The sequence below is a fragment of the Dreissena polymorpha genome, chromosome 6 (assembly GCF_020536995.1).
Source record: "Dreissena polymorpha isolate Duluth1 chromosome 6, UMN_Dpol_1.0, whole genome shotgun sequence".
Taxonomy (NCBI): domain Eukaryota; kingdom Metazoa; phylum Mollusca; class Bivalvia; order Myida; family Dreissenidae; genus Dreissena; species Dreissena polymorpha.
Window position 1 is genome coordinate 77,935,643 of NC_068360.1, and position 101,058 is coordinate 78,036,700.

At 33.3% G+C, this 101,058-nt stretch overlaps 3 protein-coding genes and 1 long non-coding RNA gene across 12 annotated transcripts; 3 read left to right on the forward strand and 1 right to left on the reverse strand.

Moving 5' to 3' along the window:
- Nucleotides 1-7,970: 7,970 nt before the first annotated feature.
- LOC127835255 (uncharacterized) lies at nt 7,971-73,968 on the forward strand. 9 transcript variants are annotated; one of them, XR_008028432.1, is made up of 8 exons: nt 7,971-8,059; nt 70,878-70,967; nt 71,073-71,395; nt 71,926-71,952; nt 72,078-72,110; nt 72,363-72,395; nt 73,348-73,445; nt 73,587-73,968. XR_008028432.1 is itself a non-coding variant. In XM_052361595.1 (7 exons), exons 2-6 carry the CDS (start codon nt 8,430-8,432, stop codon nt 73,425-73,427), a joined length of 528 nt encoding a protein of 175 aa, XP_052217555.1. In that variant the 5' UTR covers nt 7,985-8,059; nt 8,398-8,429; the 3' UTR covers nt 73,428-73,445; nt 73,587-73,968. The 9 variants fall into 9 exon arrangements, 4 of the variants coding, with proteins under 4 accessions (XP_052217555.1, XP_052217551.1, XP_052217554.1 ...); XR_008028429.1 differs by lacking the exon at nt 71,926-71,952; XM_052361595.1 differs by lacking the exons at nt 70,878-70,967; nt 71,073-71,395; nt 71,926-71,952 and adding exons at nt 8,398-8,487; nt 8,593-8,916 and having other exon boundaries at nt 7,985-8,059.
- Nucleotides 9,429-11,440, forward strand: LOC127835256 (uncharacterized). Its single transcript, XR_008028434.1, has 5 exons — nt 9,429-9,459; nt 9,585-9,617; nt 9,870-9,902; nt 10,857-10,954; nt 11,100-11,440. It is a non-coding gene; the product is annotated as an uncharacterized LOC127835256 (long non-coding RNA).
- On the forward strand, nt 24,867-30,155 carry LOC127835254 (cell adhesion molecule DSCAML1-like). Its single transcript, XM_052361590.1, has 7 exons — nt 24,867-25,143; nt 25,241-25,555; nt 25,785-26,084; nt 26,840-26,947; nt 28,015-28,060; nt 28,206-28,258; nt 29,493-30,155. The coding sequence occupies exons 1-7, from the start codon at nt 25,005-25,007 to the stop codon at nt 29,669-29,671; spliced, it is 1,140 nt and encodes a 379-aa protein (XP_052217550.1). The 5' UTR covers nt 24,867-25,004; the 3' UTR covers nt 29,672-30,155.
- On the reverse strand, nt 58,049-63,233 carry LOC127835253 (synaptogenesis protein syg-2-like). Its single transcript, XM_052361589.1, has 8 exons — nt 62,990-63,233; nt 62,562-62,861; nt 62,150-62,464; nt 61,621-61,920; nt 60,945-61,052; nt 59,831-59,876; nt 59,633-59,685; nt 58,049-58,469 (listed from the first exon to the last, which is right to left on the reverse strand). The coding sequence occupies exons 1-8, from the start codon at nt 63,054-63,056 to the stop codon at nt 58,285-58,287; spliced, it is 1,374 nt and encodes a 457-aa protein (XP_052217549.1). The 5' UTR covers nt 63,057-63,233; the 3' UTR covers nt 58,049-58,284.
- Nucleotides 73,969-101,058: the final 27,090 nt, after the last annotated feature.

Sequence of the window (101,058 nt, forward strand, 5' to 3'; positions counted from 1 at the left end):
TGATGTCTATAAACATATTCGATAATTACATAAACTAACTTCACTTACAAGTAATTCTGATATCTAGTTCGCGAATCTGTTGAACTGCATTATGGATGTTCTTTCCTTTACATTGATAGACTCCCATATCATATTCACATCGCGCATTCGACAAATGAGCGGATATGGTGTTGTTGTGGGCATCCATTAATAAGCGCTCATCACCTTTCGTATTATTTACAAGTTGTAGTTTTGCTAAAGGGTCGCTGTCAACATCACAGAGAAGCGTCAAAGACTGACTTTCGTTTATGATTATACTTGATGCGAAATTTGACCCGTCGGCATTAAATCGTCTTATGTTAGCAGGATCTAAAATATATACAAACATATGATAACTAAATGTGCGTAATTGTGTACCTCGCCCCTTATGACAATGTCGTCATATGCATGCTTTCTTTATGATACTTTTATGTAGTAAACCTTCATTGTTTACTCACATTGCACATCCACGTAAAATGTTGATTCTGTGTATGCCTCCTGGATGGCACATCCCGTGGGTTCCATAGTGGTGTTGACTCTGCATTTATAGTATCCTTCGTTTGAGAGCTTCACACTCGACAGCGAAAGATTCTGATGAGATCCGATTGTTGAAGTATTTCCGTGGAACCACGTGAATCTCGTCTCCGGTGGGTTTCCAGGCGTGAAGGGACAAGTTACAGAAAACGTTGTGTTCAATAAAACTGTATAATTGCCAACGAACATAGCATATGCTGGTGCTGAAAAAACAAACGAGATTTATTGATATCGTGTAACAGTTGTCGTTAAGCAAAAAATGCATGTTTACTTCAATTATATATTTTTAGAAAAATGCATATAAATAGAACACTTTAAACAAAATAACTTTCTACCTAAGACGTCTAGATGAAAGCTGGACTGATTTGTTCCATTGATAATCCCATCGAATGTTGTGTACATTTCATTATTGGCTATGCACGTGTAGTTTCCACTTTGGTGTCTACTGACGTTGTTGATATAGAAGCCATCATCAATTCCACTATTGACCGGTGTCCATAAGAACTTCGAACCCGGTGCACTATTCGACGTGCATCTGCCCGAGACGGAATGACCACGGATCACCTTAAGATGTTTTGTTTCGGAATACGTTTCACACGTTTGAAAAGTACATTTTGGCGCCTCAGGAGCAACTAAGTATACAAGATAGAAGAAATAATAAAGTGGCAGTTACAAAAGCCAAAGGTCAACTTGACATGCACATTATTTGCCATGCTATTATTAGACATATACTAATCATATATATTACATATTATTTTCAGAAAATTTAAGTTAATCTCATTATTCGAACGATCACATATGATTTGCAAATATTTAAACGAATAGATTCATGGCAAGACTAGAAAAATTGGAAGGAAGCTGATGAACATAACCCTAAAGCATATATTTCTGTCTGACATTGCAAATATACACCTTAACATCCAAGCAATAGTCAACATTGTTTTGAGAATCCACTTCCACTGATTATATATGTATGTAGGAAAGAGCAATACTTACACAATACATTGATGGAAACATTCGAAGAACTTGAAATGTCCCTAGCTTCTATCCCAGTAGGGTCGAGTGTATTTGTTGCAATACACCCAATGGTAGTGTTGTCGACAAAACTGATGTTCCATTTAGTATCGTTTGCAACTATAACACCACTTAATATCCATGAATAACGCGAAGCCGGATTAGAAAAAGCATTGCATCCGAAACTGACCTCTCGACCTTTAATAACGCTTATAGTTTGAATGTTTATGTCTTGATTGGTTTGCCCACGGTGATAGATAGAAAGATTGGTCACTGGATCTATAATGTAACATAATTTTTGGAAATTTTCAAAGCAGCATGCTTATATTTGTTACCATCCTCCTGATATAACCAGGTAGAGACTATAAGCTTTCGTACCATTTAAAACAGACTTTGCGTTTATTACAAAAAACATACTCACATAAAATTTCAAATGCGTAGGAGTCAGTGATATTTCCGTAAACAACACCCCGTGCGAGAGTTGCATTCATTTCATTTACCACTTCAAGTGTGTAGCGATAATTATCGTTTGGCTGCATACGTTGAATTGTTAGCTGTGATCCATTCTGTTTGACATCATAAGGCAGTGTCCATGTATACCGTGAAGGAGGAGGGTTGCTCCTGCTGGTACACGTCATTGTAAAGGATTCATTGACGACAGCCCGTATAATGTTTGATATTATCGGAAAAGTTCCTATATGACAGGACGGAGAAGACGGCGGATCTATTGTAAAAAAGTCGTTCTGAATGCAAGCCAGCAGCCCACGTGCATTGTTCAATAAAAATTGCATAACAATATTTGGTTGTTAGCAAGAGCAATATGCAGTAAGACTTTTCTTATAATTTATGTAGAATCGTAATTTGATTTTATCAAAATGAAATAATGATTAATTTTTTGGATATGTTGCTTAAAAAAAAAGCAAAACAATACAGATTGGCTATGAGCTGTAACCGGAAAGCTGTGTTTTAAAGCAACATACAGTGTTAGTTATTTTAATATACGAGCATATGTCACCTAAGTGGAAAAAATGAATAGGGACACTATTATTGGATAAAGATTTTAAATGATTTTTAAAAGATTTTTCAACTAGACGATACATGGATTAGTTAAATGAATTAAATGACGATGTGATCAGTAAATAATACTGTAATGAATCATTGTTTTATTAGATCTACCGTAGGAGGTACTTTTTGTCTTAAATACTTACATAAAATATTTACAATTAACGCTGTTGTATTTTCAACTGGCATCCTGGATCCACTCGTGAGATCCAACGAACTGGTGGCTCTGCATACTATTTGTTCTTGCTCATTATTTGTTGCAAATGTTAGTGTTATGACCGAGCTGTTAATTAGAGAGCCGTTAAACGTAGTCCACGAAATGTTCGGCACCGGGTTGCCAGACGAGGCACATTCTAGCGTCATGGTACTGTTTAGAATTACAGATATATTTGATGGTACAAATGCCGCATTGTACACTATTGTCGGCTTAGTTGGAACGCCTAGAATAATAAAAACATACAAACATCGTGTAATTGTTTCAGAAGCTTATAGTCTTATAATTCAAATGAACGGAACAAATTTAACTTAAACACGATCCACATTTATATATAATTTAAGGAAAGCTGTATGGTATGCTTGACACGTACATGATATATTTATGATTTTTTTAGTGGACTGTTTGATTATCAAGTGATAAGGGAAATCCGCCAGAACGTGTATTAATATTATGTGTAACTGTGTATTATTTGGATACCATGACAGAGTATCGCGTTCATTGGCACAGGCGGCAGAAAACGTATCAGTCAATTTAAGCAAATAAATTGTATGAAAAAGAGATGAACTTAAGTGGAGCAATATAATATTTCAACAGATAAATTATCTCCAAAATATAACAAACATACTCAACACATTGATCTTCAGAGTCCTGTTAGACATGACTTGTCCAAATCCGTTTGAGGCATTACAATATACTCGAGCGTCTTGATAGTCAAGGGTAGGCGTCATTGTTAGATTGCTTGTCGTCACATCAGCCAATGTTGAACTCCTGCTGTACACAGAGAGGTCAACATCATCACTGTAGTCAGAAGGAGTACTTTTGTCCAAGTACCAGGTGATATTGGGTGCTGGACGTCCGACGGATGATACACAGTGGATGTAGCTTATTGCCACGTTGGGTAGTACGGATATTACTGGCACGTCTGGGGTCAGGGTTGCATATATAACAGGAACTAAAACCACATTTTTAATGCATTAAAAATATCGTAAACGTAGATGCATGTTTTTAACATATTCAAACATATAGTGAATTGTCTTTTAGAAAGTCAATAAACTAACATCCTCATAACCATACAAGTCGAAGTTTTATGTAAACTATACTCGCTACATTAAATATGTGAAGTAACAATTTTTGTTTATGACACTGCTTTTTTCTTTTTCTTCTGATACAGCACTCATTCTAATAAGGAGGATTTAGTTCCGGCGCATATTGGTTAAGCGGTAAAAGCTATACAAAGGTGCTCATTTGGATGTTTATTCAAAATTATTTATATTGTAAGAGTTCAGGATATAGATTCTATTTATTCGTGTGTGTAAGTAATTAAACGAAACGCATTTTTGGTGGAACTTGATTTAAAACAGAAAACAACACATGAATGAACAATGTTTTACCTGTTATTATTAGTGTGACTTCATTACTGAATGTTGCCAGTGAGTTGAGAGTTGAAACCGAACACTTCCACTTGTCTTCATGATTAATTATTTTCAAAGGTTTCAATATGCACGTAAATCCCGTTCCACTGCACACACAAGTCGAGAAATCATCTGGTATGGTAGGTGGTACAAAGGCACAAGCGTTATTAGTGTAACCCATTACAAGGATAAGTGATGAGGTACTATTCCCTACTGGTTGACGAAACCATCTTACAACTGTTGCATTCGGATGTGTGCAGGTTAATTCTAAGGCTTCGTTTACCTTCACCGATGTTGCGTTGGAAGTCAAGACTGGAGCCTGGGCGCCTGGTCCAATAAAATATTGTTATGTAAACACGAATGTTTATGTTATTTACTTGTCGTAACATACCGTCATAATAGGTTGTTTTTTAGCATTTCCAATACATATTTATAGCTGTGAACAAAGATAAATATTTGTATAATCAGTTAATTATATATCACACTTTTGACATAATAATATTAAGATATGTTAACAAGCTTAATTCAACACATTGTTTCACTATAATTTATGTAAATGGTTTTGATCTTGTCATATTCTTACCTATATGATCTATACTAAACACAATGGTCAAAATAATCAATCCACATTTAAGCCACATTTTAATCCAAACCGAGTTTAACACGTCGAAACAATCAAAGCTATACATGTAAACCGTTTGTACCAGTACAATGATCCGACGAGATAAATGTTTTTAGGCTGGGCGCCTAGCAAACGAAAACAGTTGGATGTATACACGTGCAAAATCGAATATTCCAATGCACTTTCGATTAATTATAAATATGTATGTTTATCTATAGAAGCGATCACATCTTTGATATAAATTTATAAAGTATGGATATGTCGCTCTTAATCTTTTCAATATTGTTCAAATGCAATATTTTTCACGGTGCTTTAAAAAAATTACTAGTCATCATTTACCATCATATTAGTCAATCCGATAAGTTAGTCAGTTATTAAGTAATATAAATATTCGTATTAAACCCCCGGGGGGGGGGGTAACTTCCTATATACGGGTATATAGGGGTGTGCCGATTTTATGGGGTGTGTTTTTCGACTAAATTTATAGATATGGGTATGGTTTTGAGCATCGAAGTATAGAAATGCTTATTGAAATCAGAAATAAATTTTCTTGGATATAAATGCGTATAGATTTGAAAGTATCAGTATCAAAATGGGAATGATAAATGTCATTCTTGTATATAAATGGGTATCAAAAAGTAAATTTCAGTAGCGGGAAAGATGCAGAAACTTGATTGTTTTTATGTGAGATTAAAATTCTAGTATGAAATGTTTCCACTTTATCAAATTCTAGTATTGAAATGGGTCCAGTTTATCAAAATTCTTGTATTGAAATGGGTCCACTTTCTCAATGGTATCGTATAAAAAAGGGTATGCTTTTTCAAAAATCTTGTATCAAAATGGGTCTACTTTATCAGAGTTCCGGTATAAAAATGGGTCACATTTCGGAAGTCTCAGCGGGACACCCCTACCCTAAAATTTGTGAAGTTACCACCGCGGAATTAAACCTATAACATGCGTATGATATACTAATTCTAAGATATGTTTATATGTTGGATGCAATAGATGTTTATGTTGACTTGTTGATATTTTTCTGAGTCTTACCTGTGTTACAATTTGACAAAATGGTCACAATTGTAAATCCATATTTTAGCCACATTTTAATGCACAGGAAGAGAAACACGTCACAACACTCAAAGCTATACACGTAAACTATTAACTCTACATGCAGAAAGATTCGACGAGCTAAATGTTGAAGAATATAATTGTATTTACAATGAAACCGTCTGACACATCACAAGTCCGAGAATATAATGAAAAGAAAAAAATAATGTATAGATGATTAGAGACTGCTTAATGCTTTTCATGAAAAGCTGAAATACTAAAATTGAATAAGTTTCAACAGGTCATTTTCATCACCATCTATTTAACATGGTATACAAGTATTACGTTTAAAACAAAACATACATCGGCAATTAAATTATCTAAAAAACTGGAAATTGTTTAATAATTATAACATTTTACTGACCACAATAACGGTATTTATCCATGATATGACCCATATGCATATGATTTTACTTTGTTTCTATCTGAAACTTATGATTCAGGTAGAAACACACGATAACTGTAAATGGCAAACTTACAAAATACTTGTTTATTGTTGAATACATTATTGTTGGTTTGGTCGAGATAAAATAAGTTTATGCTTAATTTGTAAAAACTCAAAATTATTTTTATTCCACTATATGATCGTACTGCTCACATTGTCCGTAGATGGACGGATAAAAATATCTTAACGTGAACGGCATTCAGTGACATGATAAGCTTTTGATCTCAAGAAAACTTACATCTCACCATGCATTTATCAATAATGATGCTTCTGTTTGTCTAGATTTGAGCATAGCAAGAAATGTTTATTCCCTGTGTTCTGCAGGGAAATTAATGGATAGCATTTAACCATGAAATTAATAACAACATCGTGTTGCCAGATTGTTTACATTAAATCACTCTGTTGAAAGAGAATTAATTTCACCATGCTCTTGTTTCCTGCAGCAAATTGAATAGATGTTTGACATTTAAAAAGCTGTTAGAATAAGCTTTGATAGAAAAGCAGTTTTAGTTGAGTTAAAAGTGCAATAGTGTGTTTGTCTTATTTTCCTGAGGTGGATTAAAATAGACCCTGTAGAACACCCTGCCTGTTTCAAAAGGAATGCCTGTTTTGTTATATGTGTGTATATATGCCAATTCGAACGTTTTGATATTCATATTTGGTGTTAGACATTTTATAATCAGTTATAGAGTATGTTTAGATAAGGTCAATATAAACGTTAACATTAAATTTCGTCTTAGTTAGGTTTTGACTCGTGTGTACTAGGGCTAGGTTCAGTCAAAATAAATATTTTAACACATTTAATACAAATTTAGCCACCTCCATTACCCCCAGAGTGGTAATGCGCTAAAAGTTGACATCTCACGAAGCTGGACATAGACTGATCGCACTAGCTATTGTTTCTTTTCACACTGCTTACATGTTTTTAGGCTGTGGTAGAATGTTATTGAGTTGGGTATAACGGACCACTTGCTATAATAAGGTAACTTACTTGCTTGCTGAAGCAGCTGACTTCTCACTTACATTTTTATCGATTTGTAATATCACGAGTATGCTCAAGTCTGAAACGGGAATGTTCATATCTTAAGCAAGCATTCATACTTATTTAATGTATGCCGATAACTCCCCAAAATATGCAATAAATTCATTACACATGATATTTAATTGATATTTTATCTGTAACTGTTTATGGTGGTAGTGATAGAAACTATGCTCATTTTTTATAACAAGTCTGTCGTCAGCTTAAATTGAAATAAAACAATGTAGACAATTTTGACGATATTGACACGTTGATGACAATAGCTAGTTCACTACTGAACTACACAATGCGTATTTCAATAAAATACTGTCTTGCGCCATCCAAAAATAAAATATCAGTGTAATAAATAAGCCTTATAGTGTATAAACAATACTTTTAACTCATAGAAATCGAACTGAAAATACACGACGTACCGAAACAAGAATACAAAATAAAATTCAGTGCCCTTTGATGTCATGCGGTGTATAAACGTTTCGTGTCCATTCTACACATGTTACTTATTATACAAATAGGAAGTGTTTGAGTAGTCTGAGCTGTTAAGACGGGAGCAGAGGCACATCAATAGTTTGTTATGAAAGCTGTGTACTTGTTTGTATGCCGATTGTTTTCTTATTTTATGTAACGCAATTATATTTATGTTAATTTTATTGTGTTTTTTTTTTATTTTCAAGGAATATGACAAGGTTAAATTATTCAGATATTCTCATACGATTTGTCAAATAGTATAAAATTATGTACCATCAAAGTTTATATACGTACTCATATGTTGTTTCGTTTCCGGACAATATATCAAATGCTATTTAAAATTTATGAAAAGCTAGATTTAATTATATTGTACTTTTTTGCATTTCATGTGTACATGCAGCGTAAAAATCATAAAGGTGGATATGTATCTCTTATATAACAAAATGTTTTTGTTTTCTAAATCAGACTATATCCCAAACAGAAGGTAGTAACGAAACATGGACGATTACAAGTATTTCATTACCATTTGGATAGTGACTTCAACTGTTATAACAGGTAATGCTATTTTAACGCGGACCTTTTTTGGATTTCTCAACTTAATAAGGGCCCTTGCTAGAGTCAGAGTCGAGCAAGCATTATCTAAAATTTATTAAAATGCAGGTATTGCAGGTGGCAGTTCGTGTAGCAGTTCTCTGTCTACAGATAATAATGCCTTCGATCTTGGAACAAATGTTACCTTGACGTGTAAAGTGTGCCCTGGTTCTTTGGAAATCACATTTAAACACAACGGTAGTCATATAGCAGATCATTCATTGGATACCCAAATAACGAATACTACACTACATGGCGCTGTTGTAAATGTTCTGGACGGTGGATCAAAGGAGATGAAACTGACAATATTTAACTTCATGCAATCTTCAAATGGTGTTTATTCCTGTTCTACAAGCCCAACGGATGTTGCATCGCTTAATTTAACATACACAGGTAATTATTTAAAAAATCTTGCTTTGGTCAATATGCATGCGGTTCGTAAGTTATTCTTAGTTCCTGCATGTTTAAAAAAAAAAAATAATCATTAGTATTGCGCCGGCCTGTGTTAACCTAGTTTGTAAAACGTGCTGTTCTATCTGAATGTTATTCTGTCATTAATTATCATGGCGTTTGTAACAATTAAAATGGAAAACATGTAAGAGAACGAGAAAATAAGCATCTTTTAAAACATTTTATAATAATACGTAGATATCGCTTCGTTAAACAGCATGGTCTTTCAAAAACATATGTAATAAATAAACATGCTAGGCCTAAAAGAGTATACATTCTTATATCAGCAGTATGTATTAAATTTTGGCTTGAAGTTTTCATTCAGTACTCGACTATTCATTATTCTTTAGTAAGAACTGTTTCGTAACATGCCCAATTAACTTTTTTGTCAAAAATATATTTGCGTTCGTAAAAGTAAACACACATGGTTATAATTTCTCTAAAATGCAAATATTACAGTGTCGACCACATCAGGATCTGCAGATGGTAACAAGTTATTTTGTTATTTTATATTTTATTATCTTACACAAAATATAATATGATATTAATTGACATATGTTCAGCATTTGGATATTCGTCTTTAAAATTGTGCATATTTCTTTTCTTTCCAGCCTCAACATCCACCCAAAGTACTATTACCACAAGTAAACAACCTACATTAATAAATACTACAGAAATCACAGGAACTAACTAACTCTGGATATGTGCACCAAAAGCATTGTTTTTAATAGTAGTCATGCTAGTAACAATCATTATACGTATGATAATACAACGCATGAAAACATAATTTAATTACTGTTAAAGGAACACATGTATTGTGTATTCATTTTAAATAATATATGTTCAGTTTTATTATTTTTCACTTAAAAGCTGTGCATATTTCTTTTTCTTTTCAGCCTCAACATCCACCCAAAGTACAACTACCAAAAGTAAACAACCCACATTTATATTTACTACTGACAACACAGGAACTAACTTACTCTGGATATGTGCACCAATAGCATTGTTTTTAATAGTAGTCATGCTAGTAACAATCATTATACGTATGATAATACAACGCATGATGAAAAACTAATTTAATTATTGTTAAAGGAACTGATGTATTTTGTAAAAATGTTTTGGAAAGCACAAACAATTGATTATGTTTTTCTTTGACTTTTACACACCAATAATGATGTTATTTTTGCCATTTCATTTACACTTTCATCCGCGATTCAACGATTTATCAAACATGAGATTTATTGTGAATGTAAAAAGCAATATATAGATAACATCTTAATGTTAAACATAAGGCACGATTAATAACGACTTAATCAAAAATGAAAATTGTTATGCAAATATCCTTCATAAACACAATTTGAGTATTTTTATTGTAAAATTGAATGCGCTATTAATAACCAGACCACATACTTACAATTTTATTGTCCGAACACATCCTTGTCCAGCTGATACTGTTCATTTGATAATGACAATATTTAAATAAAAAATTATATTCATTTATATTTATGTCTTTGTTTTTTAGGATTGATCTCTTAAGCCGGTAACGGAATTTTACGCACCGACGTTATGATTATGCAAAATAATTATGCAAATATCGCCTAGGTTAAACGTAAAACAGTTTTCAAATATTATATAAACTTTACTTATTTATATCCAGTTGCAAACGTCTTATTAATGGCACAATCTGATCAATTTTCTTTTCAAAAAGCATTGCATGAAATTTGTTTTTCAGTACGCATGTCTGTATAATTTTTTAAAGGATTTCTTACTTCATGCAATTATTGTATTAATGAGCAGGTACTATATTAATGTTTTTTTTTCTGCATGAATTCGAATAAAAATGAATAGGTCATATATTAATGTATATCTAATCTGGTCAACAGCGCTGAGCATAGGTGGGATTATTGGAATTGTCATTGGATGCCTTGCCTTGCACTGGTATGCATTGGAGCAAGCATCTTGATATATCTCAAACATACAGGTAACACCTAGTTTCATGTCAGTAAATATAAGTTTATATTATATGCACTAACTAAAGTTAGATGTTAATTAAAATCCTTTCTTGAAATATGTGTGATATTGCAGCAAAATAGTATGGATCTACTTGTTATTATATATTTTCACAGGCATATGGATTAGCAGCCATCAAATCAACGGTTAAGAAATAAAAAGAACTCATCGACATGGACATGTGTTTTCTAAAAACTGATACACGCGGTTAATTATTTAAGATACCAACTTCGATGTTAAGATACAATAATGCTGTTCAATTATGCCCATAAACTATTGCTACTTGTGTTTGAACTACACTCATAGATGTGAGTAGATACTGACTGATGAGAAAAAACATACACTTTCTTTTATGATATATGTGTTAAACAGTGTCAATTATCTCTACTGCTTTGATAAATGGTTTCTCAATATTATTCAGAGTGTTATTAAATTTTAACAAAAAACTAACAAATGGTTAGAGTGTTATGAATCGTTGATCGTTTTAACGCATCGAACAGCTGCTACTATTACTTAAAATGCGTTTAAAAGACAAAACGAAATAAAAAATAACTGATATATTTTATAATAGATTACATACGTTAATACAAGTTTATTTCACCCAACTTCAATTGAAGTTTTTCGCGAGTATAATAGGCACAATTATTTTCAATGTTAAGATTTTGACTAAATGCATGAAAAGTTTGACCTAAAACACTAGATATGTATGAAGTTTTATATGTAAATACAGCATCGGTTACATATTACTGAATTGTTACGCATACTGCATTTGCGACATATCTCACAATTGTCTTCGACGAAAATATACACACTACACAAACATATACATGCTGCAACATTTACTGCGAAATAGAGACAAACACAAACTAAGTTGTATAACATTGGTGAAGAAACATTGCAACTTTGAACAAGTACAACAATAGGCTCTTTTTGTGTTCGACCTAAAACTGTTGAATACTTCGGAGTGCACTGTTAACACAGTTTATCGATATGCATACAATATTCAAGTTGCTCTTCAGTATTGATTGTCAGACAGTCTGACCTAGATTTCTGCTATCAGGATGCACGCGAGGTGATCATGTATTCAATGTGTACACAGGGTTGCTTAGCGAAGAGGAAGTATTGAATAATAAACGCTCAGTCATTCACGAAGCCAATGTAGACTGGCGGCTTACGTTATTATCCCCCGCCATAGGCGGAGGGATATTGTTTTGGCGTTGTCTGTCCGTCCGTCCGTCTTTCCGTCCGTCTTTCCGTCCGTCCGGAGCCATATTTTGGAATTGCTTTGGCGGATTTCATTGAAAATTGGTATGAATATATATATGGATAAGAGGATGATGCACGCCAAATGTCATTGTACACCATCTGTTAATAACGGAGTTATGGCCCTTTGTATCTTGAAACAATGCTTTTTTGAGTGTCAAATATAACACTTCTGTGTCCTGAAGCATATTGGCGGGGGATTTCAATTCAACGAATTTGCTTCTTGTTATTAAATTGACATGAATAGCATCCATTTAATAAGTGCTATGAAGAGTTTCCATAACGTTTAAACAGTTTTAATTTATTAAATTTTAACAATTTTGAAAATTATTTTCGAAATAATTTGCTTTTGTTTTCTTACTAGCTTATAACAAATAATCTGGAATATACTTTTGATGCATGTAATATCCCTAATCATCCTAGTTAATCAGCAAACAAAAGTCAAGATAAATAGCAATAACTGGTAAAAATAGTTAGAAGTCACGTTTGCTTATTAATATTCATTTTGAATGTGGAAATATGTATCCAAAATTACATTCCGTACCTGTATATTATTTTTTTGGAGGGGGGGGGGGGACGGTACTCATACTTCAAGACAATAGCGTTTGTGTAACAGTGTTGTATTTATCGTTCATCTATAAAAACGATAAATGTAAGTATTAGGTTAGCGATTAAACTACCGAAAAATGTAAAACAAAATAGATGTGATGCAGATCGTAAATATGTTTTATCTACATAACACGACAAAGCTCTACAGCTAAAAGACTCTGACATATCATAATATTGAAGATATGGACCAGGCTACGTTCTAATGAGTAAACAAAGTACTTAAACTGTTGTCGTAAACATGTCATATGGTATGTCATATGGTATAAAATAGTTGAGGTGCTCTATGCACAATGTGGATTTTCAAAGATTTTTTAAATCTTGCACACACAAGTATTCAATGCGACCTGCACTGGACTATGTGATGCTTAATTTGTTAGATTTTTAATAGATTTACACTTCAACTTTTTCATTGTTTAACTAATACTTGATATATGTATTTACTAGATAAATGTCATTAGTTTAGTTTTAAACTTATTTATTTTAGCTCGATTGCATAGAAAAAGCCTAAGGCTTATTTTAAACGCACTCGAGTCCGTTTCCTGGTACTAGAACCAGTACTTGGTGTCTATTGGGAAAATTTAAAGAACGCTCCCACAGTAGGGAACAAACCCATGACCTCCAGATCGCTAGGCGGACACCATATCCACTACACCACTTTGACATTGAAACCGACTTCTAAGGATTCTAAATTTTATAAAACAATACTAGCTTGTTTAAGAAAAACACCACATTGATTTAGAATGATTTGGTCTTTTTACCTAAAGACATTTTATCGGAAGAGACTTACAAGTAATACGTACTCGTACTGAATACGTACACACGATAAAGCCGTATCGTTTTTTAAGAAATGTAATTCGCGAAACATGTACACCATAAAAACGCTATGCATTCTCGGCAAACCAAACATATCTGTTTGATTATAGCTACACATTTATTTTTATTCTTGATTTAGGGAATATTTGTATATACAATTCGATACTGGTTACGCTTTTGTCGATTTAAAATATGGTGAAATAATAGATACATGCATTTTTTTTCTTTCTATTATAAAAATCATAAAGATAATAAACATGACATTCAAACATTATACAGGTGTTTACTAAAAGTCCATGTTCACTTGTTGTAAGACAACGTCGTGTTTTTTAGATAAAACGGGTATATCTACATATGTATTCAAAACATGCGCGAGTTAGAATTGAACACGAGCATTTAATATTCCAAACTATATAGTCACAATGAACACATACATTACAATGATATTATTTTTCAACAATTGTTGTGTTTCTTGCATGTACGAACTAGCGCATTACAATTCAATTAGGCAACCATTATTAAACATGTCTTAAGTAACGTTTCTCGAAAATCAAATGAGCGACTTTATGCGGAAGAAGACAAAGCAGGCAGGGAAATCAGTAGTTTGTTATGAAGTCAATTGAAATTAGTTCCCTTTATTTGTTTACGACATTTTGAATAGAAGAAACCACGAGCCATCCGAAGCTTCTAATAATTATAATCGTGCTGTACATGGCTAAATACTTAGGATACAACTTTCGAAACTACGAAAAAAACACCGTTTCACCAATTTGAAACCAACTTTAGGTCTGGAGATACGCTTGCTGCATATGGCGTACTACCCGTTTTCACACAGCTCGTTTCATGCCTTGCTTTGCTGCATTCTTGAATTCATTAATGAGGTATGATTGTGTTTGATTGATCAATACTGCATATAACGTGTAACTCGGGGAAAAACAAACGCAATCAAAACTTAATCGAAATTTATCTAATCTTAACAATGCTAACGAGTATCTTAGGGTTTTAAGTCAAACACTTTGAACGCCCGATATGCATGGGCCAATTTGATAAATTTACGTTCAAAGAATGTTTTGTAATTAACATAACAGTCCATGCAATGTATAGTATTGTTTGGTAGGGTTTTTATACTAAAAGATGTTGATTATGGAATCTAGAACAAGAAATATTAATGGTTATTTCTTATATATATGAACATCGCTCTTTAAAATGTAAATACCTATTGTGATCAGTAGAACATAAATCTGCACTTCGTTTTAGTAATGTTTAATATGGTTATTTCTCATTAGACGCAATTGCTATGCGTATTTTCAATATCTACTTAAAACCCTATGCATATTTTGTTGATGTTTAATATTAAAGATTTCGTCAAATTGCCTATGTATTATTCTATCGGTTCTCACAAAAAATAAATATAATTTTTATTTTCAAACACATAACACGCTGTTATCTTCACTATGTTTATTTAAAAAAAAAACTATAAACCATATGCGCTTAAAACATTAATCGACCAAGGACACCATTAAAAAATATAGGCCTAATACCGAACACAAAACTATTAACTAGTCTGACCTCAGCCAATCCATTATGCTTCATTACATATTAAAACATATTTGAATTAAACACTCGATCTTAAATTAAACTTTATTTTAGCTCGATTGCTACGAAATTTTAATTCGTATTGAAACGCTCTCAAAACCATTTCCTGAGTAGAACCAGTACTTGATGACTTTTAGGGAGCTCTAAAGAATTCTCCTCTCGGTCGCTTGGCTGACACCATATTATTAACGCTACTACGACCTAATACATAAACATCATATCGTATATGTTTCATGTACTTAAGCTACTGACAGCAGTTAAGTATGAAAACTTTACACAAAGAGCCAGGATGGTATCGATAGTTATGGCGTTGTACAATGCACACCTTTCAAATAAAATAAATTTACGTATGAACTTTCATGTAGACACCTCTGATATATTTCGAGTAATGTCCTAGACAGGCATTCCGAATGTCCGAAAGAAAACTTTATCCTAGTTTAAGCCTCTCTGACATTTTTGTTGTGCTGACGTTTAATGATAACTCGATTGTTGAAGTCATCAACGATTTTTTTTCGTGATTTATATATGGTTGCTATAAGAAAAGTGTACTAGCAAAACACTAATATGTGTAATAGTTTTAACTTATTTATACATTAAATAAGCATTATGAATTATTTTAAACAGAAAAATCAGATAAAATGAAACCAAAATGTGCCTTTCCTGATGTTCGTACACGGGACGTCTAATAAACAATGCGAGCTCGCAATCCTTTTACCTTAGTTAGTAATGATCGTTACAAAATTATCGATAAAAATCGCTACACGCTTTAAGTTATAAATTTGCCGATTTCAATTGATGATTATCCATAAACGAACATACATTTTTTAACATTTTCATAACCAAGGAGGGTTTATTCGCTTACTTGAATAAAATGTTTACACTATGTTTCGATTCCACGCGACTTTTCACATTTAAAATATCATTTTGCCCAACCGTAAACAAGTTCTATATGGCATATCAACACTGCGTTAGTTAGCAATTTGAAACACAATTGTGCTATAAAGAGATAGGACGAGCAATTCAATAAACCCAATGAAGACTCGTTAAACTCATTATAAACTCATTGCTTTTCGAACTCGTTTAAATAATGCCTCTTTAACATACCATGATGTCGCAATACAATGTTCAACCGGTGTTACCGTAGGAGATTTGGTAAAAGCCAAACATTTAGTACGGTACAGTAAAATACATATCGGGTACCAGGGTTACAAAACAATTGGCTGCTTGTATACACACACGTGTAGAGTTTCATTTATGCATAGTTTGCAAAGCAAGTCATTCACTGAATTTGGCAATTATATTCAATTACAACCTTTACACTCAATGATTTTGTTCAACCTCAAATAAAATCGTAATATCTCTTCCGCGTTCAGCGCGTTATGAATTCAAGTGAATAAGGCTCGGAGCTGTTCAAATATCGTTTGGTTCTTGGTTCTGGTTGTTGCCACAATAATCTAGTAAAAATAAAATTAATGTTCCGCCTTCAAAGTCAACACTACTATTCATTATGCAAACCAGTTAAGACCTTTAAAAGAAATCTCTCAATTCGATATATTAATTTAATAACAAATTTGTTTAACAAAACCGAACGTGATGAATGATAATGAGCTTGAATAAGAAAAATCCTAGTCTTTTTCAATTGTAAAATAACTGGAAAGAGTTTCAAAAACCAGATTAATTACTTTTCTAAGACCAGTTTAATTGATTTTCATATTCAAAATATTAAGTTATGAGAATTGAAATGGCTTGCTTTCAAATCGTAACCTATTAAATGACTTCCAAATTCGAAATTCACTCACTGGCTACGAGTATTTACTTAATCAGTCGCTTAATAGTCTCAGATCAATAACTTGCATACAAGTCATAACGTACTTATAGGTTAACGAGGTGCGACTCAATCACATGCGTTCTAGTCCTAATTCTCGCATTGGCTTTTGAGTCTCACGGACTTATAAGTCGTAACGTTCTAACACGCTACCGAGTCTTAACTCAAAAGCTAACTATCCTATTACCGGTGTACCCGAATTACCGGTGATGTTTGTAAATACGCTACTACGTTACAACGTCCGTCGGAGACTGTTTACTATTTTTGCCGGTAGCTGTCAAAACGAGAAATACTTTAATAAATAATGTATTTTCTTCGGGTAAGTAGGTATTGAAACACGAATGCCCATGCATTGGTTGATCGATCATTTTGAAAAGTCCGTCTGCAAATGTTTACATAGTAGGGTAGACAACAGGTGCGCGTTTACATTCCCGGTTGTTCACACCTTTCTTTTCATTACTGAGCGAAACTTCTCAATTGTCATGAAGATCCTAATTATTGAAATGATTATTCTACCAAAGATTTAAAGGTAAGTTAAAACATCTTTTGTCTTGTTTAGTTTCAGTTTCCACATGTGAAAAAGAAAAAGCGTCAGTATGACTCAAACCAGCTATTTATTGCATATAAACAAGTTAAAGAAAATGACACTTCAGATAGGAAAGCTGGTAAAATGTTTGGTGTACCTGAAAGTACTCTAAGGGACATAACTCTAGGTCTGCAACCTGTACCAGAAAGAGATACATTTCTAATCATCTCTGGCCCATCCCCTGTATTGACATTAGGTGAAGGGGTTGAACTTGTTGAGCATGTTTCATACATGGCTAGTATTGGTTACGGGTATAGCCGGGCTGAATTTATCAATATTGCAACTGATTGTGCAGTGTCTCTTAGTCGGAAAGTGCCAACAGATCCCCCTTTTGGTAAATCTTGGTTTTAATGTTTCAAGAGACGTCATAAACAGTTGACATTGGCAAAGCCTCAAAAGTTGCCACTACTTTGTGCCAAATGCACTTCAAATGAAGTCCTTGATAACTATTTCAATGAGCTTAATGATGTTTAGTCAAGTATGATTAACAATCAAACCAGAAAATCTTTTTAACATTGATGAAACAGGAGTACTCATGGAACATAATCCTAATAATGTAATATGTTTAAAGTACACTAAACCACAGGCTATAACATCGAATCGTGGTAAAACAGAACATAGATGTTGTCAAAACAACAAAGAAAACAACTAAGGCGAAAACAAGTAAAATTTCCGAAAAAACAAAAACAAAAACAAACTTACATTCCAACAAACATAGTGAGTCTCCACAAGTAAGCACCTATGGACTTAATGCACCTAACATTGATGATTGTGTCTCCGAACTGACTGATGATGAGGCTGACAGCACTCCATGTTGTGTATGTGGCAACACCTCACCAGATGCAATAAACTTAATTTACACATTAGAAATTATTCAGTGGGGTAAATGTGACAAATTGAGCCATTGGACTCATCTAAAATATTGTACTCCAGTGCGGTGATTGAGGAGAAATTCTACATTCCTGTGCCCTCATTGTGAAAATGAAAGCTTATTAACATAACACTAATTCCTTTGTAATAGGACTGATTTTCTCCCTTTTAATTAATTATTTCCCTTTTTGTTATTAAAAACTTTAATATAATGTTGTTTAAGGGGTTGATGTATTTTTCGTGTTGGGTGGGTGTTTCTTAGACTTAAATTCTAGTTGAGGGTGGGAGTGGGTTTGTTTGTACATTGTTATATTTTTGACATTCATATATTGTTTATAGTCTGTAATCTGGGAAGTCATCTTCCATTGAAGGAGTCATTGCTCCGACTTAGGAACAACGCCTTACAAAGGTAATATTTGAATCCAGAATTCCACTTTATAGACAATTCCCAGCTTAATATTGAATAGAGTATTAATAAAGGGTTATTTCACTTATTTCAATTTTGCGTTGACTTACTCTCAAAAGCCTTATTTAGGTTTAATAGTTAAATTGGACCCGAGACTATTACACCTTTTTAATGTCATTTATTGTTTGAAAATTGATCACAACATGTTTTAATCTTTAATATTTTGTTTGTTTATATTTGACAATATGGAAGTTTAGTTCAGTACACTGTGATTTTCTGAAAATGTGTTTGTCTGAGTGAATATTATGTCATCATCGGTAATAGAAGTAAACAGTAGAAACCAAAATGGCGGATAGTGACCTACTTCTGTGATGGATTAAAATGAGTTTTCGTTAACATATAAGGTACGTTTCGTGTTAGCTTGAGGAAAAACGAATGCTTCTGATAATTACATGATTGTTTTTACAGAGGTTGCATTTAATATTATCTATTTACATATGAATGCTTACGTCACCGGTAATATGGGTGCCCATGATACAAGTCGGTCGTAAATATGTCCTTTAAATGAATTGTCAAAAGTTTGTTACAGTAAATAACACAGTTTTTATTAAAAAGCATAAGCATGAATTACATTTACACAGATTCAAATCTTCTTTTCATGCGATTATTGGACTCTATTTATTCAAATATTCGCGGGCGTATGTGCTGTGTCAGCTTGTTTACATTTAACTAACATTTAACTCGTCGGGATCTGTGTACTGGTGGACTACACGGTTTACATGTATATCTTTGAGTATATCGACGTGTTAAGATCCGTGTGCATAAAGATGTGGTTGAAATGTGGATTGATAATTTTTAACCAGGTTTTCCGAAGGAAAAAACTGGTTATTAGATTGGCGAATGCGGGCGGGCTGGCTGGCGGGCTGGCGGGCTGGCGGGCTGGCGGGCGGGCGGAACAAGCTTGTCCGGGCTATAACTATGTCATTCATTATGAGATTTTAAAATCATTTGGCACATTTGTTCACCATCATGGGACGGTGTGTCGCACGAAAGAATCACGTCAATATCTCCAATGTCAAGGTCGCCACGACTAAAAATAGATTTCTTTTAAAACAAACTTACAAAGGGGGTTAATTTTGTTTGTTCATTTCAAAAGTTCAGTTTGAGTTGTCTCCCTTTATCAGATTTTTATTACAATGAAAACCTGGTTTTGTGACAATTTTGTCCCTTGTTTGAATATGTATCATATAGGTAAGAATTTATGACAACATAAAACAACTTAACATAAACTATGTATTGAATCTGAAATGTAAACATATCTTAATATTATTATGTCAAAAACTTGTATACGAATATTTATCTTCGTTCGCCATTATAAATATGTATTAGGAATGTTTTCAATAAAGCCAAACAAAATGATATATCAATTCTTCTTTGTGGGGTTAAACTATACTGATGGTATACCTTGAAGAGTAAATACCATAAAACACATTGCGTAAACATGCATTGGAACATACTTTTAAACGTTTTGCGACACATTCATACTTAATATATTATTATAAAAGAAGTAAACGCTTATATGTATAATCATATGCATCTATAATTATCGAAACTGCTCAAGAACTAAAAACATAAATAAATAAGGTTGCATAAAACTGTTTTTGTTTGCTAGGCGCCCATGCTCCAGTTTTGACACCCAACGCAACATCGATTAAGGTTGACGATTCCTTACAATTAACCTGCACACATCCGACTGCAACAGTTGTAAAATGGTATCATGAATCAGCAGGGAATAGTACCTCTTCACTTATCCTTGTAATTGGTTACACTAATAACGCTTATACCTTTGTACCACCTACCATACCAGATGTTTTGCGACTTGTGTGTGCAGCGGAACGGCATTTACGTGTATATTGAGACCTTTGAAAATAATTAATCATGAAGACAAGAGGAAGTGTTCGGTTTCAATCAACACACAAGCAACATTTAGTAATGAAGTCACACTCATAATAACGGGTAAAACATTGTTCATTCATGTGTTGTGTTCTGTTTTAAATCAAGTTGCACCAAGAATGCGTTTCGTTTAATTACTTACACACACGTATAAAAATGATCTATATCCTGAACATTTACAATATAAATAATTTTGAATAAACATCCAAATGAGCACCTTTGTATAGTTTTTACCACTTAACCAAAATGCGCCGGCACAAAATCTTCCTAATTATAAGGAGTGCTGTATCGAAAGAAAAAGAAATAATCAGTGTCACGAACAAAAATTATTACTTCACATATTTCATGTCGTGAGTAAAGTTTACATAAAACTTCGACTTGTATGGTTATGAGGATGTTAGTTCATTAACGTTATAAAAGAAAATTCATTATATATTGGAATATATTAGAAAAATGCATCTACTTTTACGATCTTTTTAATGCATTCAAAATGTGGTTTTAATTCCTGTAGTATATGCAACCCTGACCCCAGACATACCAGTAATATCCGTCCTACCCAACGTGACAATCAGCTACATCCGCTGTGTATCATCCGTCGGACGTCCAGCACCCAAAATCACCTGGTACTTGGACAAAAGTACTCCTTCTGACTACAGTGATGATGTTTACCTCTGTGTGAATAGCAGCAGTTCAACACTGGCTGATGTGACGACAAGCAGTCTGACACTGACGCTTACCATTGACTATCAAGATGCACGTGTATATTGTAATGCCTCAAACGGATTTGGACAAGTCATGTCTAACAGGACTCTGAACATCAATGTGTTGAGTATGTTGTTATTATATATTTTGGAGATAAGTTATCTGTTTAAATATTATATGGCTCCACTGAAGTTCACCTCTTGTTCATACTCTTCAATTGCTTTGATTGAATGATACGGTTTTTGCCGCCTGTGACAATGAACGCGATACTCTGTCATGGTACCCAAATAACACATAGTTTACACATAATAATACACGTACTGGCGGATTTCCCTTATCATGTGATAATCAAACAGCCCACTAAAATCATAAATAGATTATGTACGTGTAAAGCTTACATACAGCATTCCGTAAATTATTTATAAATGTGGATCGTGTTTAAGTAAAATTTGTACCGTTCATTTAAATTATACGACTATAAGCATCTTAAACAATTACACGATGTTTGTATGTTTTTATGATTCTTGGCGTTCCAACTAAGCCGACAATAATGTACAATACGGCATTTGTACCATCAAATATATCTGTAATTCAAAACAGTACCATGACGCTAGAATGTGCCTCGTCTGGCAACCCGGTGCCGAACATTTCGTGGACTACATTTAACGGCTCTCTAATTAACAGCTCGGTCATAACACTAACATTTGCAACAAGTAACGAGCAAGAACAAATAGTATGCAGAGCCACCAATTCGTTGGATCCAACGAGTGGATCCAGGATACCAGTTGAAAATACAATTGCGTTAATTGTGAATATTTTATGTAAGACAGAAAGTATCTCCTACGGTAATAAGAAACTGATTCATTACAGTATAATTTACTGATCACATCGTCATGTAATTCATTTAACTAATTCATTTATCATCTAGTTGAAAAATCTTTTAAAAATCATTTAAAATCTTTATCAGGAAATGTTGTCCTTCTTCATTTTGTTCCGCTAAGGTGACATATGCTCGTATATTAAAATCACTAACACTATTTTTTGCTTTAAAATAGAGTTTTCCGGTTACAGCTCATAGCCAAACTGTTTTGCCTTGTTTCTTACGCAACATACCCGAAAATTAATCATTATTTCATTTTGATCAAATAAAAAAACGATTCTACAAAATTATAAGAAAAGTCTTACTGCATATTGCTCTTGCTAACAACCAAAGATTGTTATGCAATTTTATTGACCAATTCATGTGATGTGCTGGCTTGCATACAGAACGACTGTTTTTTTCAATAGATCCGCCGTCTTCTCCGTCCTGTCAAATAGTAACCTTTCCGATAATATCATACATTATACGGGCTGTCGTCAATGAACCATTTACAATGACGTGTACCAGCAGAAGCAATCCTCCTCCTTCACGGTATACATGGACGCTGCCATATGGTGTAAAACAGAATGGGTCACAGCTTTCAATTCAACGTATGCAGCAAAGCAATAATTTTCGATACACACTTGAAGTGGTAAATGAAATAAATGCAACTCTCGCACGGGATGTTGTTTACGGAAATATCACTGACTCCTACACATTTGAAATTTTATGTGAGAATGTTTTGTGTAATAGATAGAAAAGCTGTATTAAATGGTACGAAAGCTGATAGTCTGTACCTGGTTATATCAGGTAGATGATAACGAACATATGCATGCTACTTTTACAATTACCAATTATAATGTTTAAACATTTTAGATCCAGTGACCAATCTGTCTATATATCACCGTAGGCAAACCAATCAACACATAAACATTCCAACTATAAGCGTTATTAAAGGTCGGGTCGAGAGGTCAGTTTCGGATGCAATGCTTTTTCTAATCCGGCTTCGTGTTATTCATGGATATTAAGTGGTGTTATAGTTGAAAAAACGGAACTAAATGGAACATCAGTTTTGTCACCAACACATTCATTGGGTGTATTGCAACAAATACACTCGACCCTACTGCAAAAGAAGCTAGGGACACTTCAAGTTCTTCGAATGTTTCCATCAATGTATTGTGTATGTAGCTTTTTCCTATATGCATATATTATCAGTGGAAGTGGATTCTCAAAACAATGTTGAATATTGCTTGAAAGTTAAGGTTTATATTTGTACATGTAATGTCAGACAGACATGTATGCTTTAGGGTTATGTTCATCTGTTTCCTTCCAATTTTGCTAATTTTGCCATGAATCTCTTCGTTTAAATATTTGTAAATCATATGAGATCATTTGAACAATAAAATTAACGTCAAGTTTCTAAAATTAATATACAATATATATCGTTCGTATATGTCTGATAATATCATGACAATAAATATGCATGTCAAGTTGACCTTTCGATTTTGTAACTGCCTAAGTCCACTGTATTATTTCTTCTATCATGTATACTTAGTTGCTCCTGAGGCGCCAAAATGTACTTTTTAAACGTGTGAAACGTATTCCGAAACAAAACATCTTAAGGTGATCCGTGGTCATTCCGTCTCGGGCAGATGCACGTCGAAGAGTGAACCGGGTTCGAAGTTTTTATGGGCACCGGTCAATAGTGGAATTGATGATGGCTTCTTTATCAACAACGTCAGTAGACACCAAAGTGGAAACTACACGTGCATAGCCAATAATGAAATGTACACAACATTCGATGGAATTATCAATAGAACAAATCAGTCCAGTTTTCATCTAGACGTCTTAGGCAGGATGTTATTTTGTTTAAAGTGTTCTTTTGATATGCAGTTTTCTAGAAATATCAAATTAAAGTAAACATGCATTTTTTGCTTAACGACAACTGTTACAAGATATCAATCAATCTAGTTTTTTCAGCACCAGCATATGCTCTGTTCGTTGGCAATTATACGGTTTTATTGAACACAACGTTATCTGTAACTTGTCCCTTCACGCCTGGAAACCCACCGGAGACGAGATTCACGTGGTTCCACGGAAATACTTCAACAATTGGATCTCAACAAAATCTTTCGCTGTCGAGTGTGAAGTACTCAAACGAAGGGTACTACAAATATAGAGTTAACAACACTATGGACCCTACTGGTTGTGCCACCCAGGAGGCATACACAGAAACATTTTACGTGGATGTGCAATGTAAGTAAACAGGAAAAATTTACTCCATAGAAGTATCGTACAGAAAGCATGCATATTTTGTCATAAGGGGAGAGGTACACAACTACGCACATTTAGTTATCATATGTTTGTATATATTTTAGATCCTGCGAACATAAGACGATTTTATGCCGACGGGTCAAATTTCGCATCAAGTATAACCATAAACGAACGTCAGTCTGTGACGCTACTCTGTGATGTTGACAGCGACCCTTTAGCAAATCTAGAACTTGTTAATATTACGAAAGGTGATGGGCGCTTATTAATGGATGCCCACAACAACACCATATCCGCTTATTTGTCCAATGCGCGATGTGAATATGATATGGGAGTTTATCAATGTAAAGAAAAGAACATCCATAATGCAGTTCAACAGATTCGCGAACTAGAGATCAGAATTACTTGTAAGTAAAGTTTGTTTATGTAATTTATCGATTATGTTTTTAGACATCAAACTCGATAGTATTGGCTGCTTCATAATTGTTATTTATATACAATCAGGTTCACCAAGACCACCACCATTTTCCCCACCAATTAGCACCATATATAGAAGAAGAAATTCCTCAGCTGTTTTAACTTTCACTGTCGTTGCCTTTCCATCACCCATTGACACAGCATATGTATGGAGTAAGCAGATAGATGGTGAATGGGCAATACCTCATAATAACAGCAGGTTTCGAATTCTTATATTAAAGGACAGTCTCCAGACAACCCTTTTAATATCGCAACTACAAATTGGCGATTTCACAAACTATTCGGTCCGTGCTTACAATAACTTCGGATCCACAGAGCAAACATTTGTCATTCGAGCCAACGGTATGCTGAATTAACTCTTGCTTTGCTTTGCGGCATGCTAACAATATATTGATACTATGATACTATAATATATTTAATTGAATATCAAGCAATACCATTGATTTGCAAACTAATTTTAAGACACATAGTTATTAAATTTAATGGTATTCCTTTTACTGAGCACAGTGACAAGCATTCCATAGAAACAATGTATGAAACATCAGCAGAATAATTGCCTTGCATTTTATAGAGCAGCCGTCTTTGCCACAACAACTTCTTGTCGGCGACGCCTTTGTGACTGAAAGTTCTATCGCAGTTAGATGGATACCTGGATTTGATGGGGGAGAAGACCAGTGGTTCGTGATCGGTTATAAAAAGGCAGCCGATGTAACATGGACTTACATAAACGTATCTTCAACAGATACTCAACTGAGTATTGGTGATTTAGTTGCGGGTACCAAGTATGAAGTTAAAATGTATGCAGAGAATATATTTGGCAAATCTGATGATACTACTGTATTAAGTGTGACAACACAGTCTGTATTTTCAGGTATGCATATACGTTTTGCATTTGATAGTTTATTGTATTTACAATATAATTCTGTTAAATACTTAAACTTGTTTTGATAACAATTTGGATGGCATTCACAGTGGACACGCATTTGCATATTCAAGATCATACCATACTAGCAGGCTTCATATTCAGAACTGGTGTTTGCAGCAGAGACATCGTATCCGCATTAAGAAATGTCATAATTCTTATTTGATTCCATCCCGAAGAATAATAAACAACGTAATTCGCGGTGCAATGTCCATGGGGTCAAAACACATATTGAACAAAATAATATTAATTTATGAAAAAAAAGTTGACCAACTGTCGATTGTTTAAAAAATCATTTTGGACACTACCACCCGTTTTATCCGAGAAAGTGTAAAAATCAAAACTAAACACTTTAGGATTTTAGACACATAAGAAATACTAGTGTTTTTACAAATGAGTTAACATAAATAAAGAACATCATTGTACATGTATGTTATATTTAGACAATTGATCATTAAACAAAAGTAAAAATAACATTCTAAAACGTTTAAAGTAAAACCTTTAATCAGAATATCAAGTGTATCAGTTATGTTAATGGCCATTGGGACAATCCCGATTCCGCAATTAAGTTTTATAAAGTTCATTGAAAATTCATGTTATAGCCAACCTATTGCATTATTGTTTAACGAATTTTTTTATAAAAAAATGAATTGGGGGACATAAATGTGTAAATATTAACTCGCACTGCTTATGCATTTAATTAGATAACGGATCCTCTCCATCTGTTGGGGCTGCAGTAGGCGGTGCTGTAGGCGGAACTCTCGTTGCAGTCATCTTGGCGGTGCTGTGGAATTATAGGAAAGCGTTTAAACGTATGTATACTGAATAAGCGTTTATGGTATACTATACATTACTAGCATTACGTAGTTTATATACGAATAAATCGGCCAAACAGTAAGTTTATAGGCTCATTAAGGTTTTAAATACATAGTTGAATACTACTATTCACCCCCAATCCGAATCTATGGTTCGATACTCCGAAGTACTGGTACCATGCATTGATCACAATGAGTGCACAGTGTTTAGCATACTATTCATGGGGCGACCAATAATGTGCTGTAATTGAAACATTGTACTGAACCATTGCTTAAATAAATATTATATACAACCATACGACGATAACGCAAAAATGAACCAATACATGCAGCGTATAATAAGCTTTTAGACAACATCTTAACTGTTGTTTTACCGTAATCCAAATCCCATTCTTAGACAAAGTGCAAATGCAAATAAAAAGTAACAATTGTGAAATTTATTTATTATTTCAAAGCCGACTTTGCATATTAAATAGCGAAATAAAAAGCCGAGACAGTAAAGGGTTTGAAGGTAGTTTGCTTTATTAAAAAAAAACTGTTTACGTTCAAATATTTTCAAATATTTTTTTTGTTATTTAATTTATTTTTTAACAAGCTTCTTGTATCATTGGCTGTGAAAACGACATTATGTTTACAAAATAAAAAGGGCTTCTTTACAATTTTTTTTATTGTCACACGGAGTTAAATACTTTTTTGTATTATAGGTATGCATCTCCCCTGATCTCCCCTTTAAACAAAACGTTCTCGAGAAACATATTATAAAAAAAGTTGGACGTAAAATGGACTTTAACGTCATTTTCATAGACATTGATATGCCATTTTGGAGTTGAGAATGCCTCAGTATTCATATAATTTGCAGATTTATGTGACATGTTCGAATACAATGTAAAGCTTGCACCTTTTAAGTGAAAGATGTTCAATTAATTATAAATTTTATTGTCTAAATCTTACGTAAAATGTTGTTATTAATTTATTGTAACGCAAAGATATATCCAGTATATTTATATGTGTCTAAGCACCAACTGTGTTATATACTTAATATACATTTCGTTCAACATTTTCAGGTAAACCTGGTGAAGGTGCTCATTACGATGACTTGTTCAATAGACAGTATGTACACTATTTTATTTGTTGAGATAAATATTCCGTTGTCCAATATTGGCGATCACTTCATTAAAAGTGTACTACGTAATCATGTTGTCAATACTTCTGCGGGATAGGATCAAAATACGAAATATGACATTTCTTACTCCAGAGCCGATGTCCCTTCTGCCAATACCAGTTACGAATATGAAGCCTACCGAGTCGGTATGATCTTGAATATATAAATGCGTGTCACCACAATGTTGTTAAATTTAATGAAACATGTAAATATATATAATATATAATACACACACAATGAAATGTTAACAAGAAATATTTGAAAAACTCAGACAATCCGCGTGGACAATACAATTTAAATGGCAGGCTTTACAAATGTATATTGTGTCATATATGCTGCATACATATCGAGTTATTAGTATGTAAAATAGTGTAATCATTATACGCGAAGGAAGAAATGTATATGAATAGTGTGTCGAATTATGTTTAAATGTTTCTTTTATTTTGTTTTCTCACAGAATGATAACAAATTCTATTTTATAAATTTAATAGACTCTATTGAAGAAGTTAAAAGAAATGTGCAATTATACCATATTCTATAAATGCAATCACAAGTCAAATATAGATGATTATCTAGTAAGGTAACTCATTTCGAATTCATAATTTAGCGAAATTATTGGATTCGTTAGAATGTGTTCTCGTTTGATAATTATTGTTTCGCTTATATATAATGCATGCACACATTTACCACTTTGAACTATGAAAATACCACTGGCAGGAAATTCATGACCTTCATGATAGACTAAGGCCCCTCTGTCAGCATCGACATTCTTATTAATGTCGCTTATATACAGGCCACATGAAATACTTAATTCATTATATCGACGTGTATTACTTGCAAAATGTTTTATCATTATCTGTATGATATCATTAGAAGAGGAATGTTGTGCAAACACAAGTTTAGTTTATGAGTGTAGGTTACAATAATGTATTGTAGTTAGTTTTAATATTTTATTTAAACATTTGTGTTAATTTAAATGAACAAAGACAATACAAAAGTTATTGGTTGTGTTCGAAAATCGCAGTAAGTGTTTTTTTTCACTTGGTGAATACCATCATTTTTATTGACGAAAATTTTGCCGCTGTATTAAATAAGGCAAGAAATCTAGATCAAAAGTGATCTTAGTCAGCTTAATAGAAATATTATATTTCATATAAATTATAAGAGGGAAACAAGTAATTTACTCTAGGGTCTATTAAATTCGATGTTTATTACCATCAAACACATGAGAATATGTGCAAACACGTGAGAATATGTGCAATACAGCATCAAACATAAACAATACGCATTGGAATATAGAATGAACATCATTTTGGGTTTTCAACGTTTGAAAGATAGCGAAACAATATGAAATGAATTCAAACAATTGTTTCATTTCAGGAGCCAAGCAAACAAACCAGTACGAGACACTTGCGGAAACTTTTATCATGAATATTCGGTCACCGGGTGGAAAACATGATTATAGTGTTATGAACCGTGTAAATCAAGTTACTGAAACTGATCGTGCAATCGTTAATCAGGAAAGCGCCTATGTTAATTTGTCGTTTTCAGAAACATAAATATCGTTTCATTTTGTAATTGGAGTGATAACGTCAAACAAAATTTATAGCGCAAAATAAAGTATTAACACATTGAACGTTGTTTGATTAGAATTGTTAATGATTGTTAATTGTGTGTGAAGAATGTGCATTGTATTAATACAAGCAATATTTGAATTTAGATTGTTAAATACATTTTATTCATATTGAAACATATAGAGATATATTTAATTGACCATAAGCATATTTAATTTACCGATAAGAATGCAGCTTTTAAATTCTACTAATCAACCCTTGTTATTATCAAACCGTTTTTCGTTGATGAATTAACTACTTTATTCTTACAAATATGAACATAGAAAATATCTCATAGTTAAATAATAAGTTTACGATTTTAAGTGGAATATTTAACGAAACAAGTGAATATAACAGTAACAGATAATACACTATTTAATTGCCTATAGTTATTATAATTATGTATGACGAAAATCCGTTAAATAATAAAAGAGTTTACCAATTAAAGGGATACAACTCAAATATATTTTTACACTAATGTTATTGATATTGTTATGCTATTATTTTCGTAAAACTATATGAATATACTCGAACGACGTGTCTTACATGATTAACAGGAATTTTAAAGATATTACTAAATCTATGGTTATTTGAATTAATCAAACACCATTTGAATCATGTCTTTAACTTAAGATCGTTCATAGCACATTATTAATGTACATGTGTTTGTTACAAGTGTTATATAGAGATACTGTAATGTGTTTTTAGTATGTGCATGTTTTGCATATAAAACAATTGTTTTATTGATCATGGAAATTGTATTTTTACAAGGGAGTTTTCCATTAATTTAGATGAGCAGTTTCTATCCATTCACTACAGACAAAAAAAGTAAAACAAAATCAAACGTTTAACGTTATGCTGGTGTTTGGAAACTATTCAAGCACCAGTTACATTTTGACGACGAAAACATATGAGCCATGTGAAATAAAAATACTATTCAAAATATATTGTTTTCATTTAAGGTGCAGTATTTGTTTTGCATGTTTTTTGTATGTAATTGTTGAAAAATGGTTTTATGACTGAGTGTTCAATCATCTTTTTAACTCTTTGTTTTTATGAACATGTAAGTATGTTAACACCACCAGCGTTGTTCTACTCGATCAAGTCGTCCTGAAATCTCATAGCCAATAACTACAACATTTGATTGAATAATATAAGACAATAACACCATTATATTGATCATTTGGTCGGTCCTCGAATTCGTGCGGGAATCGTTATATAAAACAACGCTGAATATTTTCCTTGGGTGACATTGGGACTTTCTAAATGCCTTAACACGGGTTAGTGCCAGAGGGCTCTCATATTCCAGCACTTTAAGTGTGTAATGTAAATAGTTTTATGTTTTCAAAACGCAACTTTTGTATAAGCAGAATAAATAAATAGTTCTGTATCTCACTTTACATGTTACGTTTATCAAACTAAAATTATGAATGCAGCATATTTAGATAACAAAAAAGTTTCCGCTGCATCATCAAATCAGTTTTAACTTTGAGCTTAGTGTGAGGTTTAGGATCACTTCAATCGGTTAGACCCACAGCTGTAATACTGTTTTTATGTTAATTGTCGTATGGTATATATTGTCTTGAAATTTATGGACACTTTGTTATATGTTTTAAATAAAGACCTTTCCTTGTTTGTTATCGACGATGTTTCACCATCATTATTCTTCCTTCTGGAAAACTGTGTTTGTCGTGTCCGTATATATTTTAGTTCGCCATCACTGACTAGTCATAGTCATAAAGAAGACGTTTCTTTAGCATACTGACTGCTTAACATCAAAGGCAGATTATTCATATTTATGTTAATTGTATGTCTAAACACCGGCAAAGAAAGCGTCTAAAGGGGTTCATCTCCTGACGAACTTTTTTTTAATTGTAGACGTAACATACGTCTTTTTTTCCAATTTGTTTACCACAAAAAGCGGCGATTCACATTGCCGGTATATATAGAGAATAACAGGTTACTGTCTGATCATTTTGCAAGTGTTTTGCAAGCCTCGCCGTTAAATTATTCTAAGCCTTGCCTGATATATTTAAAAAAGATCAGGCAGTAACCTGTTTTTTTCTATTTATCATACCTCTACGTCTCCTATTAAAGACATAATGAAAAAATCGCTAAAAAGCTGCAGTGTTAGCGGAAAAGAATATGACTTTTGTCGTTTTACACGCCAATAATGACGTCATGAGCACGCGCGCTTAATATTTGTAAAAATGTTTTTTGATGTTTATGTTGCATTTTTTTGTTTAAAATATATAACGTCTTGGTATCAAATTGTTTGTTTTGTTGAATCTTACTAAGAATGATTATTTTATAGTTGATTCCGAGTAATATGACCATCCTCCACACTTGACTGATATAAGAACTTCCTGTTGACCATGATATAAAAAATATATACGGCAACGTTATATCAGGCAGATATCAATGCGGTGGTATGATAAACTTTCATTATTTATTTGATAAAGAGCATATGTTTAAAACATGATTCAGTGCAATATACAGTATATCGTATTTTAAAACGTTTACAGCAAATGGATATCTAAACGTATCGTAACCCCTACTACTATATATTACAGAAGAATCGAAGAATTGAACCTGCATCAACAATTCTGTGTCCAGGAATAGATGGTCACAGACAATTATGTAACAATAAAATAGGAACAAGGATTCTATGGGGTTTAATTTTATTTGTTTGTTATTTGATATCAGCAAGTGATGATTAAACATTTGGATTTACTTATTATAATTTTTTTTGGTATAAAGTAACGGATTGCTGAAACCTCTGATAAATTCACAACATATGACGAAAATTCCGCTGGAAGGTCATAATGAACCATAGTGATATCATTGAAAAAGCGAGCCTAATCTAAATTGTATAATACAACATATTTATATTTATGTAAAGCTAACATAATGTTCCGAAGTGTTAACCATCAGGTAAAACATAGGTCGTTCTTTGCGCAACATGTTTAATTAAATAGTGCTCATACAGGCGTGACACATATGCATGCGTGTTTTAATATAATGTGTAACAGTGCAGTTCGATAAATCTATCGTCTTATTATTCCATTAAAAAAAATATAACATTGCCATACATTTCATTACACTTGAGTGCATACGATTATTATTGTCATGGGCAAAATTAATATTATAACATGCTGTTAATGCATGATTCGATATTCATCAAAAATAGCTTACTTAATCTTAATATTGTCATTCAGACTCTTAATACTAATACACCATAAGCATCTGATATTGAGCATAGTGCAAATCCTTTTTGATTGATTAACGCTTAGTTATCTCCAAGAAAAGTGAACAAAAGATATACTCGTTTAATTCCGAACATAGAATCCGATCATAACAGGAAAACTGGTAAACTATTGTGTCTTTGTGCGATCTTACATTATATACCCATGAACAAACATACATACGTTATCGTTTGTGTACACATACCAATTATCAAATGTGCAGTTCGTTGAACACGAGCGGTATATATAGTTTGGGATTATTATACTTTTAAAGAAATGTACACGTATGAATCTTTTGGGTTAAGTTATGTTTATTCCACAAAAATAGCACTGAACAATATTTACGAATATATCGGTTTATTTGTAAGCGTAATAATACACAAATTTAGAGTAGCATATTCGTGTCAACGTGTTGTCTGTTGTGCTGAAAGTGTTTACTAAGACCAGCGGGCCTTTTATCCGCTGATATTATTTAAAATGACTCAATAAATGACACGTCAGAGAACGCATATTATAGACAAAGTAAAATAGTTATAATTTATATCAAAGGAAATATCTTAGTGAACAACGATATATCTTATAATATGCATATAATGTATTCGCAAAAAAAGTTTAAGGAAGAGTTAAAAGCATAAACTTCGGAAAAAATATATGAATCCACTGTTAAGTTGATTCATTTTTTATTACACTCTTATCAAAAATATGCTACAGTGTGTTATAATGTCTTTCTTACACAGATTTAAGTACATAACACTCGCAGAAAAAATTATTTCACAATCTTTCTGTAATTTCACCTTGCGGCATACATGATTACAATGTTAAGAACCGTGTCGCTGAAAGTTCAGTGAATGATTGCACAATTGGGAGAGACTAACACGCCTATGTAAATGTTTGATTATCGGAACCATAAACATCGTTTAATTTTGTTCCTGGAATGGTAACCCCAATGATAATTATAGGACATATTCACTTGAATTCACATAATGCAATATATTAAATAACAATGGTCAGTGTTTGTTACCTTTACATAATCGATATTTGAATTAATGTTGTTAAACATAATAATGTATTATGCATACTTCAACATTTTATTGAGATTTTATTAGCTTCATTTAAACATTTTTATTATTCATTCAGAATACAGCGTCTACATTCCTTAAACAGCATTCGTTTACTCATACGAATTGGACAATATTTAAGTGTTTTGTTCACTTCTTGACCATTTATGCTGAAAAATATCAACTTTATCATTAACGAAGCATTTAATGAAATGATAATTGCAAGTTTTTAACTTAATTGTACTATCATTTACGAAACAGGTTTATTAACGATCATACCATTTAAAATTTCAGACTATATACATATTATGTTAATTGAAGGAAATCATCGAAAATTATTATTTATAACAAAAAGGGCGTTTATAACCGGGAATAGATAAATGCAACATATATATATGACTTTCGATATCTTTATGATATTATGATTGGTTTATTGTATTTTTAATCACGAACGATATGTTTCATTTGTTTCACATAATATCAAACCTATTGCTACGTGAACGAATATTATAACGACCATTTTTACAGTATTCAAAAAATGGTAGCTACGATGTTTCGTCACCACAGTTTTGTCATTTTTATGAAATACGACAATTCGTCCTGATAGAAAACCTCGTAGCTGCAAAGATACAAACGTTTTTGTCAAATTTTCCAAACGAAATGACGTACTTATAGGTGAAATGACGTAGCAATAAAAGCCGCATCACAATTTGTCAGGAATAAAGGACGTGGCTTTGAAACATGCATGATTTAATTGTTATTAAATCATTTTAAATAAAAACATAGCTTTCTGAGTAAATGATTAAATAGAGTACGCATAATGTATGATAATTAATCAGAAATTCCATCAAATAACAGTAATAGCTTAAAAAATATGAGTACTGTTAAAAAAATGTTTTTTTTTATTTCTCATAAGTATTATCTGTTAATTGCAACATAATAGTAATTTCCATAATGTAGGATAAGAATGAACATTGTTTAACTACTTACGATTAACGGAATATCCTTTAACTTCCATAAAACACACTTTTTTTATTTTTATTCGCGACTACACAATTTCACGTGTTTCCACAAACGATACGACTTTTCGTTCGACAAAAAAGCCAACAATCAAGCTACAACATTTTGTCAAGTTGCTTTTTCATGAGCTCTGATTGGCATGGAGCTACGAGATATAGCACAAAACACGCGCCAGACTTCATGAATTTTTTTTTGAAAATTTTGGAGCTACGAGGTTTGAGAACGACAGCGACGATATATGCAACTGTTCAATTTATTAATTTTATTTATGCAACACAAATACCTTACTTTGTTTAATTTTCAGTCTTCGATAATACTTAATTAACCTAGGTTTGTCTTCTCTCCCCTCTGCACAATCATTCTCTGAAACGTTAGATTCACGTTTCTCAAACGGTTTACAAATAACGCTTTTGTTCTGTTCAAAAGACTCTATTTCTAAATCGTTATATATTCTGTGTTGCTTCATGTTTATTCGTGGGCTTTACGTGCAATATATTACTAGTCTTAATTAATTTTTTTTTATAGTATGAACAAACGAATGTCCAATAAATATGTAAACGTTTAACACTTTCGATAGTGTACTTATTTAACTTAATAACATATGACAAGGAGTAAACACATTATGGTACTTTCATTAACTTTTTTAACCAAACCGTTTGGTCACAGCGTTTAAATTTAGACAACATAAATAACATGTATAAGCTTATTCACGATCATACTGACTCTGCATTCTTCATATTTGGAGCTGGCATTGACGGCAGAGACGTTTGTTCTGGAGCAAACAATATCATGATACTTATAATTGCTTACAATGAAGTATACTATTCTGGAGAATAATTTCAGAAAGGGTAGCATTAATTCAATGCTAGAGAACAATACAAAAGGCTACTTACTGTCATTTGAATAAGTCATCGTAGTTAGCACCAGCGTCAGGATTTCCTTAAAGCGAATGACAGTACACTAAATTCGACGCACACACAGTGCTGATTTCATAGAAAACGTTGTCACATGTATTACTTATACTGTATTTAGATTTTATCACTACTTAATATGTTCTATTTAATAATGATTCGACGCTCCAAAAGTGGTCTTTCCAAAAGTATATTATCTGTACATTTATTTGTACATTTATGTAAGCGATTGATGAGTGAAATATGTAAATCTCAGCATTGATTGATCCACATTTTGATCGCAGCATGGTACCAGTGATTTCATTAGATTGGAAGTAACCGAACTGGGTATGTATTTCAATTTAGGCATATTTCTTACTATTTACCCGATATATTTGTATCGATTATGCTACACAATAATATAAACTGTTGATCGAGAACATACATACGTTAAAACTTGTTCCAAAGACCCACTTAGATGACTATCATAAGAGCTCCGGCTACAGCACCTCCCACTGCAGCCGCGACAGATAGACTGGCTTCGTTACCTTTTAAATACATACATATTATAAGTTGATACGCGTGCTTGGTGTTGTGTTGTAGCCCCGTGATAAACAAAATCACTTGGCAGGTATTCTGATTTTATAATCACACCGTTTCAAAATATTGTCTGTATTTCAATATCTGTAGCTCAAAGTGGAATACCAGGAGACAAGACGTACATATTGAGTGCACTGATTCACCTATTAAATTAATTCATTCAATTGTATAATGTTATGCATTATTAAACATATTTCATGATTTATTTTATGATATACAATAAATAGTCAGAATATACGCGGATTGTCTTTATTTCTATGTTGAAACTAACCAAACATTCAATTAATCATTGTATGTCAAAGTTATCAAAAGCCTGGGATAAGTATTTTCGTCAAGGCCGCAGTATGTGGCGCAAAACCCTGTGAGCACTTGGTGTGTTTTATAATAATTTCCTAGACGTGATGGTCACTAATTTGTACTTGCACGGAGCGTAACCGCGTATGTATACCTGTGCCAGTGACCCACTACATAACCCTCAGGCAGCCACACTATATAACCCTCTGGCATACACCAACCTTTACCGGTAACTCATATATCTCACCAGTTATACCATTTGCCAGTAACCACGACACCACACGCCGGTAAAAACAATTACACGCTGGCTCCTACTGCGGTGCCAGTAACCACCAAACTTTACCAACAGGGTGTAGTGCCGGGAAGATCTAATCTACCTGACCCCTGCAAGTCTGGGTAACCAACCAACAATGCAAGCAACCAACCAACCAAACCTCGCCCCGTGCAGTTAGCCTTTTGCTATAATGTTTACGTTAAGAGATTGGTTGTGAGCCCAATGCGTCAATGCGGTGTTGTCCCAAAGGAGCCCCAAATAATGGCAGCGGAGAGTTCAAAACCCCTAGAATATACTTTTTTATTTATAAATTTACACTGATTAACCAAAATGAGTGGAACTGAAAAATTCAACAACCTGTACTCACAGCATTTTACATACAAAACCACGACAGTAAAATATATATCAACGATTATGCTTAATACAAATGTAATATCTAAAGAGTTCTTGCTTGATTCAACAACAAATAGTAGTGTTTGCACTGAAAATATATATGCCAAAGTCACATGGTTTGCCCTCCACTTTCTGGAGATTTAAGTGTTAATGTCGTTTGTTACACTAGGTTTCAAGTGATTATCGTTCCCATGTTACTGGAGTGTTGCCACGCCGTTTTGGATGTGATCACAACTGGGAAGCATCGACTTGGAAGATTCGAGTCCCCATGAACGCCCGTTATGTAATGATGGCTGTGTTTTGGCAGTTGCTGGCTATGTGTCTCGGCTCGTCGCTTGTTTACTGCAAAACCCATGCGCCTACACGTGGAATCCTAATGACTCGTATAACTGAAAATACACAGGACAAAAGCAGTATCTTCAGAATTAACATAATATTATGTTGATACAGTAGTTCCCTTTAGATCTTCATGGGCTATAGCTTGTCATGGAACTGCAATCAACACGTGGGAACACTAGCATGGTTAATTATCTATTGGGCGGGAATGGGTGGGAAAAGTTTTAAAGTTTTTCTGAACTGAATTTCGTCTCGACGGAAAAGGAAGTAGCATTCAAGAAAATGTCACGTGTGCAAATTCGGAGAACCTCGGCGTAAGCAACCTGTCAGCGTCCCTTGATACGAGGAAGCTAACAACCTGACCCGTTTTGTATTAAAAAATAAATAGAAATTATTCCTTATAGATATGAATAATTTGTTTTATTTCATGGTATACAATAAATAGGCAGAATATACGTGGACTGTCTTTATTTCTATGTTGAAACTTACCATACATTGAATTAATCATTGTATGTCAAAGTTATCAAAAGCCTGGGATAAGTATTGGCGTAAAGGCCGCAGTATGTGGCGCAAAACCCTGTGAGCACTTGGTGTGTTTAATAATAATTTCCTAGACGTGATGGTTACTACATGTAATTTGTACTTGCACGGAGCGTAACCGCGTATGTATACCTGTGCCAGTGACCCACTATATAACCCTCAGGCAGCCACACTATATAACCCTCTGGCATACACCAACCTTTACCGGTAACTTATATATCTCACCAGTTATACCATTTGCCAGTAACCATGACACCACACGCCGGTAAACACATTTGCAGGCTGGCTGCTACTGCGGTACCAGTAACCACCAAACTTTACCAACAGGGTGTAGTGCCGGGAAGATCTAATCTACCTGACCCCTGCAAGTCTGGGTAACCAACCAACCATGCAAGCAACCAACCATCCAAAACTCGCCCCGTGCAGTTAGCCTTTTGCTATACTGTTTACGTTAAGAGATGTGTTGTGAGCCCAATGTGTCATTGCGGTGTTATCCCGAAGGAGCCCCAAACAATGGCAGCGGAGAGCTGAAAACCCCTAAAATATACTTGTTTATTAATAAAGTAATACTGATTAACCAAAATGAGTGGAATTAAGAAATTCAACCACCTGTACTCACAGAATTTTACGCCACAAATAAATTGAAATAATTTATTCCCCAAAAGTCTGATAGCACACCAGTGCTAGCCACTTGGTTGATACAAATTGCAATGTTTACAAATGATTATGTCCTATATCTTGCGGGTTATAATAATTGCAAAATGGCATCCCGCAGGGTGTCCATATAGAACTCCAGCCCCACTGGTGACATAACCAACTACTGATAATGAAAGTTTCAACACGATTTACTACTTGATACGAGTACAATAATGTTATATTCATTATTATTTTTATTAATTGTCAATCACATAATGGTATCAAATAGTGTTTTATACTCAGAATATGCCCCCATCCTTCAACTCCCCGCTTAGCGAGGAGAGGAACGTTCATCAATGACAGATCTATGATTGAGAAATGATTCTCAACTTTGTTGATAGTTCGGTTATTAACGAAGTATTGAACAATTTCAAATTGTTCAATTGATATTGATGTTAAATACATATACCGGAATTTGAATGGATTTTTAAATGTTCATAATTGTTAAAGTATGTTTGTGTTGAGAGTATATGTCGTTTAACTTAAATTGATAAACTTGATGAATAGTAAGTTGTCTTAAATGAAGAGAAGAATGGTATTTCACGTATTTTTGTTGTATGTTTGTGTGCGTTTGTCTCTTACACATGAACATAGACCCTAAACTATTATCAGGCAGAAATATTTATTTATTTTATTTTAGTTTACATACCGTGCATGTCATAGATCAATGCTTTTTCAAGGTCACTTAATTCAGAAGAAAAAAATAAATAAGAACACCATCGGAATATATTCAAATGAATAACAAAATTATAAGTAAAACATTAATGATAAACAAATCCGTATAAGTATTACATTATAGTCTAACATGTATTACGAAATAAAAGTGTTCGTTACATTTACACCATACATCAACAAACCATATAATGCACCTCTTTTACTCTTTCCCTCCCCCTCTCTCTCTCTCTCTAGAGAAAGAGAGAGAGAGAGAGAGAGATCTCTCTCTCTCTCTCCTCTCTCTCTCTCTCTCTCTCTCTCAGCTCTCTCTCTCTCTCTCTCTCTCTCTCTCTCTCTCTCTCTCTCTCTCTCTCTCTCTCTCTCTCTCTCTCTCTCTCTCTCTCACTCTCTCTCTCTCTCTCTATATATTTATTATTATTATTTGTTAGATAACTTACTATTATTATATATATATATAATATGTAACCGCTTTTATCGATTTAACAGTTGGTGTTATATCAGATGTACACATTTTTTACAAAGCCTCTCGGTCAGTGACATTCTCTTATAGCGCAATAGTCATAGCCTAACAGAAATACATGAACAATTATGAAAGTGTTTACAAGAATACTATATTCACATGCATATATTAATAGATAAGATAAGAACAGTTTTTGATACAGGCTAATTGAAAAGATGCGACATTTAGAATATTACACGATCATGTACTTTTCCCAAATGTTTGCTACTTTCACTTTTTTGTTGGAATGCAGACGTATTTCATTTTGTGAAGTGAACACACAACTTACAATAATTTAATTTTAAAACACATATTTTTGTAACAAGTTCACGGGTATAGAAATAAAAGGCAAAAGTGCAAATAAATATTTTGCAAATTTTCGTTAACTTCAAACGATTGACTTGCTTCGGCATAAGATAAAGGAACGCAGCAAGGGAGATCACTGTGACGAGTTTGCAATGAAATCCATTGGAATTAGTTGCATTCAACGTCGATCTGGGCAGAAAGTACCACAGACTACCATGAGTGAGCATCTTATACTCATTAACTACTCGTGCATGGTTTATTATTGAAGATAAAACTTCAAGTGAAATAATATCAAACATCATTTAATCAAACCGATGTTAGTCATGTACATATTTATTGTTGGATAGTATTAATCATTTGTATTTCTATAATACGATTCAAAACGTCAATATTATTATTTGAAATTGTGATTTGCTTGTATCTTTGATTCGATACCATTGATAACTGTATGATATTGAACAATATTCAATTTTATAAGAATCTGTTAAAAATCACCGTGTGTTGAAAACAATAAACGGTACCCCCGATTTAAAAACTTGATTTACAGAAAAGATTTAAGTCTGTGCTCAACAGGAAAACATGCAAAATCAAACAAGAACCATGACGTAGGTAAATGCGTATTTCTTTTCATTATTTTTACAAAACAATTCAGTCATAGAATGTTTATATTTACTCTTTTCTGCAGTTTCTGCATTACAACGATCGCCACGATATTTGCCATTCAACGCCGTCTAGACATAACAGTGTTTCTCTTTGTGCTGAGCCATTGTAAAACAGTCTGTATTGTGTCTGTGTTGATGGGCGGTCTGCCGTCGCAGTCACGATTCCTATTACATGTACACTATTAATGATTTAATCATCTGTGATACATCCAATCGATTCCGTCTTGTACTTGCAGTTATGATATCGGAACAACTAGGAACAACATGCTACAAATATGAAGAAATTATGAGAGCAATATGGCATTTAATGAGCTCTCACATTATGTCCTTTCGTTTCTACGAATTCATAGACATTTTACATATTAATAGTCAAACATATATATACATGAAAAAAAGAAACATTTTTTTGAATAAGTTGATTAGTTTTTGACAATATATTACGTGATGGCCGATTTATTATTCTATGTAGAAAACAATCATCGATTTTTTGTGTTCTGACCTTTTATATTGTAACCTTTAATTTAAAATAGACCGGAATAAGTTAGAGGACATACTGATACTGATACTGTTAGAAAATAGCAACTAGTTTTATGTTGGAAATATGTCGCCGTGCAGGAAGTTGTATTATGCGAACTAGGTCCTTTCTCTAACGAGTTAGTGTCATTTAAGCCGCGTCATGCGAAAATCAGCCTTATGACATAATCGAAAAAGTTGCTTTAGAAATGCGTTTGTATCCGTATACACTGATGAGTAGTCATAATTAAGACATCACACAATATTGCAAGACATTATATCACACAGGATAGCTCATGGCCAGACTACGCGAAAGCGTTGGCTGCTCTGGAGGTACGCTGTGCGCATATGTCATAAGACCCGTTTTCGGCTTATTTCTCGCCCTGCTTCTTGAAAACATCAAAATGAGTTGATTGATTCATATTTATATATACTTTATATTGAGATAAACCTTCACTTAGAAAAAAAACAAGCGAAAAAGTAACTAGAATTTTATAAAATAATACAGCAGTTAAAGTGTTATTCTGGGGCAAAAAGCTGACGCCTTAAACGCCAGATTTATATACGGAACGCTGATTTATTTTTTATTTTTCACGTTTAATTGATAAATTTTTATCAACAAAAATGGTACATGAATTACATGATATCTTACGGTTGTGCTTTTTCACTCAATGTTTGTTATTTCGTTAATAAGGAAAAATAAATCTCCATTTAAATTTCGTCAATTTGTGAACATATCCCTTAAAAATATAACAACTTATTGTGATCAGGAGCACATAAATGCAGACTCAAAAATAGTGCTTTACAATATGGTTATGTCCCGTTAAATGCAACTACGTTATCAATTATCATATTATTACGAACATTTAAATCTAAAAACAAATCGTATATAGCTGTTAAATATTAAAGATCTCGTTAATTGTCATTGTATTATTTTATGGGTATACATGAATACAAAATATGAAAAATAACCAAAAATAATGCACTTATCTACATTTGAATTAACAAAACCATAAGAATAAGCACTTTAAATTGCACTCGGCCAAGGACAATATTTCAATAGATAGAAGCTAATAAAAGCACACTGAATAATGAGCTGTTCGTATCAACAACTTGTGGTGTAATGTTTCAAGTATTTGAAATGCGCAGTTAGCAGGGTCTGTAAAGGTAGTCCTCGATTGCAATCGGATCCTATTCATGTGCAAATACCGCAAAGAATGCGTTCAACAACGTACACTAATTGTGTGACTTGCAGCTATTATCTGTTTAAAAACCTTTTCTATAAATGAGTTGATTTAACAGTCAATACAGATTTAAATATCTCTTCCGCCTTCAGCACGCTATGCATTCAGAGTCAGTAGGTGCGATCTGTGCAAATATTTAGATAATCGTCAGGTTAATGTTTTAGGTGGTTATTTATGGAAGGCCGGTGATATATTTGCCAGACTAAGATATCGCCGATTTAGTGCTATGCATAAACATACTTGAATTCATGATAGCACATCAGAAGTCCAATAAATAACAATTTCAAGTCGATTTATAACAATGTATACATTTAAAAGAGTACGAAATTGCACGTTTGCATACATTCATTTCGTCATCCAAAACACGTTTAATCTTGTAGATTGCTCATGTATCACATTACTGAAAACAGGTCAGATAAACCATCGTCAGTAACATATTGTTCGTAAACAAGGTGCATTTTTGTTAAACCCGCAAATGGTAAAGCTGCCATTAAGGCAATAGACTGACAAGTTTTTAATTTTTTGGCTTACTCTTACTGGTTAACGTATTGAAATTAGTTTTTCGAGTAATTACTGCCATAAGATACGGCCTATTAAAATGTCTTTAAGCTACAAGAAACATCCGTAAAGCAGGTAGAATTAAGTTCTCATCAGGAATGAGAGAGACTTAATTGATCGCATACTTGTGTGGTTTGCATGTCAGTGCAGTTGTATAGCTGATCAATATATAAGGACGAGCACCCTGGATATGATCAAGCGATCACTGTGCTCTATTGCTTATTCAGTCAATTTTTCAGTTGCCATTATACACAGCAATCTTTATCCATGTCACCTGCCTTAGTTATATGGCCTTGTATAAAAAGATTTGCGCGCGCATGTCCTATCACCTGCAAAGCAAGCACAATCAAGGATGATACTTAAGTGACAGCTCAATCACACTTTGTCATGACAGCTGATAATGTTCACATGAGTGCTCTTTGTACAGCACAGCCTGTTTGCATTTCTGCTGAAATCGGGTATAAGTACTGTGTGTTATCTTAAATGTATAGATATAGCAAAACTCTAGAAACATTATCATATTGTTATTCTCGACCTTTACTGGGATTGGTGATCAGCTGTCTAAGCGACCCGGTTAGCTAACTCGGTTGAGCAATCGTCTTGACAGCGGAAGTTCCCGGGTTCGAGTCCCGGACTGGCTGCACACCTTTCATCATCTGGCGACATCTGGTAGTCTGTCATTTAAGGCAAATGATTGATTGCCCTTACAATACACGTGAATATGTGCAATGCTGCATTTAATATACGATCATAATTAAAGCTGTAGTCTCTGACTTGAAAAGAAAACCGGTCGAAGGGATCTCAAACCTGTAACTTATAGCCCGGAACTAATCCAGAAACATACACTTTGAAATAAATATTAAATATTAATCTTAAAGAATAGTTCTGCTTTAAACTGAAAAGAAAGAGAATAATAACTCGATTTAATTATTATTTAATTACGCATTGGTTATGATACACACGAACAACAGCATTAACCCTTTTTGAGGCGTGATGCGATTGATAAATTACAAGCAGAAGGACATTTCACTTTCTGATAACAATGAAAACTTCACATTTTTGTTTTTTTCCTGACCAAACGTCAACACTGCGCATATGGTTTGTTATTCCGTATACGGAATGTGACCAACAACTGGGATAATACACAACACCACATACATTTTAGGAATGCTAAATACTTCATTTAATACAACTACCGGTATACAATATACAAATGTAAGCGTTTAAAAAAGAAAAAAAATAAGTCGAAAGGTATGAAACCACATTAAATGCAAATAATGTATGTACAATATGTTAAATAGAAACGATAATTTATATAAAGTAAAACAAGTCTCTGTACAGTTTGTGACGTTTGCCATGCACGAAGCGTATCATGACTGAAAGTGGCATAGAAATTCAATAACACAAGTCCAATATATGCCCTTAATACATACAAATAATCACATTTCAGCAGTAGACACATTTCTTATCTGCGATACATTGCCTCATAATAATGATCAGTCCCCAAACATATTATTACCAAGAGCTGTCAGAAGACAGCGCTCTCGACTATTCGAGTGCTTGACAGTATAACGTAAGCCATCATGGAGAAATTGTTCATATTCAATAAGGTCAAGGTAATATAGTCATATTCTAAGTGGAAGAGGACCATAATTGAAACATATTGATCGCTTATGTTTTAAAGAAGTTGTACTTGAGACGATTCTGAGTTCAGGTATATTTTCCACAATCTATTGAACATTTGTAAAGACATAAAACAAAGTGATAAGATTTATTTCAAGTTTGATAGCAATAGCTTGCGTGGGATGGTCCTTCAAAAATGAAATAAATAAATATATTTTTTTTTGTTACCATGTTTAAAAAAAACAATCTTTTAGGTGGGGGTTGAGTGGGGGGGGGGGGGGGGTAAGATGTGGAGGTGGAGGGGATGGTCATTTATTAGATTATCTTTCAAAAATAAGAAAAAAATAAAAAAAATTGGGGGGGGGATTTTGGGGTGGAGCGTGGGAAATGGTTTGGGTGGAGTCCATTGTGGTTTGTCAGGTACGTGTTCTTTTGTCAAAGTATGAATCAAATCTGATCATTTAAGCAAAATTTGTTAATTTGACCTTGAGAGTCAAGGTCATTCAACGATCAAGGTCCAATTCAACTTGCCAGGTACAGTACCCTCATGATAATAAGAAAGTATTTGAAGTTTCAAAAGCAAAAGCCTTGATACTTTAGAAGTAAAGTGGATCTAAACACAAAATTTAACAAAATATTCAAAGTGACTAAGTAAAAAAAGGGCCATATTTCCGTTAAAATGCCAACAAGAGTTATGTAACATTTCCTGTACAGTCCCCTTATGATAGTTAGCGAGTGTTCCAAGTCTGAAAGCAATTATAGCTATGATACTTTTGGAGTAAAATGGACCAACACACAAAACTTAACCAAATGTTCAATTATCTAAGTATAAAAGGGGCCATAATTCTGTCAAAATGCCAGTCAGAGTAACTTAACTTTGCCTGCACAGTCCCCTTATTATAGCTAGTAAGCGTTGCAAGTATGAAAGCAATAGCTTTGATACTTTAGGAATAAAGTGGACCTTAACACAACACTTAACCAAATTTTCATTTTTTTTAGTAAAAAGGGGCCATAATCTTTACAAAATACTTGGTACAGTTGTCTGCTCTTGTTTATAGATTGGGGTCATGCTGGTAAAGAAGTATGCACAATATGAAAGCGATAAAATGCATATTCTAAGTGAAAAAGGGCCATAATTCTTACACAATGCTCGATACATTTGTCTGCTCTTGTTTATAGATTGGGGTCTTGCTGGTAAGGAAGTATGCAAAATATGAAAGCAATATGTCAAGGGAAATAAAAAATATTTGAGGTGGTACACAAACTTTAACATTTGCACGATAACGCTGACGCCGGGGTGAGTAGGATATATATATAATTGAAATTGGTGTGGGCATTATAGTTGTACTCGATAAATTGACTGATCGATGTCAAATGGCAATTAACTACATTTGTATCAAAATCCAATCATAAACATGAAAACCAGACATCCAAGACCTTTGACAATTAATTGTTGGGTGACTTGTACTAGACACATAGAAATGTCATGGGAATGATAGTCTATGTCAAGATCCACGCAAGGAGTTAACAGTACATTATTGGAGACACTCAGCGCAAACAATTCCGGACTATGAAGCACCCATTTTAACCCCAACAGAGCTACCCACCAACTGAGGGACGAAACGACTTTGATATGCCTTCTTTGGGGTTTTAAAAAATAATGCCAAGTTAGTCTTTTATACAAACACAATATTTGCACGTTTAATGAAAATTCATTTTGGAATGGATTTACAATTACTTCGTTCCACTACAATTTATGTTCAATAAGTATTGAATCAATTAGGCATTATGCCCGAAACGCATACTTAAATATAAGATGGACAGTATCCTTCAAAAATGAAGATACTTTTAAGTCTGGATATACAAAACATGCAAACGGTGCATTGGCTTATATGAGTACTATTAACAATTAGGCTATCACACTACAAAAGATGTAGATTTCGGATTGATCATTAGATCAGCCATACATGTAACAACGAAACTTGTCTCTTCTTGATATGAAGGTTAATATTATTCATAAGCTGCATACCATTATCACATTTAACTTCAGTAACGTAATATCGGAGAGGGTAATTTACATGCGAAAATGTCTATTTTTAAACCACCTGCACAGACCATGTCTTAAATTTGTGTCATAACGCAACGATCAATACGGTTTTCAACTCTAAAATTAGTAAGGTTTCAAACAGGAAGTTTTGAACAAATGTGTCTGCTGATTGAGAGCAAATGAATGCTCCAAAACAGATTAAATATACTGCGTCATGCGTATGTAATATTAGTATTGCAATTGATAGGATATATGAAACCTATGAAAATTGATTTATTTAAAGATGACATGTCAAGTATAGGTCAACGATGCTTTACTAATTAAACAATGTTTAAGTATAAATGCATATTTGAACGATTTTCATACAAGTTTACTTTATAATCGCAATGATTCAATAAGAGACTGTGTATAAAAATATATCAAATCAATGATTGTTAATAAAATAGCATTGCGTAGACTATTCGAACAAAAACTGTTTATAGACAATGCGAAGGGTAACATTTAATAATAACATTTGACAATAGATTTTGATATAAGATTATAAGATAATCAACATATTTTCTTTACATAGATCTTAAAAGGAACACTTGCATATAAAAACACAAAGTATGAATAACACAAGTATAAAACAGATTCGTTCAAAAAATCATTTCACTTCCATAAAAACGAATGAAACTGAGAAATTTTATGAATGTTAAGTTATGTATTTGCGAACATGATACTTTATAATAAGGTATCAAACTATCAAACTATTGTCGATTTTTGGTCTACTTTTTTTTTTTTTCTTTTACCCTCATGTTCATAATTGTCATTATTTTATAAACCATCAGTTTCAAAATAATTCCCCTTTAATACCAACATTTTTCGATGTCATTCAATGTTAATAGTTTGTATATATCAATTATTAGTATTTTGATCATCTAAAGGGATTATATCACCCGCCCGTGTACGTCAACGAAGGTTTTATGCAAAGAGGCAGGTTGTTATTTATTTTATTGTTTTCCTCTTATTCCATCCTCTGTATTTTCGTATGTATTGCAGCCATCCGCATATTGCTTTGCGAACTCGAGGCAAAAGCGATATTGCTCCTGGATTTGGAACACATAACAGAGTGTGTACAATATTATGCATAAACACGAATCCTCAAAGTATTCCGTTAACGTCAGAAAGCAGTGTACATTTTTCCTCAATATACACGTGTTTAATTTAAGCAAAGAAACAGATATATACCTCATTAGGAAAAATTCGTTGACATCGACGCTTTGCCATCCTAACGCTTTCCGCCACGGCCACTTCCCCGTCCCGTTTAATCCTCTCTACAATACACCACAAAACAGCGAACAGACCACTGCGGGTGTATCCGTCACTGAAAGAGGATTTGAAATCAAACTTGGGTCAAGCAAGTATAACTATTTAGAAACATTGAATTGAATACAAAATTAATTCTTTGAAATTATATTTGTGAATCTTTAAAATGCTCAATATAAATGTGGCCATTAAATTGTGTCATAAACTGAATACGTTTAAACGGTCGTAATAAGTGTACCATTTTGACGTCAAATTTGACGACAAATAAAACAAGACTATTGCCAAGCAATATATGTCCCCTACCGGCTCCACTATTGTCAGAAATTCCACCATTGTCAGATTTGTTTCCTTATTTGTTGCCATTGCAACCAGAATATTTGACGTGTGAACATAATGATATGACGTGCATAATGTCCATATTGCCATCTATCCATGTTTCAAGTTACATGACAAAATATTAAGAACTTTAAAAGTTATCACAAGATCCAGAAAACCACAATTTTCAGCAGAATTTCTAGTCTATTTGTTGCCATAGCAACCAGAATTTTTGACGTAGGAATAAAATGAAATTACGTGCATAATGTCCATATTGCCATCTATCCATGTTTTAAGTTTCATGAAAAAATATGAAGAACTTTTAAAGCTATCGCAGGATCCAGAAAAGTGTTATGGACAGACAGACAGACAGACTCACAGACAGACGCATAGAGCGCAAACCATAAGTCCCCTCCGGTGAAACTGGTAGGGGACAAAAACAAGAATATGTGTAAAACACACCACTTACCGACACTGGACAACCATTGGACAATCAGTCGCAATGTCTCGGACACCAATCAACAAATGCATTATATCCGATATCTTGCACACTTTTGATTTCTTTTGCCATGAAGAGAAGAGGAGAAATCGAACATCAAAACTTTCGTGCTGAAAACGATAACCAACATGTTAACATAGGTCAATTACAACGTAATAGTAGTGCGAAACGTGTTATATGTATATTGCAGCATAGTTTTAGGCATTTTGTGGTAAATTGTTTAGGTAAACTTATTAATTACTATAAATAATTTTGTTTTGTTTAAGACAAAATGAAATATTTATGCTAATAGCCTACTACCTCTGCGTAGTATTGGTATTTTACAACTAGCTCTTCGTAATGACTTTGTGTGATTTTTGAAACCAATTTCCCACTGAATGGTCCGGTCACAGTATTTTTGCCTTGATCGGGAATATAGGATTCCATCTGAAATAATATATTTAACAAATATACTCAGTCCGGATGTGTTTATTGGCAATAAAAATTCACATTGTGTAAAATGATATGAAAACATAGTAAACCTTTTCATTAAGAACAACGACTGTTTTAAGTTTATAGTCGTGCAAAAATCATAGGAAATCAACGTCTGTGCTCCCGTCTGTGGCTCCAGGTGTTAAGATCAATTTGTTCCGTTCTCGGAAAGTCTGTAATAGCAAATAAGAATATGTAAAATATGTTGACAAATGTATTCATATAGCAATGGCTTGTACTATCATTCCAAAATTACGAAGGCAATTTTAACTTTTGTTTCAAATCAAATTATTATTATTTGTAATGTTTGACGTTATTTACCGGGGCAACTTACATTGATATAGACTGCGTTGACGTATTTGCTATCTCCTTTAGCAGAATGCAGCATCATTGGTCTAAAGCGATCTTCTGAAAATTGAACCAGGTCACTTGCTTTACATTTTGGCTGATATGTTTATTGTTGCATATAGTGCGTTATGTTGTCTACGTTTTGCAAATATACACATAATATATATACTTTATATATTACAGGCTTTTGCTTAGTCAAACGGAAAACAAAATACGCAAAGTAAACTATAGTTTGTCTTCTTACCAGCAGCAAGTGTCTCGTTAGTTGGATTGTGTTGCGTTAAATTCTTCGGCCTCGCGAATTCGCTAGTATAAATTAGAAAACAAGAAGAATTCAACAAGACTGTATTCTAAAGAATGCATACTATTTAAAAGCAACAGAATATATATTAAAGCAATTTTGGTTTTATGTTCAATTGTTTTATATTATCTCAATGTCTTTGAGTTTTGATTACCTTGAATTCGCTGACGATACCACTATGCATCATTGAATATGCCTTCATATATTCTTTGTTCTGGAGATCCTTTCCGATCGGATCTAATACTTCACACAGAACTTCATGTAAGAACAGATACTGGTGCTGTTTCAAAAGAGTATTGCAATAATACTATATTCTTCAAAATACAAATACGTCATAGAATCGTTCTGCTTCACAAAAATTGTACAACTAATTATCAACAATAAGGGTATTTGATAATACATCGATGACAGTCTGAAAATGTAACACATGGACTAATTACTTGCCTTTGTCTGTACCATGTTGATACGTTGATCTCTCAGTGCTTTGACAGCTTCATGCACGTTTATTTCGTTCACTGCGATCCCTTGATCGTAAAGATAATCAAGTGCAATAAAGGTACCGGTTCGCCAAACGCCAGCGCTATGAAATTACAAGTGTAACCATTATTCAATAGCTTCACGATTTACATAACTAAAATATTCTTAGATATGACGCTGAATTCAGCCCATCATGCAATGGCAACACCAATTACCTGCAGTGCACAAGCAATGGGCTCGTCACAGTATCGGCAAAAGAGCGCACTTTGCACCAGAACTGCAATATCGACAGTGCTGTGTCTGGTACATCTTTGTCGGGCCAAGCAGTGAAGTGACACTGGTAAACCGTGTGCACCTTCTTGGACTTTCCTTAAATTAAGAATAAATCAGCGTTTGTAAACAAAACAAAATGTCACAATTAAAAAACAACACAATTAAATAGAACTTTAAAGAAGAAGATATATAGCATACTGGTTGTATAAATAATATGCAAGTATATTACATGGGTGCATTGTAGTTTTCGAATTACAAAGTCGGCGTAGTCCTCTAGTTCAATCAATGAAATATTGAAATGTCCATGCTTGCAAGGGTTGCCCGTATCATCAGGCCAGTATTGGTAGCACTTCCGCTAAAACATAACATCAATGTATGGACGACATTTATATAAGGTTTTGTTAAATTGGTCGGTAATTATATGGTCACACTTAAATTTGAACACGTTAGTTATAGCAGTGAAGTCGTCTAATTTTTAATGATCAAGCTATTTACCGGTAAGCTCATTGAATTCATTGAAATATACATAGTATCTACATAACATGTTTAATATTTAAGTACAGCTTACACCACTAAGAGAACCTGTTTGTTATTCAAGTGTGAGATTTTTTTTCAAATAGCTGGAAAAGAACCGCACACATACACACCTTTCCATCTTCCATTGTATTTGTCACCATTGCCACAGCTTTTACATCTTCTGCCATAATCATGCGCCAAATATCTGGTATCGTGCGTTCTAATGGTCCTGGAAAAGATTGTCAGCTTACAAATGGATGGGGAATATTGTCATGGAATTACAGTAAAATCTTTGAACATCAAGAATAAATGAAAATGAAAAGGCTGTCAAAAATCACATGACCAAAGGATTAATGTCTGACTCAATAAAAAGTGTTTTATTATCTTGCGCTGCGATGTATTTCTTTCGTTTGCCATAACCCTGGAAGTAATAATGAAAGTCATGATTGCATATGTGCGATTAGTAAGGTTTCAGTTTCAACAGCAATATCACATATACTTTATTAACATATGACATCAATATAATTGGGTAAAACATATAAGGTATTACATCAATATAACTGGCGTTGATTAAATCGGATCCTTCATCCACGCCGATAGCAGATAAAACAACCCTATTTTTGTCATCTGCAAAAATTAAACATGATTAAGCCATATTACAGTCATCAATATGGATTTCTTTTCACTCATTTTTCAAGATCCCGTTCTAAATTTAATATAACAGTGGCTATAAAAATACCATTTAAAAAAACTTCAATTTTTAAAATTCACTATTGAATTTTTAAACAAAAGTGTAGGATTGTTCAGACGAATACAAACAATATAAACTTACAAGGATACATAATTTTATACCGATTCTTCGGCACATTGACCTCGATACGAGCAGCGAACGTTTCGTATTTAAGTCCCGTGTCCAGAGACTAAAATCGTATGATTGAAAAAAACAACAAAAAAAATCGTACGGTACAGCGTTGCTTCGCGCAAAAGTTATGTTTAACAAATAAATGACACGGAAAGACAAAAAGTGTATGATAATATAATACTTATTATTTTACTTGAAAAGATATGAAAGTACCATAATGTACTCCTTGTCATATGTTATCAAGTTAAATAAGTACACAATCGAAAGTGTTAAACATTTAACGTTTAAATATTTATTGTAGATTCGTTTGTTCATACTATAAAAAATAAAAATAATAATAAAGACTAGTAATATATTGCACGTAAAGCCCACGAATAAACATGAAGCAAAACAGAATATATAACAATTTAAAAATAGTCTATTGAACAGAACAAAAGCGTTATTTCTAAACCTTTTGAGAAACGTGAATCTTACGTTTCAGATAATGATTGTGCAGAGGGGAGAGAAGACAAATCTAGGTTAATTAAGTATTATCGAAGACTGAAAATTAAACAAAGTAAGGTATTTTTGTTGCATAAATAAAATTAATGAATTGAACAGTTGCATATATCGTCGCTGTCGTTCTCAAACCTCGTAGCTCCAAAATTTTCATTTTTTTCATGAAGTCTGGCGCGTGTTTTGTGCTATATCTCGTAGCTCCACGCCAATCAGAGCCCTTGAAAAAGCAACGTGACGAAATGTTGTAGCTTGATTGTTGGCTTTTTTGTCGGGCGAAAAGTCGTAGCGATTGTGGAAACACATGAAATTGTGTAGTCGCGAAAAAACATTAAAAAGTGTGTTTCGTGGAAGTTAAAGGATATTCCGTTAATCGTAAGTAGTTAAACAATGTTCATTCTTATCCTACATTATGGAAATATCTATTATGTTGCAATTAACAGATAATACTTATGAGAAATAAAAAAACAACATTTCTTTTGTAAACAGTTCTCATATTTTTTTAAGCTATTACTGTTATTTGATGGAATTTCTGATTAATTATCATACATTCTGCGTACTCTATTTAATCATTTACTCAGAAAGCTATGTTTTTATTAAAACTGATTTAATAACAATTGAATCATGCATGTTTCAAAGCCACGTCCTTTCATCCTGACAAATTGTGATGCGGCTTTTATTGCTACGTCATTTCACCTATAGATACGTCATTTCGTTTGGAAAATTTGACAAAAACGTTTGTATCTTAGAAGCTACGAGGTTTTCTATCAGGACGAATTGTCGTACCTCATTAAAATGACAAAACTGTGGTGACGAAATATCGTAGCTACCATTTTTTGAATACTGTTAAAATGGTCGTTATAATATCAGTTCACGTAGCAATATGTTTGATATTATGTGAATCAAATGAAACATATCGTTCGTGATAAAAAATATAATAAACCAATCATATTATCATAAAGATATCGAAAGTCATGAATAAATATATGTTGCATTTATCTATTCCCGGTCATATTAGCATAATATGTAAATAGTCTGAAATTCAAAATGGTATGATCGCTAATAAACCTGTTTCGTAAATGATAGTACAATTTAGTTAAAAACTTGCAATTATCATTTCATTAAATGCTTCGTTAATGATAAAGTTGATATTTTTCAGCATAAAAAGTTCAAGGAGTGAACAAAACACTTTAATATTGTCCAATTCGTATGAGTAAACGAATGCTGTTTAGGGAATTTAGACGCTGCATTCTGAATGAATAACAATGTTTATATGAGGCTAATAATTCATAAATATTGTTCAGTGCTATTTTTGTGAAATAAACATAACTTAACCCAAAAGATTCATACGTGTACATTCTTTAAAAGTATAATAATCCCAAACTATATATACCGCTCGTGTTCAACGAACTGCACATTTGATAATTGGTATGTGTACACAAACGATTACGTATGTATATTTGTTCATGGGTATATAATGTAAGATCGCTCAAAGACACAATAGTTTACCAGTTTTCCTGTTATGATCGAATTCTATGTTCAGAATTAAACGAGTAAATATTTTGTTCACTTTTCTTGGAGATAATTAAGCGTTATTTAATCAAAAAGGATTTGCACTATGCTCAATATCAGATGCTTATGGTGTATTCGTATTAAGAGTCTGAATGACAATATTAAGATTAAGAAATCTATCTTTGATGAATATCGAATCATGCATTAACAGAATGTTATAATATTAATTTTGTCCATATTAAACACGTATGCATATGTGTCACGCCTGTATGAGCACTATTTAATTAAACATGTTGCGCAAAGAACGACCTATGTTTTACCTGATGGTTAACACTTCAGAACATTATGTAAGCTTTACATAATAATATATATGTTGTATTATACAATTTAGATTAGGCTCGCTTTTTCAATGATATCACTATGGTTCATTATGACCTTCCAGCGGAATTTTCGTCATATGTTGTGAATTTATCAGAGGTTTCAGCAAGCCGTTACTTTTTACCAAAAAAAATAAATAAATAAGTAAATCCAAACGTTTAATCATCACTTGCTGATATCAAATAACAAACAAATAAAATTAACCCCCATAGAATCCTTGTTCCTCTTTTATTGTTACATAATTGTCTGTGACCATCTATTCCTGGACACAGAATTGTTGATGCAGGTTCAATTCTTCGATTCTTCTGTAATATATAGTAGTAGGGGTTACGATACGTTTAGATATCCATTTGCTGTAAACGTTTTAAAATACGATATATTGTATATTGCACTGAATCATTTTTTAAACATATGCTCTTTATCAAATAAATAATCAAAGTTTATCATACCACCGCATTGATATCTGCCTGATATAACGTTGCCGTATATATTTTTATATCATGGTCAACAGGAAGTTCTTATATCAGTCATGTGTGGAGGATGGTCATATAACTCGGAATCAACTATAAAATAATCATTCTTAGTAAGATTCAACAAAACAAACAATTTGATACCAAGACGTAATTTATGTTAAACAAAAAAAATGCAACATAAACATCAAAAAACATTTTTACAAATATTAAGCGCGCGTGCTCATGACGTCATCATTGGCGTGTCAAACGACAAAGTCATTTTCTTTTTCGCCAACACTGCAGCTTTTTAGCGATTTTTTCATTATGTCTTTAATAGGAGACGTAGAGGTATGATAAACAGAAAAAAAGGTTACTGCCTGATCTTTTTAAATATATCAGGCAAGGCTTAGAATAATATAACGGCGAGGCTTGCAAAACACTTGCAAAAAGATCAAACAGTAACCTTTTATTCTCTATATATACCGGCAATGGGAATCGCCGCTTTTTGTGGTAAACAAATTGGAATAAAAGACGTATGTTACGTCTTCAATTAAAAAAAGTTCGTCAGGAGATGAACCCCTTTAGACGCTTTCTTTGCCGGTGTTTAGACATACAATTAACATAAATATGAATAATCTGCCTTTGATGTTAAGTAGTATGTATGCTGAAGAAACGTCTTGTTATTCTTTATGACTGTGCTGACGACTAAATTCTAATCCATTTAGTTAAAAAATAAGAAGTGTCCATACTAGTGCACCAAATATTCATCAAGATTACTGCTAAATATACCATGCGATTGAACCTGGTTTAAATATATCATCGAGGATTTAGCGTAGGCAATTATATCAGAAAACATCCATAGATATTGTAAAAAGTGTAGTTTGTTTTATAAGTTATGTCTACTGACTGTATAGTAATAATGCGCACGTACCATACTTAGATTGAATATTGAATTTCTTGTTTGTAACGAGCCCTAACTTAAATGTTCCTGGAAACAATTACCACTCGGACCCCAACATCGTACACTAAAAGGTATTTCTCCATGGTGTACATTCGTCGTGTGAAATGTCAAAAACAAAACACAGTAGTCCATTAGATATTGAACGGAAATTGTGATGGCGAACTAAAATATATACGGACACGACAAACACAGTTTTCCAGAAGGAAGAATAATGATGGTGAAACATCGTCGATTAGCAAACAAGGAATGGTCTTTATTTAAAACATATAACAAAGTGTCCATAAAATTCAAGACAATATATACCATACGACAATTAACATAAAAACAGTATTACAGCTGTGGGTTTAACCGATTGAAGGGATCCTAAACTTCACACTTAGCTCAGAGTTAAAACTGATTTGATGATGCAGCGGAAACTTTTTTGTTATCTTAATATGCTGCATTCATAATTTTAGTTTGACAAACGTAACATGTAAAGTGAGATACATAACTATTTATTTATTCTGCTTATACAAAAGTTGCGTTTTGAAAACATAAAACTATTTACATAACACACTTAAAGTGCTGGAATATGAGAGCCCTCTGGCACTAACCCGTGTTAAGGCATTTGAAAGGCCCAATGTCACCCAAGGAAAATATTCAGCGTTGTTTTATATAACGATTCCCGCACGAATTCGAGGACCGACCAAATGATCAATATAATGGTGTTATTGTCTTATATTATTCAATCAAAGGTTGTAATTATTGGCTATGGGATTTCAGGACGACTTGATCGAGTAGCACAATGCTGTTGGTGTTAACATACTTACATGTTCATAAAAACAAAGAGTTAAAAAGATGATTGAACACTCAGTCATAAAACCATTTTTCAACAATTACACACAAAAAAACATGCAAACTGCACCTTAAATGAAAACAATATATTTTGAATAGTATTTTTATTTCACATGGCTCATATGTTTTCGTCGTCAAAATGTAACTGGTGCTTGAATAGTTTCCAAACACCAGCTGAACGTTGAACGTTTGATTTTTTGTTTTACTTTTTTTTGTCTGTAGTGAATGGATAGAAACTGCTCATCTAAATTAATGGAAAAATCCCTTGTAAAATACAATTTCCATGATCAATAAAACAATTGTTTTATATGCAAAACATGCAGATACTAAAAACACATAACAGTATCTCTATATAACACTTGTAACAAACACATGTACATTAATAATGTGCTAAGAACAATCTTAAGTTAAAGACATGATTCAAATGGTGTTTAATTAATTCAAATAACCATAGATTTAGTAATATCTTTAAAATTCCTGTTAATCATGTAAGACATGTCGTTCGAGTATATTCATATAGTTTTACGAAAATAATAGCATAACGATATCAATAACATTAAAGTAAAAATATATTTGAGTTGTATCCCTTTAATTGGTAAACTCTTTTATTATTTAACGGATTTTCGTCATACATAATTATGTTAACTATAGGCAATAAAATAGTGTATTATTTGTTACTGTTATATACACTTGTTTCGTTAAATATTCCACTTAAAATCGTAAACTTATTATTTAACTATGAGATGTTTTCTATGTTCATCTTGGTAAGAATTAAGTAGTTAATTCATCAACGAAAAACGGTTTGATAATAACAAGCGTTGATTAGTAGAATTTAAAAGCTGCATTCTTATCGGTAAATTAAATATGCTTATGGTCAATTAAATGTATCTCTATATGTTTCAATATGAATACAATATATTAAACAATCTAAATTCAAATATTGCTTGTATTAATACAATGTACATTCTACACTCACTTACAATTAACAATCATTAACAATTCTAATCAATCAACGTTAAATGTGTTATTTTGCGCTATAAATTTTGTTTGACGTTATCACTCAAATTAAAAAATGAAACGATATTTATGTTTCTGAAAACGACAAATTAACATAGGCGCTTTCCTGATTCACGATTGCACGATCAGTTTCAGTAACTTGATTAACACGGTTCATAACAATATAATCATGTTTTCCACCCGGTGATAAAACCGAATATTCATGAAAAGAAGTTTCCGCAAGTGTCTCGTACTGGTTTGTTTGCTGGGCTTCTGAAATGAAACAATTGTTTGATTTCATTTCATATTGTTTCGCTATCTTTCAAACGTTGAAAACCCACATATTCTCACGTGTTTGATGGTAATAAACATCGAATTTAATAGACCCTAATGTAAAGTACTTGTTTTCCTCTTATAATTTACTTGAAATATAATATTTCTATTAAGCTGACTAAGATCACTTTTAATCTAGATTTCTTGCCATATTTAATACAGCGGCAACATTTTCGTCAATAAAAATGATGGTATTCACCAAGTGAAAAAAAACACTTACTGCGATTTTCGAACACAACAAATAACTTTTGAATTTTCTTTGTTCATTTAAATTAACACAAATGTTTAAATAAAATATTAAAACTTAACTAACTACAATAAATTATTGTAACCTAAACTCATAAACTAAACTTGTGTTTGCACAACATTCCTCTTCTAATGATAACATACAGATAATGATAAAACATTTTGCAAGTAATACACGTCGATATAATGAATTAAGTATTTCATGTGGCCTGTATATAAGCGACATTAATAAGAATGTCGATGCTGACAGAGGGGCCTTAGTCTATCATGAAGGTCATGAATTTCCTGCCAGTGGTATTTTCATAGTTCAAAGTGGTAAATGTGTGCATGCATTATATATAAGCGAAACAATAATTATCAAACGAGAACACATTCTAACGAATCCAATAATTTCGCTAAATTATGAATTCGAAATGAGTTACCTTACTAGATAATCATCTATATTTGACTTGTGATTGCATTTATAGAATATGGTATAATTGCACATTTCTTTCAACTTCTTCAATAGAGTCTTTTAAATTTATAAAATAGAATGTGTTATCATTCTGTGAGTAAAACAAAATAAAAGAAACATTGAAACATAATTCGACACACTATTCATATACATTTCTTCCTTCGCGTATAATGATTACACTATTTTACTTACTAATAACTCGATATGTATGCAGCATATATGACACAATATACATTTGTAAAGCATGCCATTTAAATTTTATTGTCCACGCGGATTGTCTGAATTTTTTAAATATGTCTTGTTAACATTTCATTGTGTGTGTATTATATATTACATATATTTACATGTTTCATTAAATTTAACAACATTGTGGTGACACGCATTTATATATTCAAGATCATACCGACTCGGTAGGCTTCATATTCGGAAATGGTATTGGCAGAAGGGGCATCGGCTCTGGAGCAAGAAATGTCATATTTCGTATTTTGATCCTATCCCGCAAAAGTATTGACAACATGATTACGTAGTACACTTTTAATGAAGTGATCGCCAATATTGGACAACGGAATATTTATCTCAACAAATAAAATAGTGTACATACTGTCTATTGAACAAGTCATCGTAATGAGCACCTTCACTAGGTTTACCTGAAAATGTTGAACGAAAGGTATATTAAGTATATAACACAGTTTGTGCTTAGACACATATAAATAAACTGCTTATATCTTTGCGTTACAATAAATTAATAACAAAATTTTACGTAAGATTTAGACAATAAAACTTATAATTAATTGAACATCTTTCACTTAAAAAGTGCAAGCTTTACATTGTATTCGAACATGTCACATGGATCTGCAAATAATAAGAATATTGAGGCATTTTCAACTCCAAAATGGCATATCAATGTCTATGAAAATGACGTTAAAGTCCATTTTTCGTCCAATTTTTTTTTATAATATGTTTCTCGAGAACGTTTAGTTTAAAGGGGAGATCAGGGGAGATGCATACCTATAATACAAAAAAATATTTAACTCCGTGTGGCAATGAAAAAATTTGTAAAGAAGCCCTTTTTATTTTGTAAACATAATGTCGTTTTCACAGCCAATGATACAAGATGCTTGTTCAAAAATAAATTAAATAACAAAAAACTTTTTTCAAAATATTTGAACGTAAACAGTTTGTTTTTTATAAAGCAAACTACCTTCAAACCCTTTACTGTCTCGGTTTTTTATTTCGCTATTTAATATGCAAAGTCGGCTTTGAAATAATAAATAAATTTCACAATTGTTACTTTTTATTTGCATTTGCACTTTGTCTAAGAATGGGATTTGGATTCCCGTAAACCAAAAGTTAAGATGTTGTCTAAAAGCTTATTATACGCTGCATGTATTGGTTCAATTTTGCGTTATCGTCGTATGGTTGCATAGAATATTTAGCTAAGCAATGGTTCAGTACAATGTTTCAATTACAGCACAGTATTGGTCGCCCCATGAATAGTATGCTAAACACTGTGCACTCATTGTGATCAATGCATGGTACCAGTACTTCGGAGTATCGAACCATAGATTCGGATTGGGGGTGAATAGTAGTATTCATCTATGTATTTAAAACCTTAATGAGCCTATAAACTTACTGTTTGGCCGATTTATTCGTATATAAACTACGTAATGCTACTAATGTATAGTATACCATAAACGCTTATTCAGTATACATACGTTTAAACGCTTTCCTATATTTCCACAGCACCGCCAAGATGACTGCAACGAGAGTTCCGCCTACAGCACCGCCTACTGCAGCCCCAACAGATGGAGAGGATCCGTTATCTAATTAAATATATAAGCAGTGCGAGTTAATATTTACACATTTATGTCTCCCAATTCATTTTTTTATAAAAAAAATTCGCTAAACAATAATGCAATAGGTTGGCTATAACATGAATTTTTAATGAACTTTATAAAACTTAATTGCGGAATCGGGATTGTCCCAATGGCCATTAACATAGCAGATACTATTGATATTCTGATTAAAGGTTTTACTTTAAACGTGTTAGAATGTTATTTTTTCTTTTGTTTAATGATCAATTGTCTAAATATAACATACATGTACAGTGATGTTATTTATTTATGTTGACTCATTTGTAAAAACACTAGTATTTCTTATGTGTCTAAAATTCTAAAGTGTTTAGTTTTAATTTTTACACTTTCTCGGATAAAACGGGTGGTGGTGTCCATTATGATTTTTTAAACAATCGAAAGTTGGTCACCATTTTTTTAAAAATAAATTTATATTATTTTGTTCAATATCTGTTTTCACCACATACTAAATTTAAGTATTTAACAGAATTATATTGTAAATACAATAAACTATCAAACGCAAAACGTATATGCATACCTGAAAATACAGTCTGTGTTGTCACACTTAATATAGTAGTATCATCAGATTTGCCAATTATATTCTCTGCATACATTTTAACTTCATACTTGGTACCCGCAACTAATTTACCAATACTCAGTTGAGTATCTGTTGAAGATACGTTTATGTAAGTCCATGCTACATCGGCTGCCTTTCTATAACCGATCACGAACCACTGGTCTTCTCCCCCATCAAATCCAGGTATCCATCTAACTGCGATAGAACTTTCAGTCACCAAGGCGTCGACGACAAGAAGTCGTTGTGGCAAAGACGGCTGCTCTTTAAAATGCAAGGCAATTATTCTGCTAATGTTTCATACATTGTTTCTATGGAATGCTTGTCACTGTGCTCAGTAAAAGGAATACCATTAAATTTAATAACTATGTGTCTTAAAATGAGTTTGCAAATCAATGGTATTGCTTGATTTTCAATTAAATATATTATAGTATCATAGTATCAATATATTGTTAGTATGCCGCAAAGCAAAGCAAGAGTTAATTCAGCATACCATTGGCTCGAATGACAAATGTTTGCTCTGTGGATCCGAAGTTATTGTTAGCACGGACCGAATAGTTTGTGAAATCGCCAATTTGTAGTTGCGATATTAAAAGGTTTGTCTGGAGACTGTCCTTTGATATATGAATTCGAAACCTGCTGTTATTTTGAAGTATTGCCCATTCACCATCTATCTGCTTACTCCATACATATGCTGCGTCAATGGGTGATGGAAAGGCAACGACAGTGAAAGTTAAAACAGCTGAGGAATTTCTTCTCTTATATATGGTGCTAATTGGTGGGGAAAATGGTGATGGTCTTGGTGAACCTGATTGTATATAAATAACAATTATGAAGCAGCCAATACTATCGAGTTTGATGTCTAAAAACATAAACGATAAATTACATAAACAAACTTCACTTACAAGTAATTCTGATCTCTAGTTCGCGAATCTGTTGAACTGCATTATGGATGTTCTTTCCTTTACATTGATAGACTCCCATATCATATTCACATCGCGCATTGGACAAATGAGCGGATATGGTGTTGTTGTGGGCATCCATTAATAAGCGCTCATCACCTTTCGTATTATTTACAAGTTGTAGTTTTGCTAAAGGGTCGCTGTCAACATCACAGAGAAGCGTCAAAGACTGACTTTCACTTATGATTATACTTGATGCGAAATTTGACCCGTCGGCATAAAATCGTCTTATGTTAGCGGGATCTAAAATATATACAAACATATGATAACTAAATGTGCGTAAGTGTGTACCTCGCCCCTTATGATAATGTCGTCATATGCTTGCTTTCTTTATGATACTTGTATGTAGTTAACCTTTCTTGTTTACTCACATTGCACATCCACGTAAAATGTTGATTCTGTGTATGCCTCCTGGGTGGCACATCCCGTGGGTTCCATAGTGGTGTTGACTCTGCATTTATAATATCCTTTGTTTGAGAGCTTCACACTCGACAGCGAAAGATTCTGATGAGATCCGATTGTTGAAGTATTTCCGTGGAACCACGTGAATCTCGTCTCCGGTGGGTTTCCAGGCGTGAAGGGACAAGTTACAGAAAACGTTGTGTTCAATAAAACTGTATAATTGCCAACGAACATAGCATATGCTGGTGCTGAAAAAACAAACGAGATTTATTGATATCGTGTAACAGTTGTCTTAAAGCAAACAATGCATGTTTACTTATATTATATATTTTTAGAAAAATGCATATCAATAGAAAACTTTAAACAAAATAACTTTCTACCTAAGACGTCTAGATGAAAGCTGGACTGATTTGTTCCATTGATAATCCCATCAAAATTTGTGTACATTTCATTATTGGCTATGCACGTGTAGTTTCCACTTTGGTGTCTACTGACGTTGTTGATATAGAAGCCATCATCAATTCCACTATTGACCGGTGTCCATAAGAACTTCGAACCCGGTGCACTATTCGACGTGCATCTGCCCGAGACGGAATGACCACGGATCACCTTAAGATGTTTTGTTTCGGAATACGTTTCACACGTTTGAAAAGTACATTTTGGCGCCTCAGGAGCAACTAAGTATACAAGATAGAAGAAATAATAAAGTGGACTTACGCAGTTACAAAAGCCAAAGGTCAACTTGACATGCACATTAATAGACATATACTAATGATATATATTACATATTATTTTCAGAAAATTGAAGTAAATCTCATTATTCGAACGATCACAGATGATTTGCAAATATTTAAACGAATAGATTCATGGCAAGACTAGAAAAATTGGAAGGAAGCTGATGAACATAACCCTAAAGCATATATTTCTGTCTGACATTGCAAATATACACCTTAACATCCAAGCAATAGTCAACATTGTTTTGAGAATCCACTTCCACTGATTATATATGTATGTAGAAAAAAGCGATACTTACACAATACATTGATGGAAACATTCGAAGAACTTGAAATGTCCCTAGCTTCTATCCCAGTAGGGTCGAGTGTATTTGTTGCAATACACCCAATGGTAGTGTTGTCGACAAAACTGATGTTCCATTTAGTACCGTTTGCAACTATAACACCACTTAATATCCATGAATAACGCGAAGCCGGATTAGAAAAAGCATTGCATCCGAAACTGACCTCTCGACCTTTAATAACGCTTATAGTTGGAATGTTTATGTCTTGATTGGTTTGCCCACGGTGATAGATAGAAAGATTGGTCACTGGATCTATAATGTAACATTATTTTTGGAAATTTTCAAAGCAGCATGCTTATATTTGTTACCATCCTCCTGATATAAACAGGTAGAGACTATAAGCTTTCGTACCATTTAATACAGACTTTGCGTTTATCACACAAAACATACTCACATAAAATTTCAAATGCGTAGGAGTCAGTGATATTTCCGTAAACAACATCCCGTGCGAGAGTTGCATTCATTTCATTTACCACTTCAAGTGTGTAGCGATAATTATCGCTTGGCTGCATACGTTGAATTGTTATCTGTGATCCATTCTGTTTGACATCATAAGGCAGTGTCCATGTATACCGTGAAGGAGGAGGGTTGCTCCTGCTGGTACACGTCATTGTAAAGGATTCATTGACGACAGCCCGTATTATGTTTGATATTATCGGAAAAGTTCCTATTTGACAGGACGGAGAAGACGGCGGATCTATTGTAAAAAAAGTCGTTCTGAATGCAAGCCATCAGCCCACGTGCATCGTTCAATAAAAATTGCATAACAATCTTTGGTTGTTAGCAAGAGCAATATGCAGTAAGACTATTCTTATAATTAATGTAGAATCGTATTTTGATTTTATCAAAATGAAATAATGATTAATTTTCGGATATGTTGCTTAAGAAAAAAGCAAAACAATACAGTTTGGCTATGAGCTGTTACCGGAAAACTCTATTTTAAAGCAACATACAGTGTTAATTATTTAAATATACGAGCATATTTCACCTAAGTGGAAAAAATGAAGAGGGACACTATTTTTGGATAAAGATTTTAAATGATTTTAAAAAAAGATTTTTCAACTAGACGATAAATGGATTAGTTAAATGAATTAAATGATGATGTGATCAGTAAATTATACTGTAATGAATCATTTTTTATTAGATCTACCGTAGGAGGTACTTTTTATTTTGAATACTTACATAAAATATTTACAATTAACGCTGTTGTAGTTTTAACTGGTATCCTGGATCCACTCGTGAGATCCAGCGAACTCGTGGCTCTGCATACTATTTTTTCTTGCTCGTTACTTGTTGCAAATGTTAGTGTTATGACCGAGCTGTTAATTAGCGAGCCGTTAAATGTAGTCCACGAAATGCTCGGCACCGGGTTGCCAGACGAGGCACATTCTAGCGTCATGGTACTGTTTTGAATTACAGATATATTTGATGGTACAAATGCCGCATTGTACATTATTGTCGGCTTAGTTGGAACGCCTAGAATAATAAAAACATACAACCATCGTGTAATTGTTTCAGAAGCTTATAGTCGTATAATTCAAATGAACGGTACAAATTTAACTTAAACACGATCCATATTTATATAGAATTTAAGGAAAGCTGTTTGGTATGCTTGACACGTACATGATATATTTATGATTTTTTTAGTGGACTGTTTGATTAACACATGATAAGAGAAATCCGCCAGTACGTGTATTAATATTATGTGTAACTGTGTATTATTTGGATACCATGACAGAGTTTCGCGTTCATTGGCAAAGGCGGCAGAAAACGTATCAGTCAATTAAAGCAAATAAATTGTATGAAAAAGAGGTGAACTTAAGTGGAGCCATATACTATTTCAACAGATAAACTATCTCCAAAATATAACAAACATACTCAACACATTGATCTTCAGAGTCCTGTTAGACATGACTTGTCCAAATCCGTTTGAGACATTACAATATACACGTGCTTCTTGATAGTCAAGGGAAGGCGTCATTGTTAGATTGCTTGTCGTCACATCAGCCAATGTTGAACTGCTGCTGTACACAGAGAGGTCAACAATATCACTGTAGTCAGAAGGAGTACTTTTGTCCAAGTACCAGGTGATTTTGGGTGCTGGACGTCCGACGGATGATACACAGTGGATGTAGCTTATTGCCACGTTGGGTAGGACGAATATTACTGGTTCGTCTGGGGTCAGGGTTGCATATATAACAGGAACTAAAACCACATTTTGAATGCATTAAAAATATCGTAAACGTAGATGCATGTTTTTAACATATTCAAACATATAGCGAATTGTCTTTTAGAACGTCAATAAACTAACCTACTCATAACCATAAAAGTCGAAGTTTTATGTAAACTATACTCGCTACATGAAATATGTGAAGTAATAATTTTTGTTTATGACACTGCTTATTTCTTTTTCTTCCGATACAGCACTCATTTTAATTATGAAGATTTAGTTCCGGCGCATATTGGTTAAGCGGTAAAAGCTATACAAACGTAACAAAGGTCCTCATTTGGATGTTTATTCAAAATTATTTATATTGTAAGTGTTCAGGATATAGATTCTATTTATTCGTGTGTGTAAGTAATTAAACGAAACGCATTTTTGGTGGAACTTGATTTAAAACAGAAAACAACACATGAATGAACAATGTTTTACCTGTTATTATTAGTGTGACTTCATTACTGAATGTTGACACTGAGTTGATTGAAACCGAACACTTCCACTTGTCTTCATGATTAATTATTTTCAAAGGTTTCAATATGCACGTAAATCCCGTTCCACTGCACACACAAGTCGAGAAATCATCTGGTATGGTAGGTGGTACAAAGGTACAAGCGTTATTAGTGTAACCCATTACAAGGATATGTAATGAGTTACTATTCCCTGCTGGTTGACGAAACCATCTTACAACTGTTGCAGTCGGATGTGTGCAGGTTAATTCTAAGGCTTCGTTTACCTTCACCGATGTTGCGTTGGAAGTCAAGACTGGAGCCTGGGCGCCTGGTCCAATAAAATATTGTTATGTAAACACGAATGTTTATGTTATTTACTTGTCGTAACATACCGTCATAATAGGTTGTTTTTAAGCATTTCCAATACATATTTATAGCTGTGAACAAAGATAAATATTTGTATAATCAGTTAATTATATATCACACTTTTGACATAATAATATTAAGATATGTTAACAAGCTTAATTCAACACATTGTTTCACTATAATTTATGTAAATGGTTTTGATCTTGTCATATTCTTACCTATATGATCTATACTAAACACAATGGTCAAAATAATCAATCCACATTTAAGCCACATTTTAATCCAAACCGAGTTTAACACGTCGAAACATTCAAAGCTATACATGTAAACCGTTTGTACCAGTACAATGATCCGACGAGATAAATGTTTTTAGGCTGGGCGCCTAGCAAACGAAAACAGTTGGATGTATACACGTGCAAAATCGAATATTCCAATGCACTTTCGATTAATTATAAATATGTATGTTTATCTATAGAAGCGATCACATCTTTGATATAAATTTATAAAGTATGGATATGTCGCTCTTAATCTTTTCAATATTGTTCAAATGCAATATTTTTCACAGTGCTTTAAAAAAATTACTAGTCATCATTTACCATCATATTAGTCAATCCGATAAGTAAGTCAGTTATTAAGTAATATAAATATTCGTATTAAACCCCGGGGGGGGGGGGGGTAACTTCCTATATACGGGTATATAGGGGTGTGCCGATTTTATGGGGTGTGTTTTTCGACTAAATTAATAGATATGGGTATGGTTTTGAGCATCGAAGTATAGAAATGGTTATTGAAATCAGAAATTTTCTTGGATATAAATGCATATAGATTTGAAAGTATCAGTATCAAAATGGGTATGATAAATGTCATTCTTGTATATAAATGGGTATCAAAAAGTAAATTTCAGTAGCGGGAAAGATGCAGAAACTTGATTGTTTTTATGTGAGATTAAAATTCTAGTATGAAATGTGTCCACTTTATCAAATTTTAGTATTGAAATGGGTCCAGTTTATCAAAATTCTTGTATTGAAATGGGTCCACTTTCTCAATGGTATCGTATAAAAATGGGTATGCTTTTTCAAAAATCTTGTATCAAAATGGGTCTACTTTATCAGAGTTCCGGTATAAAAATGGGTCACATTTCAGAAGTCTCAGCGGGACACCCCTACCCTAAAATTTATGAAGTTACCACCCCTGGATTAAACCTATAAGAAAACTTAAAATATAACATGCGTATGATATACTAATTCTAAGATATGTTTATATGTTGGATGCAATAGATGTTTATGTTGACTTGTTGATATTTTTGTGAGTCTTACCTGTGTTATAATTTGACAAAATGGTCACAATTGTAAATCCATATTTTAGCCACATTTTAATGCACAGGAAAAGAAACACGTCACAACACTCAAAGCTATACAAGTAAACTATTAACTCTACATGTAGAAAGATTCGACGAGCTAAATGTTGAAGAATATAATTGTATTTACAATGAAACCGTCTGACACATCACAAGTCCGAGAATATGATGAAAGAAACTGTTAATGTATAGATGATTAGAGACTGCTTAATGCTTTTCATGAAAAGCTGAAATACTAAAATTAACAAAGTTTTGCGTTTAAAACAAAACATACATCGGCAATTAAATTATCTAAAAAACTGGAAATTGTTTAATAATTGTATCATTTTACTGACCACAATAACGGTATTTATCCATGATATGACCCATATGCATATGATTTTACTTTGTTTCTATCTGAAACTTATGATTCAGGTAGAAACACACAATAACTGTAAATGGCAAACTTACAGAAAACTTGTACTCATTTTTATTGTTGAATACACTATTGTTGGTTTAGTCGAGATAAAATAAGTTTATGCTTAATTTGTGAAAAACTAAAAATTATTTTTATTCCACTTTATGATCGTACTGCTCACATTGTCCGTAGATGGACGGATAAAAATATCTTAACGTGAACGGCATTCAGTGACTTGATAAGGTTTTGATCTCAAGAAAACTTACATCTCACCATGCATTTATCAATAATGATGCTTCTGTTTGTCTAGATTTGAGCATAGCAAGAAATGTTTATTCCCTGTGTTCTGCAGTGAAAATAATGGTTAGCATTTAACCATGAAATTAGTAACAACATCGTGTTGCCAGATTGTTTACATTAAATCACTCTGTTGAAAGAGAATTAATTTCACCATGCTCTTGTTTCCTGCAGCAAATTGAATAGATGTTTGACATTTAAAAAGCTGTTAGAATAAGCTTTGATAGAAAAGCAGTTTTAGTTGAGTTAAAAGTGCAATAGTGTGTTTGTCTTATTTTCCTGAGGTGGATTAAAATAGACCCTAAAGAACACCCTGCCTGTTTCAAAAGGAATGCCTGTTTTGTTATATTTGTGTATATATGCCAATTCGAACGTTTTCATATTCATATTTGGCGTTAGACATTTTATAATCAGTTATAGAGTATGTTTAGATAAGGTCAATATAAACATTAATACTACGTTTCGTCTTAGTCAGGTTTTGACTCGTGTGTACTAGGGCTAGGTACAGTCAAAATAAATAGTTTAACACATTTAATACAAATTGAGCCACCTCCATTACCCCCAGAGTGGTAATGCGCTAAAAGTTGAAATCTCACGAAGCTGGACATAGACTGATCGCACTAGCTATTGTTTCTTTTCACACTGCTTACATGTTTTTTCGCTGTGGTAGAATGTTATTGAATTGGGTATAACGGACCACTTGCTATAATAAGGTAACTTACTTGCTTGCTGATGCAGCTGACTTCTCACTTACATTTTTATCGATTTGTAATATCACGAGTATGCTCAAGTCTGAAACGGGAATGTTCATATCTTAAGCAAGCATTCATACTTATTTAATGTATGCCGATAACTCCCCAAAATATGCAATAAATTCATTACACATGATATTTAATTGATATTTTACCTGTAACTGTTTATGGCGGTAGTGATAAAAACTATGCTCATTTTTTATAACAAGTCTGTCGTCAGCTTAAATTGAAATAAAACAATGTAGACAATTTTGACGATATTGACACGTTGATGACAATAGCTAGTTCACTACTGAACTACACAATGCGTATTTCAATAAAATACTGTCTTGCGCCATCCAAAAATAAAACATCAGTGTAATAAATAAGCCTTATAGTGTATAAACAATACTTTTAACTCATAGAATTCGAACTGAAAATACACGACGTACCGAAACAAGAATACAAAAGTAAAATTCAGTGCCCTTTGATGTCATGCTGTGTATAAACGGTTCGTGTCTATTCTATACATGTTACTTATTATACAAATAGGAAGTGTTTGAGTAGTCTGAGCTGTTAAGACGGGAGCAGAGGCACATCAATAGTTTGTTATGAAGGCTGTGTACTTGTTTGTATGCTGATTGTTTTCTTATTTTATGTAACGTAATTATATTTATGTTATTTTTATTGTGTTTTTTCTTTATTTTCAAGGAATATGACAAGGTTAAAATATTCTCATACTATTTGTCAAATAGTAAAAAATGATGTACCATCAAAGTTTATATACGTACTCATATGTTGTTTCGTTTCCGGACAATATATCAAATGCTATTTAAAATTTATGAAAAGCTAGATATAATAATATTGTACTTTTTTGCATTTCATGTGTACATGCAGCGTAAAAATCATAAACGTGGATATGTATCTCTTATATAATAAATGTTTTTGTTTTCTAAATCAGACTATATCCCAAACAGAAGGTAGTAACGAAACATGGACTATTACAAGTATTTCATTACCATTTGGATAGTGACTTCAACTGTTATAACAGGTAATGCTATTTTAACGCGGACCTCTTTTGGATTTCTCAACTTAATAAGGGCCCTTGCTAGAGTCAGAGTCGAGCAAGCATTATCTAAAATTTATTCAAATGCAGGTATTGCAGGTGGCAGTTCGTGTAGCAGTTCTATGTCTACAGATAATAATGCCTTCGGTCTTGGAACAAATGTTACATTGACGTGTACAGTGTGCCCTGGGTCTTTGGAAACATATTTAAACACAACGGTAGTCATATAGCAGATCATTCGTTGGATACCCAAATAACGAATACTACACTACATGGCGCTGTTGTAAATGATCTGAACGGTGGATCAAAGGAGATGAAGCTGACAATATTTAACTTCATGCAATCCTCAAATGGTGTTTATTCCTGTTCTACAAGCCCAACGGATGTTGCATCGCTTAATTTAACATACACAGGTAATTATTTAAAAAAATCTTGCTTTGGTTAATAGGCATGCGGTTCGTAAGTTATTCTTAGTTCCTGCATGTTTTTTTTTAAAATATTCATTAGTATTGCGCCGGCCTGTGTTAACCTAGGTTGTATAACGTGCTGTTCTATCTGAATGTTATTCTGTCATTTATTATCATGGCGTTTGTAACAATTAAAATGGAATACATGTAAGAGAACGAGAAAATAAGCATCTTTTAAAACATTTTATAATAATACGTAGATATCACTTCGTTAAACAGCATGGTCTTTCAAAAACATATGTAATAAATAAACATGCTAGGCCTAAAAGAGTATACATTCTTATATCAGCAGTATGTATTAAATGTTGGCTTGAAGTTGTCATTCAGTACTCCTTAGCAGCACATATGACTATTCATTATTCTTTAGTAAGAACTGTTTCGTAACATGTCCAATTAACTTTTTTTTGAAAAATATATTTGCGTTCGTAAAAGTAAAAACACATGGTTATGATTTCTCTAAAATGCATATATTACAGCGTCGACCACATCAGGATCTGCAGATGGTAACAAGTTATTTTGTTATTTTATATTTTATTATCTTACACAAAATATAATATGAATTTAATTAACATATGTTCAGCATTTGGATAATCGTCTTTTAAACTGTGCATATTTCTTTTCTTTTCAGCCTCAACATCCACCCAAAGTACTATTGCCACAAGTAAACAACCTACATTAAGAAATACTACAGAAATCACAGGAACTAACTAACTCTGGATATGTGCACCAAAAGCATTGTTTTTAATAGTAGTCATGCTAGTAACAATCATTATACGTATGATAATACAACGCAGGAAAACATAATTTAATTACTGTTAAAGGAACATATGTATTGTTTATTCATTTTAAATAATATATGTTCGGTTTCATTATTTTTCACTTAAAAGCTGTGCATATTTCTTTTTCTTTTCAGCCTCAACATCCACCCAAAGTACAACTACCAAAAGTAAACAACCCACATTTATATTTACTACTGACAACACAGGAACTAACTTACTCTGGATATGTGCACCAATAGCATTGTTTTTAATAGTAGTCATGCTAGTAACAATCATTATACGTATGATAATAAAACGCATGATGAAAAACTAATTTAATTACTGTTAAAGGAACTGATGTATTTTGTAAAAATGTTTTGGAAAGCACAAACAATTGATTATGTTTTTCTTTGACTTTTACACACCAATAGTGATGTTATCTTTATTCCATTTAATTTACACTTTCATCCGCGATTCAACGATTTATCAAACATGAGATTTATTGTGAATGTAAAAAGCAATATATAGATAACATCTTAATGTTAAATATAAGGCACGATTTATTACGACTTAATCAAAATTGAATAGTGTTATGCAAATATCTTTCATAAACACAATTTGAGTATTTTACTTGTAAAATTGAATGCGCTATTAATAACCAGACCACATACTTACAATTTTATTGTCCGAACACATCCTTGTTCAGCTGATACTGTTCATTTGATAATGACAATATTTAAATAAAAAATTGTATTCATTTATATTTATGTCTTTGTTTTTTAGGATTGATCTCTTAAGCCGGTAACGGAATTTTACGCACCGACGTTATGATTATGCAAAATAATTATGCAAATATCGCCTAGGTTAAACGTAAAACAGTTTTCAAATATTATATAAACTTTACTTATTTATATCCAGTTGCAAACGTCTTATTAATGGCACAATCTGATCAATTTTCTTTTCAAAAAGCATTGCATGAAATTTGTTTTTCAGTACGCATGTCTGAATAATTTTTTAAAGGATTTCTTACTTCATGCAATTGTATTAATGAGCAGGTACTATATTAATGTTTTTTTTCTGCATGAATTCGAATAAAAATGAATCGGTCATATATTAATGTATATCTAATCTGGTCAACAGCGCTGAGCATAGGTGGGATTATTGGAATTGTCATTGGATGCCTTGCCTTGCACTGGTATGCATTGGAGCAAGCATCTTGATATATCTCAAACATACAGGTAACACCAAGTTTCATGCCAGTAAATATTAGTTTATATTATATGCACGAAAGTTAGATGTTAAATAAAATCCTTTCTTGAAATATGTGTGATATTGCAGCAAAATAGTATTGATCTACTTGTTATTATATATTTTCACAGGCATATGGATTAGCAGCCATCAGATCAACGGTTAAGAAATAAAAAGAACTCATCGACATGGACATGTGTTTTCTAAAAACTGATACACGCATATTTATAATTACAACACAATTGATTCACTATCCAAATATGGCGGTTAATTATTTAAGATAACTTTGATGTTAAGATACAATAATGCTGTTAAATTATGCCCATAAACTATTGCTACTTGTGTTTGAACTACACTCATAGATGTGAGTAGATACTGACTGATGAGAAAAAACATACACTTTCTTTTATGATATATGTGTTAAACAGTGTCAATTATCTCTACTGCTTTGATAAATGGTTTCTCAATATTATTCAGAGTGTTATTAAATTTTAACAAAAAACTAACAAATGGCTAGAGTGTTATGAATCGTTGATCGTTTGAACGCATCGAACAGCTGCTACTATTACTTAAAATGCGTTTAAAAGACAAAACGAAATAAAAAATAACTGATTTGTTTTATAATAGATTACATACGTAAATACAAGTTTATTTCACCCAACTTCAATTTAAGTTTTTCGCGAGTATAATAGGCACAATTATTTTGAATGTTAAGATTTTGACTCAATGCATGAATAGTTTGACCTAAAACACTATAGATATTAAAGGGACCGTCAACCACGAATGACGAATAAAGAAAAGTTCTAAAATACCGTATTTTTTAACAATTATTAGTTTATATTGATTTAAATATCACGACTTCTATATAACATTACTTGAAAAAAGTTGTTATGTTTTCATATTTTCAGTATATTCGGTTATAAATTTTACTGGGAACAGGTACCAGGTAACTACCAGTTTACTATAAATAACGCAAATAGATTGATCATCTTCGTCACGTGGTAAACCCAGGAATGCAAATTGTGGATGCACTGTTATCATTGTTTATCAATAAACATTCAGAATTCAAGTTGCGCTTCAGTATCGCTTGTCAGATAGTCTGACCTGGATTGCTGCTATCAGGTTGCACGCGAGGTAGTCATGTATTCAGTTTGTACACAGGGTTGCTTGGCGAAGAGGAAGTATTGAATAATAAACGCTCAGTCATTCACGTTGCCGATGTCGACTGGCGGATTACGTTATTGATATATAATTGACCTATATAGCATCTATTTAATAAGTGCTATGAAGAATTTTAATAACGTTTAAACAGTTTTAATTCATCAAATTTTAACAAACGCTTACTGATGCAATTTTGAAAATTATTTTGAAAATAATTCGCTTTAGTTGTCTTACTAGCTTCTAACAAATAATCTGGAATATAATTTTGATGCATGTTATATTCCTAATCATCCTAGTAAATCAGCAAAAAAAGTCAAAATAACTGGTAAAATGTAAGAAGTCACGTTTGCTAATTAACATTCATATTGAATTTGAAAATTTGTGTCCAAAATTAATGCCGTACCTGTATATTATCTTACTGTCTGATAGAGTTACGCCTTCACATGCTTTAATAATTTGAAAGCCTTCTATTTATATTGACAAAACACGTGTTGTGTGTCCTCGCTAATAGTATATTTTGTATGAATGATACATTCCTATTCATATTTATATACGAGTGTGTTAAATTTATTTTTAACTGCGATGATGTTTGCTTATTGTACAGTTTAAGCGGATAAACAATGATATTGGTTTGAGAAGAATTTTCTTAAATTATTGATCATGCATCGAATCCCGTAAAGCAGTTCATGATCATGATCGTCGATCAACATGAATTGCATATGATGCTTTAAAACCCCAGTGATTTGAATAGTCCGTTCAGAGACTGTGATCCTAGTTTTAAACATGTTATGTTTGTAGTTTATGTTTATGTGTGTAGTTATGTGGTCTGTTATTAAAGTAGTTAAGAACTAAATTATGTCTCCTGATATTGTTTCTGGACTTTATTGTTTGCTATATAAAGGATGATGCAGTCCAATTTGGTAAACTCATTTTAAGTTCTTATTTGGCGTTTGAATAATGTTAAATGAATTGCAAATTTTATCAGTCCTTGTTAATTGGCAAATTCGTAAAAAAATATCATGCCAGAAATAATATTTATGCATCTGTCAATTTGTATTGCATTATTTCTGTTGTAAATATGTCGTTTTTAATATAAGATTTCTTCCAATAAAGAATGCTAAGCTTAACTAGCAATGACAAAGTAAAACTTCACGCTTCTAAAGGAAGCGTTTAATGGGACAACATCTTTCTATAAATATTTCTTTGTGAATTTACATCTGCATTTAACGTTCCAACGTATAACGTTTTATCTAAGAATGCATCCCTTATTTCAAATGGATTAAATACATATACATCAATCTGAAACCATACACACAACCAGCTCAAAATATTCTCACATATCTCAAAACGCAATGCAATCTCATACCATACACTATCCCATTTTGCAACACATTCATCTACATCTTACAACATAAGATCTCATACAAATTCCATCTCATACAAATAAATGAGTATTAATTTTGACGTTTGCAAAAAAAAATATGTTTTTAGTCTGACATTATTTGCGACGTCTCGGAATCATTCTAAGCAATTTTTGTCAAGACTTTAAGCTTCGCATAAAAATTCTCACTGTTTAAAACTTAGGTTACATCTTCTAAGATCTTCGTTTATACGGAAAATATCGTTTATTATAAGGAAACTTACAAGTAATTTAGTGCTTATATGACTTCACGTGTACAAATAAAAATCGCGAAAACAATTGTACAATAAGCAAATGAACCAATTGTCAACTTTTATCTAAAATCATCATTTGTTTGAATAAAATAGTTAAGGTAATTTTATATGGACACGTAAACATAATTGTTTTAGGTCGCTCAGCGCTGTTCGCTCCGCGTTGGCTGCTAGAGCGGCTGAGGTTATTGCTAGAAGTCATCAAAATGATTAAATGTGTGATTTCCGAGTGTTTCGTTATATTTTTCTATTCAATTTCTTTTTAATATAATGTTATGTAATTATATGAAGTTTGCGCCCGTTAAAAAATAAACGGCTTACTAATGATACTCTAAATCGTGCGTAAATAGACCTACCTATGTGAGTTGTGTTATTTTCTGTTATTACTGCTCTATTAGCGAAATACATCGAAACATTGCTCGAATGCTAAATATGTATGGTTGTTTTCAAGTGAATTAAACAAACTTCATATTTTAAGCATTTTACCTACTTTGTAGGTTTTTGCAAAGACGTAAGTTGCGGTCATGAACATCGAATAATGAATTGGAGAGCATAATTCATAGTTGACCCGTAATTCCATACTTATATGCAGATCGGTAAATATTTTAGTGCATTTATTAAACAAATACATATAAGTTTAAGAAACGTTATATTTATAAGTTGTTCATCGTTTACACATTCTCTTCTAATACGCTTGAATTTTCAAGTCGACCAAAACGAAGACGGACGTGTATTAATTAGTGTTCATTTCCAGCAAATAATCGTCATACATGTACAATATTCTGACTTATAATTTTCAGAGAATTTAAACAATTCCATTTAAACAACGCTTAACATTTCCTTTGTATTTAAAAGATCGCATTTATTTTAGTTGTTTAGATATATAAATATTGGACGAAACATGAATGAAATACTGGATATGAGACGTAATATTCCATCAAAGGAGCAGCTCGTGAGCTACTCTGTATTTTGATCATTTACTTTCATGTCATTTTCATCCATTGACATCGTGAAATGTCACTTACGTCAATCAGTGTTTGCAAAGCTGCTTGAGACTGTTAGAAGTTATCAGAATTAAATGTTTTTTTTCGAGTTTTTCAAACTCAACGAGCCTAACATATTTAACTTCAATTACATGTAAAAATCAATTTCTGTTATTATTTAACATTTCTTCTGTTTACAAATTCTCCACTTTTGCTGATGGCAATTAATATCACGTCAAATGGAAACGATTTGAATTTCGTTTGTTGCTTTTAATTTAAGTTGAATAGCTCAAAACATTGAGAAACTACTCAAACATTTACTAATACACTGGCTCTAAGTGATTTTAATGCAGAGTTTTAAATACCACAGTTGTGTCGTTTTTGCTCGCTTTATATGATTACGTAATTTCATACAAATGTACTGATGAAAACGTGCTTCCAGGCAACTAAATTGTTGCCTTCACGCCGCCAGGCTGCTCGACTGCTTGTCCGCTAACTTCAAGCCGCTATGCTGACTTCACGCCATCTTGCTGCATGATTGCTGTGTCCCTGACTTCACGCCGTCATCCTGACTTCATGCAGCCATGCTTACTTCACGCCGCCATGCTGACTTAACGCCGCCATGCTGACTTACGCCGAAATTGCTAAATTCACGCCACCTTGCTACTGGACTGCTGTGCCACTGACTTAACGCCGCCATGCTGACTTCTAGTCGCTATGCTGCTGGACTATTGTGCCTTGAACGTCAAGCCGCAAAGCTGATGGACTGCTGTGCCACTTACTGCAAGCCGCAAGGCGGGCTTCACGCCACTATGCTGGCTTAACACCGCCATGCTGCTGGACTGCTTTGCCACTGACTTCATGCCGCCAGTCTTCTGGACTGCTGTGCCACTGAATTCACGCCGCCATGCTGATGCACTGCTGTGCCACTGACTTCATGCCGACATGCTGCTGCACTGCTGTGCCACTGATTTCACGCCTCAATGCAGATTGACTGCTCTGCCACTGACTCTACGCCGCCATGCTGCTGCACTATTGAGCCACTAATTATACGTCGTTATGCAGCTCGACTGCTGTACCACTGACTTCACCACTGAATTTACCCCGACATGCTGCTGCAGTGCTGTGCCACTGAATTCACGCCGTCATGCTACTGGACTGCTGTTCCACTGAATTTACGCCGTTATGCTGCATTGCTGTGCCACTGATTTCACTCCACTATGCAGCTCGACTGCTGTGTCACTGACTTCATGCCGCCAAGCTGCTGCACTGCTGTGCCATTAATTTCACGCGGCCATGTTGATGGACTGCTGTGCCACTGACTTGACGCCGCCATGCTGCTTGACTGATGTGCCACTGACTTGTCGCCGCCATGCTGCTCGACCGATGTGCCACTGACTTGTCGCCGCCATGCTGCTCGACTGCTGTGTCATTGACTTCACGCCGTCGTGCTGCTGGACTGCTGTGCCACTGACTTCACGCCGCCAGTCATTTGGACTGCTGGGCCGCTAATTTGGCAAAATCTTTACGTTATTTTGAAATCATTCATTGATGAACATTTTAGTAGCACGATGTGATTTAGTTATTGAATTGCGTGAAACATTAGTTAATAATAAGCATATGCTGACGGCAAATAAATGTGATTTTGACAGAATTCGTTTATAATAACTAAATTTACTACTGCTTCCGGGCGCATTGTCAATGAAGGAACCAGGAAAACCTCCACTGTATACCGGGTCGCATGGCTGATTTATTGTAGAAACATGATTCAACAATTGTTTCATTCATAACGCTATTGCAAACAAACGTGTAATTTATAAAAAGAATTATTTTCTAACGTATCATTGTAAAGATAAGTATTCTATTCTACGCATGCAACCGTTAGGACATATTGTTATATAAAATGTATGTTAACACATTCAGCAAAGATATGTTCGTTATGGGTTTTACTAAGAAGATTGCGGATAATTAATAAACATACAAGACGATAATTCGAAAATAGAACGATGCTCAATCTCGTAAACTGTATAGGACATTGTATGTATTTGTATTTTGTATTCAAAAGTATCTGGACATATTTCAAATGTGTCGCTTGTTTTTATCAAAACGGTACTTTATTGCTGTTTCCATTTATTGGATTTTGTCCGAATTCAAATCCAACCCATGCGTTTTCGATCACATAGCAACGCACTAATGCAACTGAATTAAATTTATATTATGTCTAAAATGCAAAACTTAATTATGATCTGTTTTAACTTACGTTTATTGTTACGGATAATATCAATATAATACATTGTGTCAAATGTAATACAATTATCTCAATTTAAACAAGCGTGCTTAAACAATAAACACATAGCACCCTCAATAAGAGCATAGTCGCTCAAATAACGCATGCAATTATTCGAAACTTCGTATCTTGTATTGACGAAGGTCAATGCTTCACAAATCAGGTGACTACAAAATACGCGAATAAATGCCCTGTAGAAGCATATTGTAACCATATCTTAAGGCCCGGTCACACCGCCAGAACTTTGCTGGAGCGTTCCTTGAACGGTATGAAGAGGGGCCGAATTTCGGCAACGCTCGTCACCGCGCACAAAATGGGGAAAAAATCGACAACACGGGCGTTGCCAAAGCGATGCACCGCTGAAGCCAGCGTTGGTTTAGCGTTGGTTTAACGGTATCGAGCGGTAGCGAGCTTTGGTTTAGCGGTGACGCGAGCGTTGATAGAGCGGCGTTCTTCGCATGCGCGCGTCGGCTCGGCGGGAGTTTAAAGTTGGTATAGCGGCAAACCGCTTCTGACTACGGAACTAAACGGATCGCTTTGATAGACGTTCTGATAATTTTTGATAGAAGTCAATAGATGAAGTTCATCATGCCACGTAGACAAAAGAAGTGGAAAGCTGGAGATGGAGAGGCAGCATTCTGTAGAACTCTGAGCCAGAGTTAGGAGGAGCTTTACAGGCCATGTGCTTGCCATCAATGGCACCAACTGTGTGGGGAAACTTCCATCTCTGGTACCATTTGTCAGCCAGGTCTCTCCATCCTTGTTCAGTTGTTGGGCAAAACAACAATTCATCTGTGTACTCCTCAATGATGACCTTTACCACTTCTCTAACTACCACCCTGATGGTGTTGTGGGGAACCCTCCAGGCGTATTGCATGTTTCTGTAGGTGTTACCAGAGGCCAGGTGCCGTAGGGTGATTGCCACTTTGAGACCAGGTTCCAGGCTTGGTCGGTAATTGGTGTCTTGTTTGGTCAATCGGGGGGTCAGCCTCTGTACAACATGGCTGGTGGCATCCTCCTAAAGTGATGGAAGGCTCGTGGATCCTCATTCCTCAGCTCCACCATCAGCTTGTTATACAGTCCATGTTCAGGCCTTCTCAGTATTCTCTTTCTGACCCACACAACTCTGTCTCTCCTTCTTCTCTCACTTCTCCTTTTGTCAACATCTTGTTGCAATCTGAGGAGGTTCTGATTCTGCTGCTGGACTAGTGCACCAATCACAACAAGTCTCACATCATCCATGGTAGAACACTTTTACTGTAACTGAACAAATTTAAATGAGGTCTGCACTCGACGGTAGCTCGATTTTAAATGGACTCCTGACTCATTTCTCCCCGTATTTATAGCCAAATTCTGGTCCCGCTCCAACACCTCAATACCAACGCCAAACCCAAAGTTCATCACTGCAATGGATCGCTACTTCAACGCCCGACACCGTTTCAGCAATTCCGTGTCCGTTTGAAAAACGCTCACAACCGCTCCACCAAAGTTTGTGCAACGTTTAATCACCGCCTGAGCAAAGCTTGCGAAGCAGCGGTTGTCCAGCATTCAAGATTTCTGCGTTGGCCTTGCGGACCCAAACGTCCACGAACTTGCGTCTAGCGGTGCCAAACTTTGACTGTGCGTTGGTAGAACGATGGTGAACTTTGTCAGAGCGGAAAATTGCCCGCTCCTCACCGCTCGCAATATTTTTTGCAGCTCAAAACTTTCTGAGCGGTAGGAGGAACCATCAGCGGTGACCGAGCGTATACGGCGTTGCCTTAACGGTGACCAACTTCTGTTTAACGGTCGTGAACGGTAGCGAGCGGCGATGATTGTTTTTCACCGCTACAGGAACGCTCAAGCAAAGTTCTGGCGGTGTGACCGGGCCTTTAATTAGTTGTTCCAGCGATTAACTAAGTCGTAAACACGACTTACTAAGTTGTTCCCATGTCTTACTTAGTCGTTACCACGAGCATGTTAGTTAGTTCGTACGAATTAAAAAGTCGTACAAACGAGTGAGTAATCACAGGAATGTGTCACTATTTCGGGGACACGACATTAATAAACACACGCACATTTAACATCTATGCATCTGTACAACTTGGTAAGAGCACAGAAGCTCAATAGTGGACTCCGATACTACCTTGGCCACAATCAATTTCCCTACAAATCTGCTTCGTGTAGGTCCATTTAAGGTGATTTGGTTTGTATGGTATTTATAAGAAAAATACAGAATTAACGATGTCGTTATATTGTACAAAGAAGCATATACTATTGTATTTCAATGATATATTTCCAGACGCGATCGGATTTTCCGCGGGCACTTTCATTTAAGTCTTATCATGTCTATTGGTACAAAGCTTGACAATATTATAATGACCTGCTATTTTATCTTCGCTATTTTTGATGGTAAACGGATGTGAAAGTTTCCTGATACAATCCGTCTTCATAAACGGAAGCTAAAACCTAATTGTACATAACAACCGGTATCCTCGAGTGCAAAATTTCGACGCATACACGCAGTTTGTTACAGTTTTGTTGCTCAATATAGGGATTTATGTAATTAATTTTATTATTTCATTACACATTTACCTTTTATTTACACATTTTAAATTCAATTGATTGTGTTTTCAACAAAAATTCGTTGAAAAACGAAATGACCCAAGTCTATGTTACGGCGGCCATATTTGATGAGAGTGCCCTAAAACGACGCATCTGATTGGTTACCTGATTTCAATGTAAATATCACTCCTGTGGTGACTGAATGCATAAAATATTAACTCATGATTGTTGTACTTAAAGTTGTATCACTGTAAAAGCAATATGGAACTGAAAATAATTAAATCAATTAAGGTTTTTAATTTTGGGATGCCATACTTTCTGGCAGTGGTTTAAATAGTGGCCCCTGTCAGCAACCCCTTGTCATAAGCTGTGTTTATGGAAGTAGGTGAATATAACCTGTACTTCTTTTGTGGATCCTACAAATATGATTAAGTAAATGAAAATAAGTAATAAACATTATATGCAATTACCAACATAAACACTTGCTACATGTAGTTAAAATTGTATTACAGCATAACAAAAAACATATGCGGACTTCAAATCCCAGTTTACGCGTACACCTTTTTCATAGTGAAAATTAATATATTTATACGATGTATTGTCATATGGCAGTCACGTGACTTATGAATGAAATAGTGAACTTTTGCAGACGAAACCGATGCATTATCCCACGGTCTTATTTACAAAGACAATTGGGTGTAAAGTGTTCAAAAGTTTTGCATTAAGTAAAATACATAAAAATCCATCAATTGCAAACCAATCAACCGTATCTTACGTTTTAGCCCGCTCTTTTCAACATAACAAACAACAACTATAGTAAATTGTGCGTTGTGTACCATGTGCTATTGTATGACGTCAACGGATGTCGCTATTGTATCAAACAGAGACAAAAATTGCGTCGAATTAGGGCACGTCGATTCGGGTCACTCGAGCTCGAGGATAATATAATAAATTGTCATATGATACATGCGTCAGAGGATACATGTGTAGTTTAACAAAGGCAAATTACCATACAATTTCCTTAACAGTTTAAGATGACATTCCGAATCATGTATTTCCTTGTAAGTCACTTATACCAATAAGTAGCTAAATAAGAGAATGTTTCTCGTGAAGACCATTTAGATTATGTGTCGTGTTTTGCTTAAGTTACAGTATGGTTTGAGATTCAAAATTAATTGTTACATTCTTTAAAATCACGGTGTATACTTTCATTATCTAAAGTAAAGCGCATATCTTTTTTGTTTGTACAAAATACATTTATCAATGGCATAAACGTTTTTCCTTGTTTAACATTGCCTCGGTCTTTTCCGTTTCTAATGCATGTATGTCAAAGTAAGATTGACAATATCAACGAATACTATGCAAGCATCATTGCGCATCTAGCTGTGCTTGCATTCGTGGATTGCAATTAATAAAATTTAGTTTCCCCAATTGGAATCGAAATAATAAAATAAAAACACACGAGACAATGTTCTCGTTTCTTGTATGTTTACCAATAGTTGTCTCTGGTCATGTTTGAACATGTATTAGATCATGCATAGTTATTTTAGTCCTTTAATTGACCACTGAGTTTAACATAATCATTCATTAATGACAGAGCCGGTAAAATAGATCTGATGATTTGCTAGTCTAGTGCACACATGTTCAGTATTTGATAGTGATTCGAATGTTGACGAGGCATTTACGTTTTCACACAAGGACAGACACTATATTGTTATTTGGTTATTTTAATTATTGTATTGAGAGATAACCTGGTCATTTAGATTTAAAAGCGTAAATCATGATTTAAGTTAAATCTCCTGTCCACCGAAAATAATTCAATTCATGTTAAAATAGCTTAAGAATGTTATTTTTGAAAAAGACATTAAATGTACTTACTACCGAAAGCACAATAATTGCATTAGTCTCAAATACTTTAATAGCACAACAAAACGTTGAAAATAGGTACTGATTTTACCGAGTTCGAACGATGATTTTCTTGTATTGAACCAATATTTTTACTTTTTTTTCTAAGTCGCAATTGTCACTTCCCTTGTTTAAATATCATGAAAACATACTTTTTTGGATATGGTACATATTTAAATTTTTGTCGGAACACTTATTCTGCCAAACTTTGAACACGTTCTTTACAGAGAATAACTTGTATTCATAAGACTATGCGAATCATGCAAAAGCTATATTATTACTAAGACCTTAATTATCGTTTCCTTTATGAGGTAAATTGTCAAAGCGCCTTCAAAGTACAGCGCTATTTCTATGTCGTTCATAAATTGTTGTTCTTGAAATAGCACAAACGGTAACCTCTATGAAGTGGAATGTGTTACGAATCATCTCGAGGCTAAAAGTGATGGCTTTGAAGTTTGGAAATACATCGCATTCTATTATTGCAGACGTATCACGTCATGAGCATAATAACTTCATAGCGTACATCTTGAATTGCACATCTCACTCGAAATTTAAGATAAACTGTGTTTTACGCTTACCTTTCTATCAAGTCACCGTCAGTTGGTTCGGCTTACAAAAATGCTATTTGGTTTCGCCCATTCGACCAACCATTATCTTTTGTTTCATAAGTTATGTTTTGTTCAGTATTCCATGTTAAGTGTTAAATAATTATAAAATGAAACATACGTTTAAATCCGTTTTGGAAAAAAAATTGTCATTGAATATTCCTTATAAAAAAATAAAAAAAATTGTGTAGAGTGAACAACAAAAATAAAGCAATACTCCACAGTCAAAATCAAAATGATAACAAATAATATTCAATATCCATCTGAGTCCTATCGTTTGTGTACTATGGACATTTAACTGTAACTTGGAATCAACAACTGAAGACTTAGTTTGTGCTGAAAAAAATATATTGTAAGCACCTGCTATTTTACACTACTTTGAATCAAGCAATATTTGATCATTGTCACACATTAGCCGACTAAGATAGATTGGTAATATCAAACCATGTTATGGTATCTTCATCTCAGTATTATACTATTAATAACTTATTACTTAAATTATACGTGCATGATAACACAACATGGGCGTTGTACGTATGCCCGGCGGCTGTGCTCGCTATATTGAGACTTTGAATTAAAATGACTTATGTTAAATACAACTTGTGTGATTCAAAATAATTGCCTTAACATTAAAGCTAGCTAAAGAAAGACGAGTTTTTATTATAACGAAAATGCGTGTATTGGTATATGCAGGCCCGGTAAAAACAGTTAAAGAATATGCGAGAGTTTCGCTAAATATGAGCATGAAAACGTATCCCAGAGACCATATAAATGCCGTTTCTAAACAAATACGTAAATTGATTTGTTACGATTATGATAGGTTAACATTGTTTGTCGTGGCCATTTGCATGATCAATACTCAGCAGTTTTGCAGTTTCGATTAATTCCTACTGTTTTACATCATAAATATATTCAATACTAGCCAAAAATTCCTTCTCAAAATAAATTAATGGTATAAAGTTTAACATGACATGGCAACTTTTTGTAGAAATCTGTGGCTTGAAAGCAGACTGAGCACTTAGTCGTGGAAATAAAATCTATGAATTACTAGTATATCTTATGTCGAAAAAAAATTAAATTATATCATTGTTTTGTTATTGATTATTGTGGCCATATTTATCATAAGCATAAGAAAATAAATATATTTCGTAGGCTAAAGCGTTTCTACTTCATACAATTTCCACATCATTAGCGTTGTATGTGATGATTATTAAATTTGTAACATTCTAATCAATACGATAGAATATTCCTCTTTATGTTTAAAATAATGCAAAGAAAAGTGAAAACTACCCAATGCTATTGAATGTTTTTCATGATATCTACATTTCAGTAGGTTTCAAAACTTTTTTTGTTGGTTAAATATAGCATTCAATTCAATCTGACTCTGAAGCAATGATATTTACTGATAGCGAGTGTGTGGATGCTCTTCAGTAAAAAGAATTGCGCAGCAAGTACTTGAGATAAAAACTGACATCACTTTGGTTATTTTCCTAAACATCCAATGAAGTGGGATATGTACCAATCGTTTGGGGAAAGATGGTACATAACAACAATTATCTGGAGTAAACACGTTTATAAAAAACACTAAAGTCGTAGGTACCCATCTTCGTCCAAAAAGTAATTCTAAATTCAACGGATTTGTTCAATTCGATTTAAGCAAGCTTTCTTTTATATGAATACCATACAACGCAACTGTTATCTGCCGTTTAAACAGTCAAGAACAAGTTTATTGAATGATCTACACATTCATGCTGTTTTTCGATCTTAAAGCAAAGTTAATAATCAAATATTTTCTGAATAAGGAATTGTATGAGTGCTTGTTTTAATATGTTCGACAAGCAAAATTTATGTGTCAAATTTGCTAAACTTTCCGTGAATTGATTCCTTTTAAAACTTAAGATATTTGTGAAATCATTTTTCTCGAACATTCCGACATGCACTTGCTCTTTGATGCGAAATATAAATTTAACAGACTGCTACACCGTTGACATTTACTTCGCCAGGCTACTTACTAGCCTGCCTAGTCGGTTTTAAACTTCGCCAGGCTGCTAACCTGCTCAGTCGCTGACCTCTCTCCGCCAGGTTGCTAGCCAGCTGGGTCGCCGACTTCACTGCGCCATGTTATTAGACTAATGGGTCGCTGAATTCACTTCGCCAGGGTGCTAGACTGCTAGACTGCTGACTTTACGTCGCTAGACTGCTACAATTGTGTACATACTAAAAAGTTTACCCAGAAACATGTTTTTCCCGTTATGAATAATGACACTAAAAATTAAATGTACAATTACTACTACTACAACAGCAACAAAAACAACAACAACAACAAAAACACCACCACCACCACCAACAACAACAAAAACACCACCACCATCAACATCAACAACAACATCATCATCAACAACAACAGCAACAACAAAAACATCAACAGCATCATCAACAACAACAACAACTGCTACATCTGTTGCTGCTACTGCTGCTGCTGCTTCTGCTACTGCTGCTGCTGCTACTGCTACTGCTGCTGCTGCTTCTACTGCTACTCCTACTGCTACTACTACTACTACTACTACTACTACTACTACTACTACTACTACTACTACTACTACTACTACTACTACAACTACTACTGCTACATCTACAACTTCTTCCACTACCACTATTACCACCACTTCTTATGCTAATTTTTCTAATACTGTTAATAATGCTTGTAATTTTAGTACCAATACAAGTTATACAACTATAGCATATCTTGTGACATGTTCATGTTTTGACATTATACGTAGACGATTATTCCGCCAGCAGCGCTCTTACTAGCCTTGCTTTAAAAAAATGAAAGGTTGAGAAGTGACGTAAATCGATATACTGCAATTTGTTCATTACTTTGCGCACTTCTAAACGATCGAACAAGCAGGCTTGTTTCCTTATCTGGTAAGAAATCAATAAGATGAGACATGTTTACAACATAGCAAACAAACCCATGAGATTTATTACGCAATAATGTTAAACGCTTATGGACGTATTCGAAATTGAATACATCTTTAGCTTAATGACATATGGTTTTATTATAAATTCAATAACACATTAATCGCACCTTCGTTAAGCCGTAAACATTCCGAAAGCACGTAAATTGTTTTGTTATAAAAGTATAGATTATAAAGCGAACCTTAATATTAAATTCGTACGGTGGCACTTAGGTGACATCTGCTGTCCAAAAAAATAAATGACGAGAAAACAGAAATTGTGTTTTCCGCTCCAAAAGTAAAAAAGACAGGAAAACATAAATTGTGTTTTTTGCTCCAAAAAAAACAAATAAAAAAGACGGGAAAACAGAAATTGTGTTTTCCGCTCCAAAAAAAAAAGACAGGAAAATAGAAATTGTGTTTTCTGCTCCAAAAAAGTAAAAAGTTTTCCTGTCTTTTTTTGGAGCGGAAAACACAATCGCTATATTGTGCGCACAAGATAATCGGCCAATCACAGACGCGGATTATATGGAGGGAACAAGATACTATATTGTTCCCTCAAATTAATCAACCAATGAAAACGTCCTAAAGGCGAGGCTCTGATATTACATAACATACTACTATTAGTACTACTACTACTACTACTACTACTACTACTACTACTACTACTACTACTACTACTACTACTACTACTACTGCTGCTGTTGTTGCTGCTACTACTACTACTATTACTTTTGCAAAACGGGTATATTGCCAAACAGGTTGTTATAAAATTTCCAAATTGCAACAAGACACTCAAATCCGTTTTGCAATAAAATTATTGCAAATAAATGTGCGATGATTTTATTGCAAAACGGTCTTATTGCAAAATGGGTTGTTGTAAAAAAACAAATTGCAATAAGACACTCCAACCCTTTTTCTAATAAATTTTTTGCAAAACGGTTTATTGCACAACGGGTTGTAACAGAGCAGACCGACTTGCAAATCTTGCTCTTAGCCTTTAAGTTAGTTGTTCGCAGGCTTACAACTAAAAAACCACGTACGTATGCCAAATACTGCTGTTCGCAGAATATTATTGTATTTCAGCTAATGGAACCACATATATCTCAGAGACGTGAAGTATCATATGAAAATGTAGATGATGATGATGATGATGATGACGACGACGACGACGACGACGAAGACAACGACGACGACGATAACGATGCTGCTGCTGCTGTTGATGATGATGATGATGATGATGATGATGATGCTCGTGATGCTTCTGCTGATGATGAAGCTGATGATGCTGATGATGCTGCTGATTATGTTCAATATCACGACCGCAATCGAACATAGTTGGAGAAGTGGACCGCTAAACATTAGAACTGACGTGTATACATGTACAACGAACAAGCATAATAGGCTTCAATTTAAACGAGCGTTCTGGTTAAAAATAAGTAGCTTTTCTTCACATCGACTGTGTTAGATAAAGACCGCACGAGCACATCGGCCAATCAAAATAGCGCGAACTCTGTACCCCGCAAATTCATGTGTTGAACATTACGTTAAGAAAATAAGAACACAGTCATAACGTTATTCTTACAAACTTTCTTACGTGTCATGAATTACCAAAAGGTTGAGGTCGTAACACCATTATACGTTTGCCTTACATATACGTATCGAAGGCAATGATACGTGATTTTTTCAGTGGTAAACCTAAATCATGCTTTAAAATGACGACAAAAATGATCACCTGGACACTATTATAGTCTCCATGATTATAGACTTAAATAATCAATTGACATAATCGCGCCTATAACTTAAGAAGCCTCTCCAAGCAAATATTCAGCAATCAATACAACCATGACCTACTTGAATACAATGGCTGTTTATACAAGTCAACATGTATATAATGTGATTCACATAGCTACTGAAAAACACGCTATGACGCATAGGCGCATACAAGTAACAGGATACAAGATCTTAACTAGAATGTAAAGCCTGTTGTTCATGAATTTTCCTTGTTTTTGATCATACAAATAGTTTTCCGAAAAGTCTTTATGCATAATACAATGCATATTGCAAACATTTACAATGGCAGGAAAATACTATGATCGGAAGAGATACGTATTAATTATCCTTGTATAATGACACATCAGACCACCATGGCATGCAACTGTTTGTCCTTAACTGTTAATACTCTCTTGGTTAGTCGTCTGAAATTCTACACACTCGATAATTATCTTCCTGCTGTCATGAACAATTAAGAAACTATATTCAGCCTGCTGGTATGCAAACTATGTAAATGTAGAGCAAGCTTGGCTGAGATATTGATTTTATCAGACCTCGATTCCCGGGCGTTGTATCAGATTGCAAAGATACAACGCGTATTCAACTGTTTGTTTGAAAACTAAGGGCGCACTGTAATGTTTTCAGTGCTTACATGCACGTAGGCCATGCTTAAGTACGGTATACTTTTCCCCAATGAAAATGAGGCCTGGACATAAATTATTGCATTTTTAAGTGGGTTTTAACATGCGATTTAGTTGCATGAAACCGCTGCGTGTTGTAAACATGAAGCTTGTAATATGATCCGCGGGAAAAACACTAGGCCTGTTAAAGGGAGCTTACACATTTGAATGAAATAAGAAAACGAATGAGGTTTATTGCCAATATATGAAGGTGTGTTCCCCAATTTACATGTGGTACTACATGTTTGTAATTTATTATTCACATATCCATAATACTTATAATGAGTATATGGAAAAGACGATCATATAAAGTACACCATGGTAGATAATAAGACGAGACTTAATGTCATTTGCAGTACATAGGATCGACATTTTTTTATGAAAAACAAACAAACATAATAAAATGCAACATGAAATCAAAACCATAAATAAACATATTTAATTTGTTTACGTGTTTCTAAAATGTTATAGTTTCTACAATTACTCGATTTTATTAGGCTTGTATCAAACAGAAAATGATAACTCATCGAACTTAATAAAAGAACTCATCCTGTTACGTGTATATACCTTTAAAGCATGTCTCGTAGGAAAAGAATATAAATACACATTTAAAAAACTTAAAGTGTATTATCAATAACGTAAATAATGGCAAGCTTGTATGGGATTTTTCTTGTCTTTTGTTTTATTTTAGAGTGTGCAAATCTGGTATCAGTTTAACTATCGGTATGTCCAGTTCCGAAAATTCGGGTAACAATTATATAGTTCTCATAGATGACGTAATACGATAACACGCTAAACAAATTCTCACCCTTCTTCCAAATATGGCCTATTTGCATGTATTTTGATAAACCCGGTAACGAACCTGACATAACAAACCTTTCAATTGACTACATTATAGAATTAAGGGAGGGCGCAATTTTACAATCCGATTTTGTTTAACAGAATTTCAATGATTTATAACTTAATCTAAATTACATTTAGGATTATAATTATGAAAATGTAAGACTTAAGTTCAGATTAAGAGTAACGACCCTTTCAATGAAAAGTCAAAAGTCGTAATTAGAGGGAACAAATGTAAACTGGGTTATGTAAACTGTAAAGCGCCTAGATCAGAGCGACTCTGGTCCCTGGCCGTCTTTGCCTTATATGGTAATCATAACCATATAAGTCACAACACAAACATCTATAAATAAACGTTAAGAATGATTGTAATATGACCATCTATGGAGAAATCGTAATCAAATAACGTGCGAGGGGTACCGAATGGAGAAACAATAAAAAACCAAACTCCTCACAGCAGTTACTTCCCTTGGGCATTCGCCCGGTCATTAACCACTGCCACCACAAATATCACGTGATCTACATACAACAACTACAGGAAAATAATAACAAAAATGACTGAGACGCAGACGAACATTGTGAAAAATCCGTGTTTATTGTGTATCAAAACCCAGCATTTTAATTTATATAGTGGAATTCATTCATCTTAATTAATTAGTAAAATTACATGTTTGGTACAAGTCGATTTTCAACGTTATATTGATAAAAGGTCTGGTCTCTGCAAGTCTTGCCATCTGAAATAAACTCTTCTTTTGAATTTGGACAATTAATAAAAGAAAAAAACTTAGCATTAATGAAGGCGTTCAAAACGCAGAAAAGCGTGGGGCTAGCAGTCCAATTACTCCCCAGTTACAAAAAACTGTAAAGGCTCCAAAAACAAATTTGGGACCTGAAAGTGAGTCTGAATCAGAAACTGTACTTGATGATGAAGAAAAAAATAATGACGATCATCATTATTCAAGACCCTTCAATGTTCGTTTAAATAAACCATCTGAAATATTTCAATATTGTCACCCAGCAGAAGATGAGACCGTGGTTGCTGATATTCAGTCAAATTCTGTAAGCGTCCTAATGGTGTTATAAAAAAGACCCGATAATGCAACTCATAATAGGCCTTACTCACCCTTATCAATGTTCTTATGCTATGGAAATAATTCAATATGAATATGAAACACCAAACATTTTCGATCACACTAGTGCCAGTATGATATGAATTGTTATTATTATGACCGTATTATGTATATTAAATCAACCATATTACAGTGATAATAACACATAAGGAAGGGAATCAGAAACTACCAGTATAACTAAAACAATGGGTTGCATAATAAGTTTAAATTATTGCATCTAAAATTTATGTTGAAATGCATGATTCTTTTGTAAGTTTACTGTTTAGTATTATTATGCATGAGTATTCATCTGTTATTGTCCATGATTTGTTTATTGTTTTCAGACAGTTCCAGAAAACAATACCAACAAGCAGAGTTCTCGTTCCTTCTTCACCATACACCTCTGAAATGGGCTCATTGACAAGAATCTTGTCAAAACTAAAAAAAAATATTTTATCCTCCTAAATGAGTTTAATATGAATTAAACCCGGTATAAATATACAAATAATTTATCTAAAAATTTCCAAACTTTGAAAGATTATGATTGTATTTACATATTTTATACAATAAGTCTATTTTGCTCGTAAATATTTTAAAAGTGTAATATATGACAGCCCAAAATTGCCGAATTCTTCATTTCTGCCCTTGTGTTTCAAGAAAGAATACTTTACATCCAAATGGAGAGAGATCTGGGTTCAAATCCCAGTAGGGGCTTAAGATGATGCATGAAATATTTTGTTGTTTTATTTTTTCTAATAACAATAAATTGATGATAAAGAAATTAATTGGGTAAAAGTTTTAACATGTACAGAATAATAGTATTCATAGAATGAGTGGATTTTAGAAATAATCATGTCTTTAGTTGTCTGTCATTACGAACATTTTGTCTTTTATCAAATTTTTATAAGTGACATAATACATAAAATTAGATTTGATAAAAGAATATTCTGTTTATAATTAGGTGCTACGAAAAGCTGTCCAGGATCTGATTGTGAAGGAGATCGAGGATGAGGTTTTCCTACTGTCATCCAGAAATGTTGCCTTGTCGAGCGTTCTTATTCGACATCGCAGCATTGAAAGCCTGTTCGAGAATGGGCAAAATCTGATCAAGGAGATCATTAGTGAAAGGTCAGAAAGGTAAACAATTATTAAAATTATCAATTTATGTTAAACATGAATTATATAAGATATAATCTATTCATCCTGTTATTTTGGGTGATTTATTGCACAAAAAGCATGAACGATCTTTTATATCTGAAATCTATTACATTTATTTCAAACTTCCCAATCCTAATACCTAGTTTAATTTTGCTTTAACACTTTATCATTTGCTATGACATGATATTTGAAGATTATTTTTTTTGAAAATAGTGATTGGAAAATCATGCTCTTAAAATGTAAAAATGAAGAGCTCAAGTTTATGCAATCAAAGTACATGTAATAGGATTAAGACATTTCATGTTTTACTGTCAAGCTGAACACACCACTATATGGTCAGGGTAAACTACATTGATTGCCATGTGAGCTTACCTTATAGTGGGAATAGCTCTATGAGCTATTGGTATTGGGGATATGCACAGTTTTATGCATGCCATTTAAATCAGAATGGCAATAGGAAGTCCTCTGCAACTTCATACAATTGTTATTTTTACATATTTGCAAACTTCTGTACCTTTTTAATTTTTAGCTCACCTGAGCACATAGCGCTCATGGGGATCATTTTGGATACAGTGTTGTCTGTCGTCTGTCTGTGCGTGTGTAATGTGCGCTAGTTAACTTTTTTGGCATGAACTTTTGTCTAGTGGGCCTCTACAAAGATTGTTCAAATTACGAGCCTGGGGCCAAATGCGCCGAGGGACCCAATGTTATTTTCCCTGTATGTATGTAGTTAAAACTAAAAAAATCTTCACTTAAACCACAGGATTACCCTCAGATATTTGGTTTAAACATTGTTTATTTGGCCTCTACAAAGATTGATCAAATAATTGACATGGGGTCAAAATTAGCCCCATTTATTTATTTTTAATTAATTAATTAATTTATTTAATGATTTATATATATATATTTATATAATTGCCCTTGGTTTCACTATATTACATAATGCTGACTTAGTAAATACTTAAAAAATCTTCTCTGAAACCACAAGACTTTGAAATAAGACATTTAGCATGAACATCATCTATGACTAAATACAAGTATAATATTTAATTAATTGTAATTATACCTCCTTTACTGGTAATGGGGGCTATAAAGGAGTCACTTTGTCGGTTTGTCTGTCTGTCAATGTGAAAATTTCATCCGATCTTCACCAAACTTGGTCAGAAGTTATATCTTGATTATGTGTATGTCAAGTTTTAATATGGGTTATGAAGTGTCAAAAACTAGGTCATGTGGTCAATTAATGCGTTTCAAAGAATGTTTGTACGAACTATAACTATGTCATTTATCGTTAGATTTTAAAATGACTTAGTACATTTGTTTACCATAATGGGACGGTGTGAGTTCAAAGGTAAAATCCAGGCCATAACTTTATCGTTTATGGTGAAATTTTAAAATCATTTGGCATATTTGTTCACCATAATTGGACGGTGTGTCAGGGTCACACTCTGAGTTCAAAGTTTAAAAATGTCAAAAAATTAGCTTGTCCTACCATAACTATGTCAAAAATGGCCATAAATGAGCTGTCCCGGGCCATAACATTGTTGTTCATTGCGAGATTTTAAAATCATTTGTTGCCCATCATTGGACAGTGTGTCACATGAAAGAATTATGTCGATATCTCAAAGGTCATGCTCATTTGAAAACAATGTACATAAAACACTTGATGGCAAAGTTACACAGTTTCTGTATGTTTATTGAAGTGACGGTTTATGGTTTTATTCTTAAAACTAAAAGTATACTACAATTTTTTTTAAATACTAATGATTTTCTAAGAAAAAACATTGATCTAAAATGAAATAGTGAAGAGACGCATATGTCCAGTTAGAATATCTAAGTGAGTTTTCATGTACAGTTATTGTTCTCAATGTCAAATTTTCAAATATCACAAAAAATCTATGTTCAGTAATTAGTACATTATCTAAGAAAAAAATTGATCTAAAATGAAATAATGAAGACACGCATATGTCCAGTTAGAATATCTTATTGAATTTTCATGTACAGTTATTATTCTCAATTTCTAATTTTCAAATATCATAAAAAATCTATGTTCAGCAATTAGTACATTGTAATGGATGCATTAAAGTTTCAGAAACAAGAAATGTTAAGAAAATCAAAAACGCTTATTTGTGTATATTACAATATTGTAATAAGTGCAAATGTACATGTTTCCAATTTACTCATGTTTATATGTTTCTATTCATACCATTATATATGTACATGCACATATTTTACAAAGTAATGCACATTCATATTTATTTATTTATTTACATCTGAGCAACACTATACATTATACAAATCACATTTATAAAACCATCATAAAAGTGTTGCCAATCAATAATTGGATTTACAAGAGATGAAGAAAGCATCAAATTAACTATCATAATTACATGACAAGTATTATACATGTACTATTAGATAAAAAAGTTGATTTGATCCTGTGACATAAGGGATACATGGGATATGTTCTCATTTGGTCATTATAGTAATCACAGATACTGTACATGTATATGGCATAAAATCAAATCACAACGTAATATCCAACTTGTTAAAATTTTAACTGAAGTGCCACACCTGGAAGACCTCACACATCTATCAGCAATATTTCTTTAATTTATTTTAATTATACTAACACAGCAAAAACCCTGGGTTAGCCCCGTCAAATGACAAAGTGTGATGTGTGACATACCCTGCATGCAACCCAACAGTTACGAAGTCTACACGTATTCTCCTTAAATATCTTGATACATTCAAGAGTAAGAACGAACAGACGATTGTTACCTAGGTTCTCTTTCAGCATAAAAATAGTCATAACAGAAACTAACAGAGATTAAAATGTAACTAAAACATTCTAGATTTTCTAGACTGTTACCTTGGTTAACAAACTCTCTCCTAACCCTTTAAAAACATAATAGAATTATATACAAATTCATATAGAGCTACATGTATGTAATTAAGTAGAAGTTTGTGCCTTGTATAAAATTTAAATCTAAGTTGAAGTATTTAATAACAGGTTTTGGCTGTTACCTTAGCTAAATCTAAGTTGGAGAAAACAAATACACTTTTTTGTTCATCCGACAAGTGAATAAAATCTTTATTAATTTGAATGGCATTATCATATAAAACAGTTCTTAATGCCTCATAAACTGGACACTGTGTCAAAACATGTGTATCAGTTTCAACGCCTGATTTACAAATAGGACATATACGTTCATTCAATGTAATGTTTTCATATGTCCCTGTCTCTAATCTAAGAGGGTCAACGCCACATCTCAATTGTTACAATGCTGCTCTATGCTTAAAAGGCATTGCTATACAACAACAACAACATTTATGAGCTCTTAAGCATACAATTGCTTTTAAGCCATATGCATTATACATAATACACAAGTGTAACGACCTGGATGATAATTATTATAATTATGTAATAATTATAAAAATTATGTAATGGAGGAAGTTAACAAATATTTTACTGATTCATAACATAGGATATGCCTTCTAACATCGATAATGATGGTTGTTAATAAAATAATGAGACAAAGAGTACATTGTGCTACATTATAAGTTTCATTTTAACATTCATATTGATTACTGCTCATCAAATTCTTGGGAAAAAAAGTATATATAGATAAAATTAATTTGTTTCAAAATTGTTCCTTAAACAATTCGCATTATATATATTTTTTGAAAGATTAATGATTTCTTTCTTATTTTGTGTTTTCATTAAAAAATCAAACTTATTTAACGGTGGCCATCTTTGATAATATGACTTTAAATAAGTTTTTCTAACATCTTTGTATATTGGACATATTAATAAGAAATGGTATTAGCTTTCTACGACATGAAGATTACAAAATTTACATTTCCAATAATCCTGAGGAATATTGTGGTATCGACCTTGTTCTATTTCTAATCTGTGTGATGATAGGCATAATTGAGTTAGTGCTATTTTAAATTGTTTCGTTGTAATGATATCCAGATATTGTTCTGTATTAAATGTGTCCTTGATGCGGCAATATGTATTTAGTCTTGGTGAATTATTTATCTCACTGTACCAGTATTGCTTGTAATGATCGAATAATCGCTGTTTCATTAGATATGTATATGTAGATGTGTTCAGATTTTTCTGTCAGGGTTTCTTGTTCAGTACAAACATATTTTTCTGTTTCAAATTCATGTTTAAACAACTGATATGTACTAATATATTAATCTACTATATGTAATGTGTTTTAACTATATTATTAAATTCATTACACAATTTGAGTTAATTTAATACAACCTTCAACCTTTTTTACTTCTTCGACTTGACTTAAATAATCTTTATGTACAACGCAATAATAAGTGTGTCTTGAATGAAGAACGGTCTTGATTTAAACCACATCAATTTAATTATGGTTACAAGTTTAAACAAGATACAAAAACAATTATTATCATTTTACAAATCAATCCTTTTAAATGTATGATCAATATGCACACAACAAAGTAAGATTTGATCAAGTAAACAAACTGCACATTCCATAATTATGTAAAGAGACTTAAAGACAAAACCCAATTATTTATCATTTGCTAGTGTTGTTAAATAACAAAGTTTGCCTTTACAATCAGAGTGCAGTTTACAAATATTATCAATTTAAATTTATGATCAATATGCAAACAGCATAGTAAGATTTGATCAAGTAAATAAACTTTGCACATAAGTCATTTCATCAAATATGTAATAAGACTTAGAGACAACACCCAAATATGTATAATTTTCTAGTATTGTTAAATAACAAATTTTGGATTTACAATTAGAGTGCAGTTAACAAATACAATCAATTTAAATTTATGATCTATATGCAAACAACATAGTAAGATTTTATCAAGTAAACAAACTTTGCACATTTCATATATAACGACAGTTAAAAACAACTACTTTTGTTAATAATGTAATTATGAATTACATATTCATCCTATTACTGTCCAAAAAATCCTTTACTCGATTCAATAGTTTTGATTGCATAGATATTTAAAGCTAATCTTAGGCTAGCCTTAAATCCCTGAAAATGTGGAATAACTTCTTTCTTATTGCATTCAAAACTGTACTTTTCAACTTCCATGAAATGAAAAAAGCAGTTTTCATTTTCATTTATATCTTCAAGAAGGAACATTTTGCAGTGTATTACTATTTGTAATTATGCATTTTTTAAGCCACCAGATATATCTTTCATAAACATTTTTACTATGTTACATTCCCAGAATAAATGGGCAATTGATTCTTCTGACATTTTGCAAAATGTGCATATATTACTATCTGACAAGTCCATTTTAAAAGGAGTGAGTTTGTTACCAATATTCTGTGGATAATCCTAGTTTGTAACCATTGAATAGATGTATTATCATTTTTTAACACTTTCCCATGGACTATTTTCCTGGGCATGATGTATATGTGCATTATTGAGTGCTGTTGGTATTGTCTCAAATGTTGTCAACATTGAGGTTGAAAACTTATTGCATGACATAGTTATTCACAGTTTCTCTATATTTATGTTACATGCCACTGTATTACATTAGCCAAGGCATGTAGGATAAAAACTGATTAGTTTGTAATAAAACTGCATATCATACTACTCAGTTACCAGTAAAACAACAGTAATTATGTTATGCTATGCAAAAATACTATGCGTAATAAATTGTACATATTTAACTTTTGTTTTTTTCTTGCATATTATATTCAATTGCCTATGCCCAGAACAATAACATAGAAATACAGAGCTGGTATTCTAGAGGCTTCTAATAGAGAAACAAAGGTGTTTCAATATTCTTCACATTTATTGCTATGCTTTTTTATGTATAGATATTTTGCTTAATTATGTGTAACTATAAATAATATTTTATGCTGTTAAGATAAAAAAATAATATTTTAAGAGCATGAATTATTGGCGTGGCACAGAAAAAATATAACATAAAAACTAATCTTTGTAAATTTAAGTTTCATATTTTTCTAGGAAAACCTTTGAATACCAGCCGATGAGTTTGTTGTAATACTAGTACTGTCTTAACACAGAAAATACTTTGAACCCCCTTGCAAGCAAGTGTGTTGGCGATCATTACAACGAACATAGTTCAGTGTCAATAAAAAAATTCAAAGAATTGACATCGCATGCTGAATACAATATACACGTTTATTTAGGTTTACTGATTCATGGCATTGAATACAATATTAACTGGGAAAAATTCTGGAAGGACCAAATTCCTAAATTTCAATCAATTAAAGAGACATAACTCTGGAGTTAAACCAATACAGTAAAGCAGAGTCAGTCCAGTATCTACAGTGGGAGAGAGCATAGGGGTTGTCATGTACATACTGTAGTTACATTTCTTTCATAACAAGAAATGTGTTTGTCAGAAACACAATGCACCCTTAGTATTGCGCCGCTTTGCAGCGATATCTTTGACCTTGAAGGATGACCTTGTCCTTTCAAAATGTGCAGCTCCATGAGATACACAATGCATGCCAAATATCAAGTTGCTATCTTTAATATTGCAAAAATCATGACCAATGTAATAGTTTTCTGACAGACTGACGGACAGACAGACAGACGGACGGTTCAAAAACTATATGCCAGCCTTATGGTGCATACAAATGTACCCTGAAGAATGCTTTCATTATAATTAAGATATTAATATTATGTATATATTTAGATGTCAAAACAAAATCTAGATTTTAGAAATAATTATTTTAATACAACAGTTATAATAATTTTAAATCTCATTTAATATCACATTTGTTGTCAAAGTGCCTCTTAGGCAAAGCAATTGTCAAACGGAAAACAGTGCTTTTATTTGCTTTTTATTGGGCGTGGGGTATTGTTTGGGTGGAATCCATTGTGGTATTCAGGTTAGTGTTGTTTTGTCAAAGTATTAATACAATCTGATCATAAATAAAGAAGTTATGGCAATTTAAGCACAATGTTCATTAATCTAAGTATAAAAGGTGCCATAATTAGGTATGTCAAAATGCTTGATACAGTTGTCTGCTCTTGTTGATAGGTTGGGGTCATGTTGGTAAACAAGTATGCAAAATATAAAAGCAATATGTCAAAGGACATAGGAAATATTTTGGGTAGTATGCAAACGTTAACAGATTTATCAATAATATGCATATTCTAAGTATTAAAGGGGCCATAATTCTGTCAAAATGCTTGATACAGTTTTCTGCTCTTGTTTATAGGTTTGGGTCATGTTGGTAAACAAGTACGGAAAATATGAAAGCGGTATGTCAAAGGACATTGTAAATATTTGGGGTAGTACGCAAACTTTAACATCTGCTGCATATTTTAAGTGGAAAAGGGCCCATTATTATTACAAAATGCTTGATAGAGTTTTAAGCTCTTGTTAATAGGTTGGGGTCATGTTGGTAAAAAAAGTATGCAAATTATCAAAGCAATATGTCAAGGGACATTGAAATATTTGGGGTAGTACGCAAACTTTAACATTTGCTGCATATTTTAAGTGGAAAAGGGCCCATTATTATTACAAAATGCTTGATAGAGTTTTCTGCTCTTGTTTAAAGGTTGGAGTCATGTTGGTAAACTAAGTATGCAAAATATGAAAGCAATATGTCAAGGGACATTGAAATATTTGGGGTAGTACGCAAACTTAAACATTCTCACGCAAACGCAAATGCCAACGCAGGGGTGAGTAGGATAACTCCACTATATATATTTCATATATTATAGTCGAGCTAAAAATGTCTGGCCTTTTTTCCCACGGGTGGAAGTAGCGTTCCCTGGATAGTATGTGGGCCTTGGAGCCCTATACATTTAAATAAACATATAAAATCATGTGAAATGAGAGAAAACTTAACAAAGAGCCATGAAAATAATTCCCACCCTCTGATATTGGAATCATAGTGTGTTTTTTCATGGCTCTTTGTCAATTTTTCTCT

What these genes read in the sequence shown, in the direction of transcription:
- LOC127835253 (XM_052361589.1), bottom strand. Translation starts at nt 63,056, where the DNA reads ATGGAACCCACGGGATGTGCCACCCAGGAGGCATACACAGAATCAACA. An exon ending in ATTTTACGTGGATGTGCAAT is followed by an intron (nt 62,862 to 62,989) that starts GTGAGTAAACAA and finishes TATATATTTTAG; the next exon opens with ATCCCGCTAACATAAGACGA. An exon ending in ATTTGTCATTCGAGCCAATG is followed by an intron (nt 61,921 to 62,149) that starts GTATGCTGAATT and finishes TGCATTTTAAAG; the next exon opens with AGCAGCCGTCTTTGCCACAA.
- LOC127835254 (XM_052361590.1), top strand. Translation starts at nt 25,005, where the DNA reads ATGGATGCCCACAACAACACCATATCCGCTTATTTGTCCAATGCGCGA. An exon ending in AACACAGTCTGTATTTTCAG is followed by an intron (nt 26,085 to 26,839) that starts GTATGCATATAC and finishes GCATTTAATTAG; the next exon opens with ATAACGGATCCTCTCCATCT. An exon ending in ATATGAAGCCTACCGAGTCG is followed by an intron (nt 28,259 to 29,492) that starts GTATGATCTTGA and finishes GTTTCATTTCAG; the next exon opens with GAGCCAAGCAAACAAACCAG.
- LOC127835255 (XM_052361591.1), top strand. Translation starts at nt 8,430, where the DNA reads ATGGACGATTACAAGTATTTCATTACCATTTGGATAGTGACTTCAACT. An exon ending in GACTTCAACTGTTATAACAG is followed by an intron (nt 8,488 to 8,592) that starts GTAATGCTATTT and finishes ATTAAAATGCAG; the next exon opens with GTATTGCAGGTGGCAGTTCG. An exon ending in CCAAAGTACTATTGCCACAA is followed by an intron (nt 72,111 to 72,362) that starts GTAAACAACCTA and finishes TTTTCTTTTCAG; the next exon opens with CCTCAACATCCACCCAAAGT.